The sequence below is a fragment of the Desmodus rotundus genome, chromosome 13 (genome assembly GCF_022682495.2).
Source record: "Desmodus rotundus isolate HL8 chromosome 13, HLdesRot8A.1, whole genome shotgun sequence".
In the NCBI taxonomy this organism is placed as follows: Eukaryota; Metazoa; Chordata; class Mammalia; order Chiroptera; family Phyllostomidae; genus Desmodus; species Desmodus rotundus.
In genome coordinates, this window is record NC_071399.1 from 63260653 (window position 1) to 63404831 (window position 144179).

Genomic DNA, 144179 nt, shown 5'->3' on the forward strand with positions numbered 1-144179 from the left:
CCAAACACTGAATCCAAAATTTGTATGCATTCCTTGGTATTCCATTGAGTGCAATCAATACAAATTACTACATATTATGTAGTATATAATTCTTAATTTTAACTTAACCAAATGACTGGTTTGTACTTCTATTTAATAGTATTTACATTTAATATTTATCTTTTATTAAAAATTTACCCTTAATTAATATTTGACAAAGCGGACAGCAGCATAAAATGGAGCAAAAATAACCTTTTCAATAAATGGTGTTGGGAGAGCTGGACAGCTATATGCAAAAAAATGAAACTTGATCACCAACTTACACAATACACAAAAATAAACTCAAAGTGGATAAGAGACTTAAGTATAAGTCATGACACTATAAAAGTCCTTCAGGAGAACATAGGCAGGAAAATCTCAGATATTCCAAGCAGCAATATTTTCAATGATATGTTCCCTAGAGCAAGGGACATAAAGGAAAGAATAAACAAATGGGACTTCATCAAAATAAAAAGCTTCTGCATGGCTAAAAATACCAATATTAAAATGAAAAGAGAACCAACTGTATGGGAAAACATAGTTGCCAATGATACCTCAGACAAGGGTTTGATCTCCAAAATATATAAAGAATTCACATCACTCCACTCTAAGAAGATAAGCAACCCAATTAAAAAATGGAAAAAGGACTTGAACAGACACTTCTCCAAGGAGTGCATACAGGGGGTCCAGACACATGAAAAGATGCTCAGTATCACTTGCCATCAGAGAAATGCAAATTAAAACCATGATGACCTACCACTTCACACCTGTGAGAATGGCCATCATAAACAAATCAACAAACAGCAAGTGCTGGTAAGGTTGGGGAGAAAAGGGAACCCTAGTGTACTGTTGGTGGGATTGTAGAGTGTTACAACCACTGTGGAAAACAGTATGGAATTTCCTCAGAAAACTGAAAATGGAACTGCCTTTTGACCTGGAAACTCCACTGCTAGGATAATAACCTAAGAACTCTGAAACACCAACCCAAAAGAACCTATGCACCCCAATGTTCATAGCAGCACAATTTACAATAGCCAAGTGCTGAAAGCAACCTAAGTGCCCATCAGTAAATGAGTGGATCAAAAAGTTATGGTACATTTACACAGTGGAATTCTATGCAGCAGAAAGAAAGAAGGAGCTCCTACTCTTTGCAACAGCATGGATGGAACTGGAGAGCATTATGCTAAGTGAAATAAGCCAGGAGATGAGGGACATTACAATATGCTCTCACTTTTAACTGGAACCTAATCAACAAAACAAACAAGCAAGATAAATATAACCAAAGACATTGAAATTAACAAACAGACAGCTACCAGAGGGGAGAAGAGAGGGGATAGTGGGGGGAAAAGGGTGAAGGTTTACAAGAACTATAAAGGACACATGGACAAAAACAAGGGGAGGGTGGAAATATGGGAGGGAGGTGGGGATGGTTGAGGTGGTAGGGAGGGGTGGGGGGATAAAGGCAGAAAACTGTACTTGAATAGCAATAAAAATCAAAAGTATTTAATAAAAAAAGAAGGTACAGAACAAAAAAATTTATCCTTAAAATTTGAATTAATTCCTGGTTGTTAGAAGATTATTTTTCACCTAAAAATTTTCAGTTTTCCTTAAATTACAATTTGTTCTCTAGTTGCCTTTTATTCTCAAAGTCTATGGAAATTCATGTTTTTCATAATTACAATCATAATGAAAGTTTAATGTGAATCCAAACACATTGTTATTTTGACTGTACTGGGCATATAAATTCACTTGACATAAGCAGAGTTAGAATGAGAAATTCATCTCCTTCATTTGTCATGTCAGGAGCCACTATGGCTAATCCTATTGTCTGTGTAGCCAGACAACTGGCATCTCAAAAATTGCTCAGCTGCTTCTATTAAAGTCAGTGGAAGTTATACTGTGTATCTCTACTCACCATTTTGACAGTTTGGAAGGAGGAGATAAGGTATCATAAACAACCTACCAGGAACTGTATACTCCCTGCAAAATGACATAATAGGATTGCAATTTATCCTGTTTCTTTTCTTATCAGCTTTCTGCATACAGTTGATTTAAAACCTTATAAAAGAGTCAGAAGAGTATTTATAGTTTTCTTTACTAGAAAACACATTTTTGAGCACAAGCAGGTTAAAATATGAAATATGTGTAAATGGTTTGCTATTCAATCCAGGACTTTAAAAGAAAGCAATGTAGCAGAACATTCTGACTCAAAAAGATGGCTATTTTCAGGGAGATAAAAGCTGACATTGATAATAAAATATTTACATTAATGGGTGGTAATGTATGATTTTGATACATCTCAAGTTATGAGAAATATATGGGATCTGGCACAAATAATGCCCCCTTTTATTACAAAATCATAAGCATGTAATTCTGTAACATAACAATATCACACTCAAGCATACCATATGACATTTTAGGTGAAATGTTCAAATTAACACTATAAATTATTACTCTCATATTATCACCCTACCAACCACACTTAAGCAGGTGTTACTTCTGCCAGACCTTGTATATCGAGTTTGTACATTCTTTTCAGAAACAATTAAGTTTGTGGTTATAATGAATATACAGAGAACAACTTTGCAAAATGTGCTATTTTAACTGCTAAATTTTAGCATTAATTGTATTCTTGAAGAAGTAAGAAAATTTTAATTTTTGAATATATGTAAAAAAAGAAATATTATAATAATTCACATAGATAGTTGGATTCTGAAATATTTTAAATCATTAGACCATTTCCTATAGCCTATAATTTCTGGTTTTTCTTACATATGTTTCTAAACTGTCCAAAAAAAAAAGCAATCTGTTTAACTCACATTTATTCTTATTCTAAATAAATCTACCATTATCATTAGTTACTATAACTTACCATTCTATAAAGTAAATTATAATAAAAATACCAAAGAATATACAAAAGAGAACAAATAAACCAGTTATTTTATCATAAATCATCAATTACTAGGTAATTACATAAGTTATCTGGTCCAATGTTTCTTGTATAATAAATCTTTTTTTAAAAAATATATATATTATTATTTCAGAAGGCCAGATATGCAAAGCATTATGAAATTTATGTATGTGCATACATTCATTTAAAAACATCAGATTGAAAGTACCTAGGAGAGCATGTTTTTCAACAGTGTCCTTAACAGGGGGCTGGGGGGAGGATTGAATGTGGGAGGGGTGCAGGGCAGGGGAGAGCAATGGGGGGAAATGGAGACAACTATAACTGAACAATAATAAAAAAAAATAAATTATATATGTTTAAAAAATAAACTAATAAGAACTTAACTCGTGTCTAAATGAAAACTATGATTGAAATGAATTTAATTCAAATATCTCATTTTCAAAATGACATAAGTGAAAAAAATGAAGAACAATGAATTGCTCACAGCTACCCTATATTAGACAAAACACAGAAATAATAATGAAAAAAGAGGAGTATTTTACTATATAACAGCAATGCACTGCTTTATTCTCAGTATGGCTGTCTCATGTTCCAGCTACTATAACCCCACACAACTGAGTAAAGAGGCATTTATTTAATCATTATCAAAGTGAGAATTCTCGGTTCACATCAATCACACTTCCCCAGAGATAAGAGACTCCCAAAAGAAACTTAAAATGGTGTCCTCAGTTTTTACTTAGTCCTTTGGCTCCCTATTAATTGGAAGTGCAGGAGAGACCAGTTGTCCCACATCTTAATCTACACTGTTGATGAATAAATAAACAAAATGGGAGAATATCAAGACTTTCTATAAAGCCTGCTCTGTAATATACTACCATTTTAATGCTAGTAATAAAGTAATCAAAATATCAATCTGTGTACACGGAAAAAGAGCCACGCACATGTTTATAAGGTGGGGCAAAAGTAGGTTTACCATTATGAGTACACAAAACACAGAATTCATTCTTGTATTATTATTTATTGTTGGATTATTTTCCATTAGAACAACTGTAAATCTACTTGGCTGCATCCTGTATGTATTACAGAAGGGAAAGTCCTAAAAATTGGGAAATAATAGACATTGTAATAAATCATAGTGCGAGTGAGTGCATTAACAAATGAAAATGGGTCCTTGTCTCAGCTGATGAACTAGATCACTTCCACATAAATCAATTACCTCGTTGCAGAAGGTAAAACCATAGGGTATTAAAGATAATATATCATAAGATACTATCTTATGAAATCATGATAGTGAGAGGACTTCAGTACAAATCTTAAAGTCATACTAACTTTTTAAATTTTATTTTTATTTTTGATTTTAAAAAAAGAGGGGAAGGGAGGGAGAAAGAGAGGGAGAGAAACAGTGATGTGAGAGGGAACCATCAATTAGGTTGCCTTTCATACCTGCCCTGACAAGGCATGTTCCCGGACTGGAATTGAAACGCCAACATTTTGGTATGTGGGATAACACCCAACAAACTGAGCCACACTGGACATGGCAGAATACTAATCTTGAATACTAATAAACAGAACATTAAATTTAAGAGCTCAGATAATCACAAGATACCAAAAAGATAATAGAAATGAGACAGTGTTGTGAAAAAGACAAAATGTGGAAGTGTAAAAGCCACAATGTTTAAAATGGTATTTTCAACATGTATATTCCAACACCTATAACTAACACATGATAAGCATCCAAACTATAAACAGAACTGTATATGAATCAGTTAAAAATTAACTCTATTAATGATGGCCATTCTGACAGGTGTGGGTGAGATCTCATTGTGGTTTAAATTTGCATCTCTGATGGCTTGTGATGTTGAGCATCTTTTCATATATCTGTGGGCCCTCTGTATCTTTGGAAAATTGTCTAATGAGACCCCTTTTCCATTTTTTAATTGGACTGTTTGTCTTCCTGGTGTTGAGTTGTATGAGTTTTTTTATATATTTTGGAGATCAAACCCTTGTCTGATGTATCATTAGCAAATATGTTTTCTAATATGATTGGTTCCCTTTTCATTTTGGTGATGGTTTCTTTAGCCATGTAGATTTTTAATTTGATGTAGTCCTATTTGTTTATTTTTTTTCTTTATTTCCCTTGACCTGGGAGATATATTGGCAAAAATATTGTTATGTGGGATAAGTGAAATTTTCCTGCCTATGTTTTCCTCTAGGACTTTTATGGTGTCACAACTTATACTTAAGTCTATCCACTTTGAGTTTATTCTGGTGTATGGTGTAAGTAAATGGTCTAGTTTCAGTTTTTTGCATGTACCATTCCAGATCTCCCAACACCATTTATAAAAGAGGTTATCTTTAGTCCATTGTAGGCTCATGCCCTCTTTGTCAAATATTAATTGGTGATAGTGACTTGGGTTTATTTCTTTGCTCTCTATTCTGTTCCATTGATCTATGTGTTTGTTTTTATGCCAGAACCAGACTGTTTGATTACAGTGGCCTTGTAGTATAGTTTGATATTGGGTATTGTGATCCCTCCTACTTTGTTCTTTCTCAAGATTCCTGAGCCTATTCAAGGTCTTTTTTGGTTTCATATAAATTTTTGAATTATTTATTCTAGATCTGAGAAGTATGCCATTGGTATTTTAATAAGAATTGTGTTGAATCTATAAATTGCTTTGAGTAGTATGGACATTTTAATGATGTTAATTCTTCCAATCCATGAACATGTTATATGCCTACATTTATTTGTATTTTCCTTAATTTCTTTCTTCAGTGTTGTACAATTTTCGAAGTATAGATCTTTTACCTCCTTGGTTAAATTTATTTCTAGGTACTTTATTTTTCTTGTTGCTATAGTAAATGGGATTTTTTCCTATTTTCTCTTTCTGATATTTCACTTTTGGTGTACAAAACAGGCATTTATTTCTGAATATTAACTTTGTATCTTACTATTTTGTCCAAATTCTTATTAGGTTGAGTAGTTTTTTGGTGGAGTCTATAGGATTTTCTATGTACACTATCATTTTGTATGCAAATAATAACAGTTTTACTTCCCTCTTTCCAATTTGGATGCCTTTCTCTCCTTTTCTTGTCTTATCACTGTGGCTAGCCAGTACTATGTTGAATACGAGTGGTGAAAGAGGACACCCGTGTCTTGTTCCTGATCTTAAGAGGAAAGCTTTTAGTTTTTGCATGTTGGGTAAAAAATATTGGTTCTAGGTTTCTCGTATATAACTTTTATTATGTTGAGGTATGCTCCCCCTACTCCCACTTTGCTGAGTGCGTTTATTGTGCATTTATCAATGCTTTTTTAGCATCTATTGATATGATCATGTGATTTTTGTCCTTCATTTCATTTATGTGGTGTGTTATATTTATTGATTTGCACATATTGTACCATCCTTAGATCCCTTGGATGAATCCCACTTGACCATGGTGCATAACCTTTTTAATATATTTCTGAATCCAGATTGCCAATATTTTGTTGAGGATTGTAGCATCTATGTTCATCAGAGATACTGGCGTGTAGTTTTCTTTCTTTGTTTTGTCTTTACCTGGTTGTGGAATTAGGATAATACATCATTATCTCTAACAAACAACAAGTACAGGTGAAGAGGCAGAGAACAGGGAACCCTTGTACACTGTTGGTAGGCATGCAGACTGGTGCAGCCACTGTGGAAAACAGAATGGAATTTCCTTAAAAAACTAAAAATGGAACTGCTTTTTGACCCAGCTGTTCTGCTGCTGTGAATACACTCTAAGAATCCCAAATCACTAATTCAAAAGAATTTATGCACATCTATGTTCATAGCACTGCTATTTAAAATAGCCAAGTACTGGAAACAGCCTAAGTGCCCATCAGTAGATGAGCAGATCAAAAAACTGTGGTATATTTACACAATGGAATGCTATGCAGCAGAGAGAAAGAGGGAACCCCTACCTTTTATTTGATAACATCGATGAAACTGGAGACTCTTATGCTAAGTGAAATAAGCCAAGTGGCGAAAGACAAATACCATATGATGTCACCTCTAAGAGGAATCTAATAAACAAAATAAACTAACGAAAAAAAATAGAACCACAGGTGTGGAACAGAACAGATTGAGAGTGACCAGAGGGAAGTGGGAGGGGGATAATGGTGGTAAGAAGGGGAAGGGTGTAGACAAAGAACATGTATGAATGACCCATGGACATGGGCAACAGTGTGGGGATTAACTGTGGAAGCAGGCAGTGACATGGGTGGAGGAAGGCAAAGAGGAAAACTGGGACAAATGTAATAGAATAACAATAAAAGTGATTTAAAAATAGAATATAAAAATAAAAATAAATTAAAATAAACTAAGAAATGGGCAAGTGACTTGAAAAGTTACTATAGAAAAGAAAATTCAAACTTCAATGATTATTTTAAAAATTATTAATGACATTATATTCCAAACAAAATGAGTGCCAAAATGCAAAATGTATAGACATATTACATATTTTCAAAAATTAAAAATATCGGATAATTTCAAGGTGAGTATGTAGACCAAATACAACCCTCACATTCTACTATGAATTACTTTCTTTGGATACAATGAAACATTCTCTAGGTAAGTAAAGATACCCAAAAACTATGACTGACTCTTAAATAAATATCTTGAAGAAACTCAAGTGTTTGTGCAGTTAAGATATGTGTTCCAAAATGTTTATAACAGAAAATATATATATTTTTGTGGTTTGGTAATGTTTCCAAACCACAAAAATATATATATTTACCAACATCAAAATGAATTTAAAATAAAATTTAGTCTCTATATTCAACGGGATACTATTTCATAATCAAAAATGAACAAATCCAAGATGCAGAAGACAACCATGAAAAGTAACACACATACACACGAAAAAAAAAAAAAAACCCTGAGGAAAAGACACAACACAAAAAATAAAACATACTGTAAAGTTCAGATACAAGCTAGGCTAAACTATATTGTTTATGGTGTGTCCATAAACATAATGGGTAAAATTATTGAGAGCAAAGAAATGATTATTATGAAAGACAGAAAGTGATTATTTCTATTAAACTATTTTAAAAGTTTATTTCATTCTACCTAATTTGTCTTCTTTAAATTTTTTTTCTTTTCCAGTTCTCTCCTCATATTCACTACAGCTTCCCTCAATAAAGCATCCCAATTACGATTAAAGCATATATGCTATCAGCCCATTACCACTTCCTTTTTAGCAAAAAGAGTTTGTTGGCTGAAAATTATATTGAATGGGCCTTAGTAAGAGACAGGGTTAGGTCTCTTACTTGTGTGAGTCTAATTTGATTTATTATTTTCCCTGTCAAATAAATGAAACTTACTTTGGTGCTTTCTGTTTACAGGATAAAGTCAAAAGAATTTTCCAGATAAAAGTTGCACACCATAAACCAGAGGCTAAATTTATGTGCTTCAGGAAAAAGCCCATCTGGAAAAGTAGCAGTGCAAGGAACCATCAACTTAATATGTTTACAATAGTTCATGATTAACTCTATTATTATCCAAATTGGAGAGTTTATTGTAGGTGTAATAAGAACCACTTTTAAAGTGGTTCTTTAAAGTCTTGTATGCTGTCAGTAATTTTTGAGATTATCCTTGTTTTACATTATTAATTTGAGTTGTGCATTTTGAACAGGATAAATTTCACCAGGTCATTCATTTTCCTTTCTTTTTATAGTAGATTTTAGCCTATAGAGAATGGATCTAATGTGGGGATTAAGTCAATTATGGTACAACTACAGACCAAGTATCTGAAGAATTAACTCTGGGATCGACGCAGGGACCCACTACTCTGCCATTATATCTGAAAACAGCATCTTTTTTTCATCTCCAGGAAAGTTTCTTTTATTATATTATTGAGTATTTCTCTCTTCTAAACTTTCTTCTTTTCATGATGGAAAATTAATTAAATACCTTCTGGAACTTCTGTACGACATGCATGTCATCCCTTGTCTCTCATTCTTGTCCTCACTTTGTTGTTTTATGACTCATTCTATCAAAACTCCAATCCTCCACAAATTCCAGCAAGTAATTTACTTTTTACATTTCACTTATAAGACCAGTTTTAAGGCCATAAATGTTCATGTTGTTATTCACCCTTTTTAACTTAAAAAATCAGTATTTCTATATTAATTTAAAAAAATTTCTAGTTACTTTTTTTAAGTTGGCTGTCCAGTTGACTACTTTTCTGCATGCTTATTATACTCATTAAATTTTTACTTTGCTTGCCTTATTTACTATCCCATTAGAATTTATTTTTCTACTGACTTTTCTACTGACTTTTTCTAACCTCTTTATTGGCATACTGGTTTAGGTTAAATGTTAATATTTAGATTTCTGCTACACTTTATATTTGGTAATTCTGTAACAGGGTGAAGCCAGGGCCCCCCAAAGAGGGGTTTGTAACAGGGTCCAGAACTCGGAATATCCAGGATATATAAAAATATAGGACATCCCCAACCCCACAAGTCTGGACTAAGGGATGGGACACATGGAGCAGGGACATTGAGAGTTATTTTGCATATCATCAGCTGGCCAGCTTCATACCTAATATGCAAAAATGGTTATTTTACATATCTATTAACAGCTGGCTAGCTTCATAGACGTGTTAAGTAGCTGTGGCTCTGCTTTGAGCCAGGGAGATGGGAGTGACTTTGACCTATGGCTAACTGGGAGGCAGCTCCCCCTGGTTACAGTGCCTGTGTGAGAGTTTGGGGATGGTTCACTCCACACCATGGGGCTACACCAGCCTGGACTTACTATGGCAGCCCAGAAAGGCTAGAAAAATACGGGAGTGCTGGCAGATGTAGCTGATTGTGGGAGGAGTTGGAAATGCAGTTGCAGAGGAAGACTCTCCGCGGGATTTAAACTCAGGCACGGCAGTCATAAGGGGCCAACCAAGTGGCTTTGGGGGCAGAGAGAGGGCTCCCTTTACCATGTGGCTTAGGAGGCAGGAGAGCAAGATGTAGCCACCATGCAGAGCTCTCTTTTAACAGTTTGAAAGAATGCAAAAGAGACCTTGCGGGGAAGGAAAGGGGTGAAAGCTCTCTTGCTGGTGGGCCATGACAAGGTGCCATGTGATTTGGGATTAAGAACTGGAGGTCCAGGAGGCTACACACAGCTGATGGTGCTGGGAACCAAGGGAACCTGCCAGCCAAGTACAGATTACTGGGAAGAACCGGGAGCTAGCAGAGACACAGACTTCTATTTTTTCCTAAGATACTTACCCCTGACTGGCCTGACTGGGCAAAGGGGGTGGGGGGAGGAAGGATTGTGTGTGTTTGTGGGTGTTTTAAGGGACTTTGGGATTTTAACTAAGACATTAAGTCATTACTCTAATCCGTATAACTTTTGAATAAATTGTTCCTTTCCTTTTCACCAAACTCTAGCATTGAGAGACATAATTCCAATTCCCTGCTGGTGGGCAAAGTGAATCTAGTACAGAGGGACCGCAGGGGAGGGGGGCCCATTCAGTAACAGTATCTTGCCCCCGCAAATGGGTCTGTTCTGTAACAATTCTTGTTTACCTGTCAAAGGGTAGAGGTTACTCCTGTGTCAGATGATACTGATATGGAGGAATATGATAAAAGCAGACCCTTGCTGGGAAGTGAATGCTTGCTTCTTGGTTTTTGAGTGTCATAGCTGCTCAGCAATTTTGAGGGTTAACAGTACAGAGAGTACTCCCTTGACTCTGCAAACCTGAGTCATTGTTTTATTTTGGAAGCCAATGTTCCTGCTGTTCAAACAGAAGAACAGAGAAGATAAAGATGCCATGGTTTTGCAAAGAAGTTTAATCAATGAACCCCCTAGATGGCTGCTCCTGGGCAACAGTTTCTGTCTCTATCAAATCTTTTTCTGGAGCTATCATAGCACCAGGAAAGACTCAGAATGAGTCTTTCTTGGGTAATCTTCTGAACTTATATTTATAAATTTGTTTTCCCATGAATATGATCCTATCAGGTTCCTATACTTCCTAGGGAATCTTCATAACTTCATTTCTATTGATTGTAGCCACCTGAAGAATGAACTGGTTGTGAAATTTTATATATATATATATATATATATATATATATATATATATATATACATAGTTGTATACATATATATATATATAGTTGTATGCACACACACATATATGGTACACTGAAAAATTAATTGATCTTGGCCCTCAGCTTCTGGAATGGTATTTCTAATCTCTTAAAATATGTCTGATTGAAGTACCGTTGCTTGCTTGACTCGGGCCACAGTGAATAGTGTCGCAATGTGATTTAGAATCGGTGCTGGGCACACCATGTAGTAACTGTGACTTAGCATGAGGCTCTGGGTCACAGAGTATCATCAGACTCTCTTGAAGAACTAGAGGTTGTGATTAGGCACAGGGAAAATCATAAAACTTCCTTGTGGTAGAGCCTGCATGGTGGAGCCACAGTAAACCTCTGATTGCTGGGCCCTGGGCAAACTTCCTTGGTTGGCAATAATTCATGCGTATTGTCACACAATGATGCAGGATCACTGGTTTCAAAACATAATGTGGGTGTTGTAAGAAGTGTTATATTTTTTTTGAAAGAAGAACTAATGTGATTTGCTGGGACAGTGGGTATAAGGCATAGAGAAAGGTTGATTATAGCACAGTGTTTTGCATTGAACAGTTGAAAGAATGAAGGTGCCATTTACATAGCTGGAGGATTTGGGGAAAGAAATGTAATTTGGTTTTTGTTATAATATATGTGAATGCCTATTAGGCTTGCTAGGGAAGCTGTTGAGAAGGCATTTGAATATATCAGTTTAAAGTTTAAGCCAAAGTTTCTACCGTTGACTTTTAAGTTTTCATGAAAAAAAAAGGCTTTTGAGTTATGAGAATAAATTAGTTCTCCAAGTAGTAAAAAAGATTAGAAATAGTTTAAAGGTTAGATCATAGTAACCAGCAAAGGAACCTGATAAGTGGCAAGTGAGAATTAGGGCAATATCCAGTAGAGTGTGGTGTTCTGGAAACCAAGTGATGTTAGTACTTCAAGGGGGAAAAAAAGCATGATCAATGGTTTCTAATGATGCTGACACATCAAATAAGATAAAGTCCAAGAGGCCTGGCCTGGTGGCACAGTTACAGTTAACTTAAGGTTTTACTACAGTTTAATCATTTCCTATTTAAGAGGTTATAGTATTTCAGTAATTTAATAGACATCTCTTCTATATTTAGTGACAATTAAGGTTTTATGGTATTTTTATTGTTCATTTGTATATTTTCATTTGCTACTTCCTAATGAAATACAAGAATTTCATGACACAAACTCTGTTTAAGGTGTTTGAAACTTTTCTTGAATAATCATCTATCTGTAACAAGAGATCACTGAGGTACAAATATTACATTCAATACCATATTGTTTTGGTTGTATCCCTAGCTATTATATACATGGAAATAAATAACTTCTGAATTTTCAAAAAATGGATAATTTGCCCTGATACAGACAGAAAATTTATAATAGTAATAGCAAACGTACTGTGGGACAAGAATAGAACTTGTCCCAGAGAATGTCCCAAAAGAGTGATATTGTCAAGGTCCATCCATGTCATCACAAATGGCAGTATTTAATCTTTTCTAATGGCTGAGTAGTATCCCATTGTATACTTATAAATACCACACCTCTTTGTTTAAATCGTCTATCGAAGGACATTTTGATTGTTTCATGCTAAGCAAAATAAATCAGGCAGAAAAAGTTAAGAACCACATGATTTCACTCAATGTGGGATATAAAACTGAAAGAAACAGTTGGACAAACAAGATGAATAAAGAAATAAAACCTCACAGACACATACAACAGAACAGTGGTTACCAGAGGGGAGGGGGTGGGTTGTAGTAAAGGGCAAAGGGGGTCAAATACATGGTGACAGAAGATGATTTGTCTTCAAGTGGTGGGCACACAGCGCAATGTGCAGATTATGTATCGTGGAAATGTACACTTGAAACCTACATGTTCTTATTAACCAATATCACCCTGGTACATTCAATAAAAATAGGCAATGAGGTATAAACTTCTTTAACTTGTTTGGGTAAACTCACGGCAGTAAACACAGTTAGGGCAAATTCTCCATTATCAAGGTTAGGGGAAGTTTGTACCAAGATTTCTTTTGTTGTCTTTTTAATCTTATGTTTTTTAACATAAAGCTTTAAGATCAGAGTATATGATTATCACCTAGGCACTAATATTTTGAGTAAGCTAATTGCTCATGGGTGACCTTTGACAACATTATCCAAGATGATTTATCAAAACGCAGACCCTGAAACCTCCCAAGATTCTTGGTAGTTCCAATCTGCATTTTAACAAGCTCCCCAGGTGATGCTCCTACTCACAAAAGTTAGAGTATAAATGGTAAAAACATTCTCTGACATATTTGCAAACTTAATTATGTTAGAGACTGTGAGAATATGGCAAACAATCTTTTATTTCTCTGAGCAATGTTGTCAACGTGAACACGGATATTCATTGAGATGGAAAGTTAAAAATAAAAGTCTCAGTAAACCACATATACATCATATGTTAGTAACTCTCCATTAACGTGAAACAGATATGCCAGATGGTAAATGCCCTACTTACAAAACTCGGAGAATTGACTGATCCCCTAGCAGAGATCCCTGGAAAGTAATTTGTGTCACTCAAGGCAACAAAACATATTGATAAATTGTGCTCAGTGTTCATGAAAATGATTGGATTCCAACTGAGGTGCTTGAACATGTGGCATTGTGCAGCAAACAGCATGTCGATTAAATAAAATGTCTCTCACTGAAGTCCTGAGCCAGAGAGCCAGAATAAAAGTAGTGGTATCGTGACTCCTAAGATTAGTAGGTATGAAACTTAACTTTTGGATATGGATCATGATTACAAACACTAAAATATTAATGTAATATATACCATTTATATATGCACAAATTATCTTTTAGCTACTATAAATGACTATAGTTAGTGAGGAATCATTTGTGCTCAAACTCTCCTTATACATTTAGATATTTCTCTGCAGGAATATAACTTTTCTTACAAACTTTATTAGGTCTTCAGGTGGCTCAGGTATCACCATTTAAATTATTTTAATTCTGAATGGTGAATGTGCATTGCCTTTTAAAAAAATAATTCCAAATTGTAGATGTGTATTTTTTAAAGATATAAAACAATCTCTCCAGTAAAATGTGATAGTAAACCTGAAATAATATTTATTAAGCATTTGCCTAGACATTTACATGGATTTTTCTCTCACTTCTCATATACTTGTGAACCAACTAACTTAGGAGTGAATTTTCAAATAAGGTTATAAAACATCAAGCAGGAGAAGGCTTAATTAATTCAAACCCATGTTTGCCTGAGAGATTCCAAACCGAAAACTTTATATTTTACACTGAAGTGTCATATATTGCTAATAAAATTCCTTCTGTATTCAATTTATACAATGCAGACAGTTACATAGTATTTTCTGGCTTTAAACTTAATGTTATTCGGGTAGAAATTTGGTAGATGCAGAGACATTCACACGCTACTATCCACAGATAACAATTGTGAATCTTGGTGTGTGCATGTGCATGCGTGGAGATATTTTTCTATGTTTACCTGTGTATCCATCTATATACCTATGTCTCTACTGTGTATCTGTTATCTATCTGTCTATCTTTGTACCTACCTATCTCCTCCTCACTATGTGGTTTTGTTTTGTTTTTGTTTTTAAGCATCCTTCTTTCTTTTGGAAATAATCCTTGTTTTTTGAGGACCTGCACATTCTTCACTTACAGCTGTTTTCATGAGATTTCTAAGTTCTCATCTGGTTGATTGGTTCAGGGATAGGTAACTGAACCCAACAATCTTTCAGACTGAATTAAGAAGAAAAGTTCTTTATGCTGTTATATTAGAAATTATAAAATATAACACTTAGGATCTGTCAATGAATATTGACAGTGACTATTTGTCGTACGACATGGAGAAAGGCAAGATGTAATCAAAGAACAAAAAAATCAGATAAAATAGGATTTGACTAATTCTAAAATATACAATATTTTTAAATTTTTGCATTTCACTCTGGACTTAATGTTGTAAAATTAATATTCATATGTCTTAAATAATTTAAAACTTTTGATATGGGGAAATAATGTAAATTAATATAAATAATAAATACCTATTACTTTTAAATTATAATAATTCCTATAAGTATGAATAGAAAATCAACAATTGACAGATTCTACCTTAAAAATATCAGACATTTCAAATATCTCATTTTGTAGAGAGGGAGAAAGAAAGAGAGCAGCTTTTTTTAACACACTATTCCTGCTGATGGCAGAGATTTTCCTACACCATACATCAGAAGTGACAGAAGGACAGAGCACACCTGCTCCCAGAGAGGATCGTTACTCTTTAGCTTAAAATCTTTAAAGTGGTTTTACTGACCACGCTCGACGCAGTGGCATGTAACAAGGAAAAAAATAACAATAGAATCTCTGCTTTTATTATTGTTTTGTACAATAAAATTCCCTTTCCTCTCATTTAATTATATCCTAGGTGAATTACATACCTTTCTGGACCCTTTTACTTTATAAAAATTAAGTTTGGTTAGTTTTTTAAAATTTTGTATTTATTAATTTTATTAATACAATTTAGTTTCAAAAGAGGAAATAGATATATTAGTTTATTAGCTATCCTTACAGACCTATTGTACAATGAGCATTAATTTTGCCCATCTTTTCACACTAGTAGACTATACACTGATTTTTATTTGATTATATTTTTGAAAAAACAACTTTTAGAGTAAATTAAAGAACTACTTCATTCTTTTAAAGGATGCAAATTATTTTACTAATGGGCATGCCATGTAATTTCACTAGTCTTCTATTACTCGAAATTTAGGTTTTTAGAAATATTTTACTATTAAAATAGTGCTGTAAGATACAGTGATTAACTCTGCATATATAATTATATATTTATTTCAATAAATGAGTAGAATAATTCTTTCGAAGGAGAAATTTTAAAATGAATATTTTTATTTTGACAGATGTTGCAAAGTTCCCTTTCATAGAGATTGCAGACATTTATAGTCCAATCAGAAATTACTGAACTATGGTTTCTTTATACGCTCATAAACCTAATATTTATACAACTTCCGGACCTCTGTTAGTATCATACATAACTGGTGTGTCTATACCATTTTAAATTTATTTTGCTTATAAGGAAATATTTTTCTTTTGTATGATTATAGATCACTGTCAATTATTTTTCTTAAATTGTTGATTCATATTCTTTACTTGATTTTTTATTTTGGTATTTCACTGGCCAGTGGGAATTTGATATTACGAAAATTAGCATTATTTTTTGATATTAAGTTTAAACATTTAGAAATAATTTTTCTTTGGATTTTGATTTTAATTATACAATTTTATGCAAAAACATGTAATATATATTTTTATTTATCAATAATTTGTTATATTACTTCAAAGGTTTTGTGTTCTACTTAAAAAAAAACCTTTTTAATTCTGAAGTTGTAAAGGAATTAGTCCATGGTTTGTTTTAGTATATTTATGATTTGCTTTTTAAAAATTTATACATGTGGTTTATGTGGAATTTAACTTTCTGTGAGATAAAGGTAAGTATTTTATTTTAAAAATCTAGATTGTTGTTGCTTTAAAAATGTAAAATTTCTGGATAGATTTGAAATATTAACATTTAAAGATATCAACATTATTTTTTTATTTCTAGACTTTCAATTATTGTCCATTACATATATATATTCATATGTCAGCACTACACTATCAATATAGTGATGCTTTGCAGTATATTTTAATGTAATATAAGGTAGAATAAATCATTGAATTTTTTCAGAAATTCTCTTTGTACTTTTTTATATCTTTATGAACTATAGATTCTTCTCTTTAGTTCCAAAACATTCTATTTACATTTTTGTTTAGATCATCTTAAAATTATACTTAAGTTTAGGGAGTTTGCCTATTTGCTAAGTGTAACTTCCTGTTTAAACAGGTTTTGCTTTTCCATTTGTGTAAGTTTTCTTCAGAACTTTTAAAAACATTCATAACAATTATTCCAATATATTTTTCATATTACGTTTAATTGTTTTTGCCCTAAGCAAAATTTTTATTCATATTATAAAATTCTTCCACTGTGCCTCTTCAAGTTAGTTGTTTAAATATATAAACTTCATTTCTGCATGTTAATTAGATATCCTACAACATCTTAATTAAGTTCCTGATCCTTTGATGTTTTCCAGGTAGAAAATTAGAATGTGTGATGCTTTTAATTCATCCTTTCAAAACTTACAGTACCTTATACATTTGTTGACATTTTTCATATTTATCCTTTTTTTATCCTTCTTAGCACATTTACCACGCATTTTATTTTGCTTCCTACTCTCGTGTCTGCTCACCAGACCTCCAGTACTGCCGTTCCTCCCTGGGTCCTTGATTTTGCACATTGTAGGTAATAGACTGTTGCTAATAAATTCACATAGCCTATCCCCAATATACATAAATATATAACAGTTCTTGAAATTTGTTTTTGTCTCCTGAAATGTCTAAAAGCACCAACAAGTTGTTAAGAATGATTGTTTTGGCCTTCTGAAATTAGAATGTTATGTAATATAGTTTATTCTATGTATTGGTTTTGTATCTCTGCAGTGGTCATTTACAACAAACACAATGATTAAAATACACAAATGTATTATCTTACAGTTTTGTTGCCAGAAATTTAACATGGGTCCCACTGGGCTAAAATGCATATGTCAGCAAGGCTGTGTTCCTTTATCTAAATTTAAGGGAACAACCCATTTTCTTGCCCTTTTCAGCTCCTAAGAAAAGCCTGGTCCTTGTCCCAAATGCCCTACATTTTAGAATCGGAGTGAGTGATGAATCCTCATGCTGATCTCTCTGTCTCTCTTTCTCTGTCTCTTTTTCTGTCTGTCCTTGTCTCTCTCTCCGTCTCTCTCTAACTCAACTGGGACAGGTTCCCATTTTTTAGAGATTGATATGATTAGATGGAGCCCCAGTGGGTAATCCAGAATGACTTGCCCATCTCAATGTCCTTAATCTCAGTAACATCTACAAAATACGTTTTACCATGTAAAAGTGACATATTCATAGTTTCTGGGATAAGGGTGTCAAAATTCTTGTTGGTGTAGAGGGATGTGGGGGTTAGGAATCATTAATCTGGACCCTTTTGTCACTGCAGATCCAGAGCTCAGTTGTGGGGTTCATTGATTCACATGCTGTCCCTTAATAATCTCAAGATGAGGACAAATAGTACAAGATTTCTCTAAGTATATAATTAACAATAGAGCAAGCAAACTATTACATAAAATAGATTTTATCTTCCTACTATGGCACATATATTTTCACAACGTCATGGAAGACCAGATTTGAAGTTCTAATTTTTGGATACCTCCAAATTTCAAAGTGCAAATGTGAAGCCTCAGAGGAAGTTAGCCGATCACTTGCCTTCAGCTATGACTCTCTCCTTTTTCTCACTCCTAACTACCTCCCAAAGTTTAAGTGTGCACAGGATAGCCAAGCTCACACATCCAAACTCTGGCTACTCCCCCTTCCAAAGAACCAGTTCTGTGTCACTCCTCAGAGCAGTGTATCTCAATACGGATGGTTTTGCCACCCCAGGAGACATTTAGCAATATCTGGAGACGTTTTTGGTGGTTACAGTTCCTAGGGAGGGAGATACTACTGGCATCTAGTGGGTAGAATTTAGGGATGTTGCTGACTATTCAATGCACAGGAAAGTCTCCCATAACAATAAATTATCTGGTGCAAATATCATTGGTGCCGCAGTTTATAAGCCCTAAGACATAAACCGTCAGATATAGAGGTTCTAACCCAGATGGAGTGGTCCAATATTTGGTGCAGGTACCAAGGGAAGTATCTCAGAAAGGTACTGGAAGTGGGCTCAAATTTTTTTGACTGGGTATGCTGGCTTCCCAGTTATCTAGAATGCATTCGTGTAGGAAGCAGGGTGCACACGAGATCTGGGGGAGCGGTTCCCTTTGCCCCACAGATTCCCTCCTTCAGGGCCTGTGTGAAGGCTAGATCAATGTCCTCTGCAATTATGCGCCCAGGGCAGAGAATGCTACTGTCCAGATTTAAGGGTGGTACCAACCACTTAAAATCCCAGACATACACTCTTGAAACTAGAATACTTACTGTTCAGAACACAGAGAAATGCTTTGCCTAATCACTTGCCTTAAGTCTTTGAAGAAATGACTGCTTGAAAGACTACTTGATTTCCCAGCAGAGAATGTGTAGGCTGAGTTGCTACTGACATGGAGATAAACATTTCTTTAGAAGGTAGGGATCTGCGAAGCACTCAGGTAAGAGAAAAGACAATTATTTTGCCAAGTTGTTCCATTTAGATTCTTGTAAAATGAAAGATAATTTTCCAGTAGTGCTAAAAAACTATTTTTTTTACATACTTTGTGTTAGTATTTACGTAGCCAAAGATTTGTCCATTAGCCCCTTGTTGGTAGTATATATGGTGTCTGAGGAATAAACTGAAATATACAATAATTTATATTGCACTTACATATATAAACATATATGTATATTTGTGACTACATTGGCAACAAAGGTGGATAAATGTATGAGAGACTTGTAAATTTTTAAGAGTATTTAATGTTTAATTAAAAAGTAATAAATACATTAGAAGATAAATAAAATCCCTGGTTGAATTCAATATTTTTGATTAGTAATTCTGATATTTATAATTATAATATAAATTTGTATCTTAAATTTACAATGACTTTGAAAATTTTTGGAGAAAATTGACATTTTAAATATCATGAAAATTTATTTTACTTTATATATTTACATTCATTATATTGTAGTCTATTGAATTACAAAGATTAATAATATAAATATGTTACATATGAATAAATATAAGGCAAATATTAAAATAGCTGAATAAACAAACAAAACTCTAAGAACAGTTTTATTCCATTTTATAAAAACTGGAGATAAGGAAAGTGACGGGCTTTTGTTTCGCATTACATACATAATGTTTGCAAAAGGGACGTTACATGTTATTTCTTTAATGGATATTTATTTGCTAATTATAGTAATGAATATTTGACAAAACTGTCTCAAGTATACAACTGAAAAAATCTGATTGAAGTGTTCCACTTCAAATTCTTTGTTTAATGATGATTTAGTTACTTATCAAAATGACGAGAATGCACATCAATATTCTTCCTATTATATGCATAATTTAGGCGCAAAATATGCAACTTTGAACTGCCCTGTAGAATGTGAACATTTTTAGATTTATGAAACTGTTATTTTTAGACAGGAAATTTCAAACTTCTTGTCCTGGGTGGTGTAGCTCAGTTGGTTGGAGTGTCCTCCCATAGACGCAAAGGTCAAAGGTTGTGGGTTCGGTCCCAGGTTGCGGCACATACAAGAAGGCAACCAATTAATGTTTCTCTCTCTCTCTTTCTCTCTTTCTCTCCTTTGCTACTTTGAATGTAATGTGTGTTAATGTGTGTGCTTTCTTATTTCAATTTTTTGTTTTGTATTTTACAAGTGTGGTTAACTATGATGAGGCATGATTTTTTTCTGCTGTTTCTTCACATTCCTACTGCTCTTTAAAATTATGTTTTGTTATCTCAGGACAATTTTGAAATAACTAAAAGCATTCAATCTTCAAAAATTGCTTCTGTGTCAGTATCCCTTTACTTTCCTTCTGGACTTTGTGTAGGTGTGTATTTTGAAGTGTTCCACATGCCTCTTATAAACTTCACTTTCCTTTTCTCTATTTCTCAGTGTTTTCATCTGATTATAGTTCTGTGATCTATCTCCTAATTCATTTAGTCTCTTTTTTGGTGCACAGATTAGAATCTGCCATCAATTAAACCATCATATGAATTCTAAATTTTATTCCTGTCTTTTTTAATTTTAGAATTTGTATTTGCAGCAGCCCCCTTTATCCATGCTTTCACTTTCTCTGGTTTCAGTTACCCATAGTCAAACATGGTCCAGAAATATTAAACGGAAAATTTTACAAATAAACAATTTATACGTTTTAAATTGAGTGCTATTCTGAGTAACGAGAAATCTCACACTTCCCATCCTGTTTCCCGTGAATGATCCCTTTGTCCAGAGTCTCCACACTGTGTACTCTTTCTTCTATTAGTCTTGGTAGCCACCGCGGTCCCACAGTACTTGTGTTCAAGTAACACTTATTTTACCTAACCACGGCCCTAAAGTGCAGGAGAAGGATAAACCTTGTCACAGGTAGGCATGTATAGGAGAAAAAAAACACAGTGTATGTGCAGTTCAATGCTATCCATGGTTTCAGGCATGCACTTGAAGTCTGAAAAGCATCCTCCTCCTTGGATAATGCAGGTGGGGGCGTGACTACTATACATCCTCTATATGGTTTCCCAGTTTATCTTGAAATTCTTCTTTATCTTGACTTCTCAACTCCAGAATAAATTAATTATATCTAATACAAGATGCCACAGCACTGTCTGGATTGTATGTGAACATGCATCTAATGTCTGTTTCGCCTCTAACTGAGCAATCATTTGGTCTTTTTTCCTGGTGTATCGAGTTAATATTTTGCTCCTTATAAGGCATTCTATAAAAAATGTTTTAGATCAGCATAGTGATTTTGAATGATATTAACTTCTTCCAATGGGGAATTTTCTGTTCCTTCAGACAGAAAATTAGCATGGGTGAAAGATCATCTTATTTCTATTGCAGATTTAGCTGTTTCAATCTCAGTGAGAGTTTGTTTCATTATGTTCTGTCCCCACTCTTAGGATGTGGACCTTTGAGTTCTGAAATGAAAATACATGGAGTTGAGCAGTGCCTCCCCTTACTGGTACACTCTGAACTCCAGCTTTTGTCTCATTATCCCTGTACAATGGCTGCTTAACTTAGCTTCTCAAACTCGCAGCCACATAACATATGGTGCCCCACAAATTCCTCAAGGAGAGAGTGCAAATTTTGAGACTCATCTTTCTTTGATTTTCTTCTTCACTGGATCTTGATTCCTTGAGTTCTAACTTCCTTGACGGTATTCTGATGCTTTTTGCGGTGTCCTTTTATACATTTGGCTGCTCTTTCCCTGTGGGTGAGTTGTTCTGTAACAGACTATTCCACCAACATTGGAGGCACATGCCGTTAGTGAATTTTGGACAAATATCACCTCTCTCTTCACTCAAACTTGGCTGTAATGTTTAACCAGAGTGTCATAGGTAGATACCTCTCTGCTGGGATCTATTCTAATGATCAGCTTTTGTTGATTCTCTTTATTTAAAATATGCAATATTTTGATTAACACAGGAGGCTCTATGACAAACCACCTGGCTTTACAGCTCAGCTCCTGCATTTGTTCACATGTAGCTGTGAAGTATTGCTTAACTTCTCTCTCCTATTTTCGTTAATAAAAGAAGTAATATAATCTTACTACTAAAGTTTGTTTTCATGAGGAAATAGTTACTTGTGTAAAACTCTTGGAAAATACATATTCTTAATGATTTAGCTTCTAATTATTTAAAACTGTATGAAACATCTCTCAATGTTTACATCTGCAAATGTTTCAACTTCCCTAGAGATATAGTCTTAGCAATTCATTGCTTAGAAAGATTGCCTCATTCAATAGTACCTGCAAAATGTAGGTCTCATGTATAATTAATATGAAATGGTCATTCAATGGTGTGTTTACGGACTCCCCGTAATTTTCATGAAATAGTGTGCAAAACTTTGCGTGTATGTGCAAGTTTACACTAAATTTTTGTGGAAAAGGGTTATAGCAGTCATCAAATGTTTAATGACGTTGGATGCACATAAACTGAAAGTGTTCCAGGCACAATTCATTGTATAGTCTGTGAACTAAAATAAAGGGAGAATTGCTTTAAAGGGGGTTGTTGTTGCTATTGTTTTTGTTGTTATTTGGGAGTAAAAAGTAGTTTAAATAGGTTCTAAACATAAATTTTTTTCTCCATTGCATGATACTAAGCTCCATTTCAGTGTTATACCAGAAAACACCCCTCCAGCTGCACAAATCAGGGAATATTTCCATCTATTTTTCTGCTACACAATTATGTGTGGGTTCTCTTTGTGAATCATATTTCTGTCTGTCATAACATCTTTTCTCTCCATCTAGCTAAATTTTACTGTAAAGGCCTCTCTATAATGTGACCCTATCTCTAAGATTTGGCCTACTTAAGACATAATTAATTTGTGACTGTTTAATTAATTTGTGGACAAAGGCTATATCTTCTTCATCCTTGTTTTTCTCAAACTTGGTACATAGCGGGCATGCATGAAACATCATTGGACTTGGTAAGCTTTGTTTGGAATATGGAAAAATACATATGCTCCTTGAATATCAGCCATTTCACAGTGGCCAAGTGCCCTTTTACATGGCAGATGTTGCTAGAAGAAGTGATGCTTGTTTTGGATATGCAGTGTAATTCTTTTGATAACTTCTGCTTCATAACCCATAATTCAACATCCTCTCATTGACATACAAAAACCAGCACTGCTTTTCTAAAATTCCAGAGCAATATAAGCAGCAATCCATAATTAATGTAATTTTTTAATCAATAAATACTTGTGGATTACATTATAGGTATTAGATACTTTGTAAACCCTGGGATTATGGCAATAAATGAAAGAGACAAGGTACCCATATTCATGATATTCCCACAAGTATGGCAGAGAAATATGAAAAAACAAAAAAGTGTTGCCTTAATCTCATATCTAATGTCACTTCCCTTTGTTACATAGGCATACTATTTTTTTTATCATTTGGATGCTCTCTTCTACACCAAGACTGCACTTTCTGTCTTCAGAATTTGCAGCATTTCCTACCTCCAATTTTGAGCATAAATCTTTAAAAGAGGTGTCTTTATTTCTTTCCCTCTTATCTCTACTTTCCTTCCTGTTGTATCTTAAATTTTATCACTGTGGTTTAAGCCATCATTTCTCTCTTGGATTATTTCAGTACCCTTCAAATTCTTTTCATTTCTACCAATTTCCCTTAAGGAGTATTTCAACACAGTTACCTGAATGATGCTGTGAAAATGTATATCAGCTTATGTCTTTTCCCTGCTTAACATGCTTCAGTAGCTTTCTATGTCACTCAGAGTAAATGCTGAGTTCCCCTAATATCCTGAGCGGTTCCACGTGATCTGCCACAATGCCTCTGACTTCATCTCCGAACTGTCTTCCCTTACAACACTCTGCTCTCCCTCAGCATGGTAGGTATGCTTCTGTTTCAGAGACTTTGCACTATTTATTCTGTGTAATATGATATTTCCCAGTATGATACTCATTTCCTTCAGATCTTTCTTCCCCCCCCCTTTTTTTTTGAGGAAAATTTATCAAATCAAACTTAGTGAGGCATTGCATTTTGGCAAGAGCTCTTTCTATTTTAATGTTAAAGAGTTGAGATAAAATGAAATAATAAAGTATAAATATGAATTTTATAGTTAAAATCAGTAATAATGAAAGTTCTAACAGCACTCAGACAAAAAAAGAAATAAAAGGCATCCAAATTGGAAGGAAGTAAAACTGTCATTGTCTGTGGATGACATGATAGTGTACATAGAAAACCTTATAGACTCCACCCAAAAAATATTCTACCTAATAAGTGAATTTGGCAAAAGAGCAGGATACAAAGTCAATATTCAGAAATCAAAGGCATTTTTGTACACCAACAATAAAATATCAAAAACTGAAATTAGGAAAGAAATCCCATTTGCTCTAGCAACAAGAAAAATAAAGTACTAGGAATAACCAAGGAGGTAAAAGACCTGTACTCAGAAAACTACAGAACACTGAAGAAAGACATTAAGGAAGACACAAATAAATGGAAACATATAGTGTGTTCATGGATTGGAAGAATTAACATCATCAAAATGTCCATACTACCCAAAGCAATTTATAGATTCAATGCAATCACTATTTTATTGAAGTCAGTCTGGTACTGGTGTAAGAACTGACACACAGATCAATGGAACTGGATAGAGAGCACAAATAAACCCATGTTTCTATGGATAATTAATATTTGACAAAGTGGATAGGAGGATAAAATGGAATAAAAATAGCCTCTTAAACAAATGGTGTTGGGTGATATGGACAGCTACAGGCAAAAAAAAAAAAATGGAATGTGACTACCAAATTACACCATATACAAAAATAAACTTAAGATGGATAAAAGACTTAAATATAAGGAATAACACCATAGAAGTCCTAGGAGAGAACATAGGCAGGAAAATTTCAGATATTCCAAGCAGCAATATTTTCACCAATATGTCCCCTAGAGCAAGGGATATGATGGACAGAATAAATAAATGGGACTACATCAATTAAAAAGCTTCTGTACGGCTAAAAAAAAATCACCAAAATGAACAGGAAACCAACCCATAAGGACAAAATATATGGGAAAATATATATGCCATTGATACTTTGGACAAGAACTTGATCTCCAAAATATATAAAGAACTCATATGACTCCACACAAGGAAGACAAACAATCCAATTAAAAAATGGGCAGAAATAAGTACCTTTAACATGTCATATAATAGCAGCTTGATGACAATGAACCTTTAACTTAGCCTTATCTGGGAAGAGCTTTATCTGCCCTTCCATTCTAAATGATAGTTTTGCTGGATAGAGTAATCTTGGATGTAGGTCCTAGCCTTTCATAAATTTACTCCTTTTTAGTCCCTTTTTGCCTGTAAGGTTTCTTTGGAGAAGTCAGCTGATAGTCTTATAGGAAGACAAAAACAAACTAAGCAAACAACTAGAACAGAAACAGAAATGTAGATCATGTGGAGGGTTATCAGCGAGGAGGGGGAGGGGAAAGAATGGGGGGGAAAAGTACAGAGAATAAGAAGCATAATTAGTAGGTACAAAATAGATAGGAGGAGGTTAAGAACAGTATAGGAAATGGAGAAGCCAAAGAACTTGTATGTATGACCCATGGACATGAACTAAGTGGGGGGATACTGGAGAGAAGGAGTTACAGTGCAGAAGGGGACAAAGGTAAGAAAAAGAATTGGACAACTGTAGTAGCATAATCAATAAAATATATGTAAGAAAAGGAAAAAAAATGAGTAGTGGACCTGAACAGACATTTCTCCAAGGAGGACACACAGAGGAACCATAGACACATGAAAGGATGCTCAGTATCAGAGAGATGCAAATTAAAACCACAAGGAGATACCACTTCACACTGGTCAGAATAGCCATCATAAAGAAATCAACAAACAACAAGTGCTGGTGAGGTTGTGGAGAAAAGGGAACTCTCATACACTGTTGATGGGAATGCAGACTGGTGCAGTCAGTGTGGAAAACATATGGAATTTCCTCAGAAAACTAAAAATAGAATTGCCTTTTTTCCTGTCAATTCCACTGCTGGAATTATATCCTAAGCATTCTGAAACACCAGTTCAAAAGAAGCTATGCACCTCAATGTTCATAGCAACACAATTTACAATATTCAAGTGCTGGAAGCAACCTAAGTGCCCATCAGTAAATGACTGGATCAAAAAAGTATGGTAGATTACACAATGGAATACTATGCAGCAGAGAGAAAGAAGGAGCTCCTACCCTTCGTGAAAGCATGGATGGAACTCAAGAATCTTATGCTAAGTGAAATAAGCCAGGTTGTGAGAGACAAATACCATATGATCTCACCTATAAGAGGAATCTAATGAACAAATTAAACTAATGAACAAACTAGAACCACTGGCATGAAAACGTGGAGCAGATTGAAAGTAACCAGAGGGGTGAGGGGGTGAAGGAAGGGGGTTAATGGTGGAAAGAAGGGGAAGAGTCAAGTCAAGGAACATACATATAAAGGACCCATGGGCAAAGACAATGGTGGGGGAGGATTGAATGTGGGAGCTGAGGTGTGGGTAGGGCAGGGGAGAGTAATGGGGGAAAAATGGGGACAAGTGTAATTGAACAACAGTAAATAAAATCAGTAATAAGACTCCAATTTGATTGTGTCATTTATCTCAACGTAAGAGAGAACAAATAGAGTTTAATCATACTGTAGGCTCTCCTTCTGATACAAGAATGTCCATCTTGGACATGAAATTTTTAAAATATTCTACAGAAAAAGATATGGCTTTCATTTATTTCTACCGGTGCTTTTTTCTTTATTAAACGTGTATTTGTTATTTTTTCAATTATAGTTGACATGCAATTTTATTTCATAGTATTTTTAGGGGTACAACATAGTGGTTAGATATTTATATAATTTACAAAATATCCTCCTGATAAACCTAGTACCCATCTAACACCACACCTAGTTATTACAATATATTGACTATATTTCTTATGCTCTGCTTTACATGCCCTTGACTATGTTGCAACTACCACTTTGTACTTTTTAACCCTTTATTTTCCTTTAGGGCACTTCTCAAATGTATCTTCATAGGGAGGCCTGTCATAACAACTCTACTTAAAATTGCAATACTTCTTAGGCAATATCTTCACTTCCTCTTTGAAATATCTTGGTTAGTCCCATCACTGTTTTTGCTGTTTCTCAAACACAGCTGGAAAGTTATATGGAAATTTGTGCCTATTAATACATTGTTGTCAGGGAAAAGATCAAGTTTGGGTTGACATATAAATGGAGCACTGGGATGAGTGAGTCCTCGGGTGGGGGGGTGGGGGGAAGTTCTAAGCATGGAAAAAGCCAGAGCAAGGCCCTCAGTCATGAGAATCCTTAGTATGTTACAGGAACTGCAATAGACCAGTGTGTCTGGAGCCCAGGCACTGGGGAGGAAGCGTAGGAGGTATGGCCAGAGAGGCAATGAGGGCAGGTCATATAGGCTTTCAAGTCATTCGAATATGATTGGAATGTCATTAAAGGGTTTGAGCAGAGGACTGACATAATCTGATTTATGCTTTTAAAGCACGTTTTTAGCTAAAGGGAATAAGTTTTCCAGGATAGAACAGGGAAACTAATGAGAAAGCTTAAAAACGGATAAGGGATATAGTTGATGGTGGTAGATAGAAACTGGTCAGGTTACAATTTCAAGATGGAGCTAACGATATTTTCTAACTGATTGAATATGGGAATTAAGAGAAAGTTGTTAATCAAAGATGATTTCAAAGTTTTGATGTGAGTAATTCGAAGGATAAAGAGGCCATTAAGATTGGCACTATATGAGGGAAAGCAAATTTAGGGAAGGAATGAAATTCAGTGCTGGACAAGTTGAGTTGGAATGGTCTTTTTAACATTCAAGTCTCAAGGAGAAGAGTTGAGGATAGAGAAGAGTATTTGTGAAAGTGAAATTTCCATTTGATTCATTTCAAGTTTAAAAGTAAGAGCAAAGAAGAAGAAAAAGTGTTGATTCATGAAAAAGATGAGAAACCAATAGAAAGTATTGTCCTGATAGTTAAGCAAAGAAACTGTTGAAGAAGTGAGGGCTCAATTATCCTAAATGATAGTGACAATTCAAGTGACAAGAAGATCAAAATGTGGTCACTCGTTTTAGGAGTATGAAGATTACTGGAGACCAAGTCACAAGTCATTAACCGAGAGAAAATAGACCTGCAGAGTCTCAGAGCGCCCTGCGTCTACAGTGGGGCAGCAGCTGCTCTGGCAGAGCACCTATCGCAGCCGTGACCTCATCCACAGTGCTCCATCAGTTGACAAGACATACCTTATAACCCCAAGATGGCCTTGCAGTTGAGGGATGTGAACATTGCAATATCACAACTTCGATATTTTAATTAAGAGTTACTTTAATAGGAAATAGGACTTTTTGAACCTAAAATTTTATGCAGGGAATATTGTGAAAATTGAAAATACTTTTAAGCCTATAGGCAAAGGTCCAATATGTTAAAGGTAAAATCTTACTTCTTAGGTTGTTCTATTTTGTCAATCTACTAAGAAAAAATAATAAAGAAAAAGCCTTAAGTATCTGAATTCTGTAGGTCCTTTAGCTTGTTTTGGTATTGTTGAAATGTATAGGGCCTACCAGAAGAAATCATTTGATTCAGCTATACTATTAGGACTGAAATGTCATAAATGCCTTCTATCCTAAGAAATTTAGTGAGACTATGATTTATTTCAAAAATATGTCTCCTTGATTGTTTCAGGATATTAGTGGGAAGATAGGTTAATACAGTGTAGAACTATACAAAAATCAAGAATACTTATTTCTGTAGACATTATTTTTTATCAGACTCTAATCTGTGTTAAATTTCCAGATAAAGTTTTATAAAATTAAGCCAAACTTAAGCTATTACAGAAGGAAAAAAATTCAGCAATATAGGTTTCATATAATAAAATATGGTATAATATCATTTCACAGGCAGTAAGATATAATATAAAATCAGAAATTAATTAGAAATATATATCAATCATTTATTTTGTCATTTTCAGCTTTCTTTTAAATCAAATTGTCTAAAACTAAGGTATCTTAAATATTTCAGATGAATGATCTATCCCCCTGGTAGAATTAATATAAAAAATAAAAATGATTTGCAAAGGGAAAGGTTGGAAAAGTTTAATAACCTATATTTAAAATGTAGCAAGACTTTTAGTACTTCCATCAATTTTGGTATTAAAGTCTTCCTAGTCATTTCTCAGGCTGTAATGTGTCCTTAAATAATGAATTCCAAACTTTAAAATGTTGTTGGTGATCTTTGTATGAGAATAAGTTATATTTTTATTGACTATAATTAATTACTCAATGAAATGCCTTGGATGTTTAGAGAGTGATTTACTTTATAAATTACTCTGTCATATATGTTGAAAACTCAAGGATGTCTTTTTTATAAGTCATGTATAGCATACCTTGACTTGTAGGTCAACAGTTTCTGGCATTGCAGAAAGCCAAATTAAATTCAGCTTAATTAAGTGGTTTCTAAGTAGGTAATATTTGTAAAAATTATGTATCTTGTTGATATTATGAAATAGACATTTTATATATTACCATATATTCAATTTCCTTTCTATCTTTCCAACAATCACATAACCTTTTAGAAACCATGTTTGCATTTAACTGAATTACAGTTTAAGTTAAAAATCACATATAAGTAGTTTTTTTATTATTTTTCATTGGTACATGACTCCAGAATATTCTGCATAATAATATGCAAAGGCCCCATGTCTTGTATTTAAGGAGTAATATTACATTATTTTAATAAGTGATACTTACTGTTCATCTGAATGAAATATAATTAATTTGGTTTTAATCATAAATAAATCTTTACTGCAAAAAGATGGTATCTAACTTGTTATTAATACCAGTTAATTGCAGTAAGGTGAGGATACCTGAAGCATTCAAAAATTATATTTTAATTCAACTTTTAAATTAATATACAAGGAAAAGAATTATGTACATTTATGGCAAATATAAAATAACTATATAATTTATGCAACATCAATATACTAATTAAAAGGTGCTCTAGTTCCAAGAACATTTAAAATAAACTATATAATATTTAACTAGTTTATGTATTATATTGTTTTTTAAGTACCTTATTTATTTATTTTTACAGAGAGGGGAAGGGAGGGAGATAGAGAGGGAGAGAAACATCAGTGGGTGGTTACCTTTCATGCGCCCCCTACTGGGGACCTGGCCCACAATCGTCATGTGTCCTGACTAGGAATGGAACCAGCAACCCTTTGTTTCACAAGGAGGCACTCAGTCCACTGAGCCACACCAGCCAGGGCTGTATTATATTACTTTAATAATAGGTAACATGTTTTTTTTTTCATTTGATACTTTATCATTACATTTATGCCACTTTTTACTATATGAGAAGTTATTATATATTTTCTTAGGAAAATCAAAACAGTAAATGTATTTTTTACTATACTATATGAGCTGGATACATACCTATTTGTAAAAAGAGTTTAAATTAACTTAGGAATGGTTTGTCTACTATGTATGGTGCTTCAAGTCTATAAAGGCTCACCAGAGAATTTCAAATATATTTTCGCTGTATAGGGGATAAGATTTATAGCTTCACAATAATTTAAGTTATTAGTATTTTAAATTCTTTAACATTAGTGGGAATATTAATGAATCATCTTATCCTTAATGTTTGGCTGAAGTGATATGAAGTATAGGCCCAAACCTTCCTCTATTTGGACCTGGTCTTCTTGTCTTAGTGAATTGACCAGAGTGGCCAGGATCCTATGAGTGCAGGTACAAGAGAATGGGGTGGAAGATTGCAGAACACAAGGGGAGTCAATAGAAAGGCTCCCTAAAGACTGACAAGTACTCATGACTTAGGTACCTAATATCAAAAGTCTTCACCACTACAACAAAGGAACGAGAGTTGGTTGAGAAATTTGTAACCATGGCCACCTGATGAATATTAGAACAACTCAAGTATACATTCCAAAGACCAGTATCTAGAACAGACACAATTTTTAAGATTATTGGGTGTCTAAGTGACTTGGAATTGCCTTGGAGGGAAGCCTTGCTCCCAGCCTTTGTCCTGATCAGGACCATGCCAGCGATCATGGGGACTAACTGTTACTGCTGTGTTGCCATGAGCCATATTCCATGATTGGATTCCTTGAGTCCATATTCCTAGATCCTTCTGTCTAGGCGGGACCTAGTGATCCACTTGTTTTACCTCTATTTGGTAAATGAAAAAAAGATGAGGAGGACAAAAGGAGGAAAGAAAACAAATAAATGCAAGTGAATAATTGTCTTATTTCTGGAAGTAACACCTCTTTTTAGCAAACTAAAAAGATGGTTTCTGACACAAATAATACAAATAACTGACAACTTCTTGAGGTTAAATTAATAACTGCATTTTTTTTTACCCCGGCTGCTGTGGCTCAGTGGATAGAGAGGGCCAGCCTGTGAACCAAAGGGTTACCAGTTCGATTCCCAGTCAGGGCACATGCCTGGGTTGTGGGGCACTCAAGAGGCAACCATACATTGATGTTTCTCTCCTTCCCTTCCCCTCTCTCTACAAATAAATAAATTAAATCTTTTTAAAAAACTTTAAAAAATCACTGCAATTTTCAACTTCTGTAAATCTTTTTATTGAAATCAGAATGTACCTCTGCCACAGATAATGAATATGTTTTCTTTATTTCAATTTAGTATTCTCTGAAGAACATTATTTTATATATCACTAAGATGAAACTACATCTCTGATTAAAAAATAAACAAACTTGAATATCCAAAGGATTATCAAATGATAAGGATTGAACATTAATAAAATATACATTAGAATCTGACTGTGGCTTTATATTGAAAAATGCAATGTTAGAGTGGAAATTTACATATGACAAGATTAGAGAAAACAAAACAAGACAATATGACAATGACCATAATTTTTACCTTTTCCTGGAACAAACATCCTCAGTTTAGGTGAACACCATCATCTCCTTGTCTATATACTGAATTATATTAATAAATGCTATAGAATTCTTTTTAATCACTTTTTAAGGATTTTTACATAGTGTAAACATATTCAACATTACGACTGACAAATAATGAAAAAGTCAAGTCCTCGTTTTATATTACTATTGAAGAATCTCTGACTTGTATTTACTAGAAGCGTGTAGAATATAAAAATAAATGGAAATGTACAGCAATATGGGTTTGCCATTGGACAGTGAGAGCTTCCCAATTCTCTGGGTTCCATCCTACAGGCACCCATTTTGTTTTTTCAGGCAGCTGAGATCAGTGGGGCCTGGCCCTTACTGACTATTTCTTCCACAACCTTCCAATGGTTGTAAATGTCTCTAATTCCCTGATTAAACCTTATTCTTGTACTAAAAACAAAACAAAACTTGAGAGGTGTAATGGTTGGATAGTGTTTCTCCACCCCCAAATTTATGTTCTTTCCAGAACCTCAGAATGAGACCATATATGAAAATATGGTTTATAGATGTATTTAGTTAAGATGAGGTTATACTGGAGTAGGGTGGGCCTTTATTTAAATAGGACTGGTGTCCTTACCAAAAGAGAAGGAACACTGTGGCAGAGACACACAGAGAGAATGGCATGTGACGACAGCGACAGAGATTAGAGTGACACAGCCCCAAGCAAAAGGAAGCCGAGGATGGCTGGCCACCGCCAGAAGCTAGAAGAGGTAAGAAAGTATTCCACCCAGAGTCTTGAGGGAGCAGGACCCTGCTGAAAACCTGATTGGCTTCCACCCCACAGAACTGTGAGGGAAAAAATTTCTTCATTTTAAGCTACCAAGTTTGTGGTACTTTGTTATGGCAGCTCTAGGAAAATAATAGTGGCGGTTCCTATTTTCTAACAAAATGCTCATAATTATAATTTACATGCATGTACAATCATTAAGGAGCCAGACTTCCTCAAAAAAAACAGGAAGCAAACCGATTCATCAGAAGAATATTTCCTAAACCTTAGAAGGGCACATGTGCTTTAGAGGCTGAATCAGTGCAAATCTCAGTGCCATATAAAAAGCTCATTTAAATTTAAGTTTACACAATACCTTCTAGTGGAAATTGGAATTTCAAACACTTGAATAAGAGTTTACTGATTCCTGTGATTCTGAAAATTTGGGACAGGGATAACATTCTTCCCATTTACAAAAGAACAATAATGTGAACGCCGTGGGGCAAATTCAGACAGCTGCGTTGTACCCTGGGAAGATAAGGCTGGTGCTGCAGAGAAAAGCAGGTGGAAAGTGGAAAAAAAAATCTTGTTAATAGCATGGGTGAAGAATGTTTATATGAAGTTGTTTACAGTCAAGAAAATGCATGTTAGCCCTGGCCAGGTAGCTCCTTTTTTTATGGCCGGGTCCTGGTGCACCAAGATTGCAAGTTCGATCCTGTCAGGGCACATACCAGAAGCAACCAATGAATGTATAAATAAATGGAACAACAAATTGACATGTGTCTCTCTCTATATATATAAAAAACAATCAAAAATTTTAAAAATAAAATGCATGATAATACATATTTAGCATATACTAAGGCTGATATTCTTTTAAGCACCTTCTGCCAATTAGTCCATGTAACCTCACAACAAATTTATAATGTAAGTACTTGAACTATCTCTATTTTATGGATGAAAAAATTGGCAGCAAGACATTGAGTTACCCTGCAAATGTCACCTATTGAAACCTGGATCACTACCAGGCTACCTTGCTCATTGCTATAGCCCAGCGTTTACTGTTGGAATAAAAGGGGCAGAATAGGAATTTAAAACCAGATGCTCCAGGTCAGAATCCTTGCTTCTGCTTGATCCTGGTTTTGGACTAATTCAGCCGGGGGAGTAACCAACACAGTTATTTCCTTTCCTTCTAGATCTGGTTCTTAAAGTTCTTTGTTCTTCTTGGTTCTTAAAGTTCTTTGGCCAAGAACTTCTGGTTTTCTGTGATCCAGACATTCCCTTCTCTTTAGATGCCAGCTACATTTGTTATATGGATCTCTAATGACATTTGGATTATCCGACCCCACAGCAGTAATGTTTTTCCTGATAGTGAGAAGTCACACTAATTTATTATTTGTGAAGAAAAAACTTAGAGTATATATATATATTTGAGTGTATCATTTCACCAGTTATATTAATAATGATGAATTTAAAAAATGAAGCAAATATATTTAATTTACAGACAATTCCCCGCATTTGCTGTTCTATTGTCGGTATTTTATATCTCTCGATAGAAAGAACATAAGGCTGTCTCCTTCAGTTGTTAATCTAGTCACTCTGCACTCAGCAGTCAGGCTTAAGCCTCACAATTGCACTTGAACAATTATAAAAGAGAGAGAGAGAGAATAAAGAAAAAAATTTAGAAAAAAATGAACATAAGCCTCTGAGGATCTAAAAGATAACAGTATCTTCAAAACATTAAATTCCAAGCTCGCCACGGAGCTTTGACCTTGTTAACTTGTCATGGAACAAATACAGAAACCTTTTTTTCAATGATGAAAATTCTATTAATAAGTAGGATAAATCATAACATCAAGAAAATCTTATTAATGTTTTTTTCTTTTGGGAGCTGTGCCTGGGAATGCTGCCATATAAGTGAGAGAATAAGTGATTTTTTTGTCTTGTTCAAATATGATTCCCATATTATCTACAGTATTTTTTATTCATGATATTAGTGGTACTGTTGTGAGTTATGATTAAATCAGAGTCACTAATATAATGAAATATAGGGAAGAGACTGGAAGAATCAGGTTCAATATTTGAAAAATCAATAAGTTTCCCAGTGGCTAGCAAATCCATGGAATATAATGTTTGGGAGAGCTACAAGAAAACCAGATTGTATAAGGAGTAGCTTTATTTATAAGGTAAAAGTAGTGGAAGAAGCAGCATTAAACACAAAATTTGTAAGCAGTTCTGGAAGAAAAGCACATAACACTTTTAGTTCAGGATGCTCTAACAGAATGCCATAGGCTGAATATCTTGGAAATGAAGGAAATTATTGCTCACAGCTTCAGATCCTGGAAGTTCAAAATCAAGGAGCCAAAATGGTCTAGTCCTAGTGAGGACCATCTTCTGGGTTGCAGACTGCTGCTGGTTTTTTTTGCATCTTCACATGACAGAGGGCAGGCAGGAGCAGCAAGCTCTCTCATGACTCATGTAAGAGCACTAATCCTGTTTGTATAAGGGCTCGCTTCTCATGATCTAATTGCATCTTAATTGCCTTTCACAGAGCCCACCACCTAATACCATCACATGGGGGTCAGGATTGTGTTTCAACACATGAATATTGGAGGTGAACAAACATCAGCCCATAACAAATACACTCTCCAACACCTGTCATTTTGATTTAAAAAACATTGTATAAATAAACTAGTACTTTATTAGGACTATCCTTTGAATTTAACATGTAAATTTTTACTTTTAAATTTTGGAGGACTTATTTATCAAAATCTAATACTTAAGAGATATTTGTTAGCCTTGCTAAACAAATCAGAGCCAACTGTGTTGACTGCTGCCACATCAAACTCAGACGTTCATGGTTACGAAAATCTTATGAACCAATTTGGAAAATAAGAGTTCATGATTTGAAAATTGTGCTGTAGGTTATGAAACAGAGAAGGAAGCAGAAAGCTTCTCTAAAGATCAACAACCAGTAGGTAGGAGAACAAAAAAAAAAGATAAGGACTTTTAACCATATACTTGATTTTTTGTTAAGATTATTTGGTAAGGGAGTAACTCATTCTACTTGCAGACATGATGCTATACCTAGAGGTATACCTCCTAATACTAATACTTAACTCTAGCTTTTTAAAAAAATTGTAACTTAAAAATCAAAAGACACAATTTCTTAAATTTAACTGAAATTTAAGATATGATACTTTTGGCAATGATGAGAAAAACAAGTTTTTAAACTAATATCTATTGGCCAGGCAGTAAGTACAAAAACCTACCAGATCCTCTGCTTGCAAATATCTCAAGGTTAAGTCCATTTCCAGTTATGCTACATAAGAGAGCTGACCTTACAATTGGAAGTCTTCATTTCTTTACAGGATTTTATGAGTATTTATACACCTATGATACCTTAGGCAAAAAAAACAGCAATTGTATAATTGCTTTCCAAGATTTTTCAAAAGGTATTTTATTTTTAGAGAGAGGAGAAGGGAGGGAGAAAGAGAGGAAGAGAAACATTGCTGTGCGAGAGAAACATCGATCAGTTGCCTCTTGCATGCCCCTAACTGGGGACCTGGCCTGCAACCCAGGCATGTGCCCTGACTGAGAATTGAATCGGCAACCTTTTGTTTCACAAACTGGTACTCAATACACTGAGCCACACCATCCAGGGCAGAATTGCCTTTTAAAAATATATTATTACTCATTTCAAAGCAAAAAAGAGTTCAGACATAAAGTTCCAAAGTTCCAAAAAGGAAAGGAAGATAAATGATTTGGGACATGAGTGTACTACAGTACAAATATTTAAAAATACATAAAGTATAAAATAATAATAAAGGAAAGAAAATATACAGAGTTGAAATTTTTCAAAATTTTTAAGAATAAATGGTTTGGACTTAGAAATCTCATGTTTTTCTGTACAGAGAATTAAGTTCTGATTTTACATGAAATAATATGTTATTCAACAGTATATATTACATACAAAAACAAAACGCCGGTAAAATTTCTATTTTTGTCATTTGAAAGAGAAGATACAATTTTCCTTCAAAGGTATACTATTTAAATGTAAAAATCTATTGAAAACTCAACTCTTCTTTTTTAACAATTATATGCTAAGTTCATGCACACACATACATTTATAAAACCTTCAAGGATACATAATTTTATTACCAACACTATGTAAATATTTCATTCATAAGTGATGCAGTGTTACTACAAAACTGACAGATGAATGAATGGGGCAGGATATAATGTCTCTCCAGGAAACTGTGACAGGTGTGCGGACATAGATCATGCATGAATATGTACTGTAATACTTTAATGTGCTTAACAATATGTGTCTTGACACATCTTTTATTTAACAGAAGAGTTTTGTGGAGGTGGGGGCTCTGCCCACAGGGCCCCCCCAGCCACCACAGATGAGAATAAGTCTACCAAGACATGATCTGCTTGGGGAGGAAAGGTGGCCGATCTCTCAAAGGAGAAGGGCCAAGAGCCTTTTCCTCAATGGGCTTTTATTGGGTTCAACTTGCACAGAAATACAGGTAAAGCTCATCAATCATTGTCAGGCAGTAAGGATCAAACAATAGATAACAAAGAACTCTGAGGGCTTATTCTGAGTCAGGGTCAGTTAGTTAAAGGGATATAAGATTTTGGGAAGCAAACTCACTTCAGGCTTGGACCCTCATCAAAAAATTGAAGACATTCTTAGCAAAGCAGATTTCACAGGATTTTATGTATTCTTTCTTAGGCCTGATCGCCCTAGGGAATCTGCCCTTTCCTGCACAGGACTGCACCGCCCTCTGTCATTGTTTCAGGCTTAAGTCAGGCAGGGGAAGTAAGGCAGCCAAGAGATTAGGAGGCTCCTTGCAGACAGAATGAGGACTCAGTCTCTGTCAAAGCTGAGGGGCGAGTGTCCATCACCCCCTTTTTCTATAGCCCCCCAAGTCCTTCCCTGAGGGCCTCTTCATGACCATGCCTGTCTTAGGTCATCCCTCCCTTGAGGAATCTTACCAATCATTGGCTAACTGGTCAAGTTTAGGGCCAAGCAGGGTGAAGTAAAGGGGGCAGAGGCGGCACCCCTGCCAGGGAGATAAGCTTTATCTCCTTAGTGGCTTATGGTCCCAAGGTCTGTCACTCAGCCTTAGCCATGGTGGTTTATAGCTTCTGAAACCAGGCAGGATGGTACCCAACAGTTTTGTAAATGGTGTTATAAGGAGCTATTAATTTGATGTATACTGGAAAGTTCTGGTAGGAAAAGGGAATGAATGGTTTAAACACAAAACACCAGGGCTAAAATTATGTCTGTCTATCGACAGTGGAGAAGGTGGCTCCCTCTGTCACATCAGGAAACATAGAACTGGGTAGAGTGTAGAAATCTTTCACAAAAATAACTTGTGTTCCTGTCTTCCTATATATGTCTTATAATAATGGGGGGGATCTTAATTGCTTGCTATAAATGTCATGATTATTTAAGAGAGTAAAGAATTTGTCTATTAGATAGCCTTTTGAGAATGGTGTGTGTTGATATGTGTGTGTAGATGTATGTAAATTTTGTCTAGTGTGCTTGTTTCAACATTTATTTGTGGATGTTTTGTCCTCTGAATATCTTTTTTTGGTCATTTTTCAAACTCAGGCATAGGGCTGAAAAAAAGGGATAAAATGTTTCATATAATTGACTAGAGATTGAGAGCATATTGAAATTGAGTGAAAAACAGATATGAATTTGGGCCAGGTGCATTTGGAAAAGAGTCAGAGGGAAAAAGTTCAGTGATACTGAAATGATGCTGAAAAGAGACAAAGAAGAATATACTTATCTAGTGGGCATTAAGTTGTCTTTTCTGTGGCTTTTTTAAGTAAATATTTTAAGGAAACTTAGAAGTGCAGTGTCCTGTGTTCAAGTTAATGTGGGGATAAAAATATAATCAAAGTAGAGCAGACAGGAAGGCATGGGAGTTGGAAAACATAGGGGTCTTAATGAAATGAAGGACCCCCCAAAACTCAGAATTATCTTCTAGATAGCAGACCCCTTGCAGTACAGGCTTCCCCTGCTGAGTGTTCTAGGAACCCATCTGTATCAGTGCACCAGCTGGAGTTGTTGTAAGAGGCTGTGTTCTGGTTTCAGTGAATTTTGTTTTTGAAGACTCATTCAGTGTGCTTGCCCCTTTCATGATGGGTGATTTACAAGTGCACCTGCCCACATTGGGCTGAGTGTTCAGCAGTTTTTGACCAAAAATGTCATGACTTCTGTCCCCCATCTTCCCTATTAACCAGATCTTGCCCCAAGCAACTCTGGTTTTTTTTTTCCTTGTTGAATAAACGTCCTCAAATGGAAATATTTTGCTGGTGTGGAAGAGGTAACCCAAAAAACAGCAGAAGCCCCAAAAGGCATCAAATTGGACAAGTTCAAAAATTGTTTTGAGCAGTGGGAAAAAGTCTCCATAGGTGTATTGTATCAAATGGAGAGTATTTGGAAGGTGGATGAAGATTAAACATGTAAGAATAAAAACACAATATTTTTAAAAATAAATTCAATTTGGGTTTTTTGGGGAGTCAGAGAGTATGAAAAACACTTGACCAACAGCTACAAGTGTCTAATCAAAAATCATGATAACTTAAATTAGGCTATTTATGGTTTTTACAACATTATTGACTAGGCTATATAATACTTCCCCTGAATTTGTAGAAAATGAAAATTTGAGCAATATTCTCACTTAGCTTTTATTTGCCTCACTGAATTAGAGATAAACAAAATAAAATGTTTTTCTTATCCTTTTGAATTCTTTAAATATTCTTTAACATTCACTAAAGTAAGTTAACTCTTTTAATCTTTTCATCCTTTTAAATAACACATATTTCTGAAAAACAATAAGAATGCAAAGTTATATTAATGAATGAATCGATATTAACCAATAAGCATAAATGAACATGAATAATTTTAAATGATATTGAAGTAATAATACTTCACATTTTTAATACATGTTTAATTCAAATAAATTTGAATCTTAAATTTCCTATAAAGTTTACTTGTCCCTACTCATATGCTCTAAAAATGAATCAGGAAGCTCTTTGTAAATATATCCCATCAATAATTTAAAGATATATAAATTGACATGCACATTAGGAATGTAGTGATACCTATTGGTAGAATTTCCATACGAATTTTTAAATAATTTCTTTGTTTAAAATCCCAATTTTTGCCCCCTGTTTCTGCCACATGTATATCTGAGACCAGAGTCTCTCACTTGTTTCTTGTAAAAAGTGCACCCATTTCTGCGGTTGCCCCTTGGTAAGTTTTTCTCTTCTAGTTTTATATATCAGTCTTTTACTTTCATTTACTTCATCTTAAATAAAATTTCAGGAATTATGTACATATGTATACAACTGAATGTATTTTCACAAAGAAAATAGTCGCCCATGTAAGCAACATTCAAACATTGAAATAATAGATATCACTTTATGAAATTGCCATTATTGACCATTTTTGAACACAAAAAGGATAGGTGTATGTTTCAAGTTGCTACAGTATTATGAGTCCCCCAGTTGCTACCTAGTGTACACTCTCATCGATAGTGATCCACTTAAGACAATCATTCCCTTGTCTTCTAAAATGCTCTGTGCTTTTTGCCTGTTTGTGTAATTTATATAAATGATATGTTGTATATAAATGGCAACATTCTTTCACTCAACTTTATATCTGTGAGATTTAATTTGTGGATACATATAGTAAGAGTTCTTTCATTTTCATAGCTACATATTTTCCATTGCATACAAATCTAGGCTTTATCCATTTTGCTCTTGAAGAATATTTGATATATATTTTTTCAGTCAGGGATTATTATAGTTGATACCGTTAAAATTTCTGATACATATCTCTAAGTGAATACATGCACTCCTTTCTGCTCAGGATTCTTCTAAAAGGGAAATTGACCATAAGAGGATATGTATTTGCTGAGCTTCCCCAGGTACATCGGTGATTTTCCAAGTTGTGCGTGCCAATTTACACTCACAGCAGCAGAGTGTGAAAGTTCCTGTTATGCCTCATTCTAGCCGTGATTTAATATTGCCATCCTTCCTAATGTTACCTTTTATCTTATTAAAATATTTTATTGATTATGCTATTACAGTTGTCCCATTTCCTCCCCTTTATTCCCCTCTGCCCTGCACACCCCCTCTCACTTGCGTCCCCCCCCCCCTTAGTTCATGTCCAAGGGTTGTACATCTAAGTTCTTTGGCTTCTACATTTCCTATACTTTCCTTACCCTCCCCCTGTCTATTTTCTACCTACCATTCATGTTACTTATTCCCTGTTAGCCTCTCTTTTTAAAAAATTTATTTTATTTTATTTTTAATTTTTTATTGTTGTTCTATTACAGGTGTCCCCATTTTTTCCCCATTGCTCTCCCCCCCTCCGTCCCTGCCATGTTCGATCCTCCACCCTACCCCTGCGCCTGTTGTCCTTGTCCAGTTGGCTATTCTATTACACTAATAGTACTACCTGGAATGTTCGGATGTCTCTGATCCTTACGAAATTGAGATCTTCTCTTGTTTACTACACCCTGGGTCTCTTATTTTATAAAATATTTCTTCTAAGTATTTGCTCATTTTATATTTGAGTTGGGTTATCTGTCTTTCTAGTACTAATTTTTGAGAAAATTTTACATATGTAGCAATAACTACTGAAACTAATATATTTATTTTTAGTTTTTGATTAATACCCTCAAAGTGATATATACTCTTATGTATAGAAATGCATAACCAAGAATTTTATGGTGTCATAATTTGTAATAGCCAAAAACCTTAAAGTAATCCAAATGTTCATCAACCATTGAATGGATAAATAAAATATAGAATATTCATATAATACAGTATTATAAGAGTATTGAGGATACACTGTGTTATAATGATGAATCTTTCAAATATGATTTTGCAAAAACACACATACACAAAAAAATAGAGCTCATGTTTCCATCAATAGTCTGATATGAAGGTAAATTATGTTTGTAGTATTAGAAGTTATAATAGTGAGGTGCTTAGAATAAATGGTGAGTAAGAGGGTGTACAACAGGCAACTCTAATATGTTGGTCATATTTTTTTATTGCAGTCTTTGAAGATAAATTTATTTGAAAATGGCAATAAAGATTTGGTATTGAAATTCACTGGTTCTTAAATGAAATTCTACAGAATCATTAAGTTAAAGCCATATCAATTCCAAAGACATTCTATGCACAAGAAAAAAAAAATAGAATAAGGTGGGAAAGATTTTCGATAAGTTTCAAAACTGCTAGACATACCAATGTGGTTTAAACCAATTACAGAATTTATTGATACTTCTAAGATCAATTCCTTCATGCACTGTTTGTGGAAACAAGGAGGTAACTTTTATCATCAACCAAACATAATCTTTAAATAAAAGCAGTGGGATTCTCTATGGTATTATATGTATCTACACTTCATAACTAGATTTTTAATTTTCTCCACCACTTACTTTCCTTACCAATAGCATGCCACGTATTGTTAAAATGTATGATTAAAGTAATTATCAGTAATTGCCTCCACTTTATATTTCCCCTCAATCATCTCAGATATAGTGAAAATAATATAAATAATTGTTTTTAGGATAGTCATGCGATATACATGTGAAAACTGAGAAATATTCTTGAAGAGGATGTATAATTATTTGAATACTTGTAAGTATAAAAAATAAAGTGTAAGTTTTAGTTCTGGAAATGAAGGGAGAAATAGTTCTCTGAAGGATATAGTACATGCAATTTTAATATGTAATATAGGAAAGAATTACATAAAATAATAATTCAAGTTATAGGCAAGAAAAATCTCACTGAGAATAGTTAAAACAAACTTAGTATTGCACTACTAATGATAAATTCTAGTGTTCACTGAGCAATAATCTAGAATCAGATGCTTCATTTAGTAGAAGATAACAGCTAAGTCACTTAAATACATCATTTGGTCTGTCAGAAAGCATGTAACACTTATATTGAACTAACAATACATAATTTTGTATTGCAGAGAAATAGCATTGCTTCCAGCTATTGCTAACATGGGAAACTATCACAGGCCTTTGGGTCCCTTTCCTCAAAATCGATCCTGAAGAACCACAGATGTAAAAGTAAATATAAATTCCAGGAAGTAAGTGTTGCACATTAGCTAATTTGGTTAGACAGAGATTTTAGTTTCTTTCAGTAAATAATTGTGCAATAATCCTCATTTAACATCCTTGATAGGTTCTTGGAAACTCTGACTTTAAGTGAAATGACACATAAAGAAACCAATTTGACCATAGGCTGATTGATACAAAGAAGAGTTAAGTTCCTACAGCATATTTCTATTCACAAAACCATCAAATGTCTAAATAAACACTGAAAACACTTCTAACATTAAACATGGAACAAATCAGCAGCAATTCATTCAGAACTACAAGTCCAGGAGTCAAGGAAGTCAGGCTGCTGAAATGTAACTGCTGGGTGAAATGAGTGGGCGACTATCCGTACTTTGTTCCTTTAAAGTCTAAAAGTGACATCCTGACTACCAGAAACACCTGGTCAACTGCCAGCAAGCGTGATCAGAAGTGCCTCTGTGTGGACTGCTGGTTTCAGCTCTGACCTGTGAAGGGTTTGGAAATTGTCACTCTCAGTCTTCCAGGAGTAAAATACTAAGATTCCTTTCCTTAGGGCCACCCATAAAGAGATACCGCCATAGAAACATCAGAACGGCTGAAATCCGGAACCCGACAGTATCAGCTGGTGAACAGGCAGGACACTATAAACTCTCCCTCATGGCCGATGGGACAAAAATGGCACAGGCGCTTTTTAGGATTATTTGGTATTTCTTGCAGAGTTAAACATAATCTTCCTACATTGACATGCAATAGCTCTTCTGATTTCTAACCAAATCATTGGAAAACTTAGGTTCACAGAAAACCTTGATGTGGATGTTCAAACAGTTTTATTTCTAATCACCATCACCAAAAACTGGAAGGGAAAAAAGATGTCCCTTAATAGGTGAGTTCATTGGTAAATTGTAAGACATTATGACCTGTTTAATACTATTTACAAGTAGGAAAAATAAAAATTATCAAGTCATTGTTAAATACTAAATGCACGTTACTAAGTGAAAGAAGCTAGTCTCAAAGGGATACATATTGTATAATTCCATTCCTGTGACATCCTGGAAAAGGCAAAAATATTGAGATATTAAACAAGTTGGTTACCAGGGGTTTGAGGAGAGTGGACGTTTCAATAGATGAAGCATGAAGTGTTTCTAGAGTGCTGATGCTATTCTGTATGCTACAATGGAGGTCCATAGCTCTGTGTCAAAATTTGCATCACAAAGTGATACCTATTGCTCTGCAGGAGTTTTTATTTTGATATAGTCCTATTCATTTTTTTTACCTTTACTTTCCTTGTCTTTGAGGTCAAGTTAATAAAATCTCTAAGACCAACATCCATAAGTTTAGTAATTATGTCCTCTTATGTGCAATTTATCATTTTGGATTTATATTTAGATCTTTGATCCATTTTGAGTTAATTATTTTTTATAGTGACAAACCGTAGTCTACTCTCATTCTTTTGCAGGTGGTTTTCCAATTTTCCCAGCACCATTTATTGAAGAGGCTTTCTTTTTTCCATTGTATGTTTTTGGTTTCTTTGTCAAAAATGATTTGCCCATATACATGTGGGTTTATTTCTGTGCTCTCAATTCTTTTCCTTTTGTCTGTGTGTCTGGTGTTTCCTTTTCATTTCTTCTTCTTGTTTTTTTCCAATATCATTCTGTTTTGATTATTGTAGCTCTGTAGTATAATTTAAAGCCAGGGAATATGATACCTCCAGCTTCATTCTTTTCTCTCAATAGTGCTTTGGGTATTCAGGGTCTTTTGTGGTTCATACAAATCTGATGATTTTTGTTCTATTTCTTTAAAAATGTCATTGGAATTTTGATGGGTTTGCATTACATCTGTATATTGCTTTGAGTAATATGGACATTTTAACTATGTTGATTATTCTAATCCATGAACATGGAATATCTTTCCAATTCATTGTGTCTTTTTCAATCTCTTTTTAACAATGCTCTGTAGTTTTCCATACAGAGATCCTTCATATCCTTTGTTAAGTTTATTCCTAGGTATTTTATTAATTTATTGCAATTGCAAGAGGAATTTTTTCCATTTCATTTTCTGAAATTTTATTGTTAATATAAAGGAATGTACTGTATTTTTATACATTGATTTTGAATCCTACAACTGTAATGTATTTGTTATTTCTAATAATTTTTTTGGTGGAGTCTTTGGGGTTTCCTATATAAATCTGCAAAAAGTGAAAGTTTGTTTCAATATATTTTATTGATTATTTTATTACAATTGTCCCATTGTTTTCTCCCCTATATTCCCCTCCATCCTGGATCCCCTCTTGTACCAGCATAACCCCCTGCCTTAGTTCATGTCCATGGGTTGTACATATAAGTTCTTTGGCTTCTCCATTTCCTGTACCATTCTTACCCTCCCCCTGTCTATTTTGTACCTACCATTTATGCTTCTTATTCCCTTTACCTTTTCCCCCATTTCCCCCCTACCCCCTTCCTGCTGATAACCCTCCATGGGATCTCCATTTCTGTGATTCTCTTCCTATTCTAGTTGTTTGCTTACTTTGTTCTTTTTTTTTTTTAGGTTCAGTCTGAACCTTTAGGTTCAGTTTTGAGTTTATTGACATTCTGAGAACAATAAGCTAACCTAGCAGGACAAACATGGTTTCTAATAACATGTTTCAATAAAAGAATCTAGGGCTTCCTAGAAAGTGAATGGTTATGGGGCTGGTAAATGAATGTGCAAGATGAGCTGGAACATCTTATAATAAAAATATACTCAGAAAAGAAAAACACTACAATGTGGTATGTTAAAGGGACACAGAGGTAACTGAAAGAGCTTATAATGGCCAGGGCTGGAACAATTGGAGTAAGTAAAGTAGTGTTAGATTTTTATCCCAATATATAAAATAAATATTTAGGTGTTTATTCTGATATAAATGTATTATTGAATTAATAAATAGGAAGAAAAGACTAATGTCCTGTGTAGAAGAATTCCGAATAATTTCTATAGATTCTCTCTGTTCTTGAAGAGGTTGACATGACTCTTGTGTATAGTGAATTTCTTCCAAAGAGTACAATATAAAGAGGGGGAAAGTAGAATAAACATATACATGAATTAATTTAACCTTGTAACAACTGTGGTTTTTAGTACTATTTGCAGTTTATAAGTTAGATATTTTGAGAATTACTAGAAATACATTATTTTCAAGAAAAATTATAGTTTGCTTAAGGATGTCTTCAAATTTTCAAGATGTTATTGTAGGAATATTAATAAAATTCATGAACATATTGTGAAAATTCACATTTTAATCCCCATGAAACCCAATAAGCTATGTAATAATATTTTTCCTATTTTACTGAAGCAAAATTGATTAACTTCTTACATGCCCTGTCACATATTGTAAGTGGTATGTCTTATCAGCAGTGTGCTTTGAATACTATAAGGGATCTCATTCAACTATAATGTGCTTTACCTCTATTCTATCAAGTTCCTAAATTTCATATTGAAAGATTCCACAAAATGAAAAACTGGAGATAAAAGTAAATCTCACTCTCATATACAATATATGAAATTGAAAATCAAAGTTACTCTAAGAGTCACTACAATATTAAATGCAAAAGACAAGTTGTTGTTGTTGTTTTTTTGCAGGAAAACAGTTTGCATGTAAACATTTTATTTCCTCAAATTTTTATTTAATTTTTAACTAATAAAAAGTTAATCACCTAGACAAGTCATCTTGGTTTTGCCATGCAAAATCCATGCTGAAAATATTTGGGAGGGAATTTATTAATATTCAGAAAATAAATTAAGGGAATGCTTAAAGAGTTCTAGAAAGTAAGAGTGATAAAATATTTTGTTATTTCATATTTTCTTAAAGTACTTTGTTTCAAACCAGAGAATAAGTAATATTATTTCATACCATGTCCCATTTTTATGCTAAGTAAGAAAATAAGAGCATTCTAAAACACTTCTTTGTGAGAGTATATATGTACAAGTCTCTATGTATGAGTATATATTTATGACATATATACCAGATTGACTAAACAGTCAATTAGTATAAGTTAACATACATGATTGTCTAGTAGTTAAACATCATACGCATAAAGAGAGAATGCATTTCTATTAATCGAACAGAGGAAACTTGGACTTATTGCAAAGAAGTTAAGGTAAGAGAGAGCTAACAAAAAGGACACTGTGAATGGAAAATATAAAATAACATGATAGAAAAAATATCTCAATAATCTCTGTTAATATAGTTAAATGTGTTAAACACAAACTAAATCCAAATATTTTTCTCAGATCAGATGTAAAAGATTTGCCTGTGTGTTATCTAAAATTAACAAGAAATGCATATTTAAACACACCCAGGCACACACACAAGTACACACACACATAGGATGGGTAGGAGATGGGAAGTAATAAGACAAGGACAAAAGATTTTAGCGGTCAGAGTGTATCCTCAGGTACTGATAAAATTAACAATGCAACAAGAATGTACATATATCATATTTATTAAGCTGACAACAGATCCATAAAATATATTAAGCAAAGCTAACAAAATTGAGAGATTTTGATAAATAAAAGTAATTGGATTTAGAATCTGTTATAATTTTAACAGAAATTGTAAATGTAGCATTACAAAGTTAGCAGATTCATCAAGTCTTTAAGTAACAAATACTTTCTTTAGGGGCAAATATATATATAAAATGTACCACAGAATAATAGTAAAAAATAAATGGAAAAATAAATAAAATATTAGGAAAAAATAGTTACAAGAAATAAATAACATTCATTTGGTCAATAGCTGTGGACAAAATGTGAAAATTTAGAAATTAATCTAAAATAGGTGATATATTATTGGAAAACAACTTATTTCAAATAATTCTTGGAGCATACAATAAATAACAAAAAATATGAAGCAAGTGTAAAAACAGCAAAAGCAAAAAGTTATTCAGAGGTGCTACAAGTGCCAAGCAAAGTATACATTAGGAATTAGTTAAATAGAAGTTATAAAGTGTTGGACTAAGAAATATTCATTGTAGTCAATATATGCCAAAATAAACGTATTAAGTGAGACAAAAGAACAGAAGCATTTGCAGGAGATTTTTCACAAACAGCCTGTGAAGGACCATTGTCATTTCTATTATTCCAAAATAAAATTTGATAGGACGAACATTTAGAGTATTTTAATTTCTTCTTTTATAATATAAATCACATGACATTTGCATTTTATTAACACATCAGTAAGTGAACAATTATTGGGCAATTTCATAAATGTATTTTATTTTTTAATTTAATCTTTATTGTATATTTCTATTATCTTTTAGTCCCCTTTTAACACCTTCCCCCCCAGCAATCACCACACTGCTGTCCGTGTCCATGAGTCTTTTCTCCTTTTGCTCAGTCCCTCCACCCCTTCACCCCATGCCCCACTAGCTGTCATCTGCTCTTCATCTATGATCATAAATACATTTCAAAACACAGGGTGATAAAGACAAATGATTTTCTAAATAATTTGTGCAAAATAAAGCACTTATTTTAATTCATTCATTTTTAGATTATTTAATGTATTTTGCATTTTTTGCAAATTATTTTTTCAATTTATGTAATAAAACTTTCCTTGAGTTTATTTCCATATCAAAGAATTATAATGCTTATTTTTTAAATCAAATACTTCTCTATATCATCATTTTAGCTGTATTTCTTTTCAGTTCCCTCGCTTGCATCCCTACAAAGTCCTTTCTTTATGAGAAGAAGTCCCTACCAGTTGGCTCCATGGGATCCTGAGCAGGGCTAAGTAACAATATTTCCTTTTATACTTACTATAAAGTCGATAGGGGTAAAATAGAAAATTGAAGGTATTAGAACCTTTTATGTTGTATTTATGTTTTTAAACCTTTCCTGTCTTATTTGAAAATATGTATTTGTGTTAGCACTTTTTCAGTAATATTTTACTAGGTTTAAATATTTGTACCAGATCTTTATTTTTGCTGAAATCCTATATTTACTTGCAAAATGATGATATCTCTTAATTTCCACCCTCTTTTTGTGGGGGGTTGTATCAGCTCTGAATCAGGGAAGAGAAAATAATTTGGCTTGGTTTGACTGAACAGTGAAAATTACGTATAGAGAAGCAAGCAAGTGTTCCACATGCCCAAGGCTGTTGATTCCAGTAGGTGGAAAAAGTGAGAACAGCAAAGACTAGTCAGTTGGGTAGAAAATTATACTCCTGCAGGAATTTTTACTTGATAAGATTAATCTGTGCAGTGTCAAAGCCTCCAGTTAATATCCATTGTAATCCCCACTAGTGGTATCATTCATAATGTACAATGGAGAATTTGCAACAGAAAATGTTGATGGTGCACAGACATTTATAATTCTTGGAAAAATTAGAAGTGAGCTATAGCCATGAAAATCAAAGCCTCAGTGAAAGTCTCGTAAGTCATGGACAGTTTCAGAGATTTCAAGGCAAAAATAAAAAATAAGACCCAGCAAATAGAAATGTGGCAGCTTCACTGGATTTGAAATATAAAATTTATATTATCCCAATTTAATGAAAATTCCCACCAATAAAGCACCTCTACAAATATGTAAATTTTCACATTGACCATCTCTAGCTATCAGATGCTGGAAAATATAATAAAAATCTGTAAAATATATTATTCAATTTATAACAATATACATTTATCCATTAATTATTCTAAAACTTGTATGCCTGGGACAGTTGCTCAGTATGTGTTTTATGGAGGACTAGCTTGTTAGATGATAATAGGCAGTGGGAAAAGAAAGCATCTGTGATTAAATAAAATCTTGATGCATTTAAGTAAGCAAATACATTTGATTACAAAATAAATTTATTTATTTATTTTAGGAAATAATGATATATTACATTTAATTATTTATTTTTCTTTTTTTAGCATCTGTGATTAAATAAAATCTTGATGCATTTAAGTAAGCAAATACATTTGATTACAAAATAAATTTATTTATTTATTTTAGGCAATAATAATATATTACATTTAGTTATTTATTTTTCTTTTTTTAATTTATTTTTCTCTCTCTTTTTTAAATTGCTGTTCAAGTACAGTTTTCTCCATTTTTCCCCACCGCTCCCCCCCATCCCAGCCATCCCTACCTCCCAGCAAAAGGGAACCCACTCCCTTTTGGCTTTGTCCATGGGTCCTTTATACATGTTCCTTGATGACCCTTCCCCTTTTCCCCCTGTTATCCCTCCCCCCTTCCCTCTGGTTACTGTCAGTTTGTTCTTTATTTCAATGTCTCTGGTTATATTTTGCTTGCTTGTTTGTTTTATTGATTAGGTTCCTCTTATAGGTGAGATCATATGGTGTATATCCTTCACTGCCTGGCTTATTTCACATAGCATAATGTATTTCCCTGAGCCAATTCGTAAGTCAATTCATTTATTTAATACCTAATAATCAAAACATTGTGAAGAGTATTCAAGGCTCAAGGTGCTTGAGCTTCAGGGTATGCTCTGAAAGGTATGTTTATCTTAAAATAAAAATATTTTAAGGTATTTTGTGGCTGTCCACAAGAAAGTTGCATGTATTTGTTTATCTTAAAATATTTTTATTTCAAACATGTGGAAAATATTTTTTAAGATTTTAAAACATTTTTTATTTTTGTTCAAGTACAATTGTCTCCGATTCCCCACCACCACTCCCACCCTCCTCACCCATCCTCACCTCCCACCCTGGATCCTACCGCACTTCGGCTTTGTCCATGTGTCCTTATACATGTTCCTTGTGTCTATAGACTCTTCTGCTTCTTTCCCACGTTATTTCCCTCCCCCTTGCCCTCTGGTCACTGCCAGTTTGTTCTTTACTTCAGTGTCTGATGCAGATCCCGGCCTGCAGGATCCTGTGTTGCGGCTGCAATAGACAAATACACACAGACTACCGAGTCCTGTGGAGGGAGCTGTGGCCAATCTCTCAAGAAGAGAGCGCCCCGACCCTTGCCTTGATAGGCTTTTATTGCTTTTCTGGGCACATTACATTGAGGATGATCCTCATTTACTATGCACAGGTTCACCTTTAGGCAGTTACAGAAAACAAAGGAGAGGGTGTTGCTAATTACATGAAACAGGAAGGACATTTGCAAATGTAAAGGGAAAAGTGGTTAAGCTGGTTACACTGGTACTTGGAAGGTTCAGCATAGATTTTAGGAAGTTACTTTAAAGATAAGCAGTAAATGTTTGCTGCCTCAATTCAGGGTGAGGGAGTTTTAGCAAAAAGCAAGTCTCAAAGCAGCCTAGGTACAATGCAGGCCTGATTCCCCACAGGAGAACCTATCTGTGGACGTGGGTCCTGCCTGCCAACGTTGCTCCCCACTGACTCTTCCGAGTGGGGGCTGGACCACATTTCCCATGCTTGGAATGATAAGTGTCTGTGGTTATATTTTGCTTGCTTGTTAAACAAGCAATGATCTGCACCTAAATGTATCTTCTTATACTAGTCTCTTTTACTCAATTCAGCAAGTGATCTTTGCACCTGTCTAAAAGCAACTTCTGTCTGTGTTCTTAATCTCGTGGTTCATCTTTAACATTCTCTCACCTATTGCTGCTCCTTAATCTAAAAGAGGAGCTGAAAACCTTGAAGTTACATATTCTAGACTCCTTTTCTAGTAGGATTTTCATATATTCCACTAACGAAACACATTCATGTAAGATTTGGAAGGCAGAAGAAATGTATTCAGAGGCAAAGTAGTACAGGTTCATGGGCCTTGGCAAACAAAGGTTATAGAATTTGTCAGTGACTCCAGAGAATTCCTGAGAATCACCTACTCTGGGGCTACATAATTTCTGCACCCAGACTTAGAGGTTTTTAAAAAGAATTTTCAGTATTTGTGTAAGTCTCTAATCCTGTATTGCATTTCTTTCTACTCAAAAAATCCTCTTGGTGCTACTGCTGCCCCTCCTCCTCCTATTTCTCCTCTTCTCTCTTTTTCTTCATTATCCTCATTTTATGTATTCTTCATTTTTCTTTTGTCTTCATCATCTCTGCCTTCTTTTAAGAAACCAAGGAAATTCAGAAGCCAATCCAGATTTTAATTGATTGCTCATAAATTTTGTCAATTTGCCTACCACATATTTCTTGTAACTTTTATTCCTTTGTTTAATCTATTCAGCAAGGAGATATTAATTTCTTACTAAGTCTTTTGACAATATTCTAAGAATCTGGAATATAGTATGGTGCCACAGAATGATGCTGTGGTCAACAATGGACCACACGTGTGGTGGTGGTCCCATAGATCATAATGGAATGAAAAAGCCTGGATGTCACAGGCATCATTATCTTATAGTGTAATAAGGTAGAGTAGTAATGTCCTAGGCATTCACCTTTACTCACCACTCACTCACTGACTCACCCAGAGCAACTTCCAGTCATGCAAGCTCCATTCATGGTAAGTGCCTTATACAGGTGTAGCATTTTTTACCTTTCATACCATATTTACCGTAGCTTTTCTACATTTATATACATAAGTACTTACTATTGTGTTATAATTACCTGTAACATTTGTATAGTAACATGCTCTATGGGTTTGTAGCCTAGGAGTAGTAGGCTATACCATATATCCTAGGTCTGTAATAGGCTGGACTGTCTAGGTTTGTGTAAGTGCATTCTAAGATGTTCACACAGTAACAAAATCTCCTAATGATGCATTTCTCAGAGTGTACGTACCCCTGTCCTTAAACAAAACACGACTGTACATTAGGAAATATAAAAGTCATGCCCCTGCTCTTTTGGAACTCATGAAGTGGGAAAGGACAGTAAGTGATACATACTATTAAATGATTACTGAGAAAAGGAAAAGCAAAGCAAAGGAAATCGAATTGGAAGTCCTGATGGTATGGAGCGTTTAGTGTTAAATAGTGTGACCAGAATAAGACTCATTGAAATCGAACAAATATTTGAACAAAGAGAGGAAGTCAGCTAGGAAATCTACTAAGGAAAGAGTGTTCCTGGCTGAGGGAGCAGCTGGTGCAGAGGCCCTAACGGGGCAACACAACTGGTAGGTGAGATGTATGTATTAAGGGGTTAAAGACGGCGGGGGTGTAATAAACAAGGTGGAGAGTAGTACGCGATGAGAATGCAGAGGAATAGAAGACCAGGCCATGAAAACCTTTGTGAGCCAGTTTAAGGACTTCAGCTTCTACTCGTGATGAACTGGGGAGCTTTTACTAGGTTTAAGAAGACATGATATAATTTGTGTTAAAAACCTAAGCTTCTATTTTCTTTTTTAAACATATTTATTGATTATGCTATTACAGCTTCTATTTTCTGAAGAGAATACATTGTCAACGAGCAAGACCAGAAACTAGACCAATTAGCAGTCTATTGTAATAATTCTGTCAAGAGGCTGGGGTGGGGGGAGGGGGTGAAATGGAGACAAGTGTACTTGAACAACAATAAAAAAAATAAAGCCTAAAGCAGCCACAAACAACAACAATAACAAAAGAGATAACAGCTTGTTTTATATACATATAAAACACATGTCTTTAAATATCCTTGGAGCTTCAGTGTATCAATATACATAAACATAATTAAGACATATAACCATAATCTAAATGAGTATCTGTATGTTCTAATAGAAACTTCATGTTTGGGACAAAATCCACCAAGTAAGTTACTTGAAATCAAACTTCTCATTATTAATATAAGCTGCTAAGATATATTTGTTAAATAAAATTTCATCAATTCAATCATCTGTCATGACTTATTGTCTACTTAAATTCAAAACCGTGCTGAACGCAGTAGGGGATATTAAAATAAAAGGTATTAAGAAACTTCCAAATAATAGAGATTTTAACAGCAATGTAATTAAATAACCCAGTGTGTGTATGAGTAAATCAAATTTTGAATTATAAAATTCAAAGAAGCAATGAATACACTAAAACTATATTTTAAAATCTTTATGTGCAAATGTGTGATTTCTTGTACCCCTTGTCATCAAAATGTATTACAAAGAGACTTTTCAAAAAGGGGTTGTAAGAAATATTAGCATTCTAAGGAATAATAAATCCTATGGGCACTTTTTTAAGTCCTTAAATATCACTCATAAGTCTTAAATAATATAGGCTTTGCATAGCAATTGTAAAGGATTTTTATTCACAATAGATTGTATTTTTTTATTTGTTACATGTATTTGAAAATAAGAAAATAATCTTTTATATTGGGATAATATCACTTATTGTGACAATAATACATATATTAAAATAATTTTTATTTTTGTGATTTCTTCTAATCCTTGCCTGTATATATACATGTTTTAAATATATGCAAGGATATATTCTTTGCTTTTAAAAATTTGATTTTTTTACTTAACAGTAAATAAAAACATTCTTCACTCTTGTTTTTAAATGTTTATGCATGTGCACACGTGACTTTATATACATTTTATTACATATTATTTTATTTCTGGAGAAATTTTTTTTTCAATTGGTTGCTTAGTTTGCACCATTCCTAAAGCAGTTATTTAAACTGGACAGAAATATGCTGTCTAGAGCATCAGGGATCGGAGGGTTTTCCTGCTCTTATTTCTATTTTTCTAAAAATGTAACAATGCAAATTATTTTTGTTTATGCTTTTTTTAAAGAGAGAGAAGGAGGAAGGGAGAGAGAAAGAGAATCATCAATTTGTAATTCCCCTTATTTATTTATTCATTGGTTGATTCCTGTATGTGCCCTGACAGGGGATCGAACCTACAACGTTTTTGTATCAGGACAATGCTCTAACCAACTGAGCTAACTGGCCAAGGCCTCACAAATTGTATTTTAAGCATCATTTACTGAAAATAGTATTAATTTTTAATTTTTAATTTTTTTATTGTTCAAGTACAGTTGTCTCCATTTTCACCTTACCACGCCCCCCATCCCACCCATCCCCAAATCACCTTGGAACCCATCCCCTTTGGATTTGTCCATGTGTCCTTTTTATATGTTCCTTGATGGTCCTTCCCTTATTTTCCCCCATTATCCCTCTCCCTCCTCCCCTCTGGTTACTGTCAGTTTGTTCTTTATTTCAGTGTCTGTGGTTATATTTTGCTTGCTTGTTCATTTTGTTGATTAGGTTCCACTTATAGGTGAGATCATGTGGTATTTGTCTGTCACCGCCTAGCTTATTTCACTTAGCATAATGCTCTCCAGTTCCATCCATGCTGTCATGAAGGGTAGCAGTTCCTTCTTTCTTTCTGCTGCATAGTATTCCATTGTGTAAATGTACCATATTTTTTTGATCCACTCATTTACTGGTGAGCACTTAGGCTGCTTCCAGCACTTAGCTATTGTAATTGTGCTGCTATGAACATTGGGGTGCATAAGTTCTTTTCAACTGGTGTTTCAGGATTCTTAGGGTATAATCCCAACAGGGGAATCACCAGGTCAAAAGGCAGTTCCATTTTTAGTTTTCTGAGGAAATTCATACTGTTTTCCATACTGGCTGCACCAGTCTGCATTCCCATCATCAGTGCACTAGGGTTCCCTTTTCTCCCCAACCGCATCAGCTCTTGTTGTTTGTTGATTTCTTTATAATGACCATTCTGACCAGTGTGAAGTGGTATCTCACTGTGATTTTAATTTGCATCTCTGATGGCTAGTGATGTTGAGCATCCTTTCATATGTCTCTGGGCCCTCTGTATGCATTATTTTTTTCACATTAAAGTTTATCATGGTTCTTAATTTTTAGAAAGCTGTCCATGTAGAAGCATTATATCTTTACTCAGTTTAATTTTAAAGGTGGCTATTAATATAGGTAGGCTGGTATATCTACTAGATTAGCTTGGTTATATTCATTAACAAAAACCACAGAAATATCTTTGGCTAAATCCACAAAAAATTATTTCATACTAAAGCAACTTTATCTTAGGACTTGGGAATGCTCCATACGAGGCATCGTTTGTGTATTGGCTCCATGATGCTCTGATTGGACGGCATGGCCATCTCAACATATTCTTTAGCATCACAATGTCAAAGGAAGAGAGTGTTAGAAATTCTTGAAACACCAATTAAATACTTTAACTCTGAAGTGATAATTATATTTATTTCATGAAATCAATCTAACTACAGGAAGGGTGAGAAAATGTGGTGCTTCCATGTGCCTGGACAGGAAGAAGAGCCTTATATCGACTTAACCCTGGAGATCTCTACCACAGCTGGGTACTCCAATCATATCCCAGAGGGGATATCTGATCTTTAGAGGTTTAATAAGACCTTCTTTGAGGTTTTGTTTTAAGAGAATTCTCAATATCTTTTCTCTTTTTCCTGAGATGTTGATATATTTGAAGTATCACCCAGATTTTCTGTGAAATGTGACATAATAACAGTTTTAATTCAGACAATGCAATTCCTAGTTCTATTAAATAATCTCTAATCTAGCCTTTGAGAAAATCCAGAGATCTCAACCCCTCCTTAAATTCTAGGCATAGAATCACTTTCAATCTAATCGTGGAGGTCTTACACCCTAAAATCATAAACAACCTAGAAAGTAGAAAGACACAGTGAAACTCTGATTGCCATGTAGTCACTCTCAATCTTTATTCTATCCTTCCAAATCAAAAATACAAAATCCTATTTTATAGTCTATGAACCTTTTTTCAGGGTACTGAGAATACTTCCTCCTTAGACTCAGTAGTTCCTATATACCTATGCATCTGTTGGTTTTGTAAATAAATGCCATACATACAAATACCAGAGCAAAAGAGAGCAGATTCTGGTGTTGGTTACCTAAAACACTTCAGATGATTTTTCCAGTGCCTATAGCTTCCTAGACAATTCAGATAATCAATGAGTTACCTAGGAAGGAAAAAAAGAGAAAGTGGTAAAGAGGTAAATATATATAGTATTTACATAAAAACAGAAGGTAATTCAAATGAATTAATTCTCTAAGTCAAAGCAAACAATCAAACAAAAAATCCTCTAACATACAGAAGGCCCTGTATTCCAAAAACACTCAAGAAGACCCTGTATTTACTCATCTTTAAAATTAATAACTCTGATACAGGTTTCACTGTGATATATTTTAGCTAGTTTTCAATAAAACACAATAAATTTTATAACTTTAGAACAAATTTAAAATTTATATGCATTTTAAAGATTATTTATTTACTTTTAGAGATGGGGAGGGAGAAAGAGAGGGAGAGAAACATCAATGTGTGGTTGCTTCTTGAGCGCCCCCTACTGAAGACCAGGCCCTCAACCCAGGCATGTGCCTTGAGTAGGAATAGAAACAGTGACCCTTGGTTCACAGGCTGGCACTCAATCCACTGAGTCACATCAGCCAGGGCAATTATAATTTAATTCTAATTTTCAGGAAATGTGCATTTTTGAAGAGATATAAAATAAATAATTGGAAAAAATAAATTCAATTAATGAGGAGTATCATGTACCTCTTATTTCTAGAGTATGATGAAATTATAATTCCTAACCTGCTCATCTTTACAGTTGTGGAATGTCCATAGCAACAATATTTCTGAGTAATGCCACTTTGTTTAGAAATATTTGGAGTGAGTTTGTATGTTTGTACACATATATGTACTTAAACTTATTTTAAAACGTCTCTTAACTCCCAATGAGTTACTTAACAGTTTTGTTGTTGTTGTTGTTAATTTTTAGAGAGGAGGGAAGGTAAGGAGAAAGAAAGGGAAACATCAATGTGTGGTTGCCTCTTGCATACCTTCAACTGGGGACCTGGCCCGCAACTCAGGCATGTGCCCTGACTGGGAATTGAACCAACAATCCTTTGGTTTGCAGGCCCATGCTCAATTCAGTGAGCTGTACCAGCCAGGGCACTTAATATAGTTTTTTACTTCACTCATTCTTACATTGCTCATATAATAGACAATGGTGTTTTTCTTTTCAGCACACATTACCAATTATTTCTTCCTTAACAGACTTCCAAAAAATGTGTCCACTACATGACTGAATCACTTACATGGTTCTTGAAAAAATATTCGAAGGGATAGACAGAGGGATGTAGAAGTAGAGCACCAATTTTCACGGCCGTGAAACTATTCTGAATGATAGTACAATGGGGGATATAAGATATTATGCATCTGGCAAAACCCATAAATCTGTATGACAAGGAGTGAACACTAATGTAAATGATGGGTTTTAGTTAATATAATATATCTATTAGTGACTCAATTATAAAAAATGTAGAATACAAATGCAAGTTATTAAAAATGAGGGAAACTGAAGATGAGGGGAGTATATGAGAACTATGGCTCCTTCAAGTTTATTTTTTGTGAAATGCTAAATTTTATTATTTTTCTCTTTTACTTGTATTTTTACATATTTAGTAAAATCAAATATCGAGAAAAATACACATGGCAGAACATACAAAATGGAGATAATATCTAATACTAGAACTTTTACAGTAAAATCTGTTAAATCTTTAAATTTAAATTTATAAATTTATTATAAATAACATCCTCTTAATTTTTATATAATTTAAAATGCATGCTATTTTGGCTATTATTTAAATTTGCCATGTTTGAAATCATATCATGGCCATCAGATTATCTGTACTTGCTTAAGCATGGTAGAATATTATCTATGAGTTTATATGTATTATTTAGATTTACAATTGTGATAAAACAACTCCAGAATAGAATATGCAGACAGGAAAGAAGAATTGTTTTGCTCAGCAAATTTTGCTTTCTTGAAAAGGCTTATTGAATCCTCAGTGAAGTGAAAACGAAGTTAAATAACTCACTGTCAGGTAACAGATGTGAAAAAAGATTAGGCACAGTAGTTAAATACACGTATAGCAAACACACACACGTAAAACTCTTAATGATTCAGTGTGTATGTACTGTTTTTAAAGATTCATATACTTGCAGCCAAACCTTCACTAAACAGAAAAAGCTAAAATGAACCACGTGAAAAATGAAAGAAATATTTTTAATTAACAAGGAATTTATCATATGCCTATTCTTTTCTGAAGTTGTATTTTGAGTTAACCTGCTTGTTTCAACGTGACCACTGCATGTGATGAGCTATGGGTGACGGATTTCCCAAAGGTAATGAGATCATTACTGCGTTTGTCAAATGAATTTGATGCTGAACCCAGATTCAGAATCTTTAGATTTGACATATGGGTCAAAATTTTGCTGATCCATGATTTGGAGAAACAAAATGAGAATGAAAACTGAGTTATGAGTTGGGTGACCCCAGGAAATCTTTTTGGGTTGACTCTTGATAAACTGACTGGGTCCAGGGGCTCTCATTCCTCCTCCAAGTGGATGCTTTATAGCTGAACTTGCCATAGTACCAGGAGTTCCTGTTACCAGGAGCTCACGAAATCCTGATATTCCAGTAGCTTTCCTAGGGTTTTCAGCTTCCCTAGGGTTTTCAGTTGCTGGGGGCTGCAATTAATAGCAGCCATGTAAGTGATTATTATTAAATCTTAGACTCTCTGGTGCCAAAATGTAACTTTCCCCCAACCCAATCTACTAATTCTTTCTTATAGTTACCCAATTAAAGTTAGATAAAGAGGTGTCAGTCTATTAGTGTGGTATTCCTTTGAACAGAAGGTGGAAAAATGGACCAAGTAGCCTATAGATTCAATATGTACAAAATTGTTCTTGTCAGTAAACTCCCAGATCTACTGAATGACACAGCATTTTGAATGTGTTCTCTCAATAAACTTTGGATATTATTTGTGAAGTAATTTTTCCCTCACTGAAAAGCATTCAATATAAATGCTAGAGTAAAATAGAAAAAAAACTGGGCCAACAGTCCATCTATTCACCTAAATTTTCAATTCAGGTTGATTGTAGTTACATATTATCCCATATGTACCATCTAGGAGATAGTTATCCTTTCCCAGATTATTAAAGTCTCCTGTGGCTTCATATACCATGCAAACTTTTGCATTATAAGAAAATATAAAATGCACTACATTGACAAGTGAGTGATATTAAAACAGATAAATGTAAACAAAAGAAAAATCACATATACAGCTACACAACAATTATAAAATGTTTTATTTTTATGTCCTTCAAATCATTATTTTTATGTATATAGTATGTAATTAAAATATGTTCTGTATATAGTTGCACAATAAGGATTTGTATTTCATATTTCACATATTTATTCAGTGATGCACATGCTAACAAAGGCTGAACAATATTCACTAGAGTAGGTCTAAATGTATAAACATCATATTTTTGGTTCATAATTCTATTTACATTTGCTTAGCATAGTAAATTTGCTCACTTTTAACAAATTGCTCAGCGCATATTGAAATGTATTTTGTAATTAATTTATATATTTCATCTAATAATTTAATGTTTACCCTAGATTAAGAGCTTTCTGGGGCCAAAAAATGACAGTTTCAACACTGACTTTTCTTCCATTTATACACTATACAACCTATATAAACAATAATCTGTTTCTCCTCACTGTGAAAATGACGTCATACAATGTATACTTTTCTGTGTTTGGGTTCTTCTCAGCCTAATGGCTCTGAAATCAATTCATGTTATCGCCAATTTATTGTTTATTTTTTGACTGCTGAGCAGTGTTCCGTGGTACGCATGCCAGATTGTTTATCCATTCATCTGTTCATGGATATCAGTTATTGCCAGTTTGGGCTATTACACCTAAAGTTGTCATGACAGTTTGTATAAAAGTCTTTTGCATTATTGTTGTTGTTTCCCTGTGTACATCTGTTTTCATTTCTCTTTGGTAAATGCCTGGGGTGTGCAATTCTTGGATCATATGGTGACTGTATATTTAAATAAAGAAAGTGTCAAACTATTTTCCAAAGATGTTGTTATAACTTAACAGTTCTAACAGCACTGTTTGAAAGCTCCAATTATTCTCAAACCTAGCCATATTTTGTTATTATGATTCTTTTAATTGTTAAATGTCATCACACTGGTAGGCATGTAATATTATCTTAATGTGCTTTGAATTTTCTTTGTTCTCATGACAAATGATACTAATCATTTTGGGGGCTTGGAATCATGTTAATACGCATTTATAAATATTACTTGAATTTGATTTGTTAACATTGTTTGATCGGTGCCTATGTTCATGAATAATAACATTGTTTCCTCACGTAATATCTCTGTCAGCTTTTGGTGTCCAGGTAATACTGTTGTTCTTTAAAAAATGAGAATAATTCCATTCCATTTTTTTATTATCTGAAAGAGTTTCTATATTATTGATATTTCTTCCCAAATGTTTGCTATAAGTCACCAGGGAAACTAGATATGCATTGAATTTTCTCTATGAGAAAATATTTGATTTAGTATATTTACTATCTATAGGAATATTCATATTTTCTGGCCTCTTCATTAAGTTTTGCTGTTTAAGGACTTCTTCATTTCCTTTATAGTGGCAAAATTATGAACATGATTTTGATCATAGTGTCTCCTTTTGTCTTTTTAATGTCTGTGGAATTGTAGTGATGTCCCTTTTCGTTGTTGCTAATGGCACTTCATGCATGTATGACATGCACGCGTGTGTGTCTCTTTTCCCCTTGATCACTATTTCTAGTGTTACCCATTTTACGAAATCTTTCCAGGAACTCAATTTTGTTTTTTTTAGAATATTTTTCTTCTACTTATTTTGGTTTTCATTAGCTTTTCTTTCTCATTAATGATCCATTACATCATGGATCATCACGGATTTTAAACGTTTCTTCTTTCTCAAGAAAGGATCTAATTTCTCCTCTAAGAATTGCTTTAGCTACATTGTGTTTACCTCTTACCAGTGGTACACATAAAGAAGTATGGAATATGAAGGATTCATTTCCTTCAGAGGAGGCAGAGTTTTGACCTAACTGAAGAAGTGAGGTAAATACCTTTGCCACTTCAAACTTTTTCCCTAACAGAATATAAATTTAAGTCTGGCCTTTATGATCTATCTTCTATATTTAACTGTGTAGCCGACACTCTCTAGTAAGCCTTGTGTCTTACCACGACAATGGATAGCATTCCTCCACAAGCACTCACAGGAAATGGCCTCAAAAACTATTCTTTTTTTACCCCCTCCCTCTCTTCCATAGCTCCTTCTGCTCTAGTCTCTGTCCCACAGATTACAGACCTGTCTCTGTCCCCAGCTCTGATCTGTGCCTCCATGGTTTAGTCCCTCAGAATGGACTACACTTTTGAGCTTGGAATTTATTTATTTATTTTTAAACATACTTTATTGACTATGCTATTGCAGTTATCCCAGTTTTTCTCCTTTGCCCCCTCTGTCTGGTACCTCCATTCCCTCCAGCAATACCCCCTTAGTTCATGTCCATACGTCATGAGTATAAGTTTTTTGGCTTCTCCATTTCCTATACTGTTCTTAACATTACCCTGTCTATTTTCTACCCACCAATTTGTACTTCTTTTTTAGTATTATTTATTTTTTTACTGTTGTTCAAGTACAATTGTCTCCATATTCCCCCACCAACCCCTCCACCACCCCACCCCTCCCTACCTCCCATCCTCAATCCCCTTTGGTTTTATCCATGGATCCGTTATGCATGTTCCTTGACGAGTCTTCCTCTATTTTCCCCATTATCCCCCTCTCACCTCCCCTCTGGTTACTGTCAGTTTGTTCTTTATTTCAACGTCTCTGGTTATATTTTGCTTGCTTGTTTGTTTTGTTGATTAGGTTCCACTTGTAGGTGAGATCATATGGTATTTGTCTTTCACCACCTGGCTTATTGTACTTCTTAATCCCTGCACATTTTCCCCCACTCTCCTCCTTCCCCCTCCCAGCTAATATCCCTCCAAATGATGAACATTGTAATTCTGGTGCTGTTCTGCTTGTGTGGGTAGGTTTGTTTTTTAGACTCAGTTGTTGATAGTTGTGAATCTGTTGCCATTTTAATGTTCATAGTTTTGATCTTATTTTTCTCATATAGTTCCTTTTAACATTTGATATAATGGTTTGGTGATGATGAATTCTTTTAGTTTTACCTTGTCTGGGAAGCACCTAGAATCTTTCATCCAAAAACCTAATATTTCTGCAGTTAGAGAGCCAGAGAAATAATGGGGTTCTTTCCATCAGTTTTCCTCTCTTATGAATCACATTTTTATATTTTTTGTTGATTCAAAGCAGTTATATCATAAACTTTGTTCAGTTTTGTTTTGTTTTGTTTTTAGTGTGAGGTGCTAGCCCAATATTAGCTACTCCATCATAGTAGGCCCAATACCTATTACTCCATTATAGCTGGAAGCAGATGTCCCACTAGATGACTTTTAATTATTTGACTTAAAAGTCTTTTAAAAGAAACTTAAGGCAGCGGGATTAATTATGACTTAATTTATATATATATATAATATAACCAAAACCAAGTTTCGGCTACCTGCCACAGTGATAGCCAAACTTGTGAGACGGATGCTGGTGAAAGAAAGAAGAGATGTTTATTCAGGAGTCGACAAACCTGAGAAGATGACAGGCTCATGCCCTCAAAACCATCCTAGCATCTCAGGTGTCCTGGCTAGTTTATCCAGGGGAACTGTGGGGAAAAGGGTACTAAGGGATTTCTGGCAACAAGCAGTTTCTCAGCTCTGCTCTTGGGTGGTTTCAATGTTATCTCCCGTGTCTGTCGGCCTATAGTCTCATTGCTCCATCTGCAGCTTCACTGCTGATATCTGGGAACAGGACTTGCAGGCAGCGTTTCTGCTGGTTCTAACAGGAGTCGCTGAGGCTTGCCCAGTGTGATGTGGTCAGGGCCATTCCTCGGTGAAGCAGCAGCTGCAATTGCTGATGTGAACAAAATACTTATAAGGAGACTTTTAATACATGCATATTCTATGGGTTTCTTAGTACAGCCTATTCTATAATTACCACTTGATTAGTATATTGATTGTTTCAATTACTGTGATGTTACCAGAATTAATAAGTAGATAATTACTATAATTCTATTACAATTTATTTTTTCCAATGTCTAAAATTTTACGTTTTCCCAAATGAACAAATAAAATAATGGTACTATAATAATCAAAATCTTCTGTTTCATTATATGATGTCACTGAAGAAAAAAATCTTTTCAAGGAGAAAGAAAGTTTTCGTACATTTTAGAAATGCACTAGTATGAACTGTTACGGCTTGTATGAATGGTGATTTGAATTTATAAGTGGTAATTTGATTCTCCTACCAAGGCACTAAAATCTTTAATAGAACTTGCTCTGTCATTATTATTCATTATTCATAAAGTGATGTAAATGGAAATAGTGTTTTAGAAAGGTTAACATACAGATTAATTCATGGCCTAGGAAACTTATCATTTTAAAATCCTTTCAGGAAGCTTCCCAATACTCCACACCTGGACACACACTAGAACAAGAAAGCTGGTGACCACTGTTGTATTTGCCATTATCAGTATAAAGTAGTCTAACTAAATAATAGCTTTAATATAATTAAAGGTGTATTTTAAAATATAAAAGCAAAACAAACTCTAATGGATCTACATTATCTGTTCAGGTTTACAGCACAATGTAACTATTAACTGAATGGTTTATGGTATGGACAAAGAGGAATATTTTTGTCTTAAATAAACGTTAAATGTCTTTTTTTTTTCACTGTGACAACTAGAGCAAGAAGCCCAGAAAGAACAGCTCCTCTGGTACTTGCCCACTGGACCACAGTAAATGAATTTGATTTTTGCCTGCACTTGTATAGCTTAATGAGGATCCGTTTTGCCCTTTTACTTACTGCTATTTTGTGAATTAATGCTCTCTTCAAGTAAATATGATGAATCAGAATAATTCAGAATTTCACAAAAGTTAAAAATATCTTGCTGAATATTGGAATCATTATGACAACTCTAAAGCTGAAAGTAGGATGGGAAAAGCTTTCTTGCAAAACTTTAAGAATAAGGAAAATTCTTTTTTCCATTTGATTACTTCAGTGAATGATCTGAAAAAATTTTATTTGATGCTATATTATTTAAGAATAATATGTTTTTTATATAAAAAATGTTTAAGTGGAGAGTCTAGTTTATCCTATAGTTACATGAAATTTCTCTTTAGGAAAAGGCTAAATCATTTTTTGACTTAGAAAGGGAGAACCAAATTATCTCACTCACTCCATGTAGCTTTGAAGAGTTTCTTGGCCCATTGCCTCTGAGAGTATGAAAAAGACCTCTACCCCAGGCAACACAGAAAGAAGGGACGGAAGTCAGAGTTCAGGAGTCGGTGGACAGAATCAGGCACGTGGGCCATCTACTACTGTTTCTACAAAGAGTGGTCCGCCATTTTTTCTGAGGGCATTCCAGGCTCCCGTGTTCTTTACTCTGTGCCTCGGAGGCATAGTATTAACAACAGGGACCCTGGCATCACTGACGACAGTTGAAATGCTAGTTTGATGATCAAAGATATTAAAAGCTTGTGTTTCTATAATATAAAGTGTAATTTCTTTAAGAATACTTTAAAAAAAGATTGTACCTATTTATTTCTAGAAAAAAGGGGAGGGAGGGAAGGAGGGAAACATCTATCCATTGCCTCTCCCGCACCCCCAGCAGGGCACCTGGCCCGGAAACCCAGGCAAATGCCCTGACAGGGAATCAAATGTGGGGGCGGGGGGCTTTCCATTTGCAGGATGATGCCCAACCCACAGCACCGCACCAATCAGGGCTTTAAGGACACTTTTAATAAAATTACTTTGTGTTCACGCTTTGCTGCCTTGACTGTACTCTTCTGAGTGTTTCCTTCCATTAAACTGGAATGATAAACTGGGAATAAAGTTTCTTTTAACTTAGGAGGGCTCTCTTAAATAATGGTGGGGAATTTAGGCCAGCTGTGTGCTAGTATGAAAAAATATATCTTGGGGCTGTATTCCTGAGGTTCTTTATTCTCCCCTCCATTCTTTTTCTGATCATAAAGTTGCAAAACTTCAAAGGCTAAGATTAAGATATAGGACTATGGAATGCTTAGGACATCAAGGTCGGAACTAGAATTGACTATACTTGGAGTTTTCATTTCAAGGTTTAAGGATAAAGCTTTCTAATAATTAACAGTATGTTTTTGTTTGGTAGGTCCCTTAGGCTGTTGTGTTCTAAACCTGTGATGGATAGAGATAAATGGAGAATTCAGAAAATAGAGGATCCTCACATTGCTATAATTCTTTACTGTAGAGAAACTAATAAGAGGAGTCAATGCAAGTTATTAATTTTCATGTTAATAGCATATTATTTTAAATATGAGAATTTGTTTTCTAAATTAGCTATGAGTTGAATCTATAGCACGGTAATAATATATACTCTAAAACATAACACTTGCCAAAGTTTTAAAAAATCCTGTAATGTGACCTTATAATGAGGAAAATACTAAAGACTGCTTTATTTATTTTAAGATATCAATTCACATTCTAATAAAATATGAAAGGCCACCCTACCTGGCACAATGATCACAACATAAAATTAAGTGAAGGTAATTTATGAAACAATTCATGCGATGTGATATTTTTAAATGTAATTAAAATATATATATATGTGCCATGTATAAATTTTAAAGTTTTCAAAAGGCCTGCATATTGCAGTATGTAAAATATTTAATATATAGGACTTTGTTGATTTTTGAACTCTACATTTTCTAACTTTTTTACCACTCTTAATATCAAGGTCTGTTTAATACTAGATAATGTTTCATAGTTTGGTATGTAGCACTTTTCTTTTCTTAATTCACTAGATCTCATATAATGTTATTCTCAGTGAGAATTTCCCCATACCTATCTGATAGCAAAACATGATCTAGTCACTTTTTCTCAGTCCAGCACAATTCTTTTTTGTTTCTTGTTTTAGTATTTTCTTCCATGAGTCCACACCAGTGCTTCTCATCGTAGAAGTGATTTTTCTCTGCAGCAGACATTTGTCAATGTCTGGAGACATTTCTAATTGTCAGTCTGGTGTCCCAAATTATCTGGTCTAAAATGCCGACAGTGCCAAGGCTGAGAAACTTTGGCAGGAAACTTCACTTGTCAGCAGCACAGTTCTCCCAACAAAATCATTCCGACCCTGAGATATGTCACATATGTGAGATCGCAGCCGTCCTCAGCTCCAGACAAAAACAAACGAACACAACCACAGCGCCAGGAACCTCTCAACTCACTATGGGAGTGGAAAGGTAAAACACACAGACCGTAACACTATTTTACCTGGAAAACGGGTTTTTAATTTTGACTCTCAAAAGAGTCACCTAGGAAGGTATGAAAATGCCGATGCCTTGGTCCCACCTCTAGGCATTCTGAGGTGGTGTAGTCATTCTGGGCTTTCGGATGTCTTAAAGCTCCCCAGGTGATAATGCAGTCAAGATGAAGAAACGCACCCTATAGTCTGTGTTTTCTAACCAGCTGGAACACGTGTTCTAGCAGAGTCAACTGTCTTTCGAATTTCATTTAGTATGAAGGTGACTTTTGAACCTATAAGCTTATACGAATGGCATTTGTTCACTAATTTTCTGAAAATTCCATAGTGGAAGAGATGGTGGTTCCAATTCCTGCAGTCTGGGAGAAGGCCTTAGTAAAGGAAATATTATGGATTTGTTGCTTTGTGATGCTGCCTACAAATGCCATACAATTAGTGGAGGATAAAATGAAATGTCTTATTTTTTTGTAGATAAATGCCTAGTACCTGAGAAGTTACTATGACTTTTGAGCAGTGCAATTATTTTTTCACTGTGCATTTTTAATGGACAGTTATAAAATAATGTGATCATTTTAGTGACTGGTGTATTTGCAGAATTATTTTCTTACGGTTTTTATGTATTTCAAATTTCTGAAATTTATACATATAGCCATTTTCCATGTAAATAGCAGCTTTTGAAGAATATATATATATATATATTTGTTTAAAAGTTGCTATGTTTATGTGGAAAATGATTCAATGTTACATACCAGAGTGAATGACAGTTTTGTTAATTAAAAAGTAGAAATATGTAAATCACTTAGAAGTTAAATGATTCATTCAGTATTAGGTATATTATCTTATTTGCCAGTAGGATATTTTCCTGAACAGTACCATTAGGCAGTTAGAAATTTGTTTATGGTATGCTCACATGATTAACATAAATTTGGTAATCTTTTGTAGTCAAATGGTGTTAACAGCTTAACAATAAGAGACACTAGTCTCTGCAGTGGCAGACGTAAAGTGAGAGAGGAGAAACGGCAAGGGCGGTGATTTGGAGGTCTCACTGCACTTGTGTAGTGGGGGGTGGAGGAGGAGACGTCAACATAAAAGGGACAATCAGAATTCAAGGGACATAATCTGTCATCACTTGCCACAGAGATAATGAGCAAATGCGAAAATGAAATTTAAAATGGTGACAAAAGAAGTTAGGGATTGACTTTGGTGTGTAAGAAGTTGTTGGTGACTTTTGAGATAATAGCTCCATAAATGGGTGAGTAAAACTGAAATGGGAGGAGAAAATGAATGACTAAATGGAGGTCCTAGGTACAGATTTTGGTAATCATGTCCAATGATAAAAAAGAAAACAAAAAAGGGACTGGGCTCATAGAACCTATACAAATTCAGATTAAATGGTTAAACAAACACTTGATATGCATATCCCAAATACACACTAGATATGAAGGGTTACTATTGCATTGTATTGAGAAGCATTGGAGATGCTTTAGCTTTGGTTAGAAGTGAAGTTACTTTTTTGGAAGGCAAAAATATAGTGAAGATGCAATTTGAAATGTTATTTTAGAGGCAATGCATTCTTCTTTTAAAAAAATTTTTAATGTTATTCAATTACAGTTGTCGGCCTTTTCTCCCTATCCATCCACCCCACCCCAGCCGAACCCACCTCCTTCCCCCACCTCCACCCTCCCCCTTGATGAGGCAATACATTCTTCTAAAAGTAGAAGATGGGATCTTTTCATGGAATGTGCTTCAAGTTGATCTGCTTTGTCCACAGAGAATGTAGTTGGGCAGAGAATGATAAGAAGTTTCTATTTTTTTAAGATAAAGATTTGTTACAGAGCAGGGCAGGGGGTGGTGGTTCACGATAAATTATTACAGAAAGGATTCCCCCTTTCTGTCTCTGGAGGTTCCTCCCCCATGCCCACCTGCTAGGTTCGAAATGCCCGCCGCCAGAGGAAAGACATCTCTCAATGCCAGAGACTGGTGAAAAGGAAAGAAATTATTTATTTAAAAGTTACACAAACTTAGAGTAATGACTTAATGTCTTCAATAAGATACTAAAGTCCTCTAGAATACCCACAGATGCACAGTCCTTCCCTCTCCCTGTGCCCAGTCTGGGGTACCGTGTCTCAGGAAAAGAAGTAGAAGTCCGTGATTCAGGCTCCCGGCACCATCAGCTGTGTGGCTGCTGCGATCTCCAGTTAATCCAAAGCCATGTGGCACCTTCTCAGGGCTCACCAGCAAGAGTCCTTCCTCCCCTTTTCTTCCCGGCAAAGTCTCTCCTGCTGCCTAAGCCCCGTGGCAAAAAGAAGCACTCCAAAACCACATGGTCCTCTCTACTCTCCTTCAGAACCGTGTGGTCCTTTTCCCCATTTCAGACCCGCATGGTCCTCTTCCTTTCCCCTCAGAACCTCGTAGTTCTCTCCTATTCACTCCAGAACCGTGTGGCCCCCTATTTACTTCAGAGCCGCATGGTCTACTCTACACTATGGCTGCCGGGCCTAGGTTTAAATCCCAGTGCCCATCTTCCTTTGTAGCCCCATTTCTGACTCCTCCTACAGTCAGTTACACCTGCCAGCATCCTTGTATTCTTCCAGCTTTACTGGGCTGCCATAGTAAGTCTGGGCAGGTGTGGCCCCATGGCATGGAGCCAATCATCTCCAAGCTCTCACGCAGGCCCTGTAACCAGGGGGAGTTGCTTCCCAGTCCCATCTTGGGTGGAATTTGGTCCCATCCCCCTGGCTCAAAGCATGGCCACAGCTACTTAACACATCCATGAAACCAGTTAAAGGTTATAGATATGTTAAATGACTGTGCCAGGGGTTAGCTGCAAAGCTCTTGCTACCCGAAACAGCTCTGAATGGCCCTGTTCCATGTGTCCCATCCCCCCTGGCTCAGGCTTGTGGGGGTGAGAACATCCTACATACATTTTTCTAATATTTCCTGACACCTTGAGCTCTGGACCCCATCACAAATCCCTTCTTGGGGCCCTCCTCTTGGCTGCACCCTACTTCAGATTCAGTGGGTGGGCTAATATTATGATTTTAGGATAAATTGATAAAATAGACTTGCAAAATGAAATAGAAAAGTTGAATTTTTGAATCAATAAATACTAAAAATAAAGTACATTTTAAAAAACCTTCCATCTATATATAAAACTCCCAAATAAACCTTTGGAAGCATTTAAGATTGACTTAAAATTTACTTTTGTGTAGTTAAATAATTTCCTCCCAATTGTCACTTATTCTTTTATATGAATGAAAATATTTAACAAATTTTGGGGGGAAAAAAACTAAATGTTTATGCTCATGGCATTTTAATTTGCCCAAAATCTGATTTTTCAAGACTAGAAAGTAAATGATGAATCTTAATACATTTTTTCCTTTGGCAAGAAAGGAGAAATACAGTTCTGAAATGTTTTCCTGCTGTGTGAAGCAAAGGCTTTTCTCCCATGTGGGATCATGGCTGAGGTTTTCAGAAATGCATAATTAACTCAAAACACTTTAAAGAGGAAGCCAAACTAAATTTTGATAGACTTGTTCGTGGTATTTTCCCTCATGTGCCCCCATTCTCCTACCATGTAAATACTACTTACCATTTCCTTGGTTGCCTCTGGGAAATAACACTCAGCTGCTGATCAAGCTGAAACTAATTAAACATTTCTGTGTGAAATGTTATGTGAGTCTATAGAATCAAAAAGGAAATTAGAGGAGACAGATAATATTGCAAAATACGAAGTCCCCAATATATGTCTAAATACACAAAAAAATGCCTGAAATACCAAATTATTGGTTTATTTCCTGTATTTAATATTGAATGAATTTCATTTGCCATTGTCTTTGATCTTGGAGCAATCATAGTTTAAGATGACATGTATTCTAGCGATGGGGATAAAAACAGTGTAGAATAAAAAGACAAGCTCTCCACTGGTGATAAAAAAGCAAGCAGTGGCACTCAGACCGGTTTTAAAGTCAGAGTAACTGGAATGTGAACACTGTCTTTCCACATCACAGGTTGTACGTGCTGAACAATTCCTATAAGCTCCTAGTATTTATGCTGTTCTCAGTTATAAAAAAAAGGAAGAAAAAATGAGATGGTGGTGATCACCAAGGACATTGTGTTTTGAAGTGTCCATATAATCAGCAGTGTAAGTGAAGCAGGGTACAGCCAAGAGGAGGGCCCCAAGAAGGGATTTGTGATGGGGTCCAGGACTCGGGATGTCCAGGAAATATTAGAAAAATGTATGTAGAATGTCCTCACCCCCACAAGCCTGAGCCAGGGGGGGATGGGACACATGGAACAGGGCCATTCAGAGCTGTTTCGGGTAGCAAGAGCTTTGCAGCTAACCCCTGGCACAGTCATTTAACATATCTATAACCTTTAACTGGTTTCATGGATGTGTTAAGTAGCTGTGGCCATGCTTTGAGCCAGGGGGATGGGACCAAATTCCACCCAAGATGGGACTGGGAAGCAACTCCCCCTGGTTACAGGGCCTGCGTGAGAGCTTGGAGATGATTGGCTCCATGCCATGGGGCCACATCTGCCCGGACTTACAACGGCAGCCCAGTAAAGCTGGAAGAATACAAGGATGCTGGCAGGTGTAACTGACTGTAGGAGGGGTCGGAAATGGGGCTGCAAAGGAAGATGGGCGCTGGGATTTAAACCTAGGCCCGGCAGCCATAGGAGAGAACCATGAGGTTCTGAAGCAAGTGGATAGGGAGGGAGAACCATGAGGTTCTGAGGGGAAAGGAAGAGGGCCATGTGGTTCTGAAGTAGATAGATAGAGGTCCACGCGGTTCTGATGAAGGGAAAGAGAGGACCATGTGGTTTTGGAGTGCTTCTTTTTGCCACGGGGCTTAGGCAGCAGGAGAGACTTTGCCGGGAAGAAAAGGGGAGGAAGGACTCTTGCTGGTGGGCCCTGAGAAGGTGCCACATGGCTTTGGATTAACTGGAGGTTGCAGCAGCCACACAGCTGATGGTGCCGGGAGCCTGAATCACGGACTTCTACTTCTTTTCCTGAGACACGGTACCCCAGACTGGGCACAGGGAGAGGGAAGGACTGTGCATCTGTGGGTATTCTAAAGGACTTTAGTATCTTATTGAAGACATTAAGTCATTACTCTAAGTTTGTGTAACTTTTAAATAAATAATTTCTTTCCTTTTCACCAGTCTCTGGTATTGAGAGACGTCTTTCCTCTGGCGGCAGGTATTGCAAACCTAGCAGGTGTGCGTAGGGGGAAGGAACCTCCAGAGACAGAAAGGGGGAATCCTTTCTGTAATAATTTATTGTGAACCACCCCCTCCCTGCTCTGTAACATAAGTAAATAGTAGATGTTAATATTTATAATAGTAACAACAATAATGTAGACAGTAAGAACAAAACAAAGCTTTGCTTTCTTGTAATATGATGGTTAAGTTATTAAATTATGTAAAACAAAGGTGAGGAATAGTCAGAAAAGGTTATTTATAACCTCATTTGAAGTTCTTTTGAAATTGTCGTTCAGGTTGACCTAATTTTCTGCTTGACTAATTGATCATTTAACCTCTCAGTACTTCACCGATGCTGCTGTAGCTTTTATTTCGAGACCTTGAGTGAAGAGAAGCAAGTGCATACTCTCCTGAAGTAATATAATCAAGTTACCCCGGGGCTATGTGCCTGGGCTTTCCTGCTCACTGATTTATGAGGAAACATGAGTGAGGAGAGCATGCAAATGGGTTTGAGACAAGTTTAAGTAATCTGTTCTCAGATGTAAACATTCCATTGCCTCTAACTCAAGCCAGCTTTAAATAGAGGTAATGTAGATAATGTATAGAGTTTGAACTCTGAAGGAAATTAATCATTTCTCCAGGTAATGTATCATTGCCAGCCTGGAAATAACTTTTTTACTGATTTGCAAAGCTGTGGTTCATTAGCAGCCAATAATTGGAGTGTTGTGTGTTCGATACCCTGTGAACTACTTCTTAAGTTATTCTCTAGATAAGAATTCCCAGTATATTGTGTGATTTTAATCCTCCCTTTTGAAACTACTAAAAATACATTATATTTCTGCATATATCAACTGATAATAGCTCAATCTCTAAATACCTTTTTCTGACATTTTAAGAAAAAATCTTTAAATATATTTATCAGAACCACCCTTCTAAAATATGATATATATATGAATCAGTATATACATATATATACTGTATATGATATACAGTGTATATATACATGTATTCATTGTTGCACAGAATATAGAAGTATACTAATTTTGGATTTTCTAAAATTTTTATATCGACATAACCTTCAAATTAGTTAGAAAATCAATAGCTCATATTATAATGTTCCTTTAGATTTAATTTCAAATTTGTGCACCATCCTTAGGATATTATTGGGCAGATCTGAAGTCAGGGCCCAAAATAATGATTACTATAAAACCTATTTAATTCTGCATTTTTTCTTTTGATAGCCTTTTTTGCTCTATGTGATGAGGTTCTAACAAATCCTGCCACAGCAGACTACTTGCAAAGACATTTTAGAAAGATTTGACAAAAGATTGAAAACTTTCGATATGCCAGGATTGGAAGTAAAATATATGAGACCATTGGTGGGCAGCAGAAGGTTACTATAAATTGAGTCTAAGTTCTTTATCTGGTGTATGTGTCTTTATGGGTAACACTGCCTTGTCTTCTAAGGGAAAAGTATCCAACTTCAGAGCTGGACAGTACAGCACTGCTGATTACTTGGGCATCGAATTCCTCCACCTAGAAGTCAGAGAGACCCGAACCCTACCCTCTCCGTGCAGCATCTTCCCTGCTCACTCAGAAGTTTGTTTTCTCCTAGGGCCGGCTAACACCACTTACATGCTCTTCCAATCAAACAAATACGAATGAATCTGGTCCAAATGCCAATCTGAGAAATCAGGTCATTCTCTGGGATTTCCCTTCCTTTTCCAGAACCGAGCCTTAATTTTCTTAGCCTATTTAAAAATAATTCAAATAATATTAATCTGTATTTTCAAACACATAAGTTAACATATATCAAGTTATACAAATAAGAAAAATTTTCATTAATTTTCTGTGCTGAAGGCAAAATGTGGTTAAGTTGGTAGAAGAAGCTAGTGATCCTATGGTTCCTATATATCAGGAAACATAAGTCATGACATAGAGCACGTTTTTAAAATATAAATTAGAGTTAGGTAAAAATCAGGTATAATTTATGTGTTGTAAAATTTACCATTCTGGGTGTACCTTTTATACATTTTGATAAACAAATTGCTGTGTAACTACTAGCATAGTTGAGGCACAATATATATGCACCGGTTCTTAAAGTTTCCCTTCGTAGTCACCTCCCACTTCACTAGCCCTTGGCAAGCATTGATTAGTCTACTGTTCCTGTGAGTGATTATTGCTCTTTACAGAGGCCATAAAAATGAAATTATGTATTATCTGGGCTCTGTATATGCCTTCTCTTACTTTTAATTATGGTTATTTTGTGCTGTTAGATATAGAAGTAGTTAATTCCTGTTTATTGCTTAGTAGTATTTTATGGTAGGTATATACCATAATTTGTTTATCCATTCACCGTTTGAAGGGCATTTCCTTTATTTCTAGTGCTTGTAAATTGTGCATGAAGCCACCATAAAAATTCACATATGGGTTTTTGTGTATGTGTGTGTGCACATGTTTCAATTTTATTGACTAGAGGTCTAGGAGTGGATTGCAGAATGTATGAAAACCATCAATCAAACCGTTTTCCCAAGTGGCTGTGTCATGCCGCTCTCTTACCAGCAACGGTTTTTTTTTGCTTGTTTAACACTTTTAAACGTTCTAATATGTTTTAGTTGTATCCACTGTGATTTAAATTTTCATTTCCCTGACAGCTAACTGTGTTGAGTATCATCATATATTTGCTATCTGTATATCACCCTCGGTGAGGCCTCCGTTCAAACCTTTTCTCTATTTCCTGACATATATATTTTAATATCTTACACTAAGTTGTCAGAGTTATTTAGATTTTTCTGGATATTGATTTTAAATGTATATGTTAAATATCTTTGTTAAATATGTATATATTTCTTAAATATATGCATGTATTTGTTGAATATATATTTAAATATATACATATACACAAAAACAAAACAAACAAAATAATTTGGGTCTCAAAATGAAAGCAGACTACTTTCTGGGGTTAAATAATAACTTAGTCTTCAGATCCTCTCAAATCTTTTTTTGCTGTGTCACATGTAAACTTTGATCATGACATGAATTATCAGAAACTCCATATTTTCAATAAAGTAACAAATCACAAAAAATATACATATACATATAGATTTCCAACAACTTCTAAAGAAAGTATATATTTATATGATGACATAATATATGTATATATTCTTCCAATCTAGTTCATATTTTCATACTTTTAACAGTGTCTTTCTAAAAGAAAAATTTTAATTTTGATCAATGTTTTCTCTTTTAGTTAATCTTTTTTGTCCTAAGTTATCTGCCCAATCCAAAGTCACAAAATTTATCTCCCATATTTTCTTTAGAACATCAATAGTTTTGGATTTTACATTTAGCATATGATCCAATTCAGGTTAACTTTTTATATTGAAAGTATGGATCAATGTTGATTTTTATTTCATAATACTAAACACTTGTTTCTATACCTTTTATTAAAGAGATTATCCTTTCTGCATTGAATTAAATTGTCTTGACATCTTTGTCAAAAATCATTTGACTCTGTGTATGTGTGTGTGTGAGTCTATTTCTGGTGTTTCTATTCAATTAATTGAATAATTTATCTACCCTTTTGACAATAACACACTAAATTTATTTCTGCAGATTAAAATTAAATTTCCCAATTTGCTCTTGTTTTCAAAAATGTTGGGTCACAACTTCCTCAAGAGCTTCAGGGTACAAGCTGAAATGGGACTGCACACACTGAGTACAGGAAGAGATCAAAGAAAAAAGCAGATCATTAGATTGGTAGGTGGCAATTTAAAGGTAAGGAGATTTACTTATGAGGCTTATCTTGGTTAGGCACAAAATGAGTAGTTTTCTGCACCCACCTGCCAAATCTTAGATGAGTATCTAGAGGCCTTATATAGAGATCATGTACACATAGGACCTTAGCTGGATTCAGTTATCATGCAGGGGGACTGAGTGACATGTTCAATCCAGATAGTCTCATCACCATAGTTTCTATCTCATTTTTTAGTCTGTGGGCAACTTCTAGCATAGAAAGCAAATAGAGCACCATTTCTGAGCACAGAAAAGGGGTTGAGGAGGCTCCAGTTGCCTGAGTCCAGCTCACAGGTCAAACTGGGGTTGCCTGTTTTGATGACCTTCACCAATGCAAAATTATTTAAGTTCTACTTGTTGGTTTGTTTTTCCATGCAAATTTTGTAATTAATATGTGAAAACCTACAGAAATCTTGCTGGGAGCTTGACTTCATATCTTCCCACTGGACAGCACAACCAGCAGAGGGCCCTCTTTCTCTAGTCTCCTGCGCTGTTCTCATCTGGTTATGAGAAGCAGACGGAAGTGAAATGACAGCAAACTCACAGTTATTAACGACCACACCTAAAACAAAAACAAGAGCAAACTAGGCAAACAACTAGAACAGGAACAGAACCATAGAGATGGAGATCACATGGAGGGTTGTCAATAGGGGAGTGGGTGGGGGAGACGGGGGAAAGGTACAGAATAAGTAGCAAGATGATAGGTGGAAAATAGACATGGGGAGGGTAAAATAGTGTAAGAAATGTAGAAGCCAAAGAACTTATAAGTATGACCCATGGACATGAACTATAGGGGGGGAATGTGGGAGGGAGGGGGTGGGCAGGATGGAGTGGAAGGGGGGGAATGGGACAACTGTAATAGCATAATCAATAAATATATTAAAAAAAAAATCCTATGAGTGAATGTAAACTTCCATTGTTTGGTGGAAATCCCAGGGTTGCTATAATATTGCACCGGTCTATCCTTGGCTTTTTGATGGTCATTAAAATTTTAGGATATTTTTTCACCTACTTCCCTATGATTCTGTCCTTTTAGCCTATGATCTGCCACAGGTGAGACAGTCATCATTGTCTTGTCTGTCTTTGACAGAGGACTGTCTGTCTTTTCATGGCTGGCTTCTTCGTTGCCCTGGGATCTTGTCTCTCTGATGGGCTCAAGACAAGTTATAATTTAGTAATTTATGTGACTTTTCCTCATTTATAAGAATAAACATTCTATTCTTCTTTCAACGTACTACCTGGAATCAGAAATTAGTCATCTTTTTACTATTGTTTTGAGGGACTAAAACTATTAATTGCTGAGCTGTGGAGTTAACATTTTTTCAAAAACCATTTTAGAAGAGACTTAGGTGGTGGGGAGAAGTGGTTATCAAAACCACAAATTTTCCAATTTTGATTTCAAAAGCAGTGTCATTATTGACAGATACTAATTATTTTCAGTAAAATCACATGCTATTGAAGTGATTGAAGTTATAATACTTGTGTAAATAGGAGGCTGATATGTTAAGAAGCATCAGTGAGGAGATGGCCCCAGAGGGACTACATTTACACAGATCTGCCACCTATAAGCTTTCTTTTCTATCCTTTCCTCTTTTCTTTCCCTCCTCCCCTCCAATCTTCTCTCTCCCTTCCTTTGTTCTTCCCTTTATTTCTTTCTTCCTTCTATCTTATTATCTTTACTCCTTTCTTCTTTCCTTTAGTCCCTTTCTCATGTTTTATTATTCCCTTTCATTCTATTATCCAAAGTATTTCTGAAATCTCTCTATACAATAAATAATCCCTTAAATGCTAGATATACAAATATTTATAATATTTTGAATATCAAGTAGCTCACAGGCTAATTCAAACATAATTTGATAAATTTCATAGTAGAGATACGAATAATATGTTTGGAAACAGAACACAGTACAAGAGTGACCATCTTGGAGTTAGATGTAGGTTGACAGAGTTATTCTGAGGAATTTCCAGGGCTTGCTTCCTGGAGATCATGGAAAATGAAATATAGGAAGTTGCACATGAGGACCTAAGTTCAGAAATGCAATATGAATACATGGTTACCAAAGTGGTAAACTAGATATTCTTGATACTTCCCATTAAAATACCCTGAAAATATATCAAAATACAGTAACTCACCTTGGAGTTTGGCTAGAAATAGCTTTTGAACAAAGATTTAGAAGTGTCTAGGACTATGAACTATGAAAAATATACAAATTCTATTACTCTTTATAAGTTATTTTATCAAAATAGGTCATCATGTTGCATAAAGTTAAGGTACCTTTGGTACAATTCTCCAATTTGGAATTAAGACACTATTTTTCTTAAATTATACAAATTATGTCATACAAATCCCTCTTATGACTTGCAAGAATTTCTCATTTCTATATGTCTAATCAAGAAATTGTGTATTTTTAGTTAAATATTTTAACAAAATATTATAACTTTGATTTTGCCTAAGAATTGGAATGAATTTTCAAAAAAATATCTCAAAACTCATTGTGTAAAACAATGTCTTTCTTTTATGACTCGTTACTTTTCTTGAAATATAGTTGATATAATTCAGATATATTCTTTAATTATTAAAATTTGAAAAAATGAATGCTAGATATTTAAGAATAGAAAGAGATCACAGATAATGTTAGTATAGTATAGTTTATTTAGCATCAATTTCAATATTAATATAATATTATATAATTTTTATAGCTAGAGTTTATTTTGCAGACATCTTTGATGCAAATACATCTAATCCTAATGATATCAATTTGATTTATGCATTTTTTTCAAATAAATTAAGCGATTATTTGAAGTTCCTCAGCTTGTAAATGATGGTGATGACTTTAGAATTAGTGATACAGTCTCTACAACTATAAGGTGAGGACCAGTAAAGAAACAAGCAAAAGTTAACTAAGCAAAAGTTTGACAAAAATGAGTCTACGATTGGGTGATCTGAATACAGCAGATAAAAAACTATGTCATTATAGAAATCCTATTATAATCAGAGTAGCTCATAGTTTGTCCTTTGAAATAAATTTACACTAGTCTAACCAGTTACATTATTTTAAACAAGACAAAGTAAAACAAAATAATTTAATTTGTATGAAGTACAAATATAAAACTTAATCTGAAAATAATTATAAGCACCGGACCTTGAGTATTCCTTAAATATCAAATAGTCTTACTGTGTAGACTCATATATGAAAAGCCGTGCCTTTTTATTTTATTCACAGTTTAAATTTTCAATTTCATTTTGTATACAATGAACACAGATGGTTCTAAATTTGCTTCTAAGTTCTTTTCATGTTCATATAATTTTGTTAAAAATGGTATCCCATCAGAGTGGTGAATAATTGAAGAGTGAATTTTGCAGATGTGTGTGTGTTTGTCATATGTGTGTGTGTATGTATATATACATATATACATATGTATGGATGTCTCTATGTTTAGTTAACTATTTTTAGTATATTCACTTAAATAAAAATATCATCACTCATAATATTAATCCAGTAGTATTTGAAAACCTATTGAACAAGCACATGTTATATTTTGTTAATCTTTAAATGTTTGATATTAATAATGATAGATATAAATGAAGATTTCTTCAAAGTTAACCTAAAGTCATAATGTAAACAGAACCCACCATAGACAAATGTATGCTCGGAAAGAAAGAGTGATTATAAATAGCAAATTGGCAGGAATTGTACATTGGAATTGAAAAGCATCCTTTAGACTTAGTTTCAGCTGTGAGATTCTATATAAGTTATATAACTTAGTACTGCAGTTGTCTCCTTGAAATTCACCAAAAGGTGAATCTTTATCCTGGGTATTTTTTATAATAAACTCTATGTGTTTTTGATCTGAGTCTTCTTCCTTCTAGCCTCAAAATCATTTGATTGTATTACAATTACATGATAAATATCTCAGTATTTCTTAAAGTACTTTTTGGTTTTGAATTAAAATATGACAGTAAGGTTGAATTATATTAGCCTATGTACACTCTCAATTAGAATTAGTTAGAAGAATAATACAAAATAAGAGAAAACCTATTGTTATGTGTGTTACTTGCACTAGTGATAATTATTTCCATTCAATAAAAGTACATCAATATGTATTTTTTATATAAAATATTAAGTGTGTCTGTGTTCTGAAATACTTAGGGAATCACTTATTTTTTATAATGCAAATTATAAAATTGCTTTATTAGGATTTGTCTTTGTGCATAAAATATTATAATTTTATTTTTAACCACTGTTGCATATTTACATTGAGATTGCATTTTCATATTGGGGTGGGGAAAAAGCAATGGCATTGTGGAAGTCCAACTTTTACTTAATTCATCTTTAAGGAAAAAAATGATGCCCATAATTGTTGTTAATGTAATACATGTACTAACATTGTATTTTTGCTATCAGTTTCGAGGCCATAATAAAGATAAATAGGCAGCTGACACAGCTTTGAAGATGCTATTCCAAATGCCTGGTTTGTAAAAAATTCATCATGCTGTCTAATACTTACCAATGAAAGTAATTCAAGGACAGCTCACCCTCTACTAGCACTTCATCATTTCAAAAGCTTACAGCCAGAGGATAGTTTTAATTGTTTATGTGATATATGACTTAATCATCTCCTTCACTCTGCACCTAGGAAGAACAGGGTAAATTAATAATAAGCTTAGGCATACTGCAAAAAAAAACTGCAAGGGATTTCAAGTGATTTATATCATGTGTGATGATACTTGGACATTAGATAAATAAATAAGGAATATAAATTTTCTTCTACTCTCAAATCAGAATCTGAATGTAGGTTTCCAAAATTTCAATTGAAATAGCAGTCTTTGAACCATGAAGTTTAGGAAGAATACATTTGTGTGTAAACATTGATGGGAAAATAGCAGACAAAAATTGAATGACTTTTAATACTATGTTCTTTAACTTTATCACACATTTATAAGAAGCAGCAGGTGCCAGTTCCTACAAGGAAGCAATAATGAAAAGTAATGCAGACAGAAATAGCTTGCTTCCAGCTAGACTAATGGCAAGTTCAGCATACACCAATTAAATCTCTAACTCTCCAGGTTAACGTTTACTAACACACTCAGGAATTTTATTTTCACACATTAATGTCTTATAAGTAGAAGAATTTCACTGTACTTTTATATTGTTAACAAAATAAGGTGAAACATTAAAGGAGTATAGAAAAACAAAAACAGTGATATATATATATGAATATATATTCTTTAATTTTTGGAAAATGGTATTTTCAGAAAGCTAAAATATAGGGCACACCCAATGTATTAATAAATATGCCATTACATTTATTGATATCATTATGGAACTTTTCATAATAGTTGAGTTTTATTGTTTTAATTTTTTCTTTTAAAAATTAATAGGAAAGAAATGATCCTAAATCTTTGCCAGTAAAGTGTAATTAATACTTTTTTTAAACATACAAAAAGCTATATAACTTCTTAAGTTTGGAGATACATATGTACATATGAAAACATCACCACAATATGTACCATAAATATATGCTCGTTAGTTCCAAAAGTTTCCTCCTGACTTATTTATTTATTTATTATAATTTTGTGATAACATTTAACATATGAACTACTCTCAAGAAAATTGAAGTATCCAATACCGTATTGCTACTATAGGCAATATACTTCAGGGTTCTATGACACTTTCATCTTGCATAACAGAAATCTGGCACCCTTTGCTTAGTACCTCCCTGTTCTCTCTTCTCCTGGTGCCTGGCAACCACCATTCTACTCTCTGCTTTTATGAGTTCGTCTATTTTATATATCTCATGTAAAAGTTATCATGCAGTATTTATCCTTCTGTGTCTGGGCCATTTCACTTAGTATAATGTCCTCCGGGCTCCTCCATGTTGTTACAAATGGTGGGATTCACTTCTTGTTTTGTGGCTGAATATTATTCCATTGTTCATGTACACCGCATTTTCTTTGCCCATCCATCTGTTAATGAACTTTATAGCTTGCCGCCATATCTTGGCTATAGTTAATGTGAGGAGTATCATACCCACGTCATTTAAAAAGTGTATTTTCTTTTCCAATATTACTTAAATCACATTAATCATTTGAGAAATAGCATACAGAGTTAAGAAACAGAGTATGGGCGAAAAGTATTGGAATAGTATGAGTTGAAGTAGTATAAAAATGTTTTTACTCAAATAATATTTGTCTTAATTAAAAATAGCACATCACTTTTTTAATGCAGAAAATAAGATTTCTAATAATTATTATGCTTTATGAATAAACCTGCATAATTGCCTACTGTATGCAAACCTGTATAATTATCTACTATAATCAATACAGAATAAATGAAGATGAACTCCTGGTGCTATCACATAGCTTATAAAGCAGAGGGTAAAAAAGAAAAGTATACAAATAGCTATTCTACAAGCTAATGCAGAGGTTTCAAGGTGAAAAGATTGTCAGAAGTGACGATTTGCAACGAAATCATAAGTGAAAGAAGCTAAGTTTAAAAAGTTATATAAAGTGAGATGCTATTTATATGGGAACCCTGCCAAAACAAAAGTGTAGGACTAGACATCAGTTCATTGGTTGCCAGGGGCCAGGGTTGCAGAATGGGTATGACTGCAAAGGAGCTCAAGAAAACTATTTGCTATGGTGGGATAGTTTTATATCTTCATTACGGTAGCCATTAAATGACCGCATCCATTTGTTAAAATGACTAGAACTATACCTAATAAAGGGCAAACTAATGGAATAAGAAATACATCTCAATAAACATGACTTCTGAATCTGTATACTAAATCATGAGAAATAAGTTCCAATTTTCATGTAGTGAACCATCATCCCAGTGTATAAGGAAAGATAAGTAAATATGGGAGAGTTTTAATGGATCAAAGATTAAAAATATAGCAAAAAATAGAAGTTCTTACCCTAGACACTCAATGTGTTTTATAATTTAACGTGGACTCTATATTAAGCAAAATAATGCCTACCGAGCAGGGAATCTGGAAAAATACAAATAAATAAGTATACAGTCAGCATTCAGACTAAGCAGAAGTAAGCACTTAGGAACTATTTTTGATATTCTCGAGGACATATATTTCTAGTTAGGCAATATTTTTATCTGTTAAGACACATGTATAGCTTTCTTTTTCTCTAAAATAATGCTAAGTATGCAAGAGTCATATTATCCTCTCATCCAGTGATCTTAAAGAACACTGCTATTACATTAGGAAGCAGCTTCTGATACCTACTTGCCTGAAGCATGAGGTCCACTGTAAAGATTTCATAATATTTATTATTGTCATTGCCTTTACTGAAACTTATACAAGAAAACAAAGTATTATCATTTTGTCATTGAAACTTTAAAAAAATTAAATTATCGACTATTTCAAATTGTAAGGTTTCAATATTGATGTCTTAATGTCTGTGATTTGGATATTATTGTTTATATCTGTCATTGAGGTTGGCATTTCCTGATTTTCTTCAATAACAAAAACACGTGGAGGAAATGCTGGCACTTGACCACTCATCTCAAAAGCCCTCTCGCGTAGACTATGTTTAATAAATATTAGTTGAAGAAATGGCCTAAGCATTGACTCACCTTCATGTAAGTTGTGTTTAAATATTTTATTAAAGTTCATCATCAATGTTCAAAATACAGAATTAAATCAGACTATCCATAGTCTGACAATATTTAATTTTATTCTCTGTTTTTATTGCCTAAGTTCTGAAATTTTGCTTCATCCAAAGGTTGTACATATAAGTCTGTGTTTCTAATCCCCAGAAGTAAAAAATAAGTTTTAGTCCCATAAAAACTCCAGTTTTTAATTATTTTTCTGAGGCACTAACAATAACAATAATAATGAAGGTGACAATGTCAACTCCTCCTCCATTTTGCGTCGACTCCTCCATTTTGCTTCTCCTCCTTCTTCTTATAAATATTTGATGTTCATTAATTCAATAGCAAAACTTTCAATGACCAAACAAAAATTGCAATGGGAAGATATTTCAGTACTCACGGATTATTATAAATTTACAGTCATGATTATTTTTAGCTTTCTTATTTGTTTCTGGAAGAACCACATTAACGCCTTCTGAGTATAGAAGACAGTTTCTGCCACTTTGCCTTGTGAGTATACTTCACAGAGATTTGACTATGGTGATATAACTACACTAGGTCATAATCATTCAAATATTTGATGAACTTAGATAAGGCCTCTGGCTTAAATATCGCATTTGACCCTTATTTGCAGAGAAGAGTGTATGTAGCATACGGTTTATGTTACTAAGGGAGAGGTTATACTGAATTCTGTGTTACTTGCTGAAATAGTTCCTGGATGTGTTTCTTCCTGGGAATTCACGGCTATCCCATTTGCTTATAGTGGAAAATAAGGGAGAAGATAACAGGAGTTGAACAGAGGCTTGCATGCTTCAAGTAAATGCTATTTGTATTATTAAATAGGTTAATCAGTTTTCATATTATAGAAAATGAAAAATATTAAGAGATTTTTAACTGCTGTCTGAAGATAAAAGTAGCTAAATCCATAGGAGCTGCCATGTTCTTTGGAAACATTTTCAGTTCAGAGAGGCCTATACTCAATTCATGCTTTATAAACCATTGAGTCTCACTTTCATTTGAAGAGAAATGTCATCATTTTATAAATTACAAGGTAACAGGAGAATATTGTTCATTCTGTTGTAATACCAGAAATAAATTATAGTAATCCATGAATCAATTGGGATAACTTGCGATTACTAACTACCACAATATTAACTTCTTTTAGTATGTAAATTCCTCAGTTGAAAATTGCCATAAAGCCCTCTCCTGAAATTGCTTCCATTTATACAGATATAAGCTTATAGAAACTACTGAGAATAAAATATTTACTATTTCTAAATAAAATAAATGTATTTAAAGAACTTCTACTTTCTCATTGAGCATGCAATTATCATTAATAATAACACAAATATGTTTTTAAGAATCAAGGCACCTTCTTTAAAATTGTGTTAGTTTTGAGGGAGAAGTCCTTAAAGTTTGTAGTTTATCTGAAGTCACTCTTACAATGGTTTTCTTATCACATAATACTTTTTGAATTTGCATGATGCTGAGAAGTTAAAGGTAAGACAAAAATTAAAAATTATATATATATGTATAACATGCTCTTGTGTCATATAATCTTGGTAAAAATTCAGTTACAATTTTAAATAAAAGTGCAAGTTTGATAAGCAGGAGGAAATTCAGGGTGTCTTATATGTTTTGAACAAACAGACGAGTAATGATGAATTACTAGTAATAACAGGAAGACATGAACTTCTAACAATTTTATGCTCTCTCTCAAGTCATAATTTTTGTTTTATTGTGTTTGTTACTCAGCTTCCTATATCATGTTAAGTGTGTATCATTTCTCTTTAGGAAACATTAAATGGTGTCAGAGCAGACTAAGTTGCCAGCTTGCATTCAGCTCTCATATTGCCCTTGACCACAGCAGGTAATCGCTGATGCCATGAGGTACAGCTGAAGTCATACACAAATCTGAAATGGGCTGAATATTGAATTTAAATATAAATTACAATACCTGTTACTATATTTACAAAATATAAAGATCTCTCCCAATACACACTCTCTAAGTATGTTTTCAATTATCACTAAACTTGTTTTTCAGTTTCTCTTAAAATAAAATGATACTTACTTATCTTCAAAAACGAAAGAGACCCAAATCTCTACTCTCCAACTCAGGGCCTCTTTATATAATCCATGCTTCCAAGGAGCTTCAGTGCTTTTAATACAATTGTATTACTTTTTGGTTTGATACAGAAGTATATTAAGGATGGCACAATGAATACTCTCAGGCCTACAAGCTCATGGTATGTGAACATGTTCTATTTTTAAAGTAAAGCAAATGCTTTTTAATAATGAATTAAAATATGAGCTGCGGGATGTGGTAAATATGTTTTCTAACACTGGATATTAACCTTGGAAGTTAATCTACTTTAATCTAATATTTTTATCTTCAGAACTGCATATTTAACTTTTTAATTTGTCTTAAAATCATTTGAATTCACAAATAGTTTCATAATACTGGAATTGTATGCAAGGTATGCTAGCAACTATAATCTAAATAAGCAGGTTAAGCGGGTTAATTGGGTTTTCACTTTCCCAATTACATTCCTGCTTATTTTAATGAATATGGTTAAAGTATATTGATATTGTATTAGCATCTGCTATATAATTTTCTTTTATTCATGTGCAATTTATAGTGTTTGCCCTTTATTTTGGAGAAGCCACTCTTCAAGTAAAATTATATTTCACAACTATGGATGCCTTTTTTTTTCTCTACTCCTCTTTTTAAATGTCTCAGATCCAATTAAATGTCTTAGAAAGTTGTGAGTTCTGTTTAAACACAATTGACTGCATCCACAGTGCTACCTAGTGATTTATTGGCCAGAATTTCCATACTTTGCTATCTTTCATCTCTTACTGTCCCTGAGGAAATTCAAGGCGGTAAGTGTAGGACTAATAATGAATGTTACCACTTAATGTCAAAAACCTAAATCAAAAACTTTGATTCAGTAGGTATTTCTAAAGTCTTATTTTTTTACTTCCCAGCTTCCCATATTGAAATGATCTCCTTTATACAACTGATGCTATTGTTCTATGGCACAGATTAACTCTTCACATAGACAAATTAGTGGGTGTATATTTGTTTTTGTTTTGATAGATATTTTATTAAAGTGCATAAGATAAATGTCTAATCAGCTTCTTTCCTCCACATCCATTATTTTACCATATTTGTTGTCATTCGCTCATGGGTTATTCAAATTTCTTATTTGATATTAGCTCTGCATATTTAATTAATATTATTTATGATCTCTAAGAAAAAGTGAGTCATACACACGCCAAACAAATGATGGAGTGTAGCATTAGAGCAACAAACTGCACCCAAACACAGTCCATTGTTGTTAAGAATATACCTTTAATAACTAGAAATTGGAGTTCAAATACTCACTCTTCTTTACAGCTGTGGGATTGTAGGCAATTTACTTAAACACACTGTGTTTTACTTTCCTATTTCACAATGTCATAGAAGATTACCTTTACTTGGGATATTCAGAGGACAGGTGAGCTGTTGTGTGTTAAGGGGTTAGAAGAATGTCTGTGACTGAGCGCTAAATACGAGTGAACTTCTATCCAAACCACACAAAATTTGTAGTGTAAGATCAATGATCTCATACTCTGCTATCTGGATAATTTGTTCTTGGGGAGGCCATAAATCCTAGTTTGCTTGAGAAAGTTCTGTTTTCTCCCTGTGGCCCTGCTTTAATAATGTATTCATATGATAATAATTCAGTGCTGCTTTTTGTTCTCAGTAGTCACCCTGTGAGAGCTCAACTTCTACAGAGAACTTAATATTTTTCAGCTTCTTCCTATACTTCTCGAGTAAACGGACTCTGGATGAGGTCACCAAGGATTTGTTATACTGCTCTCATTTTACATTTTGTATTCTTTTCTGAATGGAGTTTTGTAGAGCATACAACACTGTTGACTACTTCCTCATTTTTAAAGTCATCTTCTCTCTCAGGTTCTGTGTCTTTCCTATTTCTTGGATATTTCCTTTCATTTTCTTAGGTGGGATCCTTTTCTTCCCTCGTCAGTTATACGTTTTTATTTGCCCTTAATTTTCTCTTAAGATTCCATTTTCTTTTCAATCTGTATCTTGTCCCCAGATACCTTATTTATTAAAGCAGCTACCTGGAGGACATCAGGCTAAGTGAAACAAACCAGTCATTGATGGGCTACATGATATTACACTTTTATGACTTATCTAAACATTGTTAAAATTAGAGAATATAACAGTGACTGCTGGTGGATGGGGGTGGGGACCTGAAGAATTCTTCCATGGGTATCAAGTTTCAGTTACACTAAGTAAGGAAATTATAGCAATCAGGTCTACAGAAGCACCTACAGTGAACAATATGGTATTGTACACTTAAGAATATGTTGATGGTAGGTCCATGTTAAGATTTACAAAAGATGCCAAAACAAAACAAAACAAAAAAGACTAAAACCAACAACAACGAAAAGTAAAACAAAGGGTCACAGGGGACTGTTAGTGGGTATTGGGTATGTCTATTATTTCGATTGTGGTGATGCTATCATAGGTCTTGGTAGATGTCCAAACCCATAAAATACGTACAGTTCTTTGTATGTCAGTTATATCTCAATAAAACTTTTTTAAAAGGGTCTGGCATGTGAGAAGTGCTATACAGTATAAGCATTTGCCTATATTATTATTTATTGGTTATCTGCATTCTTCCTATGACTCATTGCATAGTCTTTGGCCCTAATATTTTCTTTTCAATTTCTATGAGTGATTTATATATTAAATATATTCAATTTGTTATAGAATTAGATTAGGCTAGTAGAATTTTAAAGTCTAACCCAAGCAGTCTCCTTTAAGGCTTAAAACCCAGTGTAATACTGTTCATTTGCATGTACCGCAGCTATCACAACTATAATCTATTGCTCATTTAATTTCTAATTTACCTGCTGCATATCTACCTCTACTCCATGTTCGTCATCTCGATGTTTCATGTCATCATTCTACCCAATGCCCTCAGCCATGACTCTGAAAAACATTTTTGAATCCTCGTATTGAAACCAAACATAAAATTATTTCTCTCTTTAAATGTATCTTTAAGCACTCTCTGTCCTACTATCATTTTTTATTGTACTGTTTGACTGTATATTCTTGCTGAAATTAACATGACCGCTTATTACCTGGTCGCCCAGTCTCCATTACTGTGCTCCCGTGACATGTACTTTGCTGCAAGGTTTATCTTTCTAAATGCCAATTTGTTCATGTTATTCTTCTGTTTGTTGTAATAATTTTCCTTGCTTTCAGAATCTAATAAAAATGAACTAGTTGACATCAAAGGCCTTCTGCTCATCCTCTAAGTTTACCCTTAACCCACTACTTTTAGAAAAATAGTATTTTAACTGTGTGACCAATGGTGCTAATTATTAATTGCTCCAAGGCTGCAATTACGTTTAATACAAATGAAATATTTTCTCTTGTATTCCCCTTTTATATTTTAGTCTCACCTCAAAAATGAATGGTCTACTTCTCTTTGAAGAAATCTCTCTCTCATATAAAAATGTTTTTAAGCATGTGAACACCTTTCATATTAGGACATTCTGAACCTCTTGACTCGTATGAGCTTATAGCCCTTCCAGTATAACCAGAAGAGGGACGATGTGTATAAGGCTAAGAATAAATGTATAGGGACGATTACACATGATTCTAAGAACTCTTTGTTTTACATTGTTTAATTCACTATTGCAAATAATCTCAAGAGTTTCTAACAAACATTAGTCTTCAGGTGCTTATTACTGTATGATATATCAACGCAATTCTTCAAAGGAGCGGCACAGCAGTGACAGCTTCATGCAATAAGTAATTTCAGTGAAGGTAGTTTTCATAGAAACTACTGAAAACGTCTTCCGCATATCATCAACAGATTGCTTTTGTTGATGTTTTTCTCCACAGTCATATTTAATAAAGTATAAAAATATTTGTCAAACATCAGTTAATTGAAAAGCCACATTATGAAAACTTAATTTCTTCAAGAGTTTCCCATTTATAAATTTCTGTAGTGTTGAATAAACACCAGAACAATATAAATGATCAGCAATCAGCTTTCACATTCATTCACTGTAATGAAAAGAGAAAATTTGTTATAGGATTATATGCTATTTTCTTCTGAGATTAGTAAACTAAAGTAACTTTTTTTATATTACAAATGTCTTTGTATCTCATAGAAATATCATTTTTGACAAATTGATTTTCCTTCATAAAAATGAAATATACATCTCAGTATAAAAATCTCCATGGTCATAAGTGATTTTTAAATGATTTTACTTTTTCAGTGGACCTAAAGGACCTAAGTCAGTTACAGAAAATGCCAACACCAATCCATTATGAATTAATTCACTTAGGAAAAAATGTATTATAGATGTTTACTTTACACACCAACAAATTTATACTGAAATCTTTAATTAATCTATGATTATTCTGCCATGATGTTGAAGCATTGCTCAATTTTTATTACATTTGGCTATGTACACGTAGACTATCAGAAGGAAAAAGATTGTTGCACATGGATGAGATTATAGAAAACAAGAAAGAAAAGAAAGAGAAAAAAGAAAAAGAGGGGGAGAAAGGGATAAATGCATGAAAGAAGGAAGGATAGAAAAAATGATGTTAAGGGAAGTAAGCCAAGCAGTGAAAGACAAATACCATATGATCTCACCTATAAGTGGAACCTAATTAACAAAACAAACAAGGAGCAAAATATAACCACAGACACTGAAATAAAGAACAAACTGATAGTAACCAGAGGGGATGGGGAACAGAAATAATGAGGGAAAGAAGGGAAAGGGTTGTCAAGGAATATGTATAAAGGACACATGGACAAAGCCAAAGGGGGGTAGGATTGAGGGTGGGAGGTGGGAGTGGGTGGGGTGGGGGAAAGTGTTGGTGGGAAAATAGAGACAATTGTATTTGAACATTAATAAAAAAGTGGAAAAACAAAGAAAAAGGAAGGAAGGAAAGAATGAACAGAGGAAGGTCAACTGTAACAGAAATAACACACTCTAAGCAAGACCACTTAGATATTGAAGCTCAGAAAGAAATGCTTCTGGACAAAAACGCCATAGAATTCTAGCTACTTTCACACACACAAAATTTGATGTCTGTGTATTTTCTTCTCTTAAAGAATAATTCATGTTTTTGGAAAATACTAGGTAATGTAAAATGAACAATGTACTTACTTCAAAGTACTTAAATCAAATTTTGGAGAACTACTTAACATCACATGACATTTCTGGGAGGAGCTCCTAGTAATTCTAATAATAAACCTCATTTTCTGTACAAATATATGAATACATATGTGTATACTACACCCTACTGTGGATGAGTATGTTATATGTTTTATATATGTGTATACATATATATACACACATACATACATATACATACATACATATACACACATAGGGTCTAGCACAAATAATGTCCCTTTTTTATTTCAAAATCTTTTAATGAAATCATGAGCATGTAATTCTGTAACATAACAATATCACACTCCAACATACCATATGATATTTTAGATGAAATGTTCAAATTAAAGTCATAAATTATTACACCTATATTAGTACCCTACCAACCACACTCAAGCAGGTGTTACTTCTGCCGGATCCTGTATATAAAACATATACATATTCAGGGGATTTTTGTTCTGTGATATTTTTACACTAGTCACTTCTCTAGTATGCACTTATGTATCCTGTTTTTGATTTTAATCTTTAGTAAAATCACGAATATCATTTAGATAAAATGCATAGTATCTTACTATGCTGACACGGCTATGTAATACTATATAGTAAATTAAATCTGAAGAATAGTCATTGGGCTCAAACAAGTCTCAACTGTTTTCTGTCAAAAAATGAGGGTCTTGTTCCCTCTTTCCTTAGATTGTTGTGCTATAGATGCTCAAGATTATATATAAATATATATTTATTTATACATATATATGTATATATATCTAAAATATTTCATGCCATTTTTATAAATAACTTATTTCACAATAGCTAACAATGAATCCAAGAGCTGAAACTCAAAAGTAAACTATGTAAGCTTTTATATCCTATTGTTCCTTGTTCACCGACATGAAGCGTTGGCGTCAAAAACAAATGCCATTGATATGAATGGGTCCTGTCCTCACGCTATTCACCAGTCTTTGTAAGTAACCTCTTTACACTTGTTTGGAGATCTCTGAATATGTTTAAACTTTTTCTTCTATGAACCAGAAATTAAGATGTTATCATCAATGTAAGCATTTTTGGATCTTATTATTGATCTCTTATTTCTCAACAAGTTTTATTTACCTCACAAATCGACTTTGCTCCCTGGGTATCACTGTTTATCTTCCTATTATTTTATGCATTAATTTCTAAGTCCAACATTATAACAAATATTGTTATGAGCCCTGAAGCAGGAAAGATCAATTATCATGTTTTAACTGTTATAATTGGACTAATTTCAACTCTCCTCTGGGTACAAACAAATTAAGATTTAAAAATATGCTACTTTCTTTCAATAGCAGATGTTTTGAGGCTGCCAGCTGTATAATAGTTGCTCTACTGGAAGTAGTACGCAAAACAAATATAATATACATTCATTAAAGTGTTTTTCCATTGTTAAGTTGTTACCATTAAAAAAATAGTCAGTTTACTGATTTAATTAAGAACTATGAACACCAGCAAACGGCATATGCGTTGTAAAACAATCACACTGGGAGTGGTAGTTTTGGGCGGTCAAGATGAATATATGGTAGATAGACATAATAAGAAAGATGCACATCCACATCGATACATAGAGTAGTTTCTTGAGAAGAAAAAATCATGACATTAATGTTGTGAAAGGTGATTGATGCTACTTTAGTTCAACAGAACATATGTTACAGAAAGGTAAAATTTAAAAAGTTGCAGTAGCAGAAATGGGAAAATATGACCTATAATAGAAGTAGGACTTTGGGTTTTTTTAAAAATGGGCATAGTTAAAGGATAAAATATACAGGAAAACCTAGTGATAGATTATTGGTTGTGACATAAAAGTGACATATTTAAGATGAATTCAGTTCTTTTTAAAATAATAGTTTACTAGCCCATAAATATTTCATTCATCAGTTATTTATTGAAAACTAGCTATGGCCAAACATGGGCAGGCACTATGTAAGATCTGGGGTTACAGTGTTTAGCGAAAACGCAACGTCTCTGCTAAAATGTGAATTATAGTTTATTGTGGAGAGACAGAGAAGTCTTAAAAATACACTTACAATATATTAGATTGTGTTTAAATAATGGTTAAAGAGGGGTTATTTATAGTCGTTCATCCAGATAGGCCTCTCTGATAAGGTGATGTTTGAAGAAAGACATAAAGTTAGATAGCAACAGTCTAGAAAGTGTTTTGAATTTTTAAGGAGCAAAAAGAGGGTCATTAATATTTTATTTTATTATGCTAAGAAAAGTTCACAGAAACAACATGGGTGGAGTAATTTATGCCGTGTAGGCCATTGGGAGAACAAAGGAGTGGTATTACCTAATTTAAGTTTAAATAGATCATTCTGGATGATTTGTTGAAAATAATCTGTTATGGGAACAAGGTTGTTGGAGATACATCAGTAAGAAAGCTATTTAATTATTTGAATTTCAGAGGAAGATTATTCTGAATACAATTCAAACTAAAGGTACAATTTTTGCTAATGAATTGCTTGGGCGTGTGTATGAGTGTGAAAAGAAATTTGAGCCTAGAGATAACAACTTGCAAACCATGATAATATCTGAAACCATTGCATTGTTTATAAAACATTCATAGAGTTCAGGGTATAGGCAAATCTGTGGGTGTTCATTCATGCTGGGTCTCATGGTAGATACTGAGGAAATACTGAGAATTTGTTATGAACCCCTACCTGAGTTGCAAAACGGGATGCATTTAATAATGAAAATGGTGTATTGGGTTAGAGCATACCCAATTGGGAACAACACTTGATCCTGGGCTAGGGTGAATCCCTGTGTGCACTAGTTAGTTATTGGATGCCAGTGATGTTACCTGATCTCTTGCTTTAATTCTATTATTTGGAGATTGTGGGCAGTTATTAATATACATTTCATGGGTTATATAAAATTTAAGTAGCATAAATCAAATCAAATTAAAAATATACATTTATTTTTATAACAAAAATATATACAAAGTATAACGTGTCAAATGATCACCGTAGGTGTAAAGAGAAAAGTCTTCTACCTGTGAATCTGTCTTTATTGTGCTTGCATAAATAGGGAGCAGGCTGACAGCTCAGGGGGTAGGGGTTGAGGGGGATGGAGCAAAAGTGAAAAAAGGAGCAACTCATGGACATGGACAACAGTGTGATGGTTGCGGGGGGGGGGATAGGTGGAGGTGTAAGGGAGTATAGGGGAGATAAATTGTAATGGAAAAATACAATAAAATTATGTAAAAATAAATAAATAAATAAATGTAAAGAATCTTGTTTTCTAAGGAAGGAGAGGCTTTACCAAATAGGTTGGACTTAAACTTAACCCTGACACGATGGAACAGAAAGTGTGTCCAGCTTTGACTTGATAGATGCAAAGCACAAATCTTGATGTTCAAAGAAACATCAAGATTTTATATATTTTTTAATTTTTTAATTGCTTATATATTTATCTTTTTAATATTTTCTCCTTCTCCCCCCAAAAGTGAAAAGGTGAAGTTTTTAATCTGAGTGGGTAACTTGCATTATTTTTTTTCTATATTATGTTTCACCTTTTTGAAATCGTTTTAGACTTAGAGAAAAAACAAAGCAAAAACAATGTGGAGTTTCCGTATATCCTTCCCCAAGTTTCTCTGTAAAGTTAACAACTCCCATAACCCGAATGCAATGATTAAGACCAGAAAATCAACACTGGTACATAATTTTTAATTAAAATACAGACGTTAATGAATATGTAGAAGTGTGGACACAGGTGCTCAGGAACTGGCGAAGTTCCTAAGTAACCAAGGGGTTACTTAGCATAGGAACTTTGCAGGTTACTTAGCATAGGAACTTTGCCAGTTCCTATGCTATTCTTTCATCACCAAACCCACTCTTCTTAACACCAGTTTGTGATGCTGGTGCTGAGACACTGAAATCTCCATGTGTGATTTGATAGCTGTTTTCTTTTACAATTCAGTGGGTAGTGGGTGGTAGAGGGTGTGAATGGAATAGCCAAGGCAGAGTCCTTCAAGTCCCAGGAACTAAAAAGCCAGGGGACCATGAAGAAATGTGTCTTACATGTGTTTCACCCTTCATATTTCTCCCTGAACTTTAGCTGTGCCTGATCTTTAATATTCTCCTTGCCATGACAACCAAACCATCTGCATTCTTTAAAGGAAGCCAATTCATTTTGCCAAACAACATCATTTGTTTGCATATTGGGCTCAACCAGTCCCTAATAACTTAGCCAGAGTCTCCCATTTACATAAAGAGGATTGGACTAAGGACAGCACATGTAGCCCTAGACATTACAAACCCTGCTTTTCCGTGTTGCTACCTGAATCTGTGTCTCCTGGTTGCAATCCCTGACTTCAAATAAATGCTTTTTTTTTTCTCGTTCAACTTTTGTTCTTTTTTGGTTAACAAGGAAAACTGGAAGGCTAGAGGAGGATTTATTACTTCCATGTATTTCTTGCTCCTTTTTAGCTTCTTGTGTCCTGGTGCTATGAACGTTACCCTAGTGAGTCTTCACCCTGAGAGCAGCGATGTGTTTTAGTAACATTACTTGAATCCAGTTTTTAGTGTTTTCCAACACTTACAGAAGCACCTCATTTTGTTGCCAGAAAAAAAGTGTACTTGCAATGTTGCAAGAAAAGAATTTCAAGGGGCACAGACATAGGGGAAGTTCAAGCCTAACAGTGATTTATTGGGATGAAAAGAAACAATATGTCCTTGGAGATGGAGAGGACAGGCAGACTCTATTGGCAACTGCCCAGAGGTCCTTGCTAATCCTCCATATATTTTCTTGATTTGGGGAACAAGCAGGCTGGCTCTCAAATTGTCTAATCTGTTTCCTGGGCTTTTCGGACACTGTGCTGGGCTCTCCCCCTATTTAACCCATTTCCTGGACTTCTGGGGGTTTCATGTTCTTATCCTGTCTGATCCCTTTCCCAGATTTTCTAAGGCTAGGCTCCTCCCCTTTATGGTCACCATTTTGGCTCCTATTGCATATGCATCAAAGTTGTGCTTCTTCATCTGACATCTACTTACTGTGCACGTGCCCAGCTGTTGAGAGTGTATGTTAGTGATATAGTCTTTCCTATAAGTCAGCCGGGCAACTGCTTGGCTAGCTGCCTACTCAGCAACCCAGCACCAAGGAATAGACAAGAGTCACACAAGGTAACTATGCTATTCACTCCGCTTTTATTGAATGCAGGTTCACTCAAAGTAGAACATCAACCTACATTAATATCCTACTCACACTGTAACAATCTAAGAGAAATATAACATACACAGACAGAACAATCAATGGGGAATAACAAACCCGTGTCCCAGTCTCAGCCTTCAGGTCTGGGGCCTGAGAAACAGCACGATGGGCAAGGGAGTTGTCAGCATCTTGAAAGGAAGGGTCTCCGGAGCCAGGTGGGCAACAGGTCACACAAAGTCCTCAGTACAGCAGGGCAGAGCCTCCTGCAGCCAAAGCCAAAGGAGAATTGTGTGGCATAGAATGCACTCTGAAGTGTGGAGCTAAGCTGTCTCAGCAGCGGTCTGGGACCCGCTTCAATTATACCTTGACAGTGGTGTACTCCACCCTTCTGAGGCTCTTGATAACTTTGTTGGCACCACTGATGCCAAGTGGGGAGTTTTCCCAGGAACCTATCTAAGGGTGGTCTTGCTTTGCAGATACTGTTACTCTGACCATGTGTGTAGATATCTTAGGTGTGTCTCCTTGCAAGATGTGTCTGCTCTGACTTAGGTAGTTTCTCTTTTGAACCAAAGCGTCGTGGCTGACTGACAGCCATCTTGGTTGACATGAGTGACTCCATTTTGTTTTATATACTTTCTGCTGTCTTGACTGAACCAATGACATTTTATTGGTCTTGCCCTTCACACCAGCAAAGAAATATACCCTTTACTGGTTGCCCCCCAACTCCTAACAAGACAGTTATTCCTTAGGAAAATTGGAAAGCAAATCTTTCCCACCTGCTTGGAGATTAAATCTCTTTGGCCCTTTTGCAGAGTATGCAGCTGTCCCCTGGGAAGTTTGTGAAGCTGCAGCTTCCTACTTAATCAGACTTGATGTCTGGTTCCATTTGTACCCTTCCTTTGTTAATAACTACCTAACTATCTATTGTAATAATTTTGTAATCTTGGCAAAACTAGCCTCAGCTGGACAGCACTCCTCTCAGACGTCTGGATTTTTGTGGCTCCTTCTTTGAATTCGAAGTCAAAAGCACCAGCTGAGAGTCAGCTCTTACTCAGATGTCTATGATGCCTTATTACTCCCCTTTTGTTTTTAAACTATATTCAATACCTAGTTTTCTAGGACTGGTGCAGGAAGTACACAAGATGTGCCTATATTATCTGAGATGCCAAAAATTAAGAAAGTACAACCCCAAAATCACTCCTCCATACACATACCAAACCAAGTGATTATGACAAAATAATAGAAGATCAAACTGAAAGAACACCCTCTTATCCAAAGCTGGAACATTTTGAGAAACAAAACAAAGTAGTATTGGATTTAACCCAAGTATAAAATAAATCTTCAGAGTCCATGGTAATTTAAATAAATAAATACCATAAAAATGTACTTTTGAAATCTGTATAATCTTATTAACCAATGTTACCCCAATGAATTTAATAAAAATAATTAATTAAATAAAAACCTACTGACTTACATACATAAGTAAAGGAGAAGGGGAAATTTCCCTATGCAGAATAATCCCAAGTAATTTATGTAAGTACTGTGCTGTCAAAGAGGACAACATCATTCCTTACTCCTGGGCTTAATAGGGCGCCTTCCTGTCAAAGAGTACAGTATGGAAACGTGGAAGCAAAGAATAATTTTATAATGCACAAACCTGATAAACCTTACCTCAGCTAGGTGATGTATGCCAACATCACACAAATAAGACATATTGATAGGATGTATACTTGTCATGATTTCATGAAAATGGTACCTTATCGCCATAGTCTTCCTCACATAAATGCACAACCCCAGCCTTACCGTGAGAACAATGTATTGAGGACATTGTACCTGACTAGTGCTCCTCAACTCTGTCAGTGTCATCAAAAACAAGGATAGCATGACAACTGTGATGGACAAGAGGTGCCTAGGGAGAAATAACAGTCAAATTGAAAGTGATGTCCTGGCTAAGATTTTGAATCAGAAAGTGAACATTAGGTGAAAACTAAGGAAATCTAAATAAAGCATAGAGTTAATTTATCATAATGTATCAATATTGGCTCAGTAATTTTACAAAATACATCATACTGCTGTAAAATGTTAACATGAAAACGTATATGGAGATATGGCAAATTTTTGTACTTTGTAATCTTTGCAATTTTTCTATAAATCTAAAACTGTTTTAAAAAGTTAAGTTTATTTTTTTAAGGAAATGTTTTGGAGAATACTGGGTGATGTTGCCCAAATTACATAAACAACTGTTAATTTTTTTTAAATTTCCCTTTCTGTTTTATGATACAAAATGTTACTTTTTTGTGACATTCTAGTTTTAAAGAAACAGCATTTAAAAAGTTGTATAACTCAAAAATATTATTTTAAACTTGCATAAGAGATTCAACTAATCTGTTATCTAAGGAAGAACTACATTGATTAATTTTTCTCATCTACACAAGGCACTTCAACTCTATGAACATTAAATTTCTCATTGGTAAAATTAAGATATTAATTGCTTTACCCTAAGGTTGTTGAAAAATCTAACAATACAATGAACATTAAAATACTTTTAGAAAATTATAACATGCTATATAATTTGTATATGTAATTACTCCCCTCAGATTCTTAAAAATGATAGGTTATACTTAATATTTATTACTATTATATGAATATTACTAAATGTTTAGTCTCTTTATGAATGTACTGAAAGAATTTAATATGTTTAATGTTGAAATCTTTATTATAAGAAATTCATAATACATTAATAAAGAAGCTTCATTATAAAAACTTTGGCTTCTATCATAACATTCTTCTTATTTTTTTCTGAATCTAAAAGTTTCCCTTCTTTTGTTATCCATCTTCCAAATACTACATGAAAGAAACCTCTAAGAATCTGTTTTATTCCTTGTTTTTTTACTTGTTCATCTCACCCATTTCCATAGAATTATTAAAATCAGTGTGGCTCAGGTGGTTGGAGCATCATGCCACACAACAAAAAGGTTGGGGATTCCATTCCCAGCAAAAGCACATACCTAGTTTGTGGGTTTGAGTCCTGGTGGAGAAGTGTATGGGAGGCAACCAGTCGATGTTTCTCTCTCATGTTGATGTTACTCTCTCTTCCTTCCTCTCACTCTCTCAAATCAATAAACATAATAAAAAAGTAAAAAAATAAAAATAAAAATACATCATTTGTTAACTCCTAAATACAGCTTCTGCCCATTTATCCAATTCTGCAAGTCCCATCACTGCTTTGATATCTCTCAGGCATCTCAATTTAATATGTTCAAACTAAAGCTCTTAATTCTCTCTCCAATTCATTTCTTTTGTTTCTTTTTTGTTGTTCAAGTACAGTTTTCTCAGTTCCCCCCTACCACTCACTCCCCTCTCACCCCAACACATTTCTCAACCTATGCATTCTCTCAGCTCAATAGAGCATGAAAATGCACTCATTTATTCCATACTAAATGTGTAAATAATTTTTTTCCTTTACAATCCACTTTCAAATTTCAGTAACTCCTGTTAGTTTTACCTTCAAAACTTCTCAAATTTGATCACTCTTCCACAGCTCCAATTTCATCATCATATGCCAGTTACACATTCTCCAAATACTCTCCCCACATTCTCTACGTCCCATTCTCCCAAAGCTCATGTAATCATGCATCATTTCTTCCTCAACACCATCAAAGCCTTTTCAAAATTAAAATCAAAATCTTTCTGATGACCTGTAATCCTTAGTATTATTGAACCTTATTGATCTTTTTTTCTCTTTTCTAATGAAACTATTCCTTTCACACATTCTTTTTCAGATATACTGACTCTCTTGTTGAACTCAGAAAATGCCAGATTCATTTTCTGTCTCAGATTATTTGCATTTTAATTAATTGAGCTATCTTGTGGATTTTCTCCCCAAAATACATCGTGACTTTTTTTTTGCATTTAAACAACATTTAATCAGAGAGCATTCTCAGTTCATCATATATAACATAATGTCCCACCCACACAATGTAATCATCTTCCTTTTCTTCTTCTCTATTATGAAGATAAAGGGACCAAATTTATATGTTAGTTTGGAATAAGCACTATAAAAATTGCATACAAAAAGATTAAATGAAGAAGCACACACATAGCCCAAGACACTTGTTAAAACTCCTTAGTGTCATATCACAATATATGCCTTCAAAATATTCAGTTGACCAAAACGTTCATTTAGTTTTTAAGTAAGAAGAAAAGATACATTTTTCATTTTCACCAATAACTTTATTGAACAGCATATTCACCATTTTGTTCCACTACCTTCTGCCACCTTTCAGGCACCTTCATAATTCCATCTTCCCAAAACTTATTTTCTTTTCGAGCAAAGAACTGTTCCAGGTGCCTTTTGCAGTCTTCCTGGGAATTAAAATCTTTTCCATTAAGAGAATTTTGTAAAGACCAAAATAAATAGAAATCTGAAGGTGCAATGTCTGGTGAATACTGTGGATGAACCAAAACTTCCCAGCCAAGCTGTAACAGTTTTTGCCTGGTCATCAAAGAAACGTGTGGTTTTGCATTATTCTGATGGAAGGAAGATTATACACTTTCTGTTGACTAATTCCAGACATTTTTTGTTGAGCGCTGCTTTCAGTTGGTCTAATTGGGAGCCATACTTGTTGGAATTAATCACTTGGTTTTCCTGAAGGAGCTCATAATAGAGGACTCCCTTCCAATCCCACCATATACATAACATCACCTTCTTTGGGCAAAGACTGGCCTTTTGGTATTGTTGGTGGTGGTTCATTTCACTTGCCTCATGATTCCATGTTATTGTAATGTATTCATTTTTTGTTGCCCATCAAAATTTGTTTTAAAAATGGAACTTACTCGTTACATTTAAGTAGAGAATTGCATGTGGAAGTACGGTCAAGAATGTTTTATTCCCTTAATTTATGTGGAACCCAAACATCAAAGTGATTAACATAACCAAGCTGGTGCACATGATTTTCAACACTTGATTTGGATATTCTGAGTATGTCAGCTGTCTCCCACATGGTATAACGTTGATTGTTCTCAGTTAATGTCTCCATTTGCTGGCTATCATCTTCAACTGGTTTACTCAACCACAGAGCAAATCTCCAGCATAAAACTCCACCAACCACATCTGACACATTTGATCCATCACAGCACCTTCTACATACACAGAACAAATCTTTTTTTTTTTTTTTGCACTTCAGTGGTGTTTTTACCTTTCTTGAAATAATAAAGCATAATACGCCTAAAATGTTGCTCATAGACTTCCATCTTCAGTATTAAAATGGCAACACAAAAATTCACCAGTTTGCATGAGCTTTTATTAAATGCACACTGATATGACAATATGATCTAACAAAATTGTTTCAAATGAAGTTTAAGACACCTAAGCACTACTGCAGTCATCTTACAGAAAAAAACTTGAATGAGTATTTTGGTCAACTCAATATTATATACTATTATATATATGTTATATAATAACATATATATAATATAGTTACTATATTATACCTTTATATTAAAACCTTTACTATAATATATAATACATATATGTTATATATGTATAATATATAATAGTAAAGGTTTTAAAAATCTATGCAGAACAAATATGCAAGACAGGTTTGACTAAATGAGCATGTTATAACAGTTCTCTACCTATATTTTTTCTTATCAATTTTGTTGAGGAATCATTTACAAAAATAAACTGCATCCTTTAAAAGTATACAGTTTAGTAAGTTTTGATGTTACACACACTAAGGAAATCATTACTACCATTAAGATTCAAATCTTTCCCATCACCTCAAAATAATTTCCATATCCCTTGTAGTCCATCTGTTCTTCTATCTCTAGCTCTAAGCAACCACTACACTAGAGATCAGTTTCTAATTCATAAAATAAATTGAATAATTTCATATGTACTATATTGTGCTTGAGTCTAGTCACTAACCATGATAAATGTGAGATTCATTCATGTTATTATTTCTGTCAATAGTTTATTTCTATCTGTTGTTAAATAGTTTTCTACTACACGGACATACCATATATTTATCTATCCACCTGTTGATATACATATGTTTGGGTCAGTTTCAGGTTTTCTCCTTGGGGAATAAAAGTGCTATAAGTATTTGAGTACAAGTATTTGTGAGAATACTTGTTTTCATTTCCCTTATAAGTATCAAAGGGTGCAATGGCAGAACTGACAAAGACTTTTACAAAGTTTTACCATTTGTATTTCCGTTAGCCCTCTGTGAGAGTTGCAGTTGCTTCCTATCTTCACACACCCTCCATAATGTCAGTTATTTTCAATTTAACCATTATAAGAACATTTCGTGGTATTTCCTTCATGAGTTTAGTTTTCATTTTCCTGCTATCTAGTGATGTAGTGATGTTATTATTTATTTATTTAGTTTTGCTTATGGGTTACATGTTTTCTTAAAACTTTTAGCAATTCGTTATATAATTTGTATTTTTAATATTGAGTTGTAAAAGTTACTCTGTATTTACACATTGTAGCCCATGATTAGGTATACATATTGATTGCTAATATATCTTTTATTATCATTTTAATGGTATCACTCAAATAACAAGCATTTTTAATTTTTATGAGGATCAAAAGTTTAATTTTGATCTGATGAAAAATAATTTTTACCTCAAGTTTCACAATTCTTTAAGTGATTTCTTCTGTAAGTTTTATGTTTTTAGTAGTAATATTTGGGTCCGTGATCCGTTCACATTTTTTAAAGATGTGTGGTAATTATCCATACTTCTTTTTTTCCCATAGATTCATTCCATTTTCCTAGCACCATTTGTTGAAAAGATTTTCCTTTGTCAAAAGTCAGTTATATTTCAAGACAGTTTATCTTGTTTCAATTATCTAAATGTCAATCATTTTACCATTACAACACAGTCTTAATTACTCTATAATTATAGTAAACTTAGAGATTATTTAGTCTTTGTCCTAATTTTTCAGATGAATCCCTTTAGAATTTCACATTCTTTATAATATTTCATTCCCATGATGGGTAAGAGCATGAAGCCAGCTGCCTGCTGTTCCGTTTTAATGTCCAGATTTTTTTTTCTTTTTAATGTAGGAGCTTTGGCATGTAGCACCATTTCATACAGGCTGTAGATGAAAGCAATGTCTGCTCACTGGAACAAGTGAGTGCCTGATATTAGTGTGCTTTTAGTAGTCCAGTCTTCTTCCAATTTATTAGTTTAAACCACACTGTTAAGGTATGATTGACATGCAAAGAGCTGTGCATGCTTAATGTGTACAATTTGATGAATTTGAAGATAAATATGCAGTTCTGAAACCAACACCTCAACTCATGCTATAAACAAATCCATCATCTCTAAAAGTGTTCTTCTTCCTCTAGCTATTTTTGTGATAAGAACACTAATATAAGACTCTTTTAGAAATTTTTAAAATATATAATACAGTATTGTTCATTATAGCCACTATGCTATACAGTAGATCTCTCCTAGAGCTGAAACTTAGTAACCTCTAATTAACTCCCCCCAGTCCCCCTACTCCCACTGCTGGCACCAACCAATCTGTGCTCTGCTTGTATGAGTGTGACTATATTACATTCCTCGTGTAACTGGTATCGTGTAGTTGTCCTCTGTGTCTGGCTTAAACTAGTCTTGAGTAGAGCAATGCCCTGACCATACATTAAGATATTTAGTTACAGTTTTTTAGTCTCTGTAAAGATGTAGCTCAATCCTAAAGTACTATACTCTATGGCAAACATCACTGCTTGAGCCCAACCCTTTGCACATTGTCTATTCCTGTGGCAATCAGTAATTTGTCACATCTCCAGTGGAATTGTCTTCTTCTCTGACATTTACTGTCATCAATATGGAGGTGTCTTTATGATGGTAATTATATAAGCAAGAGTTCGGCAAACCGTGCATAGCCTACCACGTGTTTGAAAAACAACGTGTTATTGGTATAGACATGCCCATTCATTTGTGAATTCTCTATGGCCGCTTTCATGCTGCAATGGCAGCGCTGAGTTGTCACAACAGACATCGTATGGGCTGCCAAGCTTAAAGTGCTTATTATTAGAATATCCACAGGAGGAAAAATGACATCCTCAGGGTAGGACACTGAAGAGAGGCATTTCTGTAGGCAACAAATGATTCTTATAGCTGGTTGAGATTTCAGAAGCCAGGCTAAACTTGTGATTGGAGATTTTATTCTATTTTACAGTAGAGCTTTTTGAAGCTTATTCCACTTTGTGGGATTTTAGTTCAAAGAGAATCCATTGCAAGAAAAGGATGTCTGGTTAAGTAATTTATTTTCACTACAGCCCTATAACAAGATGGTGGTTTTCCTTTAAATATATATTATATATATAATTTATATATTTACGTATAATTATATATACACATATATAAATTTATTTTTCAATGGGTGAAAAAACAAACAAAAAAACCCTCCTTGTTCAGAAACCAAAAGTCTAAGGAATTCCAAGGGAATTTCATTGTCAGAAAGTCCAATCAGATTTAAGATCAGTCACAGATAATTGTGGTTCCAAAAGACAGGAAGGGGAGGAGCGGCTGCTGCGCCGAGCGCAGGAGGCAGGAAGCCGAGCATAAGCAGGGGCTGGGTGGGCACCAGGGCCGGGATCACCACCATCGAGGTGGTGAAATGCAAGATCCAAATTCTCCAGCAACGGACCCAAGACACAGAGGAGAGGGCCGACCACTTCCAGCGGGAAGTGGCGGGAGCAAGGCGGGCCTGGGAACAGGCTGAGGCCGAGGTGGCCTCCTGGAACCGTCGTATCCAGCTGGTTGAAGAGGAGGTGGATAGAGCTCAGGAGCGCCGGGCCATTGCCCTGGAGGAAGCTGAGAAATCTGCTGATGAAAGCGAGAGAGTTATGAAGGTCATTGAAAACCAAGCTTTAAAAGATAAAGAAAAGATGGAACTCTAGGAAATCCAACTCAAACTATAATGCAGAAAAGGCAGATAGGAAGTATGAAGAGGCAGCTTGTAAGTCGGTGGTTATGCAGGGAGGTTTGGGACGCACAGAGGAATGGGCTGAGCTGGCAGAGTCCCGTTGCCGAGAGAGGGATGAGCAGATCAGACTGATGGCCCAGACCCCGAAGTGTCTCAGTGCTGCTGGAGAAAAGTACTCTCAAAAAGAAGACAAATAGGAGGAAGAGATATTCTTACTTAGAAACTCAAGGAGGCGGAGACCTGTGCCGAGTTTTCTGAGAGATCAGTCGCCAAGCTGGAAAAGACAGTGGATGACCTGGAAGATAAACTGAAATGCACCAAAGAGCAACACCTGTGTACACAAAGGATGCCGGACCAGACTCTGCTCGACCTGAAAGAGCTGTAGAGCACCCTGGCCCCGCCCTGCCACTGCTCCGCCCTCTGACCCCAACTCTGCCTCAGGTCACCTGCCAGAAGCTGGCCTTTAAACTGAGGACTGATCTGTAACTGGAAGGCTGCTTTTTCCTTTCCTTGTCCTCCACCCCCACCTCCACCCAATGTCTTTATGTCACACTGTCTCTCCCTCTTCCAGATATTCTGGTTGGGCTACAGGCTGAGCACCTCTGGGAACAACATTTAAGGGATTGTGAGCACAATGCAAAGTGTCTTTGAAAACATGTTGTGATGAGAACATTTTGTAATTACCTTGTTTGTTGTTCTGGTAGCAACCATTTGTAAAACATGCCAAATAATTCCACAGTTCTCAAGCAGCCGTCTCAACCCTTTCTCACATTTAGAAGGTAATTTTTCAGCTTACTCCATATTGCCTTCTCCATAGAGGAGGGAAAGAGGAGTAGGCCATCCTTACTGAGAGCCAGACAGGACCCAGAAAAAGACTCCCCTATGGGAGTCATTGCTTTGTGCAGAGTGCCAGCCAAACCAGAAAGGTGATGCCAGGAGGAGTTACCCACCGCCCTGAACACACACAGAGATGTTCAAGTTTCACCTTTAAGGTATTTGGGGTATTTTTTTTAATCAGAAGTGACCAAACAAATTAAAATGGTGATACCTCTCTGATTTGGTCTGAGACCAAATCCTTGTCCCATCTCTACCCACTTCTCAAGGGTTCACAAAATGGACCATGTTGAAATGACCAGTAACTTGCTCTCAAGCCTCCTTGAAAGAAATTTATGTTTTGCCGCTGATTTAGCTATATGAAATCATCTCATCACCCTTTTCTGGGTCTGAAGCTGCTGTCTCTAAAAGTGCTATCTCATTGCGCTTTGTATCAGTTAGTGCGGTAGAAATCTTGAATAGTTTATGTGCAAAACATTTTTAAATTGTATATTATTTTGAAACTTTGCTTCTTTGGGGCTGGGGCTCACTGGCTACCCCATCTGGCTGTGAAAGCTCTCTATAGTCTGTGCTGGCAGTGTGCTGATCTTTTAGTTACTTTCCTTCCCCATATTACCTTATTATTGAGGTTTCTGTGACATCTGTTAGTTTTGCATCCTGCCGCTTATTGGGTTAAAATGTACTCTCCTTTGGTATGGTCCTTTTGGGGCTGATTGAGAGAAAGAGAAACCAATAGTGCAACTATTTTGATACAGAAAATTGACAACTGTCTTTTTGGAATAAAGAACCAGTCCCTCCAAAAAAAAAAAAAAAAAAAAAGCTATGAAGGAGGAGGGACAAAAAGTTAAGGCCGGCTGTGTTGCGGCCTGCAGGCTTCTTGTTATGGAGCCTGCCCGTTAAGCTGCTACAAGGACTTTCATAAATCTCTGTACGTGAGACGTATTCTTCTAAATATCAAAGAAGTTCATCAAGTGTTTTTAAAAATCAGAATATTGTTACCAGAATCTAAAAACAATAGCTTGATTTTGTGAATAAAAAACCCTTAAGGATAGACTCCCTGAATAGAGTTGAGAATTGACAAGGGAGAATAGCAATGTTTGAAATGTATCTAACTTCATTTAAAAATAATGTATTGTCAGATTTTGGTTGTATGTATTAATTAAGTGGTCAATGTGAAAAAAGTGTGTCTTTTACTTACTCACTTCTGAGTGATATTATTAAAATAAGTTATTTTGATGGTATATTTGTCAATTGCTCCTTGTAGTGTTATTGTTGTTGAAACTTTATGAGTTTGAGTCTTAGTTTTTGATGAATATAAAAACTGATGTCATGCTGACAAAAATGAAAATGATACTATTTTTAATTCCCATTATCATTTTGCCATAAATTCTGTTTTATATGTGTATCAGTTTTCATTGCCTGACAAAGATGAATTCACCCTTAAATATATGCCCTATAACAAAGTACAAAATTCCCTTAAACATTTCTCATTTAGAGTGAATACAACATTAAACTGATTCTATAGAAGTCTCTTTAGGTATATTACAAAAGTTAGTATCTTCTGCACTTTCCAATATGGAATAAGGAGCAACACCATGGGTGTGAGAACGCCCAGTAAAGCCTGATGCAACCACAGACCTAGAATGAATGTGATCTCTTCGTAAATTTGCAGCCCAGCAAGAGCTTAGCAATTAGCTTTTCTTTGCCCTCCTGACATGGAAGCCATAAGCAGTGGGCTGTCCAAACTCCCTCAAGAATCTCCTATGTGGCTTCAACTCAACAAAATTGTCTAATTTTTGCCCAGCAGCTTCAGACCAGTTGTGAACTGGCTTACCCTGAAAATTTCTCTGCTATCCAGGGTCAGACCGCAACTGTCTTACTGAGGGATGAAACCCCTCCAAATCTGTCCTTCCTTGATTATCTCCTTCAAGTCCTGATATAACACAAAGAGTTTCTTGGATTTTATATGTTTTTTTTACCATAGTTTATAAATGTTTAATATTAAACTTTGCCCTGTTTAAATTACTGAGTGGTTTCTATCTCTTGGCTGGAGTCAGATGACTACATACATAATTGGTATCAGGAATGGTCCCAGGAGATGAGCCCTAAGGATGGGACTTGTGGATGGGTTTGGTCTTGCTTTTTTTTTTGAGCCCATCTTTCGTTTGTTGCCGGTTAGAAACAGAACCCTGGTAAACCATGGCATGCAGTGGGATCCTAATTATTCAGGCTATCCTCAGTGGTTGATTTGATAAGGTGTCAATTGAAGCACAAGCCTTTAAAGCTCAAGTGGCTGCTACGGTTGACCGTTATGGCAGTAATTACGAGTATAAAGACTGCAGTGTGGCTGGTGTTGTTTGAGTGCACTCGAGTGTTTATAGAGAGAAAATGACAAGCTTAGGTCTATTATCCTTCACTTCGAGTCATGGTCTGAGAACTAGGCAGCTTCCATTATAGCCCCAAAGGTGTCTCTTACTTATGTATCTGCAGATCTGATATTGCTGAAAATGAAAACTATATTTAATTGTGTACATGCATAGTCATAATGATAATTAAATTCATAGTTTCCTGATATTTTCATGTGAAAGCTAGGGCATTGTTTGGTAAATAAGTCATAACTGAATATGAAATGGAAAAGTGTGGCTGAATCCAGATAAAATTAACAATATTGACATCCCAAGTAATTTTCACCCTTATTTACCAGTGAAAGTAACTTACCTTTCAGTGTCTAAAACAACTAGCCTTCCTCAGATCGAAAACCCTGGAATACTTTCAGTTAGAGAATGTGCCATGAAAATGAATGCTTGTTTTCCTCAAGACCCACTATGACTTCCTCCCATTGCCAATATAATATAATTCATAATATAGTACATGTAATATAATTAGTATAATATAATAAAATGTAATATAATATATAATTAATATATAAAAGTCAAATATTGGCATACTTCAAAAATCAGGTAAATATTCTCTGAAGGAAATAACTTATACATAAAAGAGTTGCTTAACTTTGGTAGTATATATCACCCAAAAACCTTGGGAACATATATGGCACTATAATTTAAGGATTTGAAAAAGGTAAGGTATAGTGCAGCTGAATGTTACTCTAATAGTTTACTTGTTGGGTTGACTGAGATTTGCCTATATAGGTGGCCTAAATTTAATGAGGTTAAGATGCCATAGCTTCCCTGGCATCATCAAAAGGTTAGCATCCAAAAAGTAGGGAGGTAGGAAGCGTGGCCTGGGTCTATCATGTGTGATGTGCACAATCCTCCTCCCCCTAGGTTCTATAAGAAGACCCATAAGACACTACCTTCATTAAGACATTGAAAAACACATTAGTGTGGGAAACACCTGCATCACTGAAGTGCGCTGTGGTGCTCGTTTTTGTAGGACAGGTATGAGTATACAAGACCACGCCGCCGAGGTGGTAGTGCAATTCTAGGAGATGATGGGATTCCAGAATAGCAGATACCAAGTAGCACCACTTAATCATCAAACATGCAATATGTAATTTAGCTATAAAGGAAATAATAATAAAATACAACCAGAAGGTTTTGATATGCAAAAATCTTAGGTGGTGACTGATTTATCATGATATCTCTGGGAATGAAATAGATAAGCAGTCGATTAGTACAGTTTTATTTATAGAATAAAAACTCTAATTCTGGTAGGATAAAAAACTGATTCAAGTCATAAGAAAAACTAGTTTCAGATCTAACTCAGTTAACAGATCCAGAGCGCCTTGATTAAAAAGGACATTGAGCCCCCTTGAGGAAGGACTCTACACTGTTGCCACAAGTACACACTGTAAATCCTCACACAAGCCTTCCCCAGAAGGACCTTTGGCCATTTAATATGTCGGTATACAATGGGGAAAAGGGCATATCAAGACCTTTTAGAGATAAGTGGACACTGGCTCCAAATTAATAGTAATTTCTGGTGACACGAAGCACCACTGTGACCCCATGAGTCAAGGGACTTTATGGTGGTCATGTGATAGATGGAATTAAGCCTGAGTCAGAGGTCCATGAATCTACGTGTTTATTTCCTCAGTTCCTGAATATATAATTGCAATAAATACACTTGAAACTGACAGAGTCTTCACACTTGACCTGTGGGGTTAGACTATTAAGACTAAATAAAAGCTCTAGTCACTTTCCCATTCTTGCTAGATAATAAACTAAAGTGATACTGCATCCCAGGAGAAATTTCAGAGATTAACACCACCATCAAATAATTGAAAAATGTAGGAATGGATTTAATGATCACGTTCCCATTTAATTTACCAGTTTGGCTCGTGCAGAAGGCAGATGGATCTTGAAGAATGACTATGGACTATTGTAAAGTAATGAGGTGATGACTCCAATTACTACTGCTGCCCTAGATATAATACTTTTAGTAGAGAAACCCATCAGAGCTCCTGGTATTTGGTATGCAGCTATTGACCTGGCTAATGCTTTTTTCTTTACACCAATTTGTAAGAACCACCAGAAGCCATTTGCTTTCCCCTGCTGGGACCAACGCTATATCTTCACAGTGCTTCCCCAGGGCTGCATCACTTCTCTTGCTCTTTGCCATAACATTTTCAATGAGATCTTGATTGTCTTGACATTTCACAAATTATCCATGGGTCCGTTAAATTGATGACAGATAGGTCCTGATGAACAGAACTTAACAAGTGCTTTAAATGTTTAATAAATCATATGTGTATAAAACATGTAAAATAAACTCTACAAAATTGTTCCCCATCATAACCTCCATGAATTCTCTGGCAGTTTAGTGGTCTAGAGCATGATAAGATATCCACCCTGAGGTGAAAAACAAGTTGCTGCACCTCACATCACTTAACACACAAAAAGAAGCATACTTTTTGTTAGACCTTTTTGGATTTTGGAGGAAATATGTACCTCACTTGATTCTGTTACTTCAACCCTTCTACAGAGTCATCCATTAGGCTACCCACCTGAGAAGACACAAGATCAAAAAAGAAAGAAGTACTACAGATAATTCAAGCTGTATAAGAAGCTATTCTCTCCCCAGTTCTTATGATCCAACAGACCTTACAGTGTAACATTTACACCATGGTACTCAAAACGTCTATGGCAAATAAGGATGCTCTATGAAATATTTTGCAAACACCAATAGGAGAATCACAGTACACATCTCTAGGATTCTGATACTACTCTAAACCTTCTGATCTTCTGCACAAAACTATTCTCCCCTTGAGAAAAAGGGTCTGTTTTGCTCCTGGGCCTTGGTAAAAACTGAACACTTACTCGTAGGCCATCACATAAACCATGTGGTTTGAGGCTCCCATCATTAACTGGATATTATATGATCTAACTAGCCATCAGTATGGTGTGCGCATCAGTATTCTATGGCAAATGGAAATGGTATATTAAAGACCATACTTGGGCAGGTCCAGAGGGTACAAGTAAATTGTATGAACACGTGACCTAGACTCCTGCAACACATCTTATGTTTCATTGTCTTCCCTATCAGATGCAAGCATATGGAATCCTAGGTGTCCCTATGACCAACTAACTCAGGAAAAACAAAATTGAATATGCTTTGCATATCAGTTTGCACATATGCAAGTGAGATCTGAAAGTGGACAGTTGCAGGACCAGCACTCCATTCCAGGTGACTCTGAAGCACAGTGGTGATGGAAATTCTTTCCAGTGGACATGGAATTACTACATGGAATGCCTTTTAATAAGGCTGACCTGGCTATCCTTACCGACAAATGCATAACTGGCTAAAAACAGACACCATCATTAAGTTCTAGATATGTTGTTATTCTCTGCGATTGCATCAGACCTTTCCACCATGAAAAAGGCAAATATACACACATTCTGGATAAGCATTCCCCTGCCTTACCCATGTCTTTTTCCCATAAAAATAGATCTGCTTTTTGATCCAGCAATCACACTTCTGGTTTCTGAAGAAATCCAAAATACTAATTTAAAAGAACATAAGCACCTGTATATTCATTGCAGCATTATTTACAATTGCCAAGATATGGAAACAGCCCAAGTGTCCACCCTTCGATGAGTGGAAAAAACAACTGTGCAACATTTATACAATGGAATACTAGCTGGCTATAAAAAAGAAGAAAATTTTACCTTTTGTAACAGTATGGATAGACCTAGAGAACATTATGCTAAATGAAATAAGCCAGTCAGAGAAAGACAGATACCATATGATTTCACTCACATGTGGAATCTAATGAACAAACTGGACTAACAAGCAAAATAGAAACAGTCTCATAGACAGAGAGCAGGCTCACAGCTAAGGTAGGGGAGAAGTTAGGAGGTGGAGGGATTGAGCAAAAAGGAAAAAGGACTCATGGACATGGACAACAGTGTGGTGACTGTGGGGGGCAGAGGGGCGTATAAGGGAGCTAGATGATAATAGAAAAATACAATAAAAATTAAAGTTGACTTTACAAAATATGATCCTAAAAATATGTGGTTTTGTTTTATAGGATGTAGCTTATGTTTTCAATCCTAGGTCATTCATTGTATGGTGCCATTTTTCCTGAAGCCAGAACACATGGGTCTCTGTATCAAGGGGTGGAAGTGGCTCTTCTCACTAGAACACCTAATAAATCCACTTGCAGCACCTTTGCTTTTATCCCAGCAACTCTGAACTTTGCTAGCTTAGAAATCGGATTCTTCAAATGGGGAAATGTTTCCACAAAGGGACACGCAATATTTCCATCAATTTAGAGAATGAAATTTCCACCTAGCTATTTTGCTGATGAACTAAGTCTCCACACCCCCTAAAAATGTATACATCCTGGAGTGGTTGATCCTATTCTAGAGTGAAACCAGGAGCTGCTACACAACAGTATCAAGGCAGACTATGAGTTCAGGGAATTATCTAGTTGTCTTTTAGTCTTTGAATGCTCAATTATAAAGGCATTGAAAAAACCCAACCAATAAGGAGCAATGTGACTGAGGACTCAGACCCCGTGGGAAGGAAGGCTTGCTTCCTCCACCAGCAGAGAATCCAGAGCACCAAGGAGGCTGCCCCTGTGCCTCTCACCTGATTATCCATTACAGGATGCGGTCACGGCAGCATCGCATACTTTATGGTTGTTGCAAATTGTTTGTATAAAGGAATTATTCTCTCTTAATTTATCTCTCTTCCTATTTCTTCCTCTTTGTTAAAGTTTGTCAAAAGTCCCTGGGGTAAACTTGAGAATTTAGTTTTTCAGTAAGAGGAATATTTAGTGAAACTGTAACTAAATTTGAAGAGTATTGAATGTGGCCCACAACAGGTCTGAGGACTGTTGGGGCTGTGTCTCATTTGGGGAAAAGTGGAATTTTCTTCACTATTAAGACATAAACATAACCTTTTAGGTGGAATATTGCGACTTTGCTGTTATCCTTAATGTGTGTAAAAGAGTACTTATGGGAACAGGGTTGTCAAATGGGTGGGCAGTGCCTGTTAGCAATTTATTGCCTCTCAGCTTCAAATTCACTCTTCAACCAAAGCTACAGGATAAACAATGGAATACTTCTCAACACTCGTCATTTTAAGTGAGCGTGACATAACGTTTTCTGAGAAGAGGCCACTTTAGAAACATTACGGAAGTGTCTCCCTGTTTTCTGGTAAATGGACGAGCGTCAGTGGTGTGGACGACACAATGTCTGGCGGACGCTGCCCCAGACAGAAGCTAAACGCAGTAGCTCTGCAGTGTTGCAGCCCAGAATCCTCAGGAAGTTTGCCTCAGCCTCCTGCACGTGGAAAACAGAGCTTCCTGCAGCCGGCAAACAGCTACCTGTCCAGACTCCTTGGGCAAGGCCTGCACTCAAGAGGACTGCCTACTGCTTGCCCCCCAACTCCAGCCCGACAAGTGGCCTAGCTCAACCAGCAAAATCCTGCCATCCAGTAGATGAACACACCTTCCCCAATACGGGATTGACCAGTTCTGAGTTTATCCTTCCTCAGGTACTTTCCTTTAGCCCCAGGTACCAGATACCACATAGAGTTTCTCAACATTTTAGAGTTACTCATTTGTCATAGTTAAGAATTATTTCATTTCATTTTAATAATGCAACTTGATACTATAATTCTTTATATTAATCTACCCTATTTATCTTACTGTATTTTTATTTCTTAATTAGATTTAGACTAATATAATATGTATTAATATTTTATCACAAGTAGGCTTTCATTTTTTAAACTTATAATTATTTTTTGTTATTTTTCATGTTTTTATTATTTTTATCGTATTTTTTTCCATTACCATTTTGTCCCCTTATATCACTTCCCTGTCAATCTTTGCTATTTCTTTGAATAAAGCTTCTTAAAATTTTAATTTTGTTTCCTTAATTATTTCCATTTATTTATATGTAAATGAACATATTTTAATAAGTACCTACAGGTAATTTAAAATACATATTAAGATTAACTCAGTAAGTAAATCACTAATTTACTCTTTTCTGAACAATAACGACATTTTTTAATTTAAAAAAAATTATGTACCTTTTAACATATTCCTGTTGTAGAGCAGTATTTCAAGTTTTTATTTTTTTCATGAATTATAAATATTTAAAGTTTTCCCAGTGTTTATTTAAATTTATTTGTACATTTACCAATACCTTCTTCACAATTGTTTTATGATCTTCAACTATATTATAGGATTATTATTATATTTTTGCCCATAAAAATACTAAGAATTTGTGGCTGTTATATTTGTTTTCCCCATACCTTCTTCATTCTTTAACATTATTTCCTGTGCCCTGCTCTTACTTTTGTATTTCAATATTATTTCTTTAAACATATAAAATGTGCTTATTTTAAATTTGAATTGATGATTTCTATGGTTCATTTTCTATGTCTCTCCTTTTTAGTGGTTCTGATATATACATAATATGATATATTTTTATTAAGCAATTCCTGATTATACAAGTCCATGTTCCATCAAACTTTATATGCCTCTGAGACTTCTGATTGAAGTTGCTTTCGTCATGAGAAATTCACTTTTGCTTCACGCATTTACCTGAAGCGTGACCAATTATGAGGGTATATTAAACAAAAATTAAATTCTCTGTTTGAATCTTCCTGAAACTTTGTGGACCACACAGCATGAATTTGGACTACAAAATATAGGTGCATGGGTGGTGGTTATGAATTCTCAAGAATGACTGTATCCTCTCTCTTCAAAAAAGAAAGTGAAGAGAAGCAAGTTTCTTTGTGTCTCCTGTACATTGAGTTTGATTCCTAAGTGCAGCCTTTCACAATCATAATATCTGTAGGACACTCATTTGAAGTTATACTGCAGAGGCAGATCCTACAGCTTCTCCCCTCCCCTTAGAACTCGGAATCTCAAGGCAGAAGTCAGGTTTTCATATTGGGCAGAAGCTCTCATGGAAAATAAATGTGTAACTGGTTATTCCACAGATTTTCTGATTTTTATCATCTCAGAATCTCTGATTTTAGACTGTACACATTTCTTACTTGATATCAGGTCAGTATTGCATGTAAAATGGTTTAGTTTGGGTCAAAATTTTACTGTTCAAGTTAGGAGGTTAATTCCATCTCCTGTAGTGCATAAAAAACAGTGGATACTATAACACAATTGACCACTTTTTAAAAAACAGTGAGTACTGCTTAAGGCTACTTCAAAAATTTTGCAGACATTAAGCTGATAAAAATTCTAAGTGAATAATACATAAAAGGATACAACCAAAATATTAAATAACTATTTACCTTACATATCAGCAAGTATCATTTTCAATGGCAAGCAGTAAAGCTATTACCATTAACATTTTTATTTCACATTTTCAGTTCCTATAAATACAATAACAACGAAAGGAAATAATTGATTGTGTTGGAATTTTCTTCTTTGCTGATACTGTAATATGAGATGACAAAATCCAGAAAACACAGGAAATGAGGGATACACTATCAAGGTATGGCATGTGACTACAAACTAAATATAAAAGTAATGACAATTTTCTCTACAGCAGTAAAAGTTGGTCAAGGTTCATAAAAAACTGAAACGTTTAAAAAACTAAAATTTTAAAAAGGTATTTTAGGATTTTTTAACCATATTGTTGTATATCTGAAACTAACATGGAATAATATGAAATGTAAAGTATAATTGAAAAATAAAAATATAATTTCAAAATAGGAATGTATAAGTAAAAATCTAATATCCTTATTAATACCACTCAGCAGTAAAAAAGAATGAATTACTTATACATGTAACAGCTTGAATGAATCTCCAGGGAATTATGCTAAGTGACAAAAGCCAATCCCCAAAGACTGCATACTGTATGATTCCATTTATTTATATAACCTTCTTGAAATGACAGTTATTGAAATGGAGAACAGTTTAATGATTGCCTAGGTGTTAAAGAGGAGACAGGGCCAGAGGGAAGTGGTTGAGGCCATAAAAGAATACCTCCACCAGGATTCCTTGTAGAGATGGAAATGTCTTCTATCTTTATACTATCGGTGTCAATATCTTATCTGTGATAGAGTGGTATAGGTTTGTAAGATGTTACCATTGGACGAAACTGAGTAAAGGGTACATGAAGGTCAAAAAATAAAAATAAAAATAAAACCATCACACGAGCATAAAAAAAAATTGAAACGTATTCTGCATTTTGATTGGCAACAAAGATGAGTTTTTATATTGATCTATCTCTATCTCTCATCTATTATCTATCATCTATCTATCATCTTCCTATTTAGAATGAGTAGAATCATTGTTTTAAAAAAGAATGAATTCTGCAAAATATTTAAGAAATTATTTTATAATATTTATAGTGTGCCTTTGTTACCTAATGTTACTATAATATGAATCTTTTTTAACATAAGAAATTGTCTCAGGGATAGCCAAATTAGTAAAATAGAATTCAGAAAAATAACCTCATATATAGGGATTTATTACATGGAAAAGTTAGTGTTTCATTTTAGTTGTAAAGGGATTTTAAACAGTTCTGACTCATGTAGCCTCATGAAGTAAATATAAAATTACAAGAATAAACATATATAAAAATAAATCCTAGATCAATTAAAATTTGAAAAGGAACACAAATGAGAAAAACTTATTTAAGGACTCTGGACAATTGAGAGATCCAGATTTTTTGCCAAGGGGAATAAATTAAATCTTTAGAAGAAAAATATAGCCATATATTTTAAATTTATGTTGTAAGGAAAATATAGTAGAGAGAAATAAATAGAGGCATACTCTAAGTGGCTATTAATTTAAAATGTTAAAATCTAAAATGATAACAATTCAAATTAAAAATAAGCAAACAGTTATATACAAAAGTAGGTAAAATATGTAAACAGGCAGTTCACAACATAACAAACCCAAATTACCTGAGAAGTGAAACTATGCAAAGTTAAGCAACACAAATACATAATTTTATTCTAGTAGATAACAAAGATTTTATTTTAAGTACAATCATGTATTGATGATTAATGAAAAGGGGGAAATGATTTATTTCCTGATAAAAATGTGTAATTCTTGAGCATAATTATGAGTCACTCTAACCATAAGTACTTAAATATGAATTGAAGAGTAAAAAACACACACTCTAGCACATCAATCTCACTCTTAGGACTCCAAAAACATTTAAATGAAAGCATCAGTATTTAAATGAAGATGTAATGACTGTCAATCAATGGAGGAGGAAAGTTCCGGACTGTCATGGCTGTTTGGGGAGGATGAACACAATGAATAGATGGAAAGATTTAACTCCATGCAGTGGACTTTGAGGAGTTTCCCTCTTGTATTGTTTTGAACACAGTTTCAGAATAACATTTCTGAGTATCATGACGTTTATAAAACTGTGACCACTAGAGTATCATTTTCAATTACATACGGAGAAATCTATGGACATTCACCTTACAAGACGCAAATGGGGATAAGCAAAAAACACAAAACATACCCATTTCTTGTTTTACAACTTAGCAATTAAAGATGTAGATATTTAATTAATTCATTAACCAGAATCTGTGATAAAGTTATCGTCCAGTGATCTTACAACCTCATCATCAAATATTATACACATATATATACATATAATATATACCATATACATCCCTCTCATTGTTAGATTGGATGTTCACTAATATTAAAAGGAGTAAAACAAGCAGAACTTGGAAGAACTCAAGCTACTTTTCTCATATATTTCTTTAATACAGCCTAGAAAGGTGAGGAGTAATTGATCTATATTTACTGAGAGCTAGAGAATGTTTGAGTCCTTTATGCAATTTTTATAGTTATTTTTATCTCAGAAATTTGGTATTTTTTAACTTTGCAATAGTTATTGCAAACAATAAGTTTTCTTTATTTGGAAAGTTTGCCAATGATATCTTTGTTGAAGATATATCAGTTTGTGATATACTCTCTGAATGGTTACAGTTTTTGTCTTTGATAAGAAGCTTATTTCACTTATTAGTATATAATTAAATTCAAATTTTTCTTATGTTGGTTTTATGACCACGAACTTTAGGTATATTTTCTCAAAACATGACTCTGCAAATTAAATTGTTTTTGCAATATATCTCAGTAATCTTGTTTTCTAGTCCATATGTTGACTTCTTTTATTATATTACTACTGATTTTTGAAAAATTAAATCCATGTTTTAAAATGTCACCCAGTGTTTGGTAGAGAACTCCAGATTGTGGTATTTTAAAAAGATCTAATATTAATATGTAAGAAGTTTACTTCACTTTGTGCTATTTGAAAAAACACAAAATCCTATTTCTAAAATTAGTTACTTAACAGGAAGGCAGAAAATCAGCCTAGTTTGAACATACTTTCATTTCTATCACTGTTTTGAAAATGGTTTAATTTTATTGAAACATAAAGTGAACTTTTCAAGTTTGTGAACAAATATATATGCAGTGAAGATTTGTTCTTATTATAGCATAGAGTCAGATTTTAAGGATCCAAATAAAGTAATTGTTTGTATCATATTTGTGAAGCATGCAGACTGAAAATTAAACAAACTGTTTCATACAATGTGAAATAAACCTAGCAGTAGATATAAAATGTGAATATATTACATCATATTTATAGAGTAATGTTTCTTATATATCTATATAAAAATGAATTTTTACCTGAACATTTCTTTAGTAATAATTTAATCTCTGCAGTATCTGTAAAAGTGAAAATCCATAATAAATTATATATCATGTTTTTTAACTTTAACGATTTCCAATCCAAATAAAAGCAATATAAATTATATCATTGAAAAAATTAGTCTTTTATTAAAATCAAATAAAACACTGAGTCAAACTATTAATTAATATGTTTAATGTCAGCTGAACATGGATGCTGAGACTACATGGCTAAATATACACACATGAATGAACAATTAGATATGTGTAACATATACAACACATAATATATAATTAATATATAATATCATTTGTTTTATATATTATGTTACATGTTATAATTACACAAATCATGTAAATACATTATATAAATATATATTATATAAATTTAAATATTAAATGTATAATATATAAAATTATAATATATAAAACAGAACAAATATATATATAATACTCTTACCAGACAGGGACAAACATTTGTATTTCAAACAAATATCTATCATATCTCCACATAATTAACATGTTTAAAGGTCAAAATTATATTAACTTATATAACAGCATCACAGAAAGATAAATATTGAAGGAAACTTAATTGTTGGTAAGGAGATTGTTGTTTCTCTTTGCTGAATTTTTACTAATGTACTACTTAATAAATGCTATCACTATTCTTATTTTATAGAAGTGAAAATAGAAATACCAAAAATATATAAAATTATGTGTAGAATTGTTGAGAGTTAAAGTTGAAGACATAACGCCTGAACTTGTTTTTTGGCCTCCTGAGCCAATGTTCTTCGCACACATCCTGCTACTCATAAAATAGGGGCTGCATTACCCCGTCAGTACTATGAAGCTTGCTCATTTCATAGGTTCCATGGTCAATCGTAGGCCTGGAGTTAACAGGGGAGTCTAGAAGGTAGTGACATGTGTTCTAGAAGTAAATCATGAAACCATGGCCAGTGAAATATCTACTTCCAGAAAAGGTGGATTAAAAGAGAACAGAAATAACCTTCCATCAACCAAACAACAAGCAAACCACCACAAAAATAAAGAAAAGACATATAACACAATGGATTTCACATATTACATATAAGGCAGCATAAGACTTATGTAAGATAGTGACTAACTTACTGCTTTGAGGAAACTCATACTGATTTCCATAGTGGCTATCCCAGTTTATATTCCAGTGCACCCACAATTTACAAGGGTTCTCCTCTCTCTAAATCTTTACCAACACTTATCTCTTGGGGGGGTTGATAATAACCATCTTAGCAAATATGAGGTGATATTTCACTGTGATGATATATATATCTAGTAGCCGTTTGCATGGCTTCTTTCAAGAAATGTTCTTTGCTCACTTTTAATTGGGTTATTATTAATTTTTGCTATTGATTTATGAGTTTCTTTCTCTCATCCCTCTTCCTCTCTCTCCCTCTTTCTCTCATCATTATTCACTATTATAAAATTGTTTATAAGATCAATATATGAAAATAAATTATTTGTATTTATATTTAAAGCAGTATGGTAAAGATGGTAAACTCATCAAGAATAACAATCAGACTTTCCAAAGAGTGACTGAAACCTAAATATGGGGACATTAAATGTTTATATTATATATCATTAAGATTAATAAAAAGCAAAACGAAGTTCCAGAAAAGATTTAATAGCATTCTTCTGCTTATTATCAAAATATTGTGATACAAATATAAATATACAGATATATATACACATATATAATTATATTATTTTTTAATCCTCACCCAAATATATGTTTATTGACTTGAGAGAGAGAGAATAGGAAGGGGAGAGAGAGAGAGACTTCGATGTGAGGGAAACACGATCAGTTGTTTCAGCAGATGCTTGAGTTATTAGCTGCTTTAAAGCCTTCCTGAGTTTCAACCTTAAACTAAGTGCATCTCTTTATATTTAATTTCTATAAGTACCTGTATGTTATTAAACACAAATGTTTAAGAACTACATATTGTCAAGATGTTGACAGTTTCTTATTTTCACATTTCAAGAGATATAAAGATTGGAATAAAATTCAATTTTTGGACTCACATTTATAGAATTGAGATGATTACTCTAACCCAGAGACTTAATAATTATATTTTCAATGATCCCTTGGTACTGCCTGGAATTAAGGAATAAATTAACAATTATTTGGACCTGAATGCTGAACTAGGCTTTACTGTTTATAGACATCCATGGGGAGTCTGCAGCAGCACTCTGGGGTAAGGCTAATCAGCATTGCATCAGGGAAATGGCTAAGTACTGACTAAGGACACAACATAAAAACAACCATATCACCGAAAGGAAGTAAACAAATATGAAAGATATAAGAAATTGTTTAATACACTAATGGCTGCAATCAAAATAATTCAAAATAATTTCAAATAGATATGTTTTAAAACTCTTGTATAATAGTCAATCAATTACAAGTGAGAAAATTGGAGAGGGAATACTTGGACCGCCTATAAAACTTGAGTATAAACCTACGGAAGAGTTTATGTCATTAAATACATCGCAGTACTAGAAGCTACCATTCTTATGTTCGAGGCCAATGAAGAGGGGCCTTCGTGTACATCATCTATTATCAAGTGGTTAGTGTGATGTCTTTCTTATTTTAAGTATGGCTTTACAGGACATTCTCACATGCCATCCATTAACATGCTACACAAGAATGATCTTAGGACAAAGGCAAATAATCCAATATATGTCATGGCATCCTTAACTGCATTAAATAATGCAATAATTTAAATAAGTTCAAATCTTTTAAGCAAAGCTTCTAGAACTTGGTGACAGGAAGTTAATCTTTCAGATGCACATATTCTAATTTTATTACAAAAATCTTAAGGGGGAAAAGCTACATTTATAAAAATTTTTCTTGTTAAAGAAGTTATTTAAGTAGAACATATACTTATACATATTTCATAGGTGTCTAAAGGTAAAACTATTTCCTCTCTTTAATTAGATGGATTGATTACTTAGGTCTCAGCACTCTGATAAATCCTGGGCAGTTACCATGATTGGCACATAGGCCACAAAGTCATGGAGGCAGCAAACATCTGACTCCGTGAGCTGCAACTAATCAACAAGCATACATAACAAAGATGAACAACAAAATCAGGAGTGACTGACATCACAGGTCTCGTTGCAAATATAGACAAATACAGTGAGCCTGATAATTTCTCCACCGTGACTCATCTATTTTTCAAATAATTTTTAGTCACTTTTCTTCATTAAATTTGTTCTGTGATTAACATTTTATTCTGACCTCACACATATAACAATAAAAGAATTAAACAGTGGTATTTGCATTAAGACCTTTTACAGGCTGAATTGGGTTCCTCCAAAATTTATATGTTACAGTCCTAGCCCCTTGTACCTTAGAGTGTGATGGCATTTGAAGCTAGGGACTTTGTGGAGCCAGTTAGGTTGAAATGATCATTAGGGGGATGCCTAACCCAATGGCTGGTATCCTTACAAGGAGAGGATGTAGGACACAGATACACAGAGGGAAGGCCATAAGAAGACATATGGAGAAAAAAGCCATCTGCAAGCCAAGAAGAGAGACCCCAGAAGAAACCAACACTTCCAACACTTTGACCTCCAACTTCTAGCCTCTATAACTGTGAGAAAGTAAGTGTTCGAGATTTAAGCCACACAGTCTGCGGTGCTTTGATTGGCAGCCTTAGCAAATTAATACTGATTTGGACTCAGAAGAAACTACTCTGCATGAAATTTGTGGTGCAATGATTCATATTGACATCTGAATCTATGTGGGGAAAAAAAACTTGTTTGAATTGGCCTCAGGGAAGTATGATTCAACTATATTAAAATGTGTTAATTATTCATTAAGCTGCTAGGAGATTTTAGAGATTTTAGAACATGAAAGTTTTAAACTATAAAAAGGTTTAAATATAAAAAGTGATAAATAATTATGTCATGATATACATCATTATTTGGCACATGCATGTAAAGATTATTTGTTTTATATTAATTTTTGATACCCACTTGATTTTTAAACAAAATTTACATAGAAAAAACAAACAAAATTTAAACTTTACACGATATTTTTGATATTATTGTTTCTAGAAATATAAAGCAAGTCCAATTTCAGTATTTCCTATTTGGAATTACTTTCTGTACAAATATCACCAGCATTGTTCTAATATATCATAGAATTTGAGAAATGGTACTAATTCCTTAAGAGTTAGAAATCCTTATTTTTCTTAAAGTGTTTTCACTGATGAAACCTTAATTTAAAAATAATTGAAGGGGAGTACATGAGCCTCAAAATTGTACCTTAATGGAAAAAAGGATATTCTCTTTGTTTTTCTATGGCACAGTGATTGCTAACATGGTATCTGTTTACACTTAGAATGACCATTACATTTGAGATGTAATATTATATGTAAACTATCCAAGTAGATTTCTGTGAGTATATATATTTGTCTCATCATTTATACTTCTAGGTTTTAGAAGCTGAGATACAAAGTCGCTTTCCATTAGGAGATGGTAGACGAGTAAGGGAAATAGTTCCAAAGCTGTTCAAAAGCTACAGAGCCACAGTTATAAGTACTAGGATTAATGTACAATATGAAGAATATAGTTAACAATGCTATATAGTATATTGGAAAATTACCAAGAGAGTAGATCTAAAAGTTCTCATAACAAGGAAAAAATTTTAATATACATAAAAATACATAAAATTTATTACTTAATTGAGAACTCTAGGAAGATCAGAGTAAGCCTGTAAAGCAAGTCCAAAATGGATTGAGAAACCAAGAAATTGTAGACTGGCTTTGGTGTATTCATTTTGTTGAGAGGTGGCGGGGAGTGGAACTGAGGGTCTCAACACCAAAATGCTTTTATGGATTCAATCTCATACTTGTACCAAAGGAAGGAATACCCAGAATTCCTTATCAGTTTTCCCAGATGGGTGTGTGTTACAATAGCAAGAGGAGGGAATAAGGATTAAAGGCTTTCAGACTATTAAAAATAATAGGGTCATTGGTATTTTTATAGGGATTATGTTGAATCTATAGATTGTTTTGGATAGTATGGACATTTTAATGATGTTCATTCTTCAAATCCATGAACACAGTATATGCTTCCAATTATTTCTGTCTTCCTTAATTCCTTTCTTCAGTTTTCTGGAGTTTTATGAGTACAGGTCTTTTACCTCTTTGGTTAAGTTCATTCTTAGGTATTTCATTTTTCTCGTTGTTATAGTAAATGGGATTTTCCCCCTAATTTCTGTTTATGATATTTCATTGTTAGTGTAAAAATGCCTTTGATTTATGAATATTAACTTTGTATGCCGCTGTTTTTACCAAATTCACTTATCTGATCAAGTAGTTTCTTGGTGGAATCTGTAGGATTTTCTATATACACTATCATGTCATATGCAAACAATTACAGTTTTACTTCCCTTCTAATTTGGATGCCTTTTATTTATTGTTCTTGTCTGATTGCTGTGGCTAGAACTTCTAATACTATGTTGAATAGAAGTGGTGAAAGCAGACACACTTGTCTTGTTCCTGATCATAGGGGGAAAGCTTTTAGTTTTTGCCCATTGAGTATGATGTTGGCTGTAGGTTTCTCACATATGGCCTTCATTATATTGAGATATCCTCCCTCTACTCCCCCTTTGCTTAGTGTTTTTATCATAAATGGGTGTTGTACTTTATCAGATGCTTTTTCAGCATTTATTAATATGATGATGGTGCTTTGGGGTTTCATTTTGTTTATGTGATGTATTACATTTATTGATTTGCTAATATAGGACAAATATTTAAAAAATTTATATGGAACCACAAATGACCCAGAATAGCCGCAGCAATTTTGAGAAAGAAATACAAAGTAGGAGGGATCACAGTAGCTGACATCAAACTATATTACAAGGCCACTGTAATCAAAACAGTCTGATACTGGCATAAGAATAGACACATAGACCAACAAAACAGAATAGAGAGCCCAGAAATAAACTCATGTCTCTATGATCAATTAATATTTGACAAAGGGGGCAGGAGCATAAAATGAAGTAAAAATTGCATCTTCATTTAATGGTGTTGGGAAATCTGGACAAGTACATGCAAAAAAATGAAACTAGACCAACAACCTATACCATGTACCAAAATAAATTCAAGGTGGATAAAAGACGTAAATATAAGATGTGACACCATAAAAGTCCTAGAGGAGAACATAGGCAAGAAAAATTTAAATATCCTGCATAGCAATATTTTCACCCATACCACTCCTAGGACAAGGGATATAAAGGAAAGGGTAAATAAATGGGATTTTATCAAAATAAAGAGGTTCTGAATAGCTAAAGAAAACATCAACAAAGTGAAAAGGGATCCAACTTTTAGGAAAATATATCTAAAAATGACACCATAGACAAGGATTTGATCTCCAAAATGTATAAAGAACTCATAGGACTCAAGAGCAGGAAGACTAATAATCCAGTTAAAAAATGGGCAAAGAACCTGAACAGATACCTCCAAGGAGGACAAACAGAGGGCCCATAGACACATGAAAAAATGCTCAACCTCACTAACCATCAGAGAAATGCAAATTAAAACCACAAGAGATACCACTTCACACCCATTAGAATGGCCATCATAAACAAATCAACAAATAGCAAGTGCTGGCGAGGTTGTGGAGAAAACGGAATCCTAGTGCACTGCTGGTGGGAGTACAGACTGGTGCAGCCACTGTAGAAAACTGTATAGAATTTCCTCAAAAAACTAAAAATAGAACTGCATTTTGACCCAGTGATTTCACTGCTGGGATTATACCCTAAGGATCCTGAATCACCAATTCAAAAGAACCTATGCACCCCAATGTTCAATGTTATTTACAATAACCAAGTGCTGGAAACATCCTAAATGCCCACCAGAAAATGAGCGGATCAAAAAACTGTGGTACATTTACACAGTGGAGTACTATGCAGCAGAGAGATGGAAGGAACTTCTACCCTTTGCAAGAGTATGGATGGAACTGGAGAGCATTATGCTAAGTGAAGTAAACCAGGTGGTGAAAGACAAATACCATATGATCTCACCTGTAAGTGGAACCTAATCAACGAAACAAACAAGCAAAATAGACCCAGAGACACAGAAATAAAGAACAAACTGATAGTAACCAGAGCGGGATGGGGTGGGAGATAACAAGAAAAAAGGGGACGGGGCAAGTCAAGGAACGTGTATAGAGGACTCATGGACATGGACAATGGGGTGGGGATTGACAGTGACAGCGGGGAGTGGCGGGGGGGGGGCGGCACAGGGGAGAGTAATAGGGATAAATGTGAGACAACTGTAATGGAAGAACAATACAAAAAAAAATAGGGTCTGACACTGTACATATATATATATGTGTGTGTGTATATATGTATATATATATATATATATATATATTTATCTTATATGAGACAAGATTGGACATGTAATTTAACTCATTTATTATAAACCTAAAAATAATAATCTATTACTCCCATCAAACCAAATAAACTGTAGGCAAAACCTCACCAATTTAATTTTAAAAAATACTAAATTTTACCTTCAACCTCATAACTAAAGAAGGTTCTTTAATTCCCTTTACAATTCCCTTTGGCAATATTTCTCTTTCTTCAAAAATTTGACCAAATTTTCCAGTGTCTCTCTAAACAGTGTTCAAGTACACATGCTCATACATGTGGGATAAAATTTCACAAGGCCCAAGAGACAGCAATGTTCATCCTTAAATTCTCTGTAAATATTTGGACCAGGGATGAGATCTTCATTTTTGTACAATAATAAGGTATTGAAATCATGATATTGGCAATATAGTTATACGCGGAAGCTTAAAATGAAAATTTATTTCACCATAAAAATCATGGAAGAGAACAAAGTCTCTTTTTAGAGCACTTTTGATTAATAGTGTTTGAATTACACGAGATTTAAATGTTCATAATGAATTTTAATGTGTAATTCCATTAGGAGGTATGTATGCAGCAGCCCCACTTGAATTTTCACCACTCATGAAGTCCATGCATCAAACTGTTGCTGCAACTTTCTTTCCTGCCTTTATTATTCCTGCTCATTTTATTCTTTACTAACACCCCAGGACTTCTTAGTGGCATATATAGGCAATATATTTTAGTCTTCCATACAACAAAAAGCAAGAAAAATAGGAAATATTTTCCAGAGGCAAATATGAGTAAACCTTGCATTTTGGATAATGACAGTTTCATGCTTTTAGTCAAAGAAAATTGCACTGGATGGATTTAAACTGGCAAGGAAGACTTTAAGACTTTTGCAGAAGGGGAGAGAGATTAAACCCAAATTCACTGATATTAAAAGCAGGAGAGTTTTTAAATGCTAAAGTTAGTTAGTGGAAAAAATTAGGGGAAGGTTGGTTAAGGTGATTAAGCCATCTGTATTTGCTAATTGTTGATTATGGAACTTAGGACCTGACCTAAATTTCCCAAAGAGACTGGGAGATAGGGCCATAATCTTTTTTGATGATTAAATTCAAAGGAATCTCTCCCTGATCCCTGAGAAAGGCATTCCTGTATTGTAAAACTGGCAAGCAGCTGATAGATTTATATCTCAAAGGCCAGAAGAAGAATTGGCAATTTCAAGTTTTCTAAAGTAACTGCTTCAAGAAAAGGGAGATTAGGGACATAGATTCAGGTCAGGAAGAAAGAAGCCTTTTTCAAGTTTAGTCAAGGAGAGGAAATGATAAGACTCTTTTGGTCACTTGACAAATTTCAAAAAGTACAATCCTGTTGATTAAGAAATATCCAGAGTAGCAGTTATGTTGCAGATATGTACATATCCATTATGAAAACCATATGCTGTTGGGACTGTGAGAGAGAACGAATGTGCTACTGGAGAAACCGAAGCAGATGTGAAAAATCATCACTCTAGGGATCGGAAAACATCACAAAGAAAGAGAAGTGACACTTTCTGGGATTCAGATTGCTGCAACTTAAAGGAAGACCCTTAGGGAGGTCTTCTAGTACTTCTTGATTGATGACTATATACTGATGGGTGACTGTCAACTGAAACATTTCTTTGCAAGAGAACCAATATAATGTGACAATTTTATTAGCATATAATGACACATGAGCTTGATTTAATTTTGGAAAATTTAAAAAGTGTTATTTTAAGTACTATGCCTAATGATTAGCAGATTAATAATTAACATGTTTTATTTTGGACTGAGCCTAAAATAATATTTCTGTTAAATATTTTAATTTGTTTTATTTTTTAAAAAGTGTACATTTTGTCTATGAATTTAAAAGTCTATATACATTTAATTACATTTCAAATATAGCTAATATATATCCATATATAATATTCATAATATATATGTGAAAATGCATTGCTCTGTAGGAGTGAGTAGGGCATGTTTACTTCTTAATTGAGTTTAACAAATGCCTGTGCCTTTGCATTCATCATCATCTTAAAGAAAATCTTGTTGTGGGATTGACTGTTAGTTATGTGAGTTTAAAGTAATCAGTTTAATTTTGAAACAAGTATGTATGTTCCTTTATCCCCATGTGATTGTGAATGGAGTTAAAGATGCCCTGTATCAGCTGTCCCCAACCTTTTTGGCACCAGGGAATGGCTAGGCCAATGCAGGTGAGCTTTGCTCACCCTACAGATGGGGGAAGAGAGACAGGAGGCAGAGCTCAGGCGAACTTCCCTGGTTGCCTGGCTTCTAACAAGCCACCCTCCCACCCACAGCCAGGGAATTGGGGACGCCTGCCCTATATTAACAGAAAGAAGAGAGAGTATAAGAGAATAAAAATTTCATATTTTGTGTTGATTTTAAAGAGAAGCAAATGACTTTGCTATTGATAGTTCAGAATATAAAATGTTATGTAAATACTTTGTATTAATTTTTATTTTTATTAAATAAAGTATATTTGTTTCATTTATCTATGATTGGGGGTTTTTGTTTATGTGTTTAATTGTTGTTTAATATTTGTAAGACATACAGGGGTGGGAAAAAGTGGGTTTACAATTATAAGTGTGTGAAACAAAGTTTATTCTTATATTATTTTTATTAATTATTGTATTTATTTATATTATTTGTATTACCATCATTGTTATTGTTATTAGCTCATATCTTTATTATGATTTATCTTTTAGGTAATGTCTTTTTCCATTCAAACAATTATAAACCTACTTTTGCCAACCCTATATATAAACATTATATTAGAAGAATTATATTACTTCGTTTAATATTATTGCACCGCTTAGAGTTAAGTATTGCCAGTTTTGTTTTTAAGATTTTATTTATTTATTTTGAGAGAGAGAAAAAGAGAGGGAGAGAAACATCAATGAGAGAGAGAAACAATAGGTTGCCTCTGGCATGTGCCCCAACCAGGACCAAACCACAGTCCAGTCATGTGCCCAACAGGGAATCGAAAGGGTGACTTTAGCTTTGTGGGATGATGCCCAACCAACTGAGCCACACTGTTCAGGGCTAGTTTTACCACTTAAAACTATCTATCTATCTATCTATCTATATCTATATCTATCTATCTATATATATATATATCAATGATGAAATTTATGCTAAGATAATGAGTAATTTGCATGAGATTACAGGACCGGTGATGTGTAAATCTATTATGGGCATTACAAAATAGAATCTCTCTTCTAAAATAACAACACAAGGAAGAAAATGAGGATTAAAAATATAGAGAAATTAAAATTTAAGAAATCAAGATGGGAAACCTGAAGTTGTCAGACTAACATGGCTGAGGGTTTGTTTATACAGAAACTGGATGATAGTTTCTCAAACCCCAAAGGAAGAACTCAAATTAAAACAAACAAACATACAAAAAACAAACTCAAGGATGGTTAGTAGTTCTAGAATCTGATAATCTGAGGGACTATGAAGAACTTTTGCTTTTTTAAAAATCTTTGCTTGTTTTCATTTATGCATTCTATGAACAATGGTTCTGGAAAAGACTTTCTAGGCTTACTCTGGCTGGTGTGGCTCAAGTGGATTGAGTGCTGGCCTGTGAACCTAAGGGTCACCAGTTCAATTCCTAGTCAGGGCACATGCCTGAGTTGTGGATCAGGGTCAGGTCCCTGGTAGGGGGCGTTCAAGTGACAACCACACATAGATGTTTCTCTTTCTCCTTCCCTTCCCCTCTTTCTAAAAATAAATAAATAAAATCTTAAAAATATATTTTCTGGGCTTAAAAGTCCAGGCCAAATTATGACTTCATCTTTGTCATGGCATACTCCACCATGATCTAATTACAAATTTATAGCTGTACTTGTACATAAATAGTGATGTTCACAATAGTGCCAAGGGGTGTCAAGCACTTTACTTATAATACCCAGGCTCCCCAGTGCTGATATTTAGGGCTGTAACTTAAATGAAGAACAAGATTTAGGTGGGTCAGACACAGAAGGTAGAGGGAAAGATTTATATATTTAGAAGTAGTTTTTGGAGGTAGAGAGACACGTTGCTATGGTTTCCATGAACTGGAATGACCTGCATCCTACACTACTTGAAATTGCTTTTCCTTTCCATTTAGTCAACTTCTTGCGGTAACAGATACTATTTAAAAGTGGTTGACAAAGAAGACCTCTTCTACAGTTTTCACTGAGGGATCTGAGTTATGCGACATAAAGATATATGTGATTATCCTAATGAATGAATGTAAGAAAGTTACTTGTAATCAAGGTTGAATCTTTCAATAGAACTCTTAAGAGAACATATTTTGATATAATTAAAACGGAAAATGTCCATCCCTGACTGGTGTGGTGTGGTTGGGGCATCATCCAGAAAAGCAAGAGGTCGCCTGTTCAATTCTCCATCAGGGCACCTGCCTAGGCTGCAGATTCAGTTCCTGGTAGGGTCACATAAGAGAGGCAACCAATTCATGTATTTCTCCCTATCTTTCTCTCTTTTTTCTCCTCTTTCTAAACATAAATAAACAAAATCTTCAAAATTTTTTCACAAGTATATGAACACAACTTTAATGTATACAATCATTTTAAAAATATGTCTACACAAAATCCTTCTAAAAGAATGAAAATATAAGACAATGAGATAAGTGATCCCACATTGTATTAGGAAAAATAAATAGCAAAATAAATGCTTTTGGACATTCCCACTGGAGAATAAGATGAAAATCAACAATAAATTAACAGCTGTAGATCAGGAAGACCTAGCTTTAACTTTTGATAATATAAAATCAATGATGGCTGATAAAAATTTACCAGTGTTTTACTGCATATATATTAATGGTGTCTTATAATCAAAAGAAATCTTGTACATTCTCATCTATTTATACATTGTCATTTGAGAACTCAGAAATCAAAGACATTAGTGTTTAAGTGACTTTATCAAGTTCAAGTAATTACAGTCATGGGCATAAACTGATTCAAAGGGTACATATATCATTATGAATAAAATTATCACACAGAAGAAAATCTAGATCATATACCATTAAAAATAATATTTATAAACCTTTAAAACAAGTTGTATTTGTCCAGGAGCCTATTAAAGTAAAAACAAATGGAAGTCAGTGAAAACTTTAATTAATTATGAAGTTATTTGATGCAGGTTTACAGAAACCAATTGTATAAAACTGTCCTTAACACGTAATTTCCAATTTTCCTCATGATTGACAAGTAACCTAAAAACTCTCTTGGGATTGTAACAGCTGGTCCTCTAACTTAAATATTTGATTAAAAAAAAGGGACTTTTCTATCCATTCTATAATTCATAATCTCTATTGAAATGAATTATATCAAAAGTAATTGAAACAATAAGGAAAAAATCAAATATGAAAATAATCAAATCTGAAAGAATTTATGTCATTTAGTATTTTCCTGAGAAAGTAATTTTTAAAGAATTTTATGAGATATACAAACTCTATGGGCTTTTAAGATTAAGCTTTGTATTTATGTCTCTTTGGGCCTGCAGGGTGAACACTAGTTTTTAATCAATCATGGGAAAGAAACAAACAGCAAATATAGATGCAGTTTTGGGTTTCTCTTAAATGGTTAAGTATTTTTAATGCTAGGTGGTTTTTTTAATCTCTCTAATTCTATCTGCACACTGCAGAAGCACCCCAGATTCTCATTTTCTCATTCTACAAAAAGGCAAATCTTTTTCCACAAATATGCGTGTATTTGATATTTGCCATTCCATTTCTTATCCAATTGCTAGTCTTTTTACACTCCTGATGCTTTTTCTGTCTTCAAGCAATCTGAATAAATAGTCAAATAAAAATTTGTAAGTAATTAGGATAAATAAAGAAAATTATTTTGTTATCAATGAGGGAATAACCATAATATACAATAGTGATAGCTTCCACTGTTGAACACCTACTTGATAATAAGCCCTTTAAAACTAAATTTTAAAAATCTTACTTAAATATTAATTTTTAATTTCTAAGTTCTGAGAAAATTTTTTTCCTTTTAACTGTTGAAACATATCGTTATTTTTGTCCAATCTGTTTAATTAATTTATATTTTAGAAATTTACTTTCCTAAGAAATAAAAATTCTCCCTTCCTTTTTAATACAAGTAAGTTCTTAAGTCAACTGTATATTTCTATAATCAGCTTCCATTTTAATTGGAAGAAACTCATGATTTGTTTGTAAAAAAATATTTATAATATATATACCACAACCAATTAAAAGTACATTTTTGTTCTGCATTATTCTTAACTTGGTAAAAATTGTAGTTATAATGGTATTGTACTGCATCAAAATATTATTAACATAAAAACTGGTTAGTGTATTCAACTTAAACTTCTTAACTGAATTTATAATAGCTTTCACAAAGATGTCAGATGTATCAACATTTGCAGAATAAATTTCCTCAGTTTTACTTAGATTGCCAAAATTGGATGGGAAATGCAATCATTGTGAAACTTCATTCTCTTATCTGATGCTCTCTTGAAATATTTAATTAGGCTGATATAAAATGTCCTCATTTATGTGAACTTGAAGTTCCTCTTCTATTAACAGAACTGTCATATTAGCAACCATTAGTTCATTTTTCATACCTGTAAAAGTAAATTTGCAAACAAAAATGAATTCAATGAAATTGGAAGAGTCATTGGATCTAAATGAAAAGTTAGGCTTTCAGAGCGATACATAATCACACCTTCTGGAGCTGCACGACTTAAGTGACCCGCAAGTCTTAGCAAACTCTGCTACTTTGCAAGTAGATGCCAGTGTGGTCAAAGGTAGGCCCTAGGTTAGAAAGTAAATTTAGAAAAACATATTGTGCAAGTTTACACTTTTATCTTCAATTCCTTGAAAAACAAAATTCAGTAATTTTTAAAATAAATATGCATTTTAACTCAATGTGATTAGAATTGATTGTTATGTAATACAAAAATAATTGCTTTGAAGTAAAGTATAGAGTAAATGACAAAAACAATGCAGCAGGAGTGTCTGCACAAGTCTCTTCAAGTTCTATGGCAGGACTGCTCATTATGAGCACCTATCTTGCCTATAATTCCTTTCCATTTCCCACTGCACCTGGCTATTGGTGCTCTGGAGGCTTCACGCCTCTGAGAGGCTACAGCACTAACTTTATGCCAATTGCCTGGTATAACAATATTCCAGCAGGGAAGTAGTTGTGAATATGTTTCCCACTACCACCCACAAATAGAAAACACTGCACCAGAAGCTTTTATCTCAACACACTTTGAATTATTGAGCGCCATCATGCTGTCTGTAAAATACGTCTAAATTTTTCTTTCTCCAGACAGGATGAGGAAAAGAAAGGGGTGTTATTGCTGGTTATCTTTAAGAGAAATAATTTATTAGAATGTGAAGTCTGTCTACAACATACACACATCATACATTATCACAAAATATGTTGGAGAATGTGACCAGAGATCTACCAACTCTTCTCTGATTTATTTTATGAAACTAGTTATTATTAGTCTTTTAGAAAACAACAACCACAAACCTCTAGGCAAAGCTATACCAAACTAATACTAGGAAAACAGGCATAAACTACAATTATGAAACGTGCCGTAAACTGTTTAGGTCCATACCAGGTATTTGTATCTACTGTACAGAATAGCATATAACCAACCCTCCTAAAGTGGGGTTTCTATGATTCAAAACAAATAGTAATTTGAAAAGGGCAAAGGAATATTTTCCAAATAATTTAAATTTTTTTCAAAAAAATTTTAGCATTATTAGCAATTTAGCAGCTGCTGGGATTATTGTAGGCAAAGGCAGTTTTTAAATGAACTTTTTAAATTAATTTATTAGTTCAATTAACAGTTTAGTAAATTCTTTGGTATATTTAATGAAGACAGTCGTGTTATCTATGGATAAAAATGGTTTCATTTCCTTCTTTACAATTAACATGTCTCCCACGTTTTTTCTTTCCTCGCATTATTGCACTGACTGAGGCATTCAGTACGTTACTAAGGAAGATCAGTGAGGCCAAACATGCTTTTCCCCTTCCTGGCTTATGGGAAACACTACCAATCAGTGTTTCATTTGTAGATATGTTGTTAGTCTCTTTCAGGTCCCCTTTATTTGGTTGAAGATAACCCCTTATTTTTCTAGTTTATAGATTAATGAATATGGAGTTGTAACCATTATTTTTCTTAATTTCTTCAGAGTTTTATATAGTTTTTCACTTTTAGTCTTACAGCTTCAACATAGATGATAAAGACATTGAAATTGTTAAAGGTTTTATTCACCTCGGTTCAGTCATCAATTCAAACGGAAACTGCAGCCAAGGAATCAAGAGAAGGTTGTGACTCAGAAGGGCAGTAAAGAAAGAATTAGGAAAGATCACCAAGAGCAAAGATGGGCTAAAATCATCCACCCACTCATATTCTCCATTACTGCATATGGATATGAAAGCTGGACAGTGAAGAAGGCTGGTGGGGAAAACATTGGTTCATGTGAAATATGGTGTTGGAGAAGAGCTCTTCAGATACCCTGGACTTCCCAAAAGATAAACACATGGGTCCTAGAGCAAATGAAGTCTGAAACATTGTTGGAAGCAAAAGTGACACAACAGGAGCTATTCTAATGTGGGCTCACAATGCTGGGAAAAATAGAAGACAGCAATAAAAGACGACGACCAAATACGAGAGAGACTGACGCCATGAAAGAAGCCTGAGTTCAGAAAGAAGCCAGAGCTGGGCAGGGGTGGGGAGGACAGAACATGTAGACATCATTCATTTAGAGGGTTGCCAGAAGTTGAAGCCAATTCAATGGCACATAGCACACACGGTAAAATACAGTACTTTGAACAGCTCTATTGAGGTAAAATATACATACAAAAAATCACTCATTCAAAAGTATTATTTAATGATTTTTAAGTGAAATGTAGAGTTGCACACTACAATTCAATTTTAGAATATTTTAATTGCTCTCAAAAAATCTAATGCACCCCTTTGAAATCATTTCTCAATCCTACCTTTATAACCTGGTGATTGCTAATCTAATTCTGTCTCTGTATTTCATGTTAATTTATAATTAAGAAAATACATGTTTTTTTGAGCCTGGCTATTTTACTTAGCCTAATTTTGTCCATGTTCATCCATATTGTAGCATGTATCAGGAGTTCATTTTTATTGCTAACTAAAATTCAATTGTAATTTTTTCTGATTAAAACTACATGTTACAAATATAACATCATAAATAGAAATATGTTAAATAAATAAAAGCTCGGAGTTTGGCAAAGCATCACTTAAAATTGATTTTTTGTGATTATTTATTGTGAGAAGTGTAGCTTGGTTTTTAATCCACTTTTAACTTTTGCATCTTGTGTCAGTAAAATTAGGGATGCACTACACAATCTATCTTGATTTGTCAGAGAATCAATAGCAAGTCATTGTAATTATATTCTTCAGGTTAACAAATGTTCTCCTAATAATGGCATGCAATTATTATAAATTAAGAACTATGAATTAAACATGTTTTCCAAAGGAATTCTAATAATGGTGTTTTATATCTTCTGCATCAGATATGACTGATTTGTTTATTAACCATTTCTTACATTTATTAATACAATTAAGAAAATTTATACACAAACGAATGCCATTTTTAATGCAAAACATGTTAGACAATTTATTTTCATTTCTTTTCTATTTTCTTCCATTCTCTGAATCTAAATTGAACTGTTCAATACCATCTACAATCAGATTTGTCATAACATAAATCTCCCATAGTAGAGAAAAATATATTTACACCATTTCAAGTCTTCATGTATTAGAACACACTAATTTCTAAACTCATGATTTTTGAAAATCCAACATGTTATGAGGTTTTTTATATAAAATACTACTTTTTTTACAAGATTAGTAAAAATAATTAATTCTATTTCTCTGTTCATCTACCTCATTTCATTTTGAGGATTTTTGAAGAGTTATAGAATCATCTTCAGAAACAATAGCTATAGTGCTTTTTTGCTTTTTTGAGTGTGTGGCTATAATAATATGTGGTATGATATAATTATAAGAATATGGCAACAATCTCAAAACTTAAAGCCGTTCTTGAATATATGAGTTTTATGGCATGAGTGTAATTGTCAATATGAATGAGAAAGAATAAGTCAAATGAATAGAAAGTTGACTCATAGTTTATGAATATTCAGACTGAGAGATTGGACTTTTTAAAATAGAATTATAAAATACAGAAATCAGATAACTGAAAAACAGCATAGTAGCAGTATTACTTTAAAATTAAACCTTAGAGATCTCACTACTCCCATCAAATCTACTGAAGATGAGGTGGCAGGGGCTCAGTTTGCTAGTCTAATCAATCTCTTTATACTCCTATGTACACCGTTTAGACTACGATTCTCTAGACTCCTTTGTACTATGATGTGACCAATTATCTGAGTTCTTGATATGAGAAAGTAAATAGAAACTGCAAGTGCCACTTCCACACCACGGCTGCGATGAACATCTGTCTGTCTCCCTAGGTGCAAGTGTTGAGAAAACGTTAAATGATGCTTGAGTAACAAGGATTAAATTCATTCATGACAGTTTCATAATGAGTCAGCCATTCCATTTGGGTCTATTTATTATAGCAGTTAGAACAATTCCACCATTATTAGAACAAAGCTTGCTGTATGTTCCTGTATTTAGTTTTACATATGAAGAATTATGAAAATCTGCTCTAAACTGTGTTGTGATTTCCCAGTTTATCCTGTCTGGCATTTCTTAAGAAAATTTTTCAAATCTTAATTTTTTCAAAAAGCCACTAAAATAGAAGTATTCCATTAACTGTTCATGAAACACTTTGATTTATTTAGATTTGAAGAATCAGGCCTCCCATTAGTTACAGGAAGGTATCATTCATATTATGTTTTCTGGTTCCTTTTTATTCATTTTAGGAGGTTTCATTTTTTCACACTGGAAACCAAAAAATAACATTTCATGTTATTCTACCTCCATTTCAACAACCATTTTTTTCTGATTTTGCTCAGTTGCTTTGACATTTTGAAATTTATTAGTACTTTCCTACCATGACAAGAATTTTCAGAGAGCTCCAAATTATTTATTCTTACTTGATCTAAACAATGGTTTCTATTTTTCATTTGCATTTTGAAATTAATTTTTTATTTTTAAAATCTGTATCCTTTTCTCACCCTTTAATATATGCATCCCTTTCCTTTTGCTATCCAATTTTAAATGCAATGTATATTCATTTTTATTTTATTAAGATTCACAAAATATATGCTATATATTTTAATTCTATGTATCGTATTATAATAAAGTTTTATTTTTTAAGTTTTTGGCATAGTGATCTATACCCACAGTTTTAAATCTCTGATACCAGGGCGGTCAATTATCTCTCAACAACACTGGCCACTGCCTCCTCCAGGGGGCAATAAGACCTCGGTCCATTACGTATTGTAGGATTTGTCAAACTGTGGCATTGCTATATCTACCCTACAATTTTTGTTTTTAAATAAAATTGCATTTGAGCATAGCTACACACATTTATTTTTATTTCGCTTATGACTGCTTTTTTTCTTTTATGTTTCAATGGTAAGAGAATTCAATGACACACAAATTCTAAATTATTTTTATTATATATTTATTATGCATTATACACATATAAAAGAGTATACAATACCTCATGTAACTGCACTTAACATTAGGGGCTGGAGCAGAGCCAGTTGGTTTGCATCTGAATGGACCCATAGAGGCTGTGTTTTCACAGCAGCTGCCCACAAGTGTTGGTTCACAAAATCCAAAAGAATAAAGAGATTGACGTTTTATGGGGCAAACATTGCCCAAGGAGAAACTGAAATGGAAAGGAGGCCTCAGATAATTATCTATTCCTAGTCAATTGCCTGTTTCTGAGATAGGTTGTTTCCCTACAGTTTATGTAAAACTCCCCCTAAAATAAAGCACTCAGCTGTAATTACCTGTGAAGTTGTGGCCTGCCTGCTTCCCTGTCTCATATATTTCCTCGTTTTTGCTTTCTAGAAAGTCCACCCCTCCTATAAAATATCAACATCTGTACTTTGCCTTGGGTTCTCTATTTTCAAGCAATTAGGTTAGGACATTGCTTATTTCTTCTTTATCACAAAATTTCCCTTGGAATCCCAAAAGTATTATGTTTTTGATGTTGTTGCTAGTTTCCATTTTATTTTCTGAATTAAGATCAACAGTTATTCATTCTTAGCACTTGTTTATCAGGTATGGATATAGAGTGCTCCTGATTCCCACATCATTCATTTGTGGGCTAAAGATACTTCCTCCAAAATCAGGATTCATTGTACAGCATGAAAAGCATAGTCTCTGTACCAGTTTCTAACGTGTAGTACTTGCTCATTTTGGTATAGCATAACCTGTGAAGCCACAGAACGATGGTTGTATTTGTGGTTCTTTTTTATAAATGGAATTAGATAAAGGACTAAAATCATCATTGTGCTTTTATGTCAGGCTCAAATAATCCCTGACTCTGCCTTGAGTGGCGCCCTTGGCACCAGCACACCCCTCAGGAGGGGAGACTGCCTGGCCTTTCCTCTTTTACTGGGCGTTTGTTGTGTTCATGGAGTGATAGGTCCCAATACTGTCTAAGAGGATCGTAGTTTAAGAGACTAAATATTTGACATTTCAAATACTCCCCATGTGGTGGAGTGAAGGCAGTATGCTTCTCAAGCCCAAGAAGCTTTTGTATCCTGAGTAGGTGCAAACAAATAAATAAAGAAAAATTTCCTATTTTCACTCAAGTCCATGTATGTTTTATTATATATTGATGTGTTTTTCCTATACTCTTTAAAATTTTTAAAGGTTTTATTTATTTATTTTTAGAGAGGGGGGGAGGGTGAAAGAAAGGGAGAGAAACATCGATGTGTAGTTGGTGACCCCCACTGGAGACCTGACCCATAGCCTGGGCATGTGCCCTGACTGGGAATCAGACTGACGGCCGTTCGGTTTGCAGCTTAAGCTCAGTCCACTGAGCACACCAGCCAGGGCTGTTCTAGTGTATCATAAAAAAAAAAAGTATGGCTTAAGTCTGCAGTTGACAAACTATTCCTAGCATCTGTCATAGAGTTTTCTTCACCCCCTTAGGAGCTGTTGCCATCACAATGCACTGGTTTTGTGGTGTCTTTATGAGTCTGTTAATGAAAAGCTAGGAAACAGTACGCATGCAGTGCTGGCGTGCCCCCAGTTTTCAACATGTATCCGTCTTTCTGGTGAAATTTGTTAGCAGAGTCAGAACACCTGCTGACTTACTGTCCTTCAGATTTCAAAACAATTCACTGTCTATGCCACAGTCTGTGAAGAGCTTCGCAGTATTGTGATAATCCTTCATTTCAGGATTATCCATTCAGGAGTAGACCATTTCAGCTTTAATGTCCTCTTGTCCCAGCACCTCCTAAAAAAACCCTTGGAAAGTTAGTATTTTGAAATAAATAAATAATCAAGAAAAATACGTCTAGTACCAGAATTTATATCAGGAATAATCAAGTTCTCTGAATGAAGCAAAGGACTTTCACAATCAATGAAATGAAAACAACTTAATAGTTGAACACATTAATTTGAGTCCTCTAAGGAGTGCCTGAAAGGAAGGTATCTACGTCCACAGAATGTTGATTAGTTACCAAATTTAGAGTAGAATTGTACAATGATCTAATCAGGGAAACTATTAAAAATGCTTCTCTGAGGGAAAAAACCTGAGCCTTCGAAGCCAGATTTCACTTCTTCATAGCATGAAAAGCCAGAAAACCCTCCTTAAATTGCTCTGAGGAAGAAAGCATGAATTAGAAATATCCAGTCAAAATATCATTGAAGAATAAGGGTTTTCAATGCAAGCATCACAGAATATAGATTTCTATAAGCCCCTTGAGTTTTGGTGGAAAGTGTTGGAGTAATATAATTTTAAATAAAGCAGGCATATTATTTTGGAATTTAGAAAAACAACAACATTATAAACTTGAGTACAGATATTAAAACATAAAACAAAATTCAATAAGAAAATATGAAAAAGGACAATAAAAGTGAAAAAACAAGGTACTTATTAGTTGAAGATAATAATGCCCAAAGCACCACTACTTATAAAATTTTATGAGTTAGGTACTATAATTATTCTCATGTTCAAATATGAAGAACAGAAAATTTACTAAAGAAATAGTATTTATTTCTAAGAAGAAAGGGCTAAAAGAATTAGGAATACATATGAAGAATACTGTAGTAATACAAAGTTATTAATATACAATAAAATTTACAATCAATATGTTAATAAACAAATATTAAAAGATAACCTTAAGTTTATAAAAATTTCTTTAAAAATTGTATTGACTCATGATTCAATAATAGTGTAGATAATCCAGTGTGTCTAACTCAGTTTAGAAAAGGGAATGATAAAACTTTCTGTAGATTGAGTTATTTTTACAGAATCACAGGTTGCCTAAGTTTTTCCTAGTTCAAACACCTTATGTAATAGACAACTGGCGGTATAATTAAGAAAGATCAAAATGAACCATTAAAGCAAGAGCCAATTTCATTCTTTCAATAAGTAGTTATTTCATAATTTTTAGGTTATAAAGAACCATCTGTGAACAAAATGCTTCCCCTAAATTACAGTACATTCTATTTGAGAAGATAAAGGATAAACAGAAAAAAATACGATGCGAAGCTAGAAAAAGTGATATGAGTGCTATGCATTTGTGTCCTGAGGTCTTCTGGCCATAATATCTACTCACTAACCAATGCTTAAAGGACAAATAGGGATCAAAAGCTCCTGGACATTTGTATCGTCCTCATATTGATTCAAGCTATAAGTATTATTTTTCAACAAGTGGTATAAATGGGCCAGAAACAACAATGAATTCAAGTTTTTTTAAATTATTAATAGGTAAAAAGTATACAAACTTAACACGATCATAATACATACATATAACTGGTACTTCACTGTACTTCAGTTAGAGGTTCATAGGATTCAAAGTTCATAGGGTTCAAGGCCAACACGTAAGTGTCAGGTGTTTTTTATGTACTGGCAATAGACAATTGTTAATTTAGAAAAAAATAAACTAACATTTATAATAGTACCAAAATTATTTTAAAATATTAGATGTAATCTACAAAGCTGTGTGATGTTTTATAAGCTAAAACATGAAAATGCTGAGGAAGAGATCCAAGTAAAACCTAAAGAAAAAGAAACACCACCTTCGAGGACTGGAAGACTCTTTGAATTTTACTCATAGTTTTAGAGTCATGATCAGAGTATCAGAAATGATTTTGTACTAATAAAGAAGCTAGTTTTAAATTTGTATAGAAATGCAAAGTACAGTAGCCAGAATAATTTTGAAACAAAAGAACAATTTGGAAACTTTATATTCTTTGATTCTAGGAGTTTATGAAGCAACAGTAAAACGCTAATTTAGGGATTCATGACCAATGGGACAGAATAATGTCCAGAAATAGTACTAAATATGTATAATTAATTGTTTTCTTTTTAGTGAGTTAAGCAATTATTAGAGAAAAGATATTTTTCCCAACAAAAGGTGCTGCAATATCAGATATATCTGTTAGCCATTGTTCAGAGATGTGAAATAAATTCAATTATATTATGAATATAAAGCAACAGTCAAAATCATAACATTTTCTTAAGAAAATTCAGGAGAATTCTTTGTAATCTTAAATTTGTGTGAGTTATGACACATCAAGACACAAGCATAATACATAAAAAACTATACATTGGATTTCATCAAAATTCAAAAATATAAATCTGAGTGTTTTTGAAAGCTTATGTTAAAAATATAGTGAGAAGACAACCTATAAACTAGGAGAAAATGTTTGCAAAATTTATACTTTCTAAAGAATGTATATTTAGAATAGATACTAAGTGTTCAAAATATAAGAATAAGAAAACAAATAATCCAATTTGAAAATTTAGCAAAAAGTTTAAAAAGAGTATTCATCAAAGAAAATACATGAATGATCAACAATCACAAGATAAGATGCTCAATATTATTAATCATTAGTGGAATGCAAGTTAAAAACACACTGTCATCACATCATTATACATGATTGCAGTAACTGGAATTCTCACATATGATTTTGAGAATGAAAAATGGTACTTTGAAAAGTATGTGGCAATTTTTTTAAAAAAATTAAATATACACTTGTCATATGATCTAGTGTTTTACTTCTTGGTATTTACCCAAAATAAATAAAACATTATGTTGACAGAAAAACCTTTACACATATGTATATCAAAAATATATTAATCACAAAACCATATAAAGACACAACAAAGAAAGAAACCTACATACCAATATCGCTGATAAACATAGATGCTAAAATCCTCAACAAAATATTGCCAAACCACATCCAGCTATACATTAAAAAGACCATACACTGTGATCAAGTGAGAGTCATCCCAGGGATGCAAGGATGGTACAATATTTGCAAATCAATATTAATACATTACAGAAACAAAAGGAAAGACAAAAATCACATGATCATATCAATAGATGCAGAAAAGCATATGAAAAGGTACAGCACCCATTTATGATAAAAACATTCAGCAAAGTGCGAGTAGAGGGAGGAAACCTCAACATAATAAAGGCCATATATGAAAAACCTACGGCCAACCTCACACTCAATGGGCAAAAATTAAAAGCTTTCCCACTAAGATCAGGAACAAGAAAAGGATATCTGCTTTCACCACTTCTATTCAATACAGTATTGGAAGTCCTAGCCAGAGTTACCAGATAAGGAAAAGAAATAAAAGTCATCCAAATTAGAAAGGAGGAAGGAAAGCTGTTATTGTTTGCAGATGACATGATAGTGTACATGGAAAACCCTATAGGCTCCACCAAAAAAATATGCAATCTAGTAAATGAATTCAGCAAAGCAGTGGGATACAAAGTCAGCATTCAGAAATCAAAGGCATTTTGGTAAACCCACCATAAAATATAAGAAACAGAAATCAGGGAAAAAATCTGATTCACTATAATAACAAGAAAAATAAAGTACCTAGGAATCAACCTAAGCAAAGAGGTAAAAGACCTGTACTCAGAAAAGTATACAGTGATGAAGAAAGAAATTAAGGGAAAAAAAAAATGGAAGCATAAACCGTGTTCATGGGTTAGAAGAATTAACTCATCAAAATGTCCATACTACCCAAAGCAATTTACAGATTCGGCACAACTCATATTAAAATACCAATGACATATTTCACAAATATAGAAGACACATTTCAACAATTTATATGGAATGATAAATGACTGTGAATAGCCCCAGAAATTTTGAGAAAGAACAAAGTAGGATGGATCACAATCCTTGACATAAAAATATATTACAAGGCCACTGTAATTAAAAAAAAGTCTGGTAGTGACATAAGAACAGACACATAGACCAACAGAACAGACTAGAGAGCCCAGAAATAAACAAATGTCTCTATGGTCAACCATTTGACAAAAAGGGCAGGAGCATAAAATGGAGTAAAAATGTCCTCTTCAATAAATATTGTTGGGAAATCTGGACAAGTACATACAAAAAAAATGAAACTGGACCACCAACTTATACCATGCAACAAAATAAACTTAAGATGGATAAAAGATTTAAATATAAGATATGACC

At 34.2% G+C, this 144179-nt stretch overlaps 1 pseudogene; it reads left to right on the plus strand.

Annotated features, from left to right (window-relative positions):
- Positions 1–104934: 104934 nt before the first annotated feature.
- On the plus strand, positions 104935–105563 carry LOC112310943 (tropomyosin alpha-3 chain pseudogene; annotated as a pseudogene).
- Positions 105564–144179: the final 38616 nt, after the last annotated feature.